The sequence below is a fragment of the Acipenser ruthenus genome, chromosome 2 (genome assembly GCF_902713425.1).
Source record: "Acipenser ruthenus chromosome 2, fAciRut3.2 maternal haplotype, whole genome shotgun sequence".
NCBI classification, from domain to species: domain Eukaryota; kingdom Metazoa; phylum Chordata; class Actinopteri; order Acipenseriformes; family Acipenseridae; genus Acipenser; species Acipenser ruthenus.
Genome location: NC_081190.1, coordinates 13,238,900 through 13,358,386, shown reverse-complemented (window position 1 = coordinate 13,358,386; position 119,487 = coordinate 13,238,900). Strand labels below are relative to the sequence as shown.

General features: G+C 38.5%; 2 protein-coding genes across 4 annotated transcripts in view; both read left to right on the top strand.

Annotated features, from left to right (window-relative positions):
• The first annotated feature begins 5,406 nt into the window (after positions 1-5,406).
• LOC117963198 (extracellular matrix organizing protein FRAS1-like) lies at positions 5,407-113,997 on the top strand. 2 transcript variants are annotated; one of them, XM_058989748.1, is made up of 73 exons: positions 5,407-6,282; positions 9,222-9,253; positions 51,325-51,432; positions 51,651-51,743; positions 52,497-52,656; positions 54,438-54,571; positions 55,350-55,433; positions 56,160-56,261; positions 56,472-56,663; positions 57,605-57,694; positions 58,072-58,110; positions 58,207-58,354; positions 59,762-59,905; positions 60,470-60,604; positions 63,752-63,895; positions 64,384-64,524; positions 65,264-65,404; positions 65,933-66,106; positions 67,414-67,554; positions 69,492-69,635; positions 73,982-74,134; positions 75,142-75,288; positions 75,707-75,853; positions 76,939-77,079; positions 77,213-77,353; positions 77,627-77,767; positions 77,867-78,137; positions 78,638-78,722; positions 83,049-83,208; positions 83,650-83,828; positions 84,742-84,861; positions 85,261-85,375; positions 85,578-85,715; positions 86,204-86,236; positions 87,759-87,890; positions 88,184-88,309; positions 88,683-88,930; positions 90,069-90,220; positions 90,594-90,756; positions 91,006-91,138; positions 91,617-91,807; positions 92,362-92,515; positions 93,412-93,675; positions 93,804-93,992; positions 94,395-94,514; positions 94,654-94,833; positions 95,469-95,593; positions 96,464-96,604; positions 97,195-97,422; positions 97,586-97,699; positions 98,384-98,534; positions 98,922-99,081; positions 99,392-99,560; positions 99,747-99,993; positions 100,357-100,701; positions 101,399-101,559; positions 102,051-102,198; positions 102,559-102,764; positions 103,031-103,187; positions 103,327-103,527; positions 103,774-103,961; positions 104,952-105,227; positions 105,763-105,995; positions 106,447-106,607; positions 107,129-107,343; positions 107,636-107,786; positions 108,443-108,550; positions 108,967-109,126; positions 109,220-109,336; positions 109,600-109,766; positions 110,581-110,786; positions 110,999-111,145; positions 111,569-113,997. In XM_058989748.1, exons 1-73 carry the CDS (start codon positions 6,213-6,215, stop codon positions 112,151-112,153), a joined length of 11,706 nt encoding a protein of 3,901 aa, XP_058845731.1. In that variant the 5' UTR covers positions 5,407-6,212; the 3' UTR covers positions 112,154-113,997. The 2 variants fall into 2 exon arrangements, with proteins under 2 accessions (XP_058845731.1, XP_058845737.1); XM_058989754.1 differs by lacking the exon at positions 86,204-86,236.
• Positions 113,998-117,058: 3,061 nt separating this feature from the next.
• The window catches only part of LOC117404107 (annexin A3-like), an 11,006-nt gene continuing 8,577 nt past the window's right edge, over positions 117,059-119,487 (top strand). Inside the window, exons 1-3 of one of the 2 annotated variants that reach the window (XM_034006823.3) lie at positions 117,059-117,157; positions 119,055-119,103; positions 119,375-119,419. In XM_034006823.3, coding sequence (XP_033862714.2) covers positions 119,089-119,103; positions 119,375-119,419 — 60 coding nt within the window. In that variant the 5' untranslated portion in view covers positions 117,059-117,157; positions 119,055-119,088. The remainder of the gene's footprint in view (positions 117,158-119,054; positions 119,104-119,374; positions 119,420-119,487) is intronic. The other variant, XM_034006825.3, reaches the window with a different exon arrangement.

Sequence of the window (119,487 nt, the reverse complement as noted above, 5' to 3'; positions counted from 1 at the left end):
ATCTTTGATCCCTGTTGGAATAGGGAGAGACAACCCTGAATAGTTGCTACTCTGTCGGCCGACAGGTATGCGTGCATCATACTGGAGTCCAGCCAGAGTGCCAAGTACGTCGTGCACCACACTGGTGTAAGCCGACTCATTGCATCGTTGATGGTGTGGCCCAGCCTCGTCAGATGCTGCGTCGCAATCATCGTGTAGGCCACTGATCCCTCTCGCGACTAAGCGCAAATCAGCTAGTCAGTGAGATAGTTGAGTACTCTTATCCCCTGCAATTGCAAGGGAGCCAGGATAGCATCCATGCATTTGAAAATTGTACGAGGAGCTAGGGAGAGGCTGAACAGCAGCATGGAGAACTTGTAAACGCTTCCCTGAAAAGTGAAGCAGAGGTACTGTGCTCTGGACGAATGGAAAGGTGAAAATACGTGTCCCGTAAGTCCATGGTAGTGAACCAGTCGCTCGGCTGGACTGGAGAATGTGATGGTGAGTCAGCATTTGGAACCTCCTTCAAGAATTTGGTGAGGAATCTTATGTCTAAGATGGGGCAACAGCCAACATCTTTCTTGGGTACCAGAAAATATCTCAAGTAGAACCCCTCTCCGCAGAGGTTGGGGTCTACGAGACGAATGGCTCGCATGCACAGCAAGGTGGCCACATCCTTTTTCAGTACCGAGACCTGAAGATGAATGTGTGCGTGACTCCTTGGAAGGGGGGAGGTACCCAAATGGAACTGCACTGCGTAACCATTGTGCACGGTAGTGAGCACCCCAGTATTGCAGCTGTTGTGCGGTGAAGGGGTAGGTCTGAGGCCGCAAGCCTTCAGATCCCCTGCTGGGGCTGCTGAGGTTGGGGCGGAGCACTCCGAAGCCACTGCCTAACGCTGTTGCGCGGACACACCATGCCCTGCGTTCCTTGTGCTCTGTGGAGAGGCTCAGTTTCCCATCGCCGCTGTGGCCATGGGCACTGGGACCGTCCTTGTGACGGTATGCACCTGAGGGGCCTGCCAATGGCTCGACCTACCCCACGCCGGAGCACGTGGAGGGAGCAACGCAGCTATCTGCCAAGATGCTTCGCGCAGTCGAAGGGAGTGCTGTAAAATCTCCTCCACAGCTGGCCCGAATGTATGTCCCAAGGATATCGATGAGTCCAGCAATGCTGCCTTATCCGCGTCGGGTACCCTTGCTTGCGACAGCTATAGATGTCTGTGAGCCACCACAGCCAGGCTCTGGCCTAGGTCTTGCCTTTGAAGACAGGAGAGCTGGAGCAGCGTACTGGTGAGGAGGTGGAGCTCCGTGGCCACAGGCTCTGGGAGAGGGGTCTTCGTGAGCACACCGTCTAAATATGTGGTGAGAATACCTGCCGTGTTAGCCAGGCAGGTCACTTGCGCCTCCACTGCGGAAGCCCTCTTTAGATGTGTCTCTGTAACCCTACATTGAGGGTTCAGGCACAACCGGGGGGAATCCTGCCAGGCCCAGTTTCTCCACGCCTTCCAATGAAGCAAGCCGAGTGGCTTTTTTCAACACTCTCTGAGCTAGGTTCCGCCACAGTCAACGGCGCCGGCTCCTCTTCCTCCATCTCTGTGGGGAAGGAGTCCTCATCCCATGAGGCCGCTAAAGATAGCGTGTCCTCCTCCGCCATCAAAAGCTGTGACTCCAGCTTGGCCTGGGCTCCTATGGGAGACCCACTGGCCGAAGTTGGTGCGGGTGGTAGCGGGGTCTGGCTTCTACTGGTGCCGCTGGAACTTGCTGCCTAGACAGTAGCTCAAGGACCTGGCCCATCTGCTCCTTGAGATAGATAATATTCCTCGCCTGCCTTGAGCGCTTCACCCTTCTCACCTGGGGGGAGGGGGAGCGACTGCGAGGTCTTGGCACAGGAGCCAGAGTGCAGGGAACTCCTGTGAGGGGCTCTGTGAGAGCTGGAGGAGTGGGGATGGGGCCTCGAGGGCTGCTGACTGCTCTGCCGTGGGAGACTGAGCGTCACTCTAGACCCATGGCCATTCTGAGCCTATTGCGACGTACCCTGGGCTAAAAAGTCGCGCAGAAGTCGCAGAAGTCCTCTTGGGCCATGGCCTCCGTGGCATGTTGGACCCCCAGGCACTGCACACAGAGCGGGTGTTTGTCACTGGGTGGTATATTCGCCTTACAGGATGTGCAGGCGTGGAACCATGGGATGCTCGTCATGGTTGCCACTAGCGAGTGCAACAAGCACTGTGTGCACGAATTGGTCCACTTGCACAGAAGCGCTATGCACACCGGGTGCACCAAGTTCTGTGCGCACCGAATGCACTGAGCGCCGTGCGCACTGAGTACCATGTGCACCGAGCACTGTGTGCACCATACAAGCCAACCTGTCACCACACAAGCCAACCTGTCACACTTATTTATGCTCAAAGAGATATGAGTGTTTAAAGGGTTATTATGAAAACAGAAGTCATCTATAAGATCTTTCTTCTCTTTTTCTTTTTTATTTTGTAGTTACAATGTTACTTGCTCTCAGGCAACGAAATGGAAGTAAAGGTCACTGCCCTATGTCCTAAGTGCTTACAATCGTAAATCATCGGATACTTTACTTCCTACTTGCAAATACAGACAGAATGCAACTTCCCTACTGAAAACATCTATGTCCTCAGGTAATGTTTTTGTAAATATGTAAGTTACCATGTCTGAACACTAGGTGGTACTCACCATGCAGTCCCTTTAATGGAAACTCAAACATTGTTGCTGGACAGAGTTTATTACAAGAGGTGTACAGTAAGTAACTCACAACCAAAAAAGACGTTATATAAACTTCATGGCTTTGGCTGCAAAATGTCTGTGGCTGCTTGTGGAAATTGTATTGCTGGTTGGCTGGTACCTCAGATAAATAAATAAAAAACGCATGAAAGAAAAAGGTTTAGTGTTTACGTGTTTCAATAAAACTGTAGGGCTCTTGAAGGATTGTATGGTCCTAATGTAACCACGCAGTTCTCAGTGGTTCTTTTAGATATGAGTTCACTGCATTAACTACGTGTGATGTGTTCCAAATGGTTATTTATGTGAATAACCATTGTGTGGGAATAGTTGAGTCGTCATCCTATGTTTGTACTAAAATAGCTACCACAACTGTTAAAAGAATTTAGAAACATGACCTTTATGGGTCAAGCTTGTAGCATTCAGGCCAGTTGCTATAAACCTGTATTGGAGACCATTTTACAGTATTTCTAAGTTCAAAACCAATGTTTTTATTTAAATTGTGAAGTCTGGATTTGAATTTTCATTTTCTTTAAACAATTAAAAATGTATTTTTGCAATTAAAAAAGGGATCTTTGCAACAGATTATCACGGTTTTTGCATGAAAGCGCAATTTGCACAATTTTTTGTGTAATGGAAATAAATAAAAAAAAAATGGCAAATGAACTTACCTTGAATTACACGTTTCTAGTTTCTTTTCTTCTTTTAATAAATGTGTTGCTTTGTGTCTTAAAACTAGCTCTTATCTTAAGACCGATTTGAAAGAGCTATAACCTACTTAAAAAGATTGGAATGGCTTTATATTTTGGTTTGGGGCAAATATTTGCCAGAACATCGAGTATCACACAGCATAGAAAGCTTTTAAAGACTAAAGTGAGACAGCTGCTAGCTTTCCAAAAAGTGTATTACTTGAGAAAAGTCAATGGCTGAGCTCTTAATGACAAGGCATTGTCTGTGTCCCCTCTGTTAGCTGCCCCTGATTTATGTGGCATTTATTGGCACTCCCATTATTCAGTTCTTTATTTAAACATGTTACCTCAAGTTATATATTGACACACTGTGGAATCCAGTGCTAATCCCAGTCTATTAGCTTTAACAACAATCTGTTACGATGAGGATCCTTCATCAGTGATGTCACCTTTTTAGTTTAAGTTTCTGTTTTCAAATATTTTAGCTACTGTAACACAAACTATATGTAGTAAGCATAGTTTCTTAAAAAAAAACAAAACAAAAAAAAAAAACATGTAATAGTCTTTATAACATTATGTTGTTAACTATTATGCTGTCAGATGTTTTTATACGGTGAAACAGAGCATTTAAAAGTACATTTTATTTGAAGTAAAGAAAATGGTTACTGTATGTATTATGCCAGTATATTACAATGAGTATTTAAAACAGGTTTGAACAATGTTTAAATACTTTAATCCAAGTGCATTAGTACTTTCATTTATACAGTCTATCTATTGAGCTGGTAACAGGTTTAGATACAGTTTCTGACATGACCGCATGGGTGGATTTGTACTGTGTGTTAAGCAGCACAATTCAGTCGTTTATGCTTTAAACAGAACTCTGTATAATATAGCACGACATTTAAAGGCCTGATTTCCCAAGCTTGATCCCGATGTAAAATGAACCAGGCCTAACTTTACATGCTGATTTGCTTTTCGGGAAGACATTTTCATTGGTATTTTTTTTTTTTTTTTGGAAATGCAGCATATATGGCTTCAAACACTACAGAAATGACAGACCATAACAATTTTATTTTTCAGTTCCAATAATAATAATATTGTTGCTCATTCAGTACTTTGCACTATTACATCCCGCAAAATGTATTGTCTGAATAATTCATTTCTGGCTTTGGAAACCTTATTGTGTGCGTTTTCCTTTTTGAAAAAAAAAAATGTAAAAGAAAAAAAAAGAGTGAGATCTGGCTCCTTTTGTTTGCTCATATAATAAGTACAGAATGTGTCATTAAATAGTTTGCATTAAGTACAATTGTTATTAATAGAAACAAATAAAGTAGCTTCTTATGAAAAGCTGCCAAGATCTAGGGCATACTGGATGATTAACGACACTGCTGTTGTGGAAAAAATATACGCTGCAGAACAATACAACTTTTCAGCAGAAGACAGACACGATTTAACTGTTTGATTTGGCCACCATTTTTCTCTAGCTGGGTTTCCATAGTTGAAAAAAGCATTAAAAACAGAGCAGAAGCATTTTCACTGGGACACAGCTATTTAAAAAAGCTTTACTGTGGCATACCATGGGTTTTACAGTTTCTTTAAACAATAATGCAACATACTATTTTTAATAGTAAGGTGTGGCAATTAGGTTATAACAACATTTGACAACCTATAACAGAGAACAAAATAGCAGATGCATTAACAAAACATATTAACAGGTGTTAATATGGTGTGGTGTGTACATTTAAAGCATCAGATTAGGTCAGACTCATAGCTTTAGTCTATTTAATTGCGAACACACATTCAACACTGACAAGCCTTGGCGCTGGCTTGGGGGCTTTATGCTTTTTGGAACTAAAGCTTTGAAGACAAAAGCAAAGTCTACAGCAGTGACTAGGGGATCAGGTTGCTCCCACGTGACCCTATGGAATCTCAGCTCCGGCTCGATGAATCCATTTTCACACACTGCGATCTCTCGCCAACATTCTGAATCATACACAAATCCAACCGCAGTGTTTGATTTATTTTTTAAAGAAACATTTTTATTCAGTGTACTGCTTTCTACACATAATACATTTTCATCGCGTTCTTCTCTTCTGTCATGTTTCTGGATTTGCAGTTGGAAACATTGCTTTGAAGCAAAAGTATATTGCAACAACCGGTATCTGCAGTCCGTTCAGTCCGGACAAGACTTGCTGCCTGGATGAGGTGCAACTTTCTTAAAACAAAAACAAAAACCAAAAAAAAACCAGTGTTTAAAAAGTGTCTCTTTTTTTTAACTCCCTGGGCAAAAGTTTTGGATTGGTCATTTCTGCCGCGTTGAGTTCTGCAGGCGTTTCTATACACATTGATTGTAGTTTCTTATTCTACTGGATTTCCTGACGTGGTGCAACGTAATGGTGTCAAGTGAACTGTAGATATTTGGTGAAAACCTGCCCTGGGTCGCTTTTGTCATCAGATTCTCAACAGCTGGAGTCTCAGACCTTGATGGATGTGAATTTCTAGGACTGGCCATGAACTAAACTAGGCATGCATTGCATTTAATAATACTGAGTATTTCATATAAACACATACCGTACGGCGGATGCTGCCTGGCTACATTTGCGAACGGTTCAATTAACTTACAAGTCGTTCAAAGAAACACCAGAGCCCATCTCACTTGTGCATTACAATTATATACACATGGGTTTCAACGTTTTCACACAGTAAGACCTGAATAATGTTTTCTGGAACTTGCTGTGTGCCTTGAAAAGGGACTTACTTTCTATGTATATATAAATTGCGCATTTTCTGCGTGACCATGGAGCCGAACTTCTGGATCTTTGTTGCTGTTATGATTGGGCTGCTAACTCTACCTCTTGGTACTCAAGGTTAGTATACAGTGCACGACTTAAACTGGCTTTTTAAAAGCAATATTTAGATTTATCATTTAAATTTGAGACAAAACATCAATTACTGTGCAGAACTGGCTTTAATGATGTGTAATTACAGTAGTTGATTTTTTAGCCTACTGAAGTACGATGCAGTTAGTATTGGAAATACAGTAGCAAGCATTTTGTAATTTTATTTTTGCTGCATTCTTCTCATTCGTTTTTAAGAGACAGTGCGAAGTAGACCCCTGTAAAGTACGGTATGCGACACTGGCTGTGTTGCAGGCGATGGAGAAAGAATGTAGATACGTAATGTAGTTTCGTTAGTGAAAGTACTGAGTGTTAAATAAGAACAACGTGTTTTCTAGCTTACTAGTAATAGCCTCAATTTACAAATCACGATCGATTATATGCCCTCATAATAGTAATACCAGAACTTTCGTTATCTGCCTTATATTATCAAGCATATTCATCTGTCAACTTGGAGAACCATTTAGTGAATAGATTTAAACAAATTTAAAAGTTATATTAAAAGACAGAAAGACGACCGCTATGAACTCAAGCACTAACGTCACATTAGTCTCCTGTTTATTTTTAATTACGGTGACATTACCAATAACAAAAAGAGGGAATGCAAGACAAGATAGAAACTTGTTAAGAACACGCATACATTATTCAGTAGCGTTCGTGCAAACTAGGTACATTCTTAAAACACCAGTACATTTTCATATCAAATAAACCGGCATTGTTTTTCATCTTAACGCTGAATAACACGGGCACTGCCCTCTTAATGTGCGACATTTTTATGTAAGTTTGCCAAGTTAACTTTATGTTTGTATTTTGACAGGTATGACTCGAGTCTATTTTCTAACTAAACATATTATTCTTTTCTGGTGAAATAGTAAATATGCAAAATTCAATTGGCGTTTCCTTTTTCACAATGTATCGTTTTGTCTACATTTTCTTTTTGTAATAGCAGTAAATCTGTGCATCTTTTTGTACAGTAGCTTATACTTGCCGGGTAATGTGTATCTATTAATATGTGTTCCAATTCCTTTTATGGAATGTTCAGGATGGAATACTGGTAATAGTCCAGAAGATTGTCATAAATATAGAACTGTGTTTTTTGGCACATCCAGAGTATTTTGAGTCCAAGATTATAACACAGATAGAGAGGTTTCTTTCCTGCTAAACATGTACCATTTCCCCCCAATGATGGGGCATTGTTTTATTGCTTACAGCAGGTATATTCTTTTGGAAAAGTTACTCAGTTTCTGCAGTGTATTAGGTTACATTAGGCAGCTTCTACCATCACCATGCTGGCATTCCTTTAAGCAACATTATCAGTGCATTAGACTGAAAAGCCTTGTTGAATCACAAACATCCATAGCCCCAGCTGAATCTGTAGTTCATGCATGGCATTTTATTGGAATGCTGCCCCATGAAACAGCAAGCAGGCCAAGAAGGGTGATGATTTGCAAGTAAGTACCAAGTAATCACCTGCTATCTCTTACATCACCAATAAAGCACAACCTTAGTGGATTCTTTCCTTTTATCGAATCCAGTGTCCCAGCATGTCTACATTAAACAAACCACATTAAAAAGCATCAAGACAGCCCTGAAGAAACATGTGCAATTATTTTACCAAGGTCTGTTTGATTAATAGTAATGCGTTTGCTCATTTGCTTGCTGTGACCTGAATTAAACTGGTGCCCTGCTCTATTTATAGTCATAATGTGTACAACCGCAGCCTTGTTTTTTTTTCTTATAAGAACGATTGCATTACATCTATTTGGCATAGCTGCTTAAAGAGTGTTCTACTCTGAAACACAGGATTTTGCTTCTTAGTGTCTTTAGCTTGTAAATTAGATGCCAAGGGGAATTTAGCCATGGGCCAGATCCTACATTGCCAATTTAAACAGGACAAACTGGTTATAGTGCCAAGGGATATACAGTGTTGTTTGTACCAACGGACCCTTCCTGCTGCTCCTGGTGTTTCTTAGAGGCCTCCACACCCCACTTCTGATATCTGATAGGATCGAATCCATTCTGGTTTGACTGGAGGCCAAATCAATGCTTTTTTTAAGGCTACTCTGTGTATTTTGTGATCAACAGTATGATGCAGTTTAATTGTAAACGTGTTTTGTTTTACAGAATACAGGTTATCACTCTCAAAGTGCATTTGAACAAAATGGTACCGGCATCCAACCTTAATGCAACTGTAAAAGCATCGATTTCTTCATGGGCCATTTGTTATGTAGTATTACATGCTTAATCCCACAAGCATATTTCAATCCACTATAATAACACAAAATCCTAGGCCAGCACAATTGGGATTGTTATGAGTATCTACTGTAATGCAGTGGGTGAAAAACATAAATAATTGTTCTTGTCCCATAACCACAGTGTGTAATCCACAGACTAGGCTTTGTACTGAGGGAATTAATTTATTCTAGGTTTATTCCTACATAAATCATTTCCTTTGTCAGTTACCTGATTATATTATGCAGCATATAGATCACTTGCATTGTCCCCTAATGTATTCCCTGTGGAAATCTTACTGATATTGGAAAAGGCATTTAAAACTTGAATTCCTTTAAGTATAGGAATGGACATTTTTATTAAATCTTGTATTTCTCCCCATTATAAGGTCACAAAATATCCCAGTTGGGAGTTCATCTTGTTTTGAATGGGTCATAATTTTTCTGTTCTTGAAAAGTGTCCTGGTTTCACTCTGTATTATTTACCCTGGGATATTTTGGACTGCTGCTTGTTTTAAACTTGCTGTGAATCAGCAGTGAGCCATTAGGTTGGTACATACAGTAGGGTGTCTATTTCGGTGTGAACTAATGACCTTTGCATATAGAGTGTCTACGTTTGGGGTCTGTTGATCATTTTTAGAATACAACCTGTTAACTGTTTTGTTTTTCTCCCCACAGGTGCATGTCTCTATCAAGGCTCACTGTTTGCGGTATGTCTGAACTTTTTACTGGCTTTTTGTCTGTCTGTCTTGTTGTAAATTCAAGGTTGATTTGTACTTCACTGAAGTATTATTCTGCCAATAAATTGTTCAATTTGGATAGCTGCTAAGCTCACAGGCTTTGTCTCATCAATAATAATATACCAACACATCATTGGACTACTTCAGAGTGCTAACATTGTGGCTTGATACACTAACAGTCAAAATTATTAGATATAACAGTTGATTCAGGTCTGTGCCAGTAGATGTGCTTCATAAATAATGCACTCTTGCATGGACAGCACGGATTTACATTTTGATTGGTAACAAGAACACCTGGGCTTGTTTCGAAAGTGCTTATGTAGATTTGTCTGCAAGTGGCTTAATTGAAGCAATATATGTGAAGCCTTACACTGTCAAATTAAATATTACATTTGTGCTGTAGGCCTCCTTAGTTGGGGCTATGGAGATGTATACCTCTCCTTAGGGGGGCACTGATAAAGATGTTCTTGGTCAATACCGATAGCCGATGGTTATCTACCCATATCGGCGATACGATTAGATACAGATAATAATAGACAGTGCAGGTAAGCTATTGTACACTACTAGAACAAGACATAGGGTCTATATTTAAACTATTTTATAATTATAAATGTTACAAAATTAACAGATATCGTTTACTTGTTGTTTTTATGACAGATAAGAACAGATATTGTTTACTTGTTGCATTTACTTCAGAAAATGAATACAAAGAATAAGGTAGTATTATATTGTGTGCTTGACAGCAATTTATACATTTGTTTTACAACATGAAAATCGACTCTACAGTCATGACTGTGTGACATTGTCACGCGAATACATCGTGAATCGCTTTCTCACAATAAAAACAGCTGTAAAAAACAATGTAAACCGGAGCAGGAATCGTGCTTGTGTGTCACGAGATTTCAGCAGTCAAGATCCCGTTTAACTGGTGGAATCTCACATTATTCCTCAGCAAAGCCGTACCAAACCACACACACTCACACACACACACACACACACACTCACAGACAAGAAAGAACGCAAATGTAAACCTCTCGTATAGCCTATTATTAATGTTTGTATAAATGCATGTTGTTAAACACAAGTAACCGAACTTTAATCCACGTTTCATTATATTGTGTGTGTGTGTGTGTGTGTTAAGCGGATTCTGCGCCTGGCACTTGTACCGCTGCTGAGGACCACCAGTCACTGGCTTCTCGAAGCCCTCCTCACAAAATCCAGTGTCATTCTTTTCCTAATTACTAGGCAGGCACGTACATTTAAATATCCCCTCACCTAAATGACTATGAATTGAGTAATCTGCACTGGTACGGCCAACTTTTTTTCATAAATCAGGACAGCATAGCAACGCATTTCCTGAAAAGTACGGCAAAAACGTTGTGAGGAAAACTGTCATGACTTGTCCCATGTAAACGCCGTCATAGTCACACAAAGAAAAACATTTTGCATTTGTACCAGTAAAAACACTTCTGTAGAAAAATATCTAATGTGGCATTAACTTTTATAGCCATTTTCTGTCAAACATTGCGTATTATAACTTCTGCCTATACTGTAGGAAAAGAAAAGTAGCCTACGCAATGGCAACTACAACAGCTTTTGTTAAATTCTTATTTTAAGCACACACTGCTTCAAAATGCAGCACCACTTAAATTGTTCACTTAATCAAAAATAAATAAATAAATAAATAATAATTTCCGGTTACAAAAAATATAAAAGTTCCGGTTACAAAATTCAGTCAAACTTGAATTTGTTACTTAACAAAAGACGGCACAGTAATCAATTTCTGCTTCAAAATGGCGCCGAATACACCCGCAACCAATGCAGATTAAGAAAGATAAACAAAAATGACAAAAGGTAATTTTGAAGTACATTGTATAATAATAATAATAATAATAATAATAATAATAATAATAATAATAATAATAATAACTTAAACCATCAATGTTATTTAGGATTCAACCAGTTTTTTTTTAAGCATCAGAATAATACTCTACTCAAAGTTCATTTAATATAGCATCAAGTATGTTCTTGTGCACACAACTCATCTAGCCTATTGTTGTCTTCAGATTTTTTTTAAAAAAAAATGAACATCGCCCTTTTGAGACATATTTACTGCAGGTTGATTGCACGTCGTTACACAGCACTGCAAAGAAAATGACTGTCTCGTGTTCGTGCGTCATTATTAAGCGTGCCTGACCAAACATTCAATTCTGTATCTGGAAGAACTTCAAGCATGAATATCGGTGCACATTGTTTTTATTTCCTTATATCGTTGCCATGCCAATTGGCTACGGATTATCGGTGCACCCCTACTTCTCCTGGCTAACAATAGGTACAACACTGTATTTTTCAGAAACAGTCTAAAATATGCAGAATTAAATAGCCTCACAGACTCCCAATATATGAAACATTTTTACATCTAAAAACAAGTGCTTTAGCCTGAACAAAATATTGTATATATGTATGTATATATATATATATATATATATATATATATATATATATATATATATATATATTTGACAGGAAACACTTTGTCTAATGTAAAGAAACGTCAAATTAAAGGAGGAATATGCAGTTATTTTTTTTTATGAAAAAAAAAAGATTACAGTTGTTTTAGAAAGCTAAAACTGTTTCCCATATTCAAAATATCATTTGTCTATAATTGCGAGGCAGGTACAACTCTGTATTAGACTTAATAATAGACAATTCTGCATTCCTGGAATTGCCATCCTGCTTGAAACACATCTGTTATGATGTGGAAGGCTTTAATTTTTACTCACTGTAGGTGCCATAAGATGTGTGTCCTGGAACATTGTTTTGTGTTTGGTGTTTTCATGTTTCCTTTGACTTTGTGATAAAGGAGAGGGAAGAAAGGCAGGTAGAACAGCCAGCATGTTTTAACACATTCAGGAAGAGAACGTTGTCGACTCCAAAGAAGATAATAGGGGCCCATGAAAGACGTAAACACCTGGAAGAATGACCCCGATGCTGGAGGGCTCGAGAATAAGCGGTGGTAACAAAACGCCTTGCAGCGCTTAACTCATTCAAGTCTCTACATTCAAATACCTTTCATAACACTCAGCACTCCAGATAAGGTTTTGGGCCATTGAGTAATTTACTCTCTAATTTAGACACTTATTGGTCACGTGTTTCTGGCAATTCACAGGCAGACTACAAGCTGTCCCGTCATTTTTCTTGCTACCGCATGAAGTACATTCTCAATTGACCACGGAGACGCCGGGAACCAATGGCACAGATTGAGTTTGATAACATGCAATTGCTATGTGTATTCATTACACATTCAATTAAAATATCATGAGTAAGTCATATTTTTTCAATGCGTAAAGCACCCTTTACACAGTTTATCTGGAGTGCTGGTTACACTTCCAACAACAATGGAATCAAATGATCAGACTTGAATGAATTCTGTGTTTTGTACTGAGGCAAAGATGTGGGTTGCCGAGTGGGTGGACAGGCTCATTTATTTGGATCTCTTTTAGTAGTTGTTAGGAAGACAAAGTAGGCATGCTTGAGTTTTATACCTTTATTAATATAAATAAATTAGGAATAAATGTAGACTGTGCTTGTAAAGCCCCTTTCACACTGGCATGCTCTACCTGAAACCTACCCGGGTCAGGACCCGGTGTCATGCGGGTCGGCTACGTGATTTCACACTGCTTTTGATAAAGCGGGGTTGACCTGAGTAACAGGTGCAAGTAAACAATACGCGTATCAATGCCCCGGAAGCAGCTTGTTATAGACGCTTCCATTTAAGCTTCTCTGGATGGAACCAAACTCATTAGAGCAAATGTTTCTTCGTCCCTGCTGCAGTCTGTCTCAAGTAACAAACAATTTGGCTAAACAGAATAAACAAAAATGTTCCTTGCTGGAGTGAAGCCTTCACGCAGGTGTGGCTGTATGTTATTTCGTCGGCCATCTTTAATTTTGTCTCGCTCAACCCGGGTCAAAGTATGTCAACCCACATCCTGAGGTGTGTGGTTTCACGCTACGCGGGATTGTGACCAGGGTAGCCAGGACCCGGGTCCGGACCCAGATAGAAGTGCCAGTGTGAAAGGGGCTTAATGCAGTTGACTGTGTTTCTTCTCCAAACAGTGTTTTCCATTCACCTACTTGAGGTCTTAAATTGAGGTGAACCAAATGTGTTCAAGTCTAGCTAATGAAGCTGGTGTACTTTGGTTTGACAGTGATGAGATAGGAGTCCTGCTTTGTTCATCTTTTACAATACCCGTCTCTGAAAACACTGCACTGAGGACACTCTGGCATTGTCATTGTATCCCTTCATGAACACAATCACAGCACTAAATAAAGACTAGGCATTAGTGCTCCAGGGCGTGCATTCCCAGCAGTGTTTTGCCAATAATCTTGCCTGTAAGACATGAATAAAAACACAGTGCAGGACAAGGTTTTAAAACTTTAGAAACTTTGCGCATGTTTACATTTCTTTATGCATAACAATTTGCAGGATGGAATATTCCAAGGGCCATATTTATGTTGTTTATTTCTTATTATTTTTTTCAATTTTTAGAAAAATTGTGCAGAGAACAGTTGGGAGTAGTTGGCTTTGTGAATTCCCCCAAGGTCTCTTAAGCACTCTCGAGTTGTGGATTTTCATTGAAAATAAGGCCTTTCACTGCTCCACCATGACTCTGAACAGTATAAAAGCTTGAACTCTTTATTGATAGTTGTAAAAGGACAGCGTCACTGGCAAGGCTGGTTACCAGCAGGAGGGAGACTCATAGACAGAGAGATCTGCGGTTTAAACAGTGAAGCACACTTTTATTAAACAAAATAAAAAGGTTAAACAAACAAAACAACAATGCAAACAAAAAGCAACATGAACCCAAACAACAGCGATCTCTGCGCTATAGCAACAACAGCCTGCTAGTCTCAGCACTTCTTCTGAACTCCCACAAACAAAGGGTTTGGCATCCCTATGTGGCTGGGACTTGGCAGAGATGGAATGTTTTCATGGTATACAGTAATAATGGACTGTGGGATCTAAATTAGGAACTTTTCTGGTGTTAGCAAGATCCTGCTAGTTACTGATACTGAACTAGAAATGACCTCATAGGGGCATGTCATGAACCTTGTTAGGTTTTGATGTAATAAGGAGATTTAAGAATCATGGAAGCATGAGAAAATTAAACTGTGTATTCTTTTGCAGCTTATCTAACCAGGGGACCTCTGAATGTGTTTTTCCTTTCCCTTCTGTTGTTGAAGACAGTATTTTGGTTGCACAATTAGCTCAGTTGCCAGTGCCCCCATTATGTATTCTGACAAAAATAAATTAGAAGGCCTGCAGAATTGTTCAGAAGTCAAGAAGCCATGTTTTGAGTGTTCAAGCCAGGGATCAAAGAGAGAGGCAGAGCGTGAGGAATTGAGTGCGTAACCAGTGGTGATTTCTGATAGGGCAGAGAAGTAAAGGAGAACATTTGTCCTCTCATTGCACTTTGTTCAGGGGAAATTGTGCAGAGACAGTTATTAGCAGCCAAGGTTGGCTTACTGTGGGCCAATATGTTGTTGTTTTACAGTAAAAGGGTGTACTTAATAACAGGTACATTACCTGAGCGAACATGTCTGGTAATGGTCTTTAGGATGTGGGTGTTTATATGTGTGTGTGTGTGTGTTTGTGTGTGTGTGTGTGTGTGTGTGTGTGTGTATGTGTGCGTCTGTGTATGTGTGTGTGTGTGTATGAATGTATGTATGTACAGTAAATATAATCTATGAATGCACACTTAGTCTACACAAGAGGTGTTAGATTCTGTTTAATTTTTATAAACGTAGTTATACCTTCAGCATTTTACTTATTCTATAAATCATGAGATCATGAGACCCCATGTGACACAGAGTGCTGTTATTTTAAACAACATGTAAGCACCAATGTCTGAGTACCTACTTGATAATGTCGTTTTTGAGCATGAGGACATTTTGTGTTCTTGGAACCTGTTTATTTGAGGCGATACCTGAGGTTTATAATTATACATATTTTTGAAAACTGGTTAAACAAAATACTAAAGGTTAACATTTGGTTAACATTTAAACATTTAAACTCAGGAACAAATCATCACATAAACCTGAGCTGTTTTTTTTTCCATTTGTTTTTTTTTTTTTTCACTTTTAATTGTAATCTTACAATTTCCAGAGAGTTTTCTTTTTGCACACCTTGCTATTCATGATTGGTGTCCCAGTGGAGTTTGTTTACTTGACCAAATAAATGTTTCAGCTGCTTAAAGTCCATAGAAAGCATGCAAGGCAAAATCTTTCTTGTGATAAAGTTATCCCATAATTACCTAGAGTGCCTGTTGCCTTCTGGACTGAATTGCTTGAAATTGTGTGTGGGTGAATTGTTTTGGTTTACTTTCCACTATCTTAAATACAATTATAGAATCCAGGAATGTACAGCTATGAATTATTACCTGATAACAGATTGTGGATTATCCATTAGAGTTTCTGCAAGTGAGTTGACACTTTATGAGTCAGCGAGTGCCAGATATAAACCAGTATCCATAAGAAGCTGCAGTTGTATTTCTTAATCAAAATATGTCTACGACTTTGTCATTTGATTTTTTAATTGGTAAATTAAACCACTCAACAGAAAACAATATTGTTTATCCCTTAACTGGTTGCATTGTTCAAGGTTTCATATCAATTTTAAATATGTCTCTGAGAGGTTTACCTGTTTGTTGGATCACCTGCAGATTGCCATGTCCAAGGAAGGGTGTCTAAAGGAAGATTCTTAGCCCAAGGGAGCTATTTGTATTTAATACCATAAGGTATAATTGGTCATTCTGGCCTCTGTTAGTCCCATTATTATCCCATTGTGTGAATGTCAGGAATAGTAGTAAGTGGATCAAAGATTATACTTCCTGTGGTTTCACTGGAAAAGAATTTCTAAAGAGTGCTGTACTCCCTTTCTTTCAGTATAAGGGAGTACCTGACCCCTGAGACTGCACTTCTTCAAAGAAACAGGAACTGGGATTGCCTAGGCAACACTTTTTGCTTAATAAACACAGCAAAACTTAAGCCGAAGCTGTTTTTTCCATTTGTTTAGACAGGTTCTATCTACAGTGAAACTAAAAGCTGTTTGAAGGTGAAGAGAAGCTGGTGGTTGCTTTACTTTTCTAACATGACAACTGGCAATTGTTAATGGAACATAAAAAAAGATAAATCATTTCTGGAAAATATGAAGAACATAAAACTTGGTTGGGTAATTAATTCCATGTTTCTGGTTCACATACATCCATCATAACGTGAATTCCATTTGTCTGGCTCTTTGTCCGCTGTATACTTTTTGTTCAAGTTGGATATTTTGAATGTGAGCAATCGGCAATGGATGGCCATTTTTGTTTAACTTATTTTCTCCATCAACTCAAAGATCATAAGAACACCTTTTAGATTCAGGTAATTGGTTTTCAAGTCCAAGATTGTAACATAAGCATGTACATTCTGCGTGTGCCGGCAATCAGGGAGGAAATATGAGTGACATTCTGTGTGTGCCGGCCATCAGGGAGTAAATATGAGTGACATTCTGTGGTTGTTTTTGTATTCTAAGAAACTGATCAATGTAAGTCTTTATCTTCTTTTATTCGCTGAGTGTTCTGTGTCTTCGGTTGATGTCCTAATTGTGTCAGCTTCAGTGTGGGTAATTGACTCAAAACCGTTTACCTTGATTGATTCCTGCAGGTAATAGACTTCATGTTTTTTTTGTTTTTTTTGCTTAACCTGCAGAGATTTGTTTTATTCTCAGTGATAATAAACTATTGATTGCTTTAATGTTTTTCAAGTTCAGCAAGATCAAAATGCAACATCATTTAAGAAACGATGCTGCGACGGTGCAATTGATTAGATTCGATTTTTCTTTTTGTTTTTTCTGTTTTGTTCCAAGTAATTTATTAAGACAGGTTGTAGTTGTGATAGCTGGAGACAGACAGTCCCCAGAGGAGTTACCTTTACAGAGCACTGTGGTGCTGCACTTGCTGTACATAATACATCAAACCATTGTTCTCATTTATATTTTATAAAATAAGGTAAGGGTACTGAAATTGCCTTGCTGTGCAGATTCAGAATGATTTTTCTACAGTTGAGGTGGGTCACCTTTGTCATTATTAAATACTTTGACCTACTAGTGATGACGTTAAGTACAATAGATAGCTCAAGATAACATTTCCATTTTGCTATTTTGGGTTGCTCATTAACTAAACTGAGCAAAGGAATGCTTTACCGCATCCATTGAACATGTGCAGTATTCTTAGTAGGTTGATGTGATTGCTTATAAGATGCCTGGATTAAGGCCTTGGCATCTTTTCCTCGATTACTATAATAATATTAGGCCAGTGTGATCTTAAACAGGCCCTAGTAACAATTTTTCCATTCTGGGGAATAGAAAATTGTTCTCCCTTTATTGTACAGCTCTGGGTATTTTGACACTGCAAGAATTATTTTTTCTTCCGCCATTGTTTACAGAAGGCGCGCAAGGGAAGCTGTTCCTCATTGGTCAGTTCCCTAACTGCCACGCGACAAAATCACAAACGTAGACACCAGTCCTATTTTAGCACAACGCTTCTGTGTCACTTCTGTGTCGCCAGTCGCATTGTGAGCGTCTTGTATCAAAAATACATGTTTTATTTTTTTTATCGTGGTGCGGTGTATCGTACGACACTTTCGCTTGTCGCATCACGTCTGGTGTGTGGAGACCTTTAGACAAAATGTTGGTCTATCTGACTTAATTTAACTCAACAACAAATATCTTGGGATATTATTATAATAACAGCAATGGTATCACACTGGATTGCACAGTGATAATGGTACTGTACTATGGGACTTCATTGGATTATGTGTGTATTGGTTCATACTGTTGTGATACCCAGTGGTATGTCAAAGCATGTTACCACTGTGGTGCCTTTCTGAAATGGGTCATACCGTTGTAGCTGCTATTGTTCCCATTGCATTTCAATTGTAGTGCTACTGTATCGACATTGGAAGTCATTTAATAAGGGTGGTCCTGGTATACTCCTAGTGCTATTTAACTGGCCATCACTAAGATAGCATATTATAAACAGAGAGCCAACTGTCCTTGTTCATTTTAGCCTTTTGTAAATATGCAGCATGTCCTTATAGGCAAACAAAAGAAATAGATAACCTTTGACCCCATTGATTAGTGTGTGTGTCAGTTCAAATTTCAGTACTGTTGAGGAATGATTTTACTTATCCCCCTTTCAATATGTTTTAAAGGGTACATAAGGACCTTTTTATTTTATTGTGTTACATGTTCCCATGTGTTGCTACAACTGTTTATGTAAGGTGTGTATTGTTTTATCATTTTTGTAAACTTTTTTTGCATTCCCTGCCTTTAGTTGGCTTCCCATGTACCTGCATGGACCTCTCAGAACTACATTTCCCATCATCCTCCTGCTCACTGGTAAATCCATCTCAGTTACATATGTGAGCAGGCGGATGATCTGAAATCTTGAGGCAGGGAATGCAATTTAAAAGTTTAAAAAAGTGGTCAAAATGTAAAAATAAAAATAAATAAAACAATACACACACCTTACACACAATACAAACACATGGGAACCTGTAACAGAATAAAATAAAAAGGTCCTTATGTACCCTTTAAGGTCACTGAAAATTAAACAACAGGTTTCCCACTGATTCTTAAGAATAAAAACGTACACAAAGTACAACCTGCTGGAACTTTCCTGCAGTGTTATGGTAACCAGGTTGGGTTTTCTGATCCTTTCTGCTGCCGTTGCTGAAGGGAAAGAGTTAAGATGGGCATGGCTTGTAGACATTTGCAATTTTAAGATTTTTAACTTCTTCAGGAACTGTTGTGGATTCAGGCCACAGCATTTCTTAATTGCGTTTCCAAGCACCTACATTACCGATACCTAAAGTGTTATAAGTATCATCTGTATGCTCTGTTATACAATAGGAAGTAAAACATAATTCCTGCCTATTTAGCCAAAATACTGTTTGGGATGCTTCAGATTTAAGTGGTAGATTCCATTATATAATAATAGGATATAGTGAATGCTAGAGATTCATCTGAAGGACTTTATTTTTTGGTTTCAAATGTTACTGCAGTTGAGTAAAGTATCCCAGTGCGATTGTGAACAGTTTAGTCCCCAGCAATCAGCTGAAATTATAGATCGATGTGAGACTGAAACAAGACAAAGCCTGTCAACGTTGCTGCATCTGTGGGGAGTCTGTTGCGTGTAATGCCAGATTAAAAAACACTTCTTCTGTTGTCTGCCTCACAGGTAACAGGGGCTAGGTTAGTACACGTTTCACTGACCGCAAAGAGATCTCCCACATCAAATGTCTAGACACTGGCATCTCTCCTGACTAACAATAAAACAAAATTCCAGCATATCTTTTATCAACGTTTCTGGGTGTGAAGAAGTACATTTTTTTTTAAAAAATCCTCCAAATGGTGAAAAAGTATTTATTTTCCTTTCTTTACCAATGTTAAGTCAGCTATGCTGCTGTTACAAATTTAAAACACCCTTAACGCCATATTAAAAGCAACATGGTAAAAGCTAGTCAAGGGAATCAGTGAGTGAAGTCAAGATTTATAAAAAAGACTTTCCTTAACAACTGATACGTTTTTAATGTTTTCTTAACAAGTTTGAAATAATCAGTGTCTAACAATCACTTATTGTTGGTTGAACCAGAAACAACTGATTAATTGATAATTAGTAAAAGTATAACAAAGTTGTGTTGACATGGCCTTGCATATGGTAAAGCCTGACAAACAACATGGTTTACCACAGAATGAAATAACTGTAAATGCCCAGTGTACAGCAGGCAGGGGAAACAGTACAGTTGCTATTCAAATTTAACTTTATAAGGGGAATAATTGCCTCTGGTAAACTTTCTGTAAGTTTTTTTTAGGTTCATGAGAGTAAAACCACCACTCACCTCGAAACCTCAGAAACCATCCGAAGGCCAAACGTTTTCCTCCTGGCTAAAGCCATGTTTTGTTTTTTTTTACAATAAATTAAAGTGGTAAAAATGTCTTGGTTCAGACTTGGTACCACTATATTCTTCTCTGACAATAAATATTGTAAATAAGCAATTGAATCTGCTGGAATGTAAAGCAGTCAGCAATAAGCAAGTGCAGGAGGTTATCAAGAAATGTCAGTACTGTCAGTTTCTTTTCCAGCACAGTCATGTCAGCTGTTAAAACAGACAGGCCCGTTTCTTACTCTTACACTCTCTGGCTGCTGCTGGCCTTAGTAATGGCATGATGTGTGGAGAAGGAGACACAGTTTGTCAAGACTATAAATGCCAGTGCAGCAATAGTAATCTACTATTTAACATAGTTTCTTATAAGACTAACATATTTGTTTTATGTTTTTTCATAACTCTTTCAAGTTATTTTTATTTCTGGGTTCTTATATTTTCAAACAAGGTTAAAATGTACCCTTTCAAAATAAATTCCATTATTTTAACCACATAAAGTGACCTATCTCATCTCAGTCATGAAGTAATAGACATTTTCAACTGATAACATTGCTCTCCTATTTCCAGAGTCCGAGAAGGCATTTTATACAGGTGTTGTGTATTGGGGTGGTGGTCTCTCAAGTGGGATGTTAAATGAACTAACTAATTCATGGACACGTTGGTGCAAAATACAGTATTATTGCTTTAGATCAACCGTATGTGTTTCATGTGCTCACATTCTTTATATGCATGTACTGTTGATTAAATATTTGATTATATATATATATATGTTTGAGTGGAACATTTGTTGAGTGGAAACCTGTCTCTGGAGATGAGATATGCACTGTCGACAGTGCCTCTGATGGTATTTACCCATCTTCTCCGATGACGCTTAGTGGTCCACTTGCCACCCAGGTGCTCATGGGTTGAGTTATATCAAAATTATGGCTGCATCGTATCCATTATAATGTAAAATTTTTGGCAGCACAATGCATTTTCATTTTATTCAGGTGTAGGCCCACTGCACATGTTCACATTTAGAAATGTAGTGATTGATAATTTTGTAAGGCACTAAGAGAAAAGTGTGTTTAAGTCAAACAATTCTCGTTGTCTAAAAATCTAATTTCCTGTTCCTTATCTTTATCTGGGGACCAGGACAATGAGTTTGCTTAATACACACTGCATGAATTGAAAAGCAATTTTGATTTGTGACCTTTGTTCTGAGGGGTAGAATTGAAAAAAGGAGTAATTGAGAAGAGTGTGTGTGCCAGTTGAATTGTAATTTGTTATTTGTTATTCAGTTGTTGAAAGTTGGAATTGTGTTTTGTAATTACATCTTGTTACTCAACACAATTCCGCATGATTTTCTTTGCAAGGGAAACATAAAGCCCGCACACAGCAGAGTGCAAAAGGGTATGCTTTAAATTCTGTAAAAAAAAAGTTGTTGACCTGAAAGAAGACTTGTGACCTAAGCTGTGAGCAGCAGGGGGACTGAGTTCCATTATGTTCCAGGAAAACAGGGTTTGGAGGGTTCAAGTCCTGCATCTGCACAGGAATGAAATGCAAGTGTTTAAATGAATGGTGTTTAAAAAATGTGTGTGTTCATAGTAGTTTAGTGGCAACGGCTTCACTAATCCAGCCATTACTTTCTTTGTTGAGCCCCCCAACAGATAACCCATAAATGAGGATTGTGCTTCCAGTTCAGTTAACAACAAAGCAACACACAATAACAAAGAGGTGCAAATGTATTTGGATGATAACGAGTGCTTCCTACAAAAGGTTGTTGTACGTATTGGTTTGATCGAGCAGAAAATGTTTTTTCCCCACATTTCACAGTCAAGCAGTTTAGCAGACTGACGTGAAATTGCCTTCCCAAGTAATCTGAGTATAAAACAATTCTGCGTTTTCCTAGTGACAGTCAGTTTGACTGCACTAGCTTTATTCAATGACTCTCAGAAAGATTAGAAGATTATATTGAGCATAGTATATTTATAGTTAAAAAAACATGAAGCTAGCAGACAAACATTTTGGCTATTGCCTTCGTCCGTCTTAAATTAATGAAGGCTTTTGCTACAATGTTTGTCTACTTGATATAGTTTTACAGTACATATGAATAAATGTAAATTAAAAAATAAAATTGACAAGCAAATACCTTTTTAAAAATGTCTGTTTATTTATACTATAAAAACACTTGAAAATGTACTTTATATCCTCCTTGTCTTGCTAGTTGTAGCAGGAACAAGCATGTTTGGCTCACTGAAAAACAAGATATAAAGTGTGCTGTGACTGTTCTAGAATCACCGTCGAGCCCTCTTGAGGTGTCGTGGGCTAGTCGACGAAACACTGAGGATGGAAGGTGCCCACTTGAAAACCCCAGAGATGTACCCTACTTAGCTCAATCCAGACGGTTGTCATGCTGATGCGCTGGGGAGGCCGCACTGTGGTTGATCCCCGGAGCCAGCATCGCAGCCGTTGTGTGTGCTGATGCGCCAGGGAGGCAAAATAAGCTGATCCCTGGAGCCAGCATTACACTTCAGCCATTAACACCAGACAGAAGGATATCTACATCATCATATGGAAGGAAACGTAAATGGATGGAGACACATATGGATCACATTAGTTTACTGTAAAGCTACGTCTTAGTTGGTGCTTATCTTGGCGAGAGCCGAGTTCAAATCAGCATGAAGTTTTAACATCTACTCTCGTGTAATGGAAATCATAACCTGGACCTCCTATTGTCCATGGCATGCAGCTGTAAGAGCTTGGAGATAAAGCTTGGTGAGTGTGATGTTTTACTGTACAGTAACGTTAAAAACTTTAAGAATGTGTATTTCATGCAATGATTTGTAATGACTTCAATGTACTTAGCACATACTTTTCATACCTGTCCCCGCACACGTACAATGCTGCTTTATCTGTACGCTGTAAAAAGACCTGGACCGCTGCCTGTTGTACAGAGTTTGAGTCAACAGTCTGGATTTCCATTAGCAGTAGTGTGAAAAGTAAGCACCTTGCTCTGCAATGATTCATGAGTTATATGAAGTAGTTACATTTTACTACACAAGCCCAAGTTCCTGTGCTCTGATACAGTAGCCTCATTGATGTGGCTGCTGATAGAGCTCAGGCAGACTCTCAGGTGCAGAACTGTATGCTGTTTGATGGAAGGGATCACCAGATTAGCAGAGATCTAATTGAGCAAGGAGGACTTTCTGTATTTGCTTAATTATTTAATTAATGGATAGATCACAAGCGCACACAGACTTACACAAACAAGATGCCTTCTGTATGTGTAAGTGTACAAACCCCAAATTTCTTGAAAACAGAGAATTTTAGGAAAAATCTTTTGTAGCAAAATGTTGCTTTTGTGGATGAGGAAAAAAAGTTGTAAGAAATAGATGTCTCCAATTATTTATTTCAGCATTTATTTTGTAAAACTCCAAAAAATGCTAATTCAGAAGTATTCATACCCTTTGATGCTATGATAGTATTGTCTACAATGTGTTAGAAATTTCAATATGATAATGCAGAACCTCATTCTAGAAAAGTCTAGAAAATGCTGGATTGTAGATGAACATTCTTAGAGAGCAGAAAAAGGGTTAGGCATGGGATGATTGCTGTCATTACCGATAAGTCAATATGGGAAAAAGTAAAGAGCTATCTGAAGACCTTAGGCAGAAAAAGATTTATTGTCATAAAGCTGGAGAAGGATACAAGAAGATTTCCAAGCATTGGAGTATCCCAGTTTCAACCATTGTTTCTATTATCAAGAAGTACAAGACTCATGATACTGTCACAACACTCCCTCGGTCTGAAAGAAAGAAGGTTCTTTCACCAAGAACAAGTATAAGAATTGTGAGGAAGGTTAATAACAATCCAAGATTGACTGCCAAAGATATTCAAAGTGAATTGGCTGCAAGTGGGACTGGAGTTTCCATTCCAACCATAGTCGAGTATTACATGGTGAAGGTCTCAATGGTCGCAGGCCAAGGAAAAAGCCACTCTTAGGAAAACGTCACAAGGACAATCGCTTAAAGTTTGCAAAATGGCATTTGAATGATGGATATGAGTTCTGATCAAAGGTTTTGTGGAGTGATGAAACAAAAATCGAGCTATTTAGTCATTATAGTTGTTATATTTGGAGAAAGTCTGGTGAGGCATACAAAGAGAAGAACACCATATCTACTGTCAAGCATGGAGGTGGTAATATCCTTCTATGGGGCTGTTTTTCTTCTATTGGCACAGGAAATTTAATTCTAATACATGGTAAAATGGATTCCATAGCATACCAAAAGATATTGGCCAATCATCTGAAACCCTCCACTACAAAACTTGGTTTAAAGGGTATCTGGACATTCCAACACAACAACGATCCAAAGCACACATCAAAATCTACTGCAGAATGGTTGAAGAATAAAATCAAGATTCTGGAATGGTCTAGTCAAAGTCCTGATCTAAATCCGATTGAGAATCTTTGGTATGAGTTGAAGAAAGCTGTGCACAAGAGAAGTCCTCGGAATTTGAATGAACTGGAACAATTTTGTGTTGAAGAATGGTCAAAAATCACTGAAGAATTATGCCAAAAGCTCATTGACAAATATCCTAATCGTTTAAAAGAGGTTATTATTGCTAAAGTTGCCTCAACTAGCTATTAATTTCATTTTCCTTGTCAGGATATGAATACTTTTGAATTAGCATTTTTGGAGTTTTGCAAAAAAATTGCTGAATTAAATGATTGTAAATAAATGATCTATTTCTTGTAACTTTTTTTCGTCATCCACAAAAGTAAAACTTTTGCTAAAAAGATTGTTCCTATAATTATTTGTTTTTGAGAAATTTCCAGAAATTATAAATTTCCTTTGGGGTATGTAAACTTTTGACTACAACTATATGTGTATATAGTTTTGCCATCATCTCAATTTACATTGAATTGCTAGGCTTTGAGAAATTGTCTTGTTTTGAAACTACCTGAATTATAACAGTCAATGAACAAAATAGCATTAGTTAGGCAGCATAACACGCGGTTATTTAATCATTTACATGTAATGCAGTGTGTTGCATAACACACATTTCCACCTGATTTACCCTTGTCACTTATTAATGTTGCATTTGTAAGCAATACAGTAATAACCTGGTATTAGTAACTTTCTTAATCCAGATGTTTCTCGTCTTGTTCCACGAAGGACAGGAAGGTAGGAGGTGAGCTTGGTACGCAGAAAGCATGGTTCAGGTGGTAGTCAGTTAGGGAGTCAAACCTGATTATAGAAGCTCTTTTGTTTTATTTATTTGTGTGTGGGAACTATGAAAGCACAGGCAGTTGAAAGTCTCCTGCATCATCAAATTATGTTGAAGCTGGGATTGTCGAGAGTTCATTTGTAGAGTGGAATGTCTCTTTAGATGACATCCTAAAATATATTTATGGTATGGTATTTTGATTCATATCACAAAGGCGCCTCCTCTGAGCTGTCCTGTTTGAATTCTCCATGCTGAACTGCTCTTCACTGAAACATGAAAAACACAAGCTTGTCATTTAGTTCCCCTATTCAATTGTCAATACCCAAAGGGGTCAGTTTTATATATTTTACTGGATCTTAGATAGTTGTCATATAAACTTCACATTTTTTATCAAGGATGTCAGTCTATTCATTAACAGGCTTTCAAGAATACAACAATATTTAGAGGTTGCACCTTGACTATAGTCTCAATAGCACTCAAACAAGACTAAAGACTGCTGCTTCCTAACACGAGTAGCAGCTTCTCTCAATAATACTGCAGGAAGTGAATCTGCAACTAGATATTTGGTCAATTATACAGTCTAACTCATTCAGGGAAAAATGGATTAGAGCTGTTCACCTAGAAGCAACACCTGTGTGAAACTCCCAGGAACTTCTGGTTCTGTGTCAGGAATCTAAAAGCAAACCATAATTTCCTTAACCATGGCAATAAAACACGAACATGTGTGTAATAAGAAAAAACAAACTGGCCTTAACTGCTTTACATTTGAGACCAACTCTGCTATTATAGGCTTTACTCTGTCATTATGGACATGCAGGCATTTCAAAGCACTGCTTTCAAGACCTGTAAATTATACATGGGAAAGGAATTTACAAGATTGGACAGTTGCCTCTGTAATTGCTATCTGTGCTTGTATTTAAACAAAAAAATAACAACTGTTTTTCTCTCTTAAAATGATGTTCTTTAAGGAAAAGTAGGCTGCAGTGCATGGCATCTATAAAGTGTTTTGTTACTTTAATGAATGACTCTCAAATAAAAACATGTTAGTGGTAAATTAAGTAAGCATAAATTGTACAGTTTATATTATTTATGATATCATTTTAGTATGTACAGCTTTGACCAAAGTTTTGCATTACCTTATAGAATTTACTAATTTTGCCTCATAAAGTCAAATGAAACCTGCAGAATAATGTTACATTAACATATTGAATTACATACCACTTTGTAGTTTTCCATATACTTTATGAAAAACTGATAACAATTAAAAAATGATAGGTAATGCAAAACTTTTGGCCATAGTTGTACAGTAAGTTCCTTACATAGGTTACCTGGATAAAGAGAAAATTACATGTTTTGAATTTATGCTTTAATACATTACTGTGACAGACAGCGAATGAATCCGAGTCAACAATCTCCCAACCTGTGAGGGCACGGTACAACAGGAACAGTGTGCCCCGGACTGGATGGTTTGACAGTTCATTCCAGGGTCAATCGGAAGTCGGCCATCCAAAAAGGGGGCGAAGCCACAATACTAGAAGTCAGCGCCTTACTGTGGTAGGCGATGTGTCAGTCATGGATTGGAGGAGACGTGATTGCACTTGCTATCAAAGGGATTGAAGATTTATCAGGGTGTGTGGCCGAGTGATCTGTTCCTCTGTTATGGTTATGGAAAGACCTGTAAAGGACGAGCGAAACTGAAAGTAACCGTGAGTGTTTTGTATTTGTGTTTGTTATTAACTGTGTATTTATAATTATTAGACCGCTAAGCAAACTGGGAGCTGTCGCTGTTAAGCCAGCATCCAACCTGGATTACAAACACTGCACCAGTCACACTTAACTGTGTATTCACCACCAGCACGGGAGCTTGTACATTGCCTTTGTGTACTATTATTTTTGGACTGAAACCCTGTATTGTTTGGCTGTGCAATTACACATTGCTGTGTAGTTGCCAGCATTATTATTTAACTGTGCCAAACCGTGAAAACAAATTAAAGAAACTGTTTGGACCGTGAACACTGTTTGTTGTCATCGTTTGAGCACTGCATCACCTCTACACCTGCACACTGCAAGCCACTTTGCCATAATTACCCTAATGCAAGAATTTAAAATGACTGATAATGACTACGATTATGTTTGCAATCATGTACGCTGTATTCCAGATGTTCCCTTACATCCTGACTGGCAATTCATTTTCAAAATCTTCTAATTGTTAAGGTTTTGGTTTTTTAAAAAGTACACATGTAATTTAAATAATAGGCTGTGTGGTCCAGTGGTTAAAGAAAAGGGCTTGTAACCAGGAGGTTCCTGGTTCAAATCCCACCTCAGCCACTGATTCATTATGTGACCCAGAGCAAGTCACTTAACCTTCTTGTGCTCCGTCTTTCAGGTGAGATGTAATTGTAAGTGACTCTGCAGCTGATGCATAGTTCACACACCCTAGTCTCTGTAAGTCGTCTTGGATAAAGGCGTCTGCTAAATAAACTAATAATAATAATAATAATTGCTAAGCACTTTCTTGAGCATTCGGTCGTCACGTTTAAAAAAAATTATAATTCATGGTAATCATATAGGATGTGAAGCAGCCTATTGCGTTTTAAAGATTCAATTCATTTTTTCTTTGCCGAAAACACCTCAGAACAAAGACTGTGAAAGTGGCTCATAGTCTTACTGAACTCATTGTCTTGTAAATTGCTCTATATATGACTGATTCGTGTTTAGAGCTCTGTAAAGGGCAGATTAAATCTCTTATAAAGACGAATGGCTCCTTTTCAAAGTATAATGTGTTGCTTCTAGCATGCAATCTTTTTTTGAAGGTTATCTTGAAAGATAAGTTTGGAACATTGTCAGCATGCCTGCCCGCTCTATTGCTGCTGCATCTATTTGATATCTCAGGTGTGATTATAAAAATGGCCCCTGTGGAATGACATAGCAACCAGTGGGAAAGTCCAATCCAAAAGACAAATGGCCAAAAAAAAGTAATATGTTGTGAGTAATTCCCTCTTGAGTATGTAATAGATAACAGTTTGAAGTAATTTTAAAATATGCATGTCTGTGAAGTATGGGAGGATGGATACATTGGGCAGTTCAGTTGGTGGATACAGCTACAGGGACTGCAGGAAGGCCTGAGAATTCATTTGCACAGGGCAGTGGCATAAAAGGTTGTCTTAAGTATTTTCTTTCTCTACAATTAGCTTTATATTTTGAAATTATAGTCTATTTTTAAATAACTGCTGTTTTATCTGACTTTGTTGAGGAGAGTGACTGCATACAGAAATCCTCTAATTTGTCACCATGTTGACATTGTGTAACAGTTAGTATAAACCATGCTGTGGACCCCAATACCATTTCAAGAGAGCACAGACATTCTCGGTTTATATAGGTTTTTCTTAAACAAACAGAAATATTAAAAAAAAAAACTGGAACATTGGAAGGCAATGTGGAATGACATCTAAAAAGGACATTTCAAAACCCGAATTTGATCTTTCAAGTGGTAGCATGGTAATTTTTTGACCTGGTACATTGGGCACTATTTTCCACTGCGCTATAATGATAAGGCATGTAAACAGTAGCCTTAAGCTGTCCACAAAAAAAGGTAACAATCTATAATATGTCCAGATAAAACAAAGATGATTGTGATGATTGTACACGTGACTGTTTATGTGTCTTAGCTTGTCAGAATGATGCATATCTGTTTAGCCTGGGGATAGCAGATTGCTACAGGAAAGCCTGTTGCGGATCACACTGTCGTTGCAATCCCTGTCTCTTTCATTATTTATAACACATGGTGTTGAGTGCTTGTGGCTGAGCCACTGGAAGAAGAACTTCCTAACTATCCTCACCCTGGGCAGTTTTCCTTGGCCGAATAGTTTATCAATTTATCTTTATGTCTAGGGGCATAAAAGGGGTCAAATACTTTTTTTTTTTTTTACTAAAACTGGTGCTTTTACTTCTACATAAACTTGGATATTTGTCATAGAAATGCTGTCTGACTGCACATTTTTCATCAAGGATGTCATAGTATCCATTAATGTGCTTTCATGAACACAGCAATATTTAGAGATTGCACCTTGACTATAATCCCAGTAGCAGTCACACTTTACTAGACTACTGTTTCCTAACAGTTTGTCACAGGGTCATGAAGGTACAGAGTATTGTTATGGAGTAATAATAACTGTTGTCAATCAGGTTCCTTATGTGGAACATGCATGAGTGTTGACTGCTTCATTATGTTGCCTGTCATTGTCTACATACTGGACAAAGCAAACCATTAAGAGAATTCAGGGTCAGTTTATGGAGAGAATATTTGAGGGTCTTCATTAAATCAATGTAGTCTTTACGGAGGCTAAAGCACAGTGTCGCATTCTTCCCATTCATGTCACTGAATCTCACATTATGAAGCACAAGCAATGGGTATGTGGCTGTAGATTCCAATGGGAAATCCACTTGTGTGTCGTTCACAGGATTTTCAATTTGAACTAGCAGACAAGTTTTAGTGACCCAAACTTCCCCTAGAAATCCTACACAAAAAGGACTAGGAACAAGGGTTTACAGAGAACTGTATTCTCTCTCTATATTTTTTTTTCACATGGTCTTACAAATGAATTATTAGCTCACTTAAATGTAGTATTCCTGAACAACACATTATTTGTTATATTTGGGGTCCTGTCTTTGAACTGAGATCACCTGAAGGGTTAAGTGTACAAATAACTTACAGAAATTCCAAGACAAAAAAGGACATGAAGCAACAGGTATCTGCCAAATACTTGTGATTTTTGGTGCTTGTTTATGGAAGAACAAATTAAGTACTCTATTAAGAAAGTGTCTTTCTTGGGGCAAAACACCTCTCATATACTCACTATAGCCTTGGTTTTGTTTTGCATGGTCAATTAGTAGTACAGTAGTTAGCTGCCTTATCCAGATCCAAAGATCTCATTAACAAACCAGTCCGGGGGGGACAGCAATATCATTTTCGTTCCACAAACTGCTCTATTACATTTCTCAGTCTAGGAGCTTAAGGAGGGTTTTTGTAAACTGTCTTATTTATGCCTAGAGATGTCTAGAATAGTGTCTTATATTATAGGGATATCTTACAATTTACTGTAAGACTATCATCAAAAGGGTATAAAAATACAATCATGAAATGCAATTTCATTTGTACTGAAATAAGTATCTCTAATATCAATATTAAGGGAAATGTAATATATAATGGTTATTAACGGTTATAAAGGCTAATTGTTAATAGTATATTAATGTATATTGCTGTATATTGTTTTATCTTTGAACAGTGTATTATAGTAAAACAATAATGTGTTCATTCACAGCCAGTAGATCTCCTAGTTTATTGGTTTTCACAGTATCTTTAGAATGTTACTTTGTGCAAGACAGTTGGCACGATTCATATTTGTCTGAAAGATGAATGAACAACCTTGTGTCAGTTTACATAAACTACATATCTTCAACAATAAGAAGTTTAAAATGAGTTATTACCAGAATTACACTACAATGTGTCCTCTGAGGGCTATGAAAGAGGCCTTTGTGTTAGAGCGCTTGCTGATATACAAAGAAAGTAAAAAATACAAAATGTTCTATTCTTGCTTTCATTTGTGTCCTCCTGATCTGGCTTGTCTTCTGAGAGGTTCAAACCGACAACATATTCTTTGAGCTGGATTAAATGACAGGTGATTTTAAAAACTGTCCACCTAATGCATGATGTCATCCACATTACTGTATATGAAGGCAAAGTTGACAGAACAGATACAGCATGTGTTTGTGTCTCCGTCATTTTGATGTGAAATGATCAATGCAGAGATTCTTCCTCATCTAATAGGTGGTGGCTGTGGTGCATCAGAGTAAAGGGACTTATTTCCAAAGGTTGGACACCTTAACACCAATAGTATCTCTACTAAAATAAGTTGCATTATATAGCATAACCTGATGTTTGGTGGAAATGTCTATTTTCACACAAGGATCATCTGCTTTTCAGACATACCTTGCTGTAATTGTCACGATACACTCCAGGTTCAACAAAGAATAGGGTATTAAAGGAATCTGAAGATTTTATGATATGATGGGAGCCGTGGGCTTCATACTGATCTACGACAGCAGGTCTCCTGTGGGCAACATAAACATCAGAAAGCAAATTACGGGAAAGAAAGGTACAAAGGTTTAGTATTTTGTTCTGAGGGACAGAGTTCTCGAACACACAGAGTTTGCTTTCATGTATACTGACGCCACCTGCATATATTACTTGCAGTAGACTGAAGAAAAATATGAGTGCTTTTGAACAGTTGTTTCAAGAGGAATTTACTTATAAACCTTCGTAAGACTGGTAATGGGGTGTTTTTTTTAATCTTTTAGAGCACGTTACTTGCAGACAGCTTAACACCTGACAAAGAAAAAATGACGTGTTTAACATTATCCAATATGTGTGCACTTATCCACAAGTGACAGACACCTTGACTGTGTTTTAGTTCTGTATTTGTGTTCTACTTTGTGATGTAAAAAGTAATGTCTGTCTGTTATCTATGACCTTGACTGCTGCTGTGAACTCTTGCCAGCATGTTCCAGTTTTCTGTTTCTTATGGTGAAGACTAGACCACTAGAATTCTGCCACCTGCAGCCTTGGACTGGAACCCAGGGCCACTTAGACAGAAACCACGTGTCTACCACTGTCTACTGTGGCCCAAAAATATAAAAATTTAACATGTGTGATACTGTTGCTGTTTAGATTGTGGATGATTTTATTATATTGTAACCAAATACTGTTACTACACTATTGTCCAACAAGGGCAGTTTTGGGACAATGCTAATTGCAACATATTTATAATACTATTAGGTGTACAGCTGTACATGCCATGTAAACACAGTGCTAATCTTTGGTTCATTAGTGCATCCACAAAGTACTGTGGGGTATATATTTCAATATGAGTAAGGGATTGAATTCATAAACTTTAATATGCGTGGGCTGTGCTGTACTTACAGCAGACAGACTACTTGACTTCTGAATAATAATGTGTAATCTTCCATCTGTTCCATTAAAGACTGGCACAGTGACATTGTATAGTGTATGTGTGAGGTCTGTGCTCCTTAAGCTTTAGGAATGACGGATATATCACTGTCTTTAAATACTGTCGCCAAGGTTATAACCCGTAATTACCTTAAACATGCTGACATGCTTGGTTAAAATCCAGAAAGGACGTTTTATATTTCCATACACTTGTGTGAAGGAATTTGTTCTGCAGGCTCTTTTCAAACAGCAGTTGGTTGCCAGCAGACAGATAGGCAGGCATTCCTAAACACTGATGTTTCTGCATGGAATGTACCATAACATCTGAATGAATTTATTACCATCAGATAGTTAATTGAGCAGTGTGTAGCATATATAATATAGTGCCTATTTCACGTGGATAAAAAGCAAGCATACTGTATATATGTTGTACTCTGCGTGTATATGCATGTAAACGTATATTTAAAGATGGCTTTTATTATTTAAAGTGTGGTCATGTAATCAATACCAGAATGTGAATGTAGGTCGTGAGTCTCAAAAATGTAGACATGGCAAGAGTTGTAGGTAACCAGAATACTGTGCTTGTTGTATTTGCATTGGACTTTGTATAATATTAGGTAGAAGTAGCTTAACCATTACAGAGAGGGGCTAATACAGCCTGAGGATTTATAAATTCCATAAAATATGCATTGATCTGTGGATTAGCGTTTTATAGCTACTGTAGACACAAGCTTTCTTACTTCCTCGCCTGCAAGATGTTAAGTAGTGCAGAGTTAAATTAGACATTTAATAACCATGTTAATGTTCATCAGGAGAATTAAAGATAATGTACGCTACACAATATCGGTATACTAAAAAGATATACAGTACCAGAAAATGTAACCGACTTCTTAATAAATAAAACACATTCTGCTACAAAGAAAAGTGTTTTTTTTCCTTTGCTTTGTAAGATACTGTAATTTGGTATGGTACAGAATTTAATTTTACTCCAGAGATCTCTCTCTTGTAACACTGTGTTACAATATATGATACATTTTTCTTTTGTTTCAGACAAAGAAACAACTTAAAGTAGTATTTTCATCTTTTTTTTTTTTACAATCAAATTTGTCCCAACAGTTTTTCAAAGTATACATTAAGGACATACTGTACAGTCTTGTATACAAATATGACTTTAAAATCGAATTCATTTTATTCTGTAGTATATTTCACATGCATGCATTTTAAAGTTTTATTGCTTACAATCAATAATGAAAATGTTTGGCTATTCCTTACAAGTACCTGTGACATAAACCACTGTGAATGAAGGTTGAATAAAACATTTACCCTGAAGAGAACAATAACAAGCATGTTTCATGTATCTCCGTGTTTCAATTGCCTGTGTTTCTCATGGGAGAAATCAAAGCCAAGAATGTTTTATAGTGACACTGATACGTGGATCATTCTTGGGGATTTGTTCAGTCAGGTGGGCTGCCTCTGATTGATTGGATTTTAACCAGCAGAGTATTTTGTTTGTTAAAGTCATTGCGCCATTAATCCAATGTGGGAACTTGCAGGGATTCTCAGCTTTCTTATGTTGAAATATTAGAGAGGTATGGTAAAGCATAATAAAACCACGGTAAACTATGGTAAATGAATAGGAAAACAGCAGAATTACTGTGGTGAACTTATAAGGGAAGTGTGATTACAGTGTCCACCATGCTGAAGAGAAGGGCTTTCTTTCTTTCTTTCTTTCTTTCTTTCTTTCTTTCTTTCTTTCTTTCTTTCTTTCTTCTCTAAAAGAGGGGGCAGCAGCAAAAGTGCGTGCCATATACAGAAGGGAAACAGTTTTTACCCCCAAGCCAAGACTCATGGACTTCTTCAACAGGATTTGATGATCGAATGTGTGAAAGGCCACAGAAAGGTAAACGAACATGGCACTGTTAATCCATCCCAGGGACGGATTTACTGTAGATGCTAAATCTTTAAATTCCACAGGCTAATTTGATACATGGGGGTATTAACCATTTTGGCTACTTTTGAAAACCTTTACCAAGGTTAGACTCTTTTAACTCTTTACCACTTTTGTCTGTAAAAGTAGTGTCAGTGGTACATGAGTGGAATTATGACCAATGTAAACCAGTATATTAACTTAGACTCAAACTACTGTAGGGTGGAATTGAAAACTGAATGATTGAATATGTGTCTATAGGTTGCTAAACTGTATTTTTGTTTATGCACACTATTCTATTAGGAGAGGAAGGAGCTCCATGTGACATTCCTGGATTTGGCTAATGCATATGGTTCAGTGCCACATGAACTACTTTGGGCAGCATTTGATTTTTTCAGTGTACCGATGACAATAACAAATTTAGTGAAAGCCTATTTTGGAGATTTGCAATTCAGTTTTTCAACTTCAGAATTCAGCACTACATGGCAATGCCTAGAGGTTGGAATAATGGCAGGATGCACCATTTCTCCACTGGCTTTTACCATGGCAATGGAAGTAATCATTAGGGCATCAAAATGGGTAGTAGGAGGAGAGCGCTTGGCTTCTGGAATGCGACTACCACCAATTCGAGCATACATGGATGACATGACAACCATGACTACAACAGTAGCCTGCACTAATCGATTATTGGGCAAATTAACCAATAACATTGAATGGGCACGAATGCAATTCAAGCCCACTAAATCAAGGAGCATCTCTATAATTAAAGGCAAAGTAGTAGATAAAACATTCTTCATTAATGGTGAGGCAATACCAACAGTATCTGAGAAGCCAGTGAAGAGTCTTGGGAGATGGTACGACGGGGATCTAAAGGACACAGTTCGTGTGGGAGAAGTTAGACAACAAGCAGTGGAAGGGTTGAAGAGCATAGACAGCTGCGCTCTACCAGGTAAACTAAAACTCTGGTGCTTTCAGTTTGGTCTACTGCCGAGGTTGCTGTGGCCACTGACTGTGTACGAGGTTTCTTTGACAACAGTAGAGAAGCTGGAAGCTTTAATCAGTTCATACATCAGGAAATGGTTGGGAGTTCCACGCTGCCTCAGCAGAGTGGGACTTTATGGTAAAGGAATACTGCAGCTACCAGTCTCTGCTCTAACCGAGGAGTTTAAGTGCGCCAAGGTCAGACTGGAAATGACATTAGTAGAGTCACGCGATATATGCGTAAGGGAGGCAGCACCTGTGTTGAAAACTGGAAGAAAGTGGGCGGCAAAGAAAGCTGTGGAAGATGCAAAGGCTATCCTTCGAATTGGTGATATCATGGGGCAAGTTCAGCATGGAAGAGGGGGTCTTGGTTTCAGTTCAACTCCTCCTACATGGCACAAGGCGGCCCCAGCTCAAAGAAGGAAGCTGGTAGTCAACGAGGTGCAAAAGCAGGAGGAGAGGATGAGGTGTATAAAGGCCATTTCCCAGGCCAAACAGGGAGAATGGATGAGATGGGAGAGTGTGGAACAACGCAAGATTGGCTGGCAAGACCTATGGTCAATGGAACAGAGCAGGATCAGTTTCCTCATCAGGTCAACATATGATGTTCTCCCATCACCACAGAACCTAAACCTCTGGGTAGGAGAGGATCCCTCATGTCCTTTGTGTTCATCACCTGCAACATTAAGGCACATTTTGACAGGATGTAAGGTGGCTCTTAGCCAAGGACGGTTTACTTGGCGCCATGACCAAGTGCTGCGATGTTTGGCCTTAGCATTGGAAGACAAGCGTAACATGACCAATAAGTTGCCACCTGTTCCATCAAAACATTACACACAAAAGACAACATTCCTCCGCCCAGGAGAGCAACCACCAAGAAAAGGTGTTAAAACCAATCCTCGCCCAGGACAACTGGAAGCTGCTAGAGACTGGAATATGCTGGCAGATGTTGGTCAACGGCTTATTTTTCCACCTGAGATTGCCACCACTAACCTTCGACCAGATATTGTCTTGTGGTCTGGATCAGCACGCCTTGTTCACCTGGTAGAGTTAACAGTGCCATGGGAGGACGCTGTAGATGAGGCGTATGAGAGGAAGAAACTGCGGTATGCTCAACTAGCCACTGAAGCGGAACAGCGAGGATGGAGAGTTCGGGTTTACCCAGTGGAAGTGGGTTGTCGAGGATTTGTGGCACACTCTACAACCCGGTTTCTCAGAGACGTCGGATTCAGTGGCCAAGAGTTGCGTCGCACAGTGAAGAACTTATCTGAAGCAGCAGAGAGGAGCAGCAACTGGCTGTGGTTGAGACGGAAAGATTCTGGCTGGGGACAGGTAAGTAAGCTGGGCTGAGTTGAGTGGGGGACGGAGGGGGGTGATGCTGGGACGCCAGAATCACCGTCGAGCCCTCTTGAGGTGTCGTGGGCTAGTCGACGAAACACTGAGGATGGAAGGTGCCCACTTGAAAACCCCAGAGATGTACCCTACTTAGCTCAATCCAGACGGTTGTCATGCTGATGCGCTGGGGAGGCCGCACTTTGGTTGATCCCCGGAGCCAGCATCGCAGCCGTTGTGTGTGCTGATGCGCCAGGGAGGCAAAATAAGCTAATCCCTGGAGCCAGCATTACACTTCAGCCATTAACACCAGACAGAAGGATATCTACATCATCATATGGAAGGAAACGTAAATGGATGGAGACGCATATGGATCACATTAGTTTACTGTAAAGCTACGTCTTAGTTGGTGCTTATCTTGGCGAGAGCCGAGTTCAAATCAGCATGAAGTTTTAACATCTACTCTCGTGTAATGGAAATCACTGTACAGGCTTATTCAAGTGAAATCTTTTACCAGCTGGTTTAGTTGCTTTCATTCTGCCATAATGTATTGAAATACCTGCAATTTTCCACACTGCTTAAGATCTGCTAATCACTGAGAGTTGGGAAACTAAAATGCATGGTTTGTTTTGCTGCTTGGGAAATATCATCTGCTGTTCTTATATACTAAATGTGGTAATTGATACCTTACTTGAACCTTTAGAAAGAAATGGCTTAAAGTTCCTTTAATCCTAGCGGATGTCACTGTTAAGTGGAGACATCTATGTCCTAACCTTTCCAGATGTGCTCTGTGTCTTGAAAACCAATCTTTTATTTCTGATAAACTCAAACAGATGTATCTGATTTAAAAGTGAATTGTACTTCAGCACTACTTCCTGCTGGCTTTCCTTCTGAAAGAAGGCAAACAGTGATTTGTCAGCCTTGGTAAATATTAGTTTTCATTAATGTGTGCACAGGCTGCTCAGTTAGTGTGTGTGTTAATGAACACAGCAGTGTACACTTACTGTACCTCTTATTACTGAACTTGAGAGCACGTGTTTATTCAACTGTCTCACAAATGCTGAATCCACAAACCCAAGTAATTAAGACAAACAGAGACTCGAAGGAGGATGGGGACCACAATGCATTGCTGTACTGTGCAAAGGCTGCACCCTACACCGTATTCACACACCACACCTGCAGTCCCATTCTCAGGATGAGAAGACACTTTAACCCGTGGAATCTAACTACATCGCATACAAGAAAAGGTTAGAAAATCAGGGATGTCAAACTCCAGTCCTCGAGGGCCGCAGGGTATTCTGGTTTTCATTCCAACTTGAGCTCTCAATTAACGTAACTGATCTAATTATTTGATCAATTGGACATATTTAATATTTTTCAAGGACTTTTACAGTTACACAATGCACTTGATTGAAGGTACAGTACCTATAAAACATTCTGAGTCCTGGAGAGAAGTATTAAATGGGTCCAATTAATCAAATAATTAGACCAATTGAGCTATTGAGCTCGGGTGGGTGGAAGCCAGAAGACACTGCAGCCCTCCAGGAACTGAGTTTGACACCCCAGGGGTAGATTTAGCCCAGGCCAAGGTCTTCCAAAACCTTTGAAAATATGTTTTACTGAAGATCTCATCCTTGGGCATGAGTCAATTAGCTACACCATTCCTTTAGGAGAGCTGCCCCTGGTAACAGACTAGAGGTTATCTTGATGCCCTTGAGTAGACATGTCATTAATAATTTACACTGTCCACTTTGGACCACTAAAATCCTTGTGAGGAGTGAAACACACTCTTTTATGATTACCACACTGTCATGATCTTCTTTAGTTCTGGAGATGGATTGTTCACTTCTGTTTTTCCTATATGTGCAGTAATTAGTTGCTAAGGTCAGCACAATCAATATTTGAGAAAAACTAAAAGATACACACTTCCAGACACCACCAATGTGTTATAATGCTGCAGATACTGTAATTTGTATTTTTTTTTTTAACGTCATGAATCACCAGAATGAATTGTGACTGGAGCTCTGCATTGGGTGGGGTGTTTTTAATCACAAATGATGACCAGTGCTGCAAAAAGAACTAGTTGTGTGATTCAGGTCAGATACAGTCAGCAGATAGCTGAAAATATTAAACATGCCGAGTCCTGATCTAGCCTGAGGGTTGTCATAAAAGTATGGTGGAGAGAAGCCAGTAAGAAGTTGCAGTGATGGAGCCTTGAGATTACTGAAAATATGTCTTAGTGTCTGTAAGATTTAGCTTAGTTACTGTCTGGTAATGTCAGATGTATGTATATGCTTGTTCTGAATGTAGATGTTTCTGTAAGTATCTGATCAGTGGCAGTTATCAGGTAACATCATTTTGGAATTGTATACATTTTTTGGAAGGATTTGTTTGCTTCGAATTTTATACCCCTCTCGGGGGCAAAACAGACCACCCACATGCATTTCACTTGTGACCAGAGCAGAGGTTAAAGGCAAGTGCATGGCTCCCCTTAGCAAACTGTCATGGAGTCAGTAGAAAAACAATTACACAGCCACTGTCAAATATAAACCTGACAGCTTGTTATGTATGCCTGAAATGATGCTAAAAGAAGACTAGAATTCAGATGAAGAAAGTTTAAATCATTGTAAACACATTCATTGACAATTTCAAGATAAATTATCTGAGACAGGATTTGAGGTGAAAAGGTATTTTTTAAACTAATGCTGTACGTACTTCAGTACATGTGACCGGGTGTAAATATCTGGCTACTCGTATCACGTTTGCTGTTGCATATCAGGCCGGTCAGCTGGTAGGGATAACCTCATTCATTAGCAGAATAAACTCTGCACAGTTCAGACCTTTGCTAATCAATGTAAGGAATGCAATATGTGTTCATAGTCTTATCGAGGAGCAGTTTTTTCCAGTCTGGTTATTTGCCAAGTTGTATGGATGGTCTGCAGCATATTCATTCAATAGTTACTTTCAGTATTCAGTTGCAATGCAGTTAAAATAGACTTTGCATTCTGTGATTGGCGCCAGCAACAGCTGTTTATTTGGTGCCTTGAAAAGCCCGAACACAAAAATAAACCACCCTGCCTGAGCTGGATGCACTAAGAGGAATATTTCTGGGATTTCTAAATCTGGAAGGGTCCTGGATTAATTATAGTGTGACATCTGCTTTGAGCATAAAGAATATCTAAAATGTATACCTTGGAGGGGAGACTGAAGATCAAAAGCATCAATTAAATCAAATAATCCTGACACGTTATTATCTCAACAGGATAAGCAATTATGAAATGAAAGATCAGCAAATTAAAAATAAACCACATAAAACTAGCTGACAATGTCTGGCATTGATTGGGAATATAAAACTTTTTAAACGTTTGCGATTCAGTAGCTATTCTTATGGCAGTGTCATCATTTCAATTGAATCAAGGCCCCAGGCCACTAGACAGCTACAGCTGCAGCAGGGAGTGAGTTTACTGTAGGGTCTCTTAATCAAATGAGCTGTGCCAGTTAGTTCTTGTCTTGTAATCTCTATTTAATTTGTGACCATCCAGTAATGCTGCAAAAGTTAAGATGGTATGGCAACATGAATTAACCAAAGGAACAAGAAGACAGGTACTCCAGCTTAAATAAATCCTGTTGCAGAACAGTTGGACACATTACTAGGGGTGTGCTGAAACTTGTATTATCCGAGTAATTACTTCTAAGAAATGTGAAGTTCTTAGGTATTAATTAAATGTAATAAAACATGTTAATTGCCCAATACAACACACTGTGGTGCCTCAGTTTCCCTTGTTTACACAGTTATTGAGTATCAGTCAATAACAATCTGACAGCGTAATGAAACAGACTAAAACTCATTTTTTCCACAGCGGTAGCTCGAGTTAGGTTTAACCATGGTCCAGTTTGTGTGACGAATCAGTTGCATGTGCTAGCTTTGCAATATATTTTCAATGTTGGTTGATGGCCTCGGTACGGTAGTACGGCAGTAAAAATGTCATCTCCCCGAGTGAGAAGAAAATTGGCTCAATCTGAGAAAGACATTATCCAAAACTTTTTTTTTTATTTCTGCAGTTAAGACTCAACAAAGGAAATACATGCTAGATGGATATGAGATTGGTGTACCTCTCAACCAATTATTAAATCATGCAGCGTATTTTCAAAGCAAATACATTCTCAGTCCTCTCAGCATGTTTGTATGGAGACACTTAGTCGCTGAGACAGGGGGACCATTTCTCTGAAAAGATATCCCATCTTGCTGTTTCTGCTGATGCCTGTTGCCTGGCGGGAGTGACAGGTTTATGGCTGCAAAGCTTGATTTGCTTTAAACCTGACAGTGAACCTGTAAACCTGTAATTGCATCCCTCAGCAGCCCTGGGGCTCAAACTCAAACAGCATGAGTGGAGCTGGAAACCCTTCTGCAAGAGGCAGCCTTCCATATTAAAACGATTACATGGTTTGATACTTGTAAAAAAAAAAAGATCTATTAATAAAAACCATGTTAACATTCTGCAATAAAAAGGTGTGATTAAAGACCACAATGCAAGAACTGGAAGTTATTTACAACTTACTCAGTTTGAAAAGGCAGGCTTTTCTAAAATGAAACTTGGGATTATTTCAGACCAAAAGAGAGTACTGTTCTTGAGTGTTTAGTACAGTGCTCTACCCATTAATCAATCTGATCAATCTAATTGTACACTCTAATAGGTTTATAATGCTTTGGTTGTCCAAGACAGTGCAAGCCACAAACTGACACTGCGTTCGCAGTTATTCTGTTGGGACCATGAATAGTCTTTACCAAAGAACTACAGAATCACTTCAAATCAAATTCTTTGTTTTTCTATTTTTTTCAGTGTCTCATAAGTCTGGTTCCAGATTCTGTCTGCCCCCCTTTAGCTCTCCTCTGCAGGCTTTCCAGTATGTGACAGCAGCCAGCTGAGTGGACACTGGTTTCCCCCGTCCACAAAACACATTTTTAATTAAGGGATAGTTCTCATAAGGGGACTGATGAAAGTAGTCAGGATGCCAGGCTGTTGGGCGGTCTAGCTGTGACAACAGAGATGTATCTGACTAAGACTGGTACAAGATGGCTGAAAGTCAAATGGGGCCTTTCGGCTGTTACACATGTAAACTACAACATTCACTGCATTGAGCAAGCTGATCAAAGAATGAGGGGCACTGCATTCGATGGCTGGAAGTAAGAACCTCACTTCCAGGATATATGAAATTAATTATCTGTGCAAGGGAACTGACTGCCACTGATTTGGGCTTGATAGATTAGAATAAACAGGTAAAAAAAAGATGAATCATTCAGTGCATAGATATGCTGAGGGGGAAATTGTTCTTTAATCATTAGGGTTTTTGACAGATAGACTGTAATGAGGGACTGATAAACCTGGCTTTGCACAGAATGAGGTGACAATGTGTTAATGTGCAGAGCCTGACAGCGATACCTTATGGAAGAAAGGCAAAGAGCGTTGTGCTGGAAGTGCTGTCCAACTGTGGATGCAATGGATTTTATGACAAGGCAAAGGCATATGATAATAATCAAATGTATTTAACCACCACTGCTGGTTTTTGGTGCCTGGGGGTGGGACACGAGTTGCCCATTTTGCTCCACTCACACCACTTTCTTACTGAATACCTTGGAAGTCTCTTTACTTTGCATGGCTGTCTGATTTAACTCCACCCACAGACTGACAGCTACTGTATGCAGACCAATCCAAACCCTGATTCACTTTTTTTCAAACTGCCCTTGGTAGGCATATTTGTGTTGCATCGAGGGGTTTTAAAATGTCAGACTGCATTTATTTTAACACCAAATACAGTAAATGCATCATATTATGTTATTAAAAATCCACATCCATTTTATTTCATGTTTATAAACCATTGTATCAGAGATGCCCTTCCCATTTCCCCTTGTTCTTTAATGGTAATGTACTGTAGCACAGGCAATCACCATTGCAGAAATCCATTGTTGGGGGTAAAATGAATGTCAAAATCAACACATTTACTGATTCAAAATATGCTACATGGATTAATTAAATGTCCAGTGTGCAAGATGCACTGGGGTTTTTGTACCAAGTACAGACAAGGTAAGAATTGTTTTAATTGGACAATTTAAGTTTGTTAGGATGAAACAATTAATAACCTAGTAAAACACTGATGTGTTGACAGAAATATTTACAGTTCATACTGTGTGTGATACAACCTTTTCTCTAACACAGTGGTGTTCACGCAGACCTAAGCATACTGTTAAATGATAGCTCCATATGTTTCCCATTTCTAGCATTGGGAAACCTGCTGAGTAAACCGTTAAACACGGCAATGGTCTGCTGCCATTTGGTTTGATTCCTCAATCATGATAGTATAACAGTATACATAATAACAGTAGACTAAGGTTAGTCTATTGAAACAAAATGCAAACAGAAAAGGGATATTTGGAGCAGTTTTCTTTCTCTTGGTGGATTTCACACTTCAGGGACCAGTGAATTCCAAAAATCAAAGTGCATTTTTAGTTTTCATGTCAGCCCCTTTGGATTCCCTACCCCTGGGATACTTGGGAAGCTGAGATGTGGTTCAATTCAATATTGAAAATGTAGTTTTTACTTGGTAAGTATGTGCAGTGCAGCACTTTGGGATTGATTCATTAACAGTGATATAAAAGATGAAGTTGTTGCTTCTCCAAAATGCCTCGTATCCAAGGTATTCTACTTCCCTCTGTTTACATTACACCCAGCAGAGTATGGGCCAGACAGTTAAACGTTACCACAAAAATGTTTAAAACTAAATCACTCTGAGGGCTTACCAAACTCTAAATATTTAGATACATTGCTTGCTCTTGCACAGGGCAAAAACCTAGAAAGTTCTGGTATTTACTTGTGTTTCTGTTAGTTGCAGCAAGTCTTGTCCTGGGCAGCAGTGTTGACTGCCTGAATTATTTGCAGTTCTTGATGTGGTGTGCCTCTACATTATCCTTGTATGGTTGAGCTGGGAATACTAATGCAGGAATATCAGATACAAATTCTTGTAGGTAGTTTCATATGTAGGCAGGTATGATTAATGAGAATTCAGTTCAGTGGAGGTCTAGGTGGTTATACTGGGACAAGTTGTTCAGACAGCTTTGGTGTCATGCTGAAGATCAGGTCAAAGTAAAAGCAGTGGGGATCTAGAAACAGAGTTACAGGAAAACCTAGTGGACTGCATTTATACGTTATAAATACAGTAGGCACAAATTCATGTTCTGCCAAAACAGTTTTGGTTGTCAAGGAAAAAGACATACGTGTATGTGATGTGTCTTCAATTCACATGTATTTATTGATTTATGTTTTCCATCCTGTTGAACCAACAAAGTTCATCAGTTGTGTCCACAAACCCTGTGTGTAGTGTAAACTTTAGGGTCAGTGCTCTTTACATAAGGAGGTGTCTGTTTTCATTAAGGGTGGGGTGAGAGGATGTTTTGCTGTTTGCTTCATATTGCAGCACAACACAAACTGAAGTACACAGGGGCACAAGAGGTGGTCTATTTCGAGAAGAAGCAGCCATGAAACAGAATTCATTTTAGAATCCAATATTTTTGTGTTATATCAGTACTGTATTACTAGCTACATCAGTTTCATAAATCTTAACCTGTTTTTTTTTTCTTGCCATGAACAGCTGCTGACTGTATGGTGAGTATCAGCTAGGCTTACAGTAGTTTACACAGATCAAAAGGTAGAAACAATTTATTGCCTTAGGGGAGCAGTGTGGAGTAGTGGTTAGGGCTCTGGACTCTTGACCGGAGGGTTGTGGGTTCAATCCCCAGTGGGGGACACTGCTGTTGTACCCTTGAGCAAGGTACTTTACCTAGATTGCTCCAGTAAAAACCCAACTGTATAAATGAGTAATTGTATGTAAAAATAATGTGATATCTGTATAATGTATAATGTGATATCTTGTAACAATTGTAAGTTGCCCTGGATAAGGGCGTCTGCTAAGAAATAAATAATAAACAAATGAAGCGCTCCCACAGATAGTGCTTTTAGAGGCTGACTTCCATCAATTACTCAACACTCTTGACTGGTTTTAGTAGTACCGTACTGTATGCTTACAAAATACATTCAGAAAGCTGCACCAGTTCTTAAATGTTTAATACATGAATGCAATACTACAAGTGTGTACAGTATCTGTGAAAAAACAAAGTGCGTGGTAAACTATAGACGGAACAATAATTTTGAGCATTTTCTTTCTCAGTCAGAGCATTTAAATTGTGACTGTTTTTGTGGGAACTTTTTTTTTTTTGCTCCTAATTGTTTTCTTTTAAAAGCCCGGCCTACAACCCCACAAAAGACCAAATACCAGCACTTAAATGTTTTGTAACCTTGAACAAAAGGATTTATGTACCCAGTTCTCATTGTAGAGAGTATATTGCTGTTGTGTGTTTTTATTTAAATAATGAGAGCAACTTCCTTGCATACATTTAGAGAAACAGTTTGGTTTTAGCGTTTCCACGCTTACTCACATTTGTGATTACTGTACAGTTGTATGAGTGACAAGCTGCTGCTTTTAGCACTTATTTTTCAAGTGAATAGTTTGGCCTCCCTTCACTTGGCACAAAGCAGATGGAAAAATGACATGTTAAACCTGTCCTTTGTGATGAAGTGCAGCGCTGCAGTGGAAAAAAGGCTAACATTCAATATAGTTAATTGTCTGCTCTAGTGTTTACATTGTAACCTTAGGAGATGTTTGAGAACATCAATGGGAAATCCCACATTGTGTGAAATTTCAAACAACAGGGGCATGATCTCATTGCCGGCCTCACTTAAAGCACTGGTCTGCTTTTAGTTATCCAAGGAATCTGCTTCCTTTAGATTGGAAAACAGGTCTATCGGAAGAGATAACACGGTGGTGTGTTCAACAATATTTACCACCAAGGTGGCATTTCTGTGATGAGGCCAGATAAAAATGACCACTAGGGGAGTGCATCAGTAATTTCTCCCCCCCTGAAACAGTGAGTTTGGTAACGATCTGCAGTGTGCTGCCTCTACCCTACAGACCTGCTTAGTGGCCATTGCTGCGCCACTGCATTGCCTTTGAAGATCATTTGGTACGTTTCACTTGAGCAAATGAATCCCTTTAAAAATAATAACTGAAAGAGTGACCCCAACCCCCTCCCGCTATCATGTATTTAAATGGCTTCAACCTCACTATTGTTCATCATTAATGTTCTTCTTTAGAACAGCTTTTTAATCTTCCAACATTCCCAGGTCTTGTTGCCATTTCATTTCTTCTGGTTGAGTGCGGGGCATTGTTGACTAATTGGAGTGGAAAGCTGCAATGAAAGATGTATTATTCAGCTGCCAAGCTCCCACACTTGGCCAAGTGTCGCTGTTGCTACTGTGATTGTACCAGAAGTGTAATTGCTTCCCGTTCATGGTATGGAATTTACAAAGCGCTCCACCAGACTGGCCCTCAAGATATTCGATACCTGCTTCCCTGCAGCAGGCTTTTGGCAGGAAACGTGTTTGAACAGTATTACATTCTTAAGGCCTTGTGTTTCAGCTCTGTTATAGTTGGAATGCCTTGTTTACACATTTATACAGTGTTTTTATCACCCCCGAATCAGGGCTTAATTAGTGGTCAATACTTCTTGATCAGTTGTCTCATCTGTAAATCAAAATGATAATTTATGTTATAATATGCCTAGCTGCCTTGCTGTTTCACGTCTGTGACATTTCCCTGCCTGACTTACACAACAATATTTAAAACCGCATACAGTAGTACTTGCACAATTTATCATCAAAATGACCTGCCCATGAAACTAATTAGCAAATGATGTGATTTAACGTAAAAAGAATAGGCTTTGGAATAGCGCTGTATGGTAAAAACCCTCTGGATAATGAATGTACAGTTATCGGTTAAATTTGGGATGAATCGATTCTAGGTAATGAATGAATGAGGGGTAGTTCATGACTTATCGCTGAATATGAAAACGGTGTTGTTGGATTACTGTATTCAACACTGCGTAGTAAAGGAAGTAAAGTTATAATAAGTAAAGAATAATAAATGAACTTCAATAAAGAAGAAGAGCTGTTGGTTACTGTACCCACAGAGGCAGTCAGTCATCACAGCTGCAGTATGTTAATCATCTGTCATTTATCCCTATTTATGGACCCTTTGATATGCTAAGTCTAAAGGCATACTGAGTATATCATTTTAGAGTTATCAAGCATGTGAAACAGTTCTCTATTTTTAACACAGCCATTGAAATACTTCTGCGTTCTGATTGAGCTGATCTACTGTAAGTGGAATGAGCTGCCTTTTTAAGTCACACATTTAATATAGATGAAACATATACTGCATGCAGTACCATTTTTAATGACAGGATTAAATAATGCTTTCACTCAACTCAATAGTATCCTCAGGAGACTGTGTGGTCCAGTGGTTAAAGAAAAGGGCTTGTAACCAGGAGGTCCCTGGTTCAAATCCCATCTCAGCCACTGACTCATTGTGTGACCCTAAGCTAGTCACTTAACCTCCTTGTGCTCTGTCTTTCGGGTGAGACGTAGTTGTAAGTGACTCTGCAGCTGATGCATAGTTCACACACCCTAGTCTCTGTAAGTCGCCTTGGATAAAGGCGTCTGCTAAATAAACAAATAATAATAATAACCAGCAGCTGATTTGTGCTGCTGTTTGTTTTGTCAAAGATCTACAGGAGTTGTATGGTAGCTGGTTATCTCTGGCAGATTAACCTTCATATTCATGTATCCACACAAGAAAAACATGCAGTGTAGAAATGTGATATTAGGAGTCATTTGGTAAGGACCTCTTTCCAACAATATGAAATGGTATGGGTCTGCTAAGCACATTGGTAGGAATGAGACACAGCTTGGCTAATTTCCCTCCTTTAACTGTACTGTAAACAGCTACTCTAGTACAGTGATGTTAGCAGAGACAGTCTCCAGAGTTCATTTTTATAACCTGCAGGGCATTGCAAAGGGATGAATTATGCAGACCCTCAAATCAAGCTATTTAATACCCTGTACATGTAGGCCATTAAGTCACATAGAGCTATTGGCAGGGTTTGGAATTATTATTTTTGTCATCAGCTTACTGGAGTTATATTAAAGGCTTACCTGAAATATCTGAACACCTGTTACCGCCTTGCAGTTATTGACCCTGATTTTGAAGTACCGGTAATTCCATTTGGGATGTTCAGTAAATTCCTGCTCTTTTGTCAGTGTTGAATATCATTACTATCTCCAGTTGCTATGAAATGATGCAAGTTATGGAAAGATTCATTGAGCCAGTGTGTTGAGGTTTCAGTCCCTACAGTGCCTATGCAATGTTTTGACTTTGATCATTATTGCCATTGTTTTTAGGTGTTTTGCTCAAAAGAACTCATTTGCATGCATACAATACCTGTACGACAGCTAAGCTCTAAGCTTTCTTCAGTCTTTTAAGTAACCCTTTTTGCTATTCACTTTCTAGGTATGATGTCTGAAAGTACCGTATGTACGGCATCTGCCATGATATAAGACTTAAGGAAATACTGGTTTCCTTGTGCTTGTTGCAGTAACCACTAAATGCCTTCCATGTAAAAGATCTTTCAATAAATAATATTGTTTTGGAATGGGTATTAGCAGCTTACAATAGCTGCCCAAAGTCAGTTAGAACATTCCTGCCAAATTTTCTGTCATGAGGGCCATAAATGAATTGAAATGGCATAGTTGGAGTTATGCAGACAGGTTGTCAGGTTACTGGTACCTTCAACATATTACAGCCTTCTCGGCATGGTGGGACCAGGCAGATGCACTCGACCATACATCTCTCACAGCCAGAACACTTTAAAACAGCAGGCAGAGTTTTAAATATAACCGTACTCTTAAATCATGAGGATCAAGCATATGTACTTACTCAAGCTGATTTAGTTTGTATTGTGTGTCAGCGTGCATTCTGTATAGATACAGTGCCTTGCGAAAGTATTCGGCCCCCTTGAACTTTGCGACCTTTTGCCACATTTGAGGCTTCAAACATAAAGATATGAAACTGTAATTTTTTGTGAAGAATCAACAACAAGTGGGACACAATCATGAAGTGGAACGAAATTTATTGGATATTTCAAACTTTTTTAACAAATAAAAAACTGAAAACTTGGGCGTGCAAAATTATTCAGCCCCTTTACTTTCAGTGCAGCAAACTCTCTCCAGAAGTTCAGTGAGGATCTCTGAATGATCCAATGTTGACCTAAATGACTAATGATGATAAATAGAATCCACCTGTGTGTAATCAAGTCTCCGTATAAATGCACCTGCACTGTGATAGTCTCAGAGGTCCGTTTAAAGCGCAGAGAGCATCATGAAGAACAAGGAACACACCAGGCAGGTCCGAGATACTGTTGTGGAGAAGTTTAAAGCCGGATTTGGATACAAAAAGATTTCCCAAGCTTTAAACATCCCAAGGAGCACTGTGCAAGCGATAATATTGAAATGGAAGGAGTATCAGACCACTGCAAATCTACCAAGACCTGGCCTTCCCTCTAAACTTTCAGCTCATACAAGGAGAAGACTGATCAGAGATGCAGCCTAGAGGCCCATGATCACTCTGGATGAACTGCAGAGATCTACAGCTGAGGTGGGAGACTCTGTCCATAGGACAACAATCAGTCGTATACTGCACAAATCTGGCCTTTATGGAAGAGTGGCAAGAAGAAAGCCATTTCTTAAAGATATCCATAAAAAGTGTCGTTTACAGTTTGCCACAAGCCACCTGGGAGACACACCAAACATGTGGAAGAAGGTGCTCTGGTCAGATGAAACCAAAATCGAACTTTTTGGCAACAATGCAAAACGTTATGTTTGGCGTAAAAGCAACACAGCTCATCACCCTGAACACACCATCCCCACTGTCAAACATGGTGGTGGCAGCATCATGGTTTGGGCCTGCTTTTCTTCAGCAGGGACAGGGAAGATGGTTAAAATTGATGGGAAGATGGATGGAGCCAAATACAGGACCATTCTGGAAGAAAACCTGATGGAGTCTGCAAAAGACCTGAGACTGGGACGGAGATTTGTCTTCCAACAAGACAATGATCCAAAACATAAAGCAAAATCTACAATGGAATGGTTCACAAATAAACATATCCAGGTGTTAGAATGGCCAAGTCAAAGTCCAGACCTGAATCCAATCGAGAATCTGTGGAAAGAACTGAAAACTGCTGTTCACAAATGCTCTCCATCCAACCTCACTGAGCTCGAGCTGTTTTGCAAGGAGGAATGGGCAAAAATTTCAGTCTCTCGATGTGCAAAACTGATAGAGACATACCCCAAGCGACTTACAGCTGTAATCGCAGCAAAAGGTGGCGCTACAAAGTATTAACTTAAGGGGGCTGAATAATTTTGCACGCCCAATTTTTCAGTTTTTTATTTGTTAAAAAAGTTTGAAATATCCAATAAATTTCGTTCCACTTCATGATTGTGTCCCACTTGTTGTTGATTCTTCACAAAAAATTACAGTTTCATATCTTTATGTTTGAAGCCTGAAATGTGGCAAAAGGTCGCAAAGTTCAAGGGGGCCGAATACTTTCGCAAGGCACTGTACATATTGTAACTTGAGTATGACTGTATCATTCACCTACATGTTCCTGCCAGCAAGATGCTAGAAAAAATGATTTAATACAACACAGGAATTATTTTCCCTATAATGATTTAAACATTTGCCAGATGCTTGATGCTCAGGCTTACAATTATTATTTATTTATTTATTTATTTATTTATTTTGCAGTGAGAACGCAAAACCACCTGATTGCTGACTCAGCACAATCTTCCTGAGTAAAAACTAAAAACTAAAAAAAAATGTCAGGTTGGAGGAAATTCTGAAACTTTTTTCACCTTTATGATCCCAAGTAACCAAGATAGATGTAAATAAAACATGTGTCAAACTACACATATTACTGAACAATTGTTTAGTGTAGGTAATAATACATTCTGCATTCTGATGTGAAGTGGATCTGACAAGAAATATAATTGGACATGAATTGTTTCTGCTGCACTGCAGTTTTTAATTGTACTGCACACAGAGACTAGGCTTGTATAAATCTGACTGTAAAAGTGAAGGCACAAGGGAGGAATTCTCATGCTCATGTCTCCCAAGCTGCCCGTTGCATACAGTTTCATGATGGTTCATAAAGATATTTTTGTGCTATTTGGCACTTCAGTTGCTGAGTCTGATTTAGATTTATGATTGTCGTCACTTGTCCAGCTTTTAGACCTGATAAAGTCTGGGACACTCTGGGTGAGACACATGATATGTCCTGATGCTAAATTGGATTTATCAGTGTGATAATATTTCTTGATCTACTCACAGTACAGTTTGCTTGGTGTGATCAGTAGTTTGTATCAATAGGTAAGTGTGATGACATTTAAAATCACAGATGAGTTTTACCACACGACTCATTAATCACCCATAGAATGGCCGTTAGCCCATTGGTGAGAACAATGGGTTTGTAAATAACGTAAATACACCATGGTTAAATTTGTTGAGATGTATGTAACTTACATGGAGTATATTTGGAAGTTGGCTTGTGCTGGTTTCTGTAATGATAATAATCCACAATTCATTTATTTGTAGAATAATACAGTATGGAGTCCTGATTCTTGCCAAGACTGCAGCTGTTTTAGTGATATTGTGATCTGCAAGACAACTCACTGCCACAATCCCCAGTGCGACTTCCAAAAGGTAATTTCTTTCAGAAGATATAGAAAATTGGTTTTAATATTTAAATACATGGTTATGTGGATGTGGTTAAAACACCCCACAGCATCTTTCTATAGCATGTATATGTTTAAATGATGGTGTTTTATTCACTTTGTAAAAACGTAAACTACTGTAGGGTCTTATAGATTACTCTAATCAAAGTTTTGGTTCCTAAAATAATACAATTTTTTTTATCCTAGGGAGAACTGTTCAGAATACCACCAAATAAATGTTGCCCCGAGTGTGTCCCTCGAACCCAAGGCTTTTGTCAGCATGAGGGACAAATCTATGGGGTAAGTGTTATACTATTTGATCATTATGATTTCAGTAGAATTAATAGACCACAAAAAGTTAGCAAAGCATACACTTATAATGGTTGCCTAGTTTTTTTACTCATGCAAAGCACGTTTGTGGTGTTATGTGCCAGTGAGCCGTAAAGGCTGTTTAATATTCCTGTTGGCATTCCTTAGGACTCATTTAGCTCACATTGGAAGAACACGATTGCTGTTACGCACTACATTCACTTCAGGGAGTAAATGTAAACTTTAAAGAGACCCTACCCATACATGAAACAAAACATACATTAAAACCTGGTTTAAATGTTTAACTGTCTGACGCAAATGCTTCTGCATATGCAATGTAGTGTTCTACCTGTATATTATTCCTCATTTTTACAATTAAAAAGTCTCAAACTCAGAACTTTTTGACAGTAAATCTCATATATTAACATAGTTCCGCTAATACTGAGTATGAAAATGTACTGTATGAGTAAACATGGACTAAATCAGGTAACAATTTTTTGATGATGTTTAAAATGAAAGATGTTGATAATACGTGGAAAGTGAAATAAGGTAATAGAAAACTTAAACAACAAACGCAGGCTTTTTAAACTCTCCCTGAGTAATGCTGTTATATTAACTCAGACTTTTTAAGCTCTCCCTGCGTAATGCTGTTATATTCCTTGCTGACTTTTCATCATAAGTGGCAGAGCCTTGAAGGCATAAAGAGGTTAATGGTTCTAAATGTTGTTGTTTCCCTTGTCACAGCATGAGAGTGAGTGGATGAGCTCTCAGTGCACTGTATGTTCCTGCACTAATGGGAAAGTTGAATGTGGTCCCAGGCGCTGCCCTCCCCTTTCTTGTGGGAGAGAAGAAATGCAGTATACGCCATTTGGAAAGTGCTGTCCTGTATGTGTGAGGACTGGAGGTAAGTCTTGCTGTAAAAACATCAGGAGGAGCCAAGGTAACAACTTAAACAAAGTGACTGGATTGCATTATTAACTTTAAACCGTATTTTCAAACATGCTGTAAATCACTGGTTGGTTTATTTTTTCACAGCATAAGAAAATGAAATATTTGAAATGAATGTGTTCCTGTTGCTTTCTAATTGTTAATTCTACAGTTTTTTTATTTTTTATTTTATTTACTTTTTTCATAGTGCCATTAACTTTTTGTTTAACATTCTCCTTTTTTAGACCAGCTATATTAAGCCCTGTCAGGGAGTAGAAGATGAACAGTCCTGAGAAACCATCTGGGTCAAGCCCTGTTCTCAAGGGGCCTGAGCTAGTCTACAAACACATGCTTTTTCATGGCATGTAACTCTTGTGGTGGTGTATGCTTATTGCTGATATGTGGTAATAATTTACAGAGCTGGTCATTTAAAATGAAGAACACCACCATAAGAACAGTGTTTGATTTTCTGGGAACATCCATGCTTTCAAGATCGTCTGTTGCATAACTGAATCAACACCATAAACACACATCACTCTCAAACACATAACTTAATAACAAGCAATATACATTACTGAGTCCTTTGTATGCACTGCAAGGAATCACATTATGATGGAGGTAGTGTGGTCCAGTGGTTAAAGTGCAGGGCTTGTCACCAGAAGGTCTCTGCTTCAAATCCCACCTCTGCCACTGTGTGACTGAGCAAGTCACTTAACCTCCTTGTGTGCCATCCTGCAGATGAGAGGTTAAATCAACATCCTATTGTAAGTGACTCTGCATACAATGCACAGTTCACAGCCTACCTCTAGAAAGCGCTTTGTGATGGTTGTCCACTATGAAAGGCACTAAATAAATATATTATTATTATTATTATTATTATTATTATTATTATTATTATTATTATTATTATTAGTAGTAGTAGTAGTAGTAGTAGTAGTAGTAGTAGTAGTAGTAGTAGTATTCATCCAGAACCTAACAACTTCATTTCAAATTCTGAGGTAAAAAAATAAAATGAAGTTAAGTAGAGAATGCCTTGGGCCTTCAGCTAATGCCTTCATCACTGTACAAATCCTTAGGAAAACCAAGACAACAATCTGTGTTTTGCACTCGTGTGTGTGCTGGAAGGTAGTAGAAGCAGCAAGTAGACAGCTTTACCTGTTAGAACAGCCTATCTTATTTTTCTATAAGGAAAGTGTGTTATTCTTTTGTAATTTGTGAATAGCGTGCTTTACCAGTTTGCAGTTGAAGGTACTTTTTATCTTTCTTCCTGTCTTCTTTTTTGAAAGGGTGTTGTTATCAAAATAAAATAATGATTTTTTACCCATTTACTTCAACAACAGTGGACAATAACAGGGTTAAAAATGACTGTACCAGCATAGCTTCTTAGTAGTCTGTATCTCTGTACAGTCTTGAATCTTGAAATCTCTTACAAATGTATTAGGAGTGAGTTGATGTGGGAGATAGAGACTAGAAAGTGATTTATCTTGGGCGACAAATGTCCCAAGAAGTGTTTCTAAGCAGGAGCTATTGGCTAGCTATTGGAGGTAAATTATTTAGAAAGTATTGTTTTACACAATGTCATCTGTATTCAAACCAGGCTGCTTCACTCATGTGTAATGGATGAAAAGACAACTCACGGCCAGTTTTCTGTCTGTGGGAGCACGGTTAAGGTTCTAATTTTCATAAGATTAGTTTATTTGTAGATCAGTGGATGCCTTAGAGTATTGATGCTGTTAATTGCCCTGTACTTCCCAACAGAGACATGCTCATTCGAAGGACAGGAGTATCAGGATGGGGAGGAGTGGAAACCCACACCATGTTCAAAGTGTATCTGTAACAATGGAGCCTCTGAATGTTATGCTGCTGAGTGCCACCCTGTAGTGTGCAAGAAGGTCCGGACCCTATACTTTATTTCATTAGTGGCTTTGTATACTGCTATTAAATGTACTGTTTATACTGTACAGTTCCATGCTCATAATATTTAATATTCTGCCTGGTATCGTTTTATGTGTGTTGTTTTTCTTTGCTGTTTCTGATTGCTGTAATACTGTAGTAGTTATAAAACATGACAACTGAGGCATAAACGGTAGCGCAGATTGATACAGACCAAACAAGAAGTGATATCAAACAAGTGTGAAAGAAAATATTATGAACATGTACACGTTATCCCTTGGAAATGCAGAAACATTAGAAGGGCCTGTAAAATGTTTGAAAATGCAAATAAATCATTGTATAATACACAGAAGAAACCCCAGCAGAAAAATGAACAGCTTTACCAGCAATGGCAATGCAGGGGATTTGGAACAAATATTACACAGTATTCCAGAAACATTAAGCACACTGATACTGATATGGGTAAACATGTGTCACAGATACAGTCAGTACTTCGAACACTGAACCAAAAGTAGTTTACAGAAGGAGGATGTTACAGTATTTGAGCATCATGCACAGCGGTTATGGATGTCATTTTATATCAACTGCCAGCCTGTGAAATAAGCTAAAAAAAATCAACCACAGAACAGAAGTTTGGAATCCCTTTTTTTACCCAGAGTACTTTACATTTTCCCAGTGTGTCCCTTAGAACAAAACCTTTGCATTGCGACTGAATATCATTTACAGTTTTTTTTCTACTTTAACTCTTCCAGTTTGTTCTTATGTGTCTCCCTATAGGATGAGAATTTGATTATCTATCCTGGAAAGTGTTGCCCACAGTGTGTGACAAACTCCTGCCTGGTATCTAAGAAAGAGTACAAGGTAACCTTGAGTCAACAACAATTTCTAGTCAGGAGTGCAGCTGCTTTTCTCCCACTGCTGGCGCTCAGCCCGCTTTGATAAGAAATCCCAGCAGGCTTTGAAGGTGGATGAAAACTGGAATAAAGAGTTGTTAGAAGTGAAAATTAAAGATGGATCCCTTGGCTCGCTAACTTTCTTGGCATGCAGCCTGATACCTGATAAAGCGAGGCTTTTTCACACCAGCAATCTCTCAATCCCCTGAACAAAGAGAATCAGAGAGATAACCATTGGATCTTCTGTAGCATTCACAGTAGTGTGGGATTTCATTCTTTTGATACATTTATCTGAGCCTGTCGAATGTGTGATGCAGTTCAGTGTAATAAGAGGACATACAGTATAGGTATTGCTTGCTGTCAGACATCATAATTTAAGAACATAAACTGAGATGGAAATGAAACCCAACATAGTCAATGAAACATGCTTCTAGAAACGTGTTTCTTCAAAATTTGTCAACAATGATTTGGGGAAAGCAGTCTGATAATCGATATTGCATTGAATGGTGTTGGCAGTTGTGTACAGATGGCCTGTCTGCATATAATAGTTTACTGGGTGAATATCTAAAACACTAGAAACATTTTAAACTATTTTATTCTGCCTTAAGGGGCAAATGATGTGTCATGAAGGGACGAGACTTGATGGGCTGATCTGCCTCTGCTCGTTCACCACGTTTCTTATGTTCTCCTGCAGCATGGGGAACAGTGGAAGAAGAATGCTTGTACCACCTGTATCTGTGATGGGGGAGAGGCCCGTTGCCATACCCAGACCTGCCCAGCAAACACCTGTGAGAAGGTAGGTTCACATGATAAGTTGTTTACACTCATAGGTATGGAGACATGTATTTAGCTATCTGTTATACTACTTGCAACAGTGATTGTGTATGTTGGGTTATTTAATCTGTGTTATAAAACTAAACACCCATGTGGTAATGTCATAGTCTATCTTCTAAGTTCCCTCGTGTAGTAGTATTTATTGATTCACCTGTTCCTCTGTATGTTATAGGGCCAGAACAAAGTGAAGAGAGCTGGCCAGTGCTGTGAAGAGTGTGTATCGTCCAAAGGGAACTGCCTGTACGAGGGCTCCATCCGTTACCATGGCGAGATGTGGAATGGCACCGGCTGTGAGTTCTGCATGTGTGAACGCGGCCAGGTCATGTGCCAGAAAGCAGAGTGCGCCAAAGTGGAGTGCATATGGGTAAGAGCAGTTGTGTGTCTGGTGAAACTGGTTTAGTACCGCGTCAGAATAGATGTGTACATTTAATAGTCTATGACTCTCAGATATGGTCTGAAGTCTGTATTTTCTGCACTTTTTAGGCTGAAAATCTTATAGTTTGTATTTTTACTACCGAACAGAGCTTAATATTGAAATACAAATTGGTTTAGGCAGCTTGATGAGGATACAGCGGTCTTAATTGAACCCTAGCAGTTCTATATTAGCAAAGCATTCCAACGCCCTCTTGGGAATTTTGAGTTGCGTGACTTTTTTTAATTGTGTTGATTGGAACTGTCAGCAGTATCGTTTTCTCATTCTTTCCATCCTGATAGTGGATCCCCTTGCACTCTCATTGAATATCTCAAGTAACAGAACAAAGGAGAAATAGAAACCTACAGCAAACACGTCTGATATCTCAGAAAACAACCCCTGTGAAGACATGAATATCTCTTCCCTAAAGCTACATTTGCGTGTAGTTCTTTTATTATGCACGCAACAGGACTTGTATTTCCAGATTTTGTCTGAAATTGTTTTACTCACCTGTTGCAAAAGCTATTATTAAGCAATATTCAGCCAACAAAAAAAAACAAGATGAAACATTGCCCACAACCAGGAGAGCAGAAAGGATAATTCTGTCAGCTTAAGTGAACAGTGTTAATGTTACATACATAAAGTCTGTGCTGTGATGTTGTCTTCATTTTTATAAAAATAAATAAATAATTGCACATAATGTATTTTCTTTGGCCTTCTCTAACATGTTTGCTGTCGCAAGAACATCTGTGATAAATTGTATGCAGATCGAAAGTTTGTGTGCCTGAAACTAACTCTGTTTTGAGAAACTGCTGTGCTTTCTGAACAGTGGGTGGTTATTTATACCTTGTTTGTAGAAGTTCATGTAAAAAGAAATTGTGAATTTTCCACAGGGTGAAGAGTTGATGTATTTACCAGGAAAGTGTTGTCCGGAATGCCTGTCCATGAGCAGTTTCTGTGTTTACAAGGAACAGTCCAAAGAGGTAAATCATGAGGATTAAAACAAGTAGAGACACGTGTGTACTACTGTGTATGGCATTGTTCTAGATACAATATATACATAAATAGTAGACATGCTCACAAATACTAAATCTGAAAGGCAGATCCTACCGCATGTCAGGGTTTTCGTCAATAGACACTGTCACAGCTGGAGAGAAATCGATACTGCGTATGAATGAATGCAGATAGGCATTTTTTATATATATTTTTTTTTTTCAAAAAAAGCATTTTTTTTAAAAAACAAGGAATACTATAGATTTTTCAATTCCTCATTATTATACTTCTAAATCGTTAACATTTGTTTTTCCTATAACCCTGTCACTGCAAATATCATTATGTAATACATTTTGTTTTGACCTAGGGACCACAGTCTGACCTCAGAGGTGAAAAGCATCTTGCTGTAAGTACAGCTTTACATTTCCTACCACTCTAGCCTTATCTTTTTCACACAGTTAAACAAACCTGACGGCAAGACCTTTTTTCCCCCTGTTCTCAGAATTTAGAGAGGTGGCGAGAGGGCCTGTGTCGAGAGTGTGAGTGCAGGGATTCACAGGCGCTGTGCTTCCAGCGCTCCTGCCCCTCCTGCCCTGTGGGCACCTTAGCTGTGGCAGTGGAGGGCGAGTGCTGCCCACAGTGCAGACCAGGTAACAAACCTTGGACTTCTTTAAGATGTATTTTAACAATCCTGTATACAATCACTACACTTGTGTATATTCAATTTTTTTTTTTTTTGTTAGGATGGGATTTGTTTTAGGATGAGGTATCACTCTGCTATACTGTACATTTGGTGAATGGAATTAAAATTTTGAAAAACGGCCTTCTAAGCTTTAGAATCTTAAAACTCTGCTGTAACATTAGACAGATTTCAAGCAGACTTATATTATCCAGTACAATTTCTAATTATCTAGCTGGTAATTCCTGCTGCCTCATGTATTGCTCTTTATACACTTAAGAGCATTTTATTTGTTAACTGTAAACACTTTTTAGTTGACCCAGTTTAATTAATAAGAATGGCTTTGAGAGGTTATGGGTAATAAAGTGTTATTGCTCTCTTTGCTGCATTAATCCTGTGCTGTGTTCAAATGAATTCTGAGAAAACATTTTGGGAGAACAATAATGAAATGGTTGCCTGCTTTTGCTAAATCCAAACAGACCAGCAAGTCCAATGAATCAGTAAAGGCTACATAATAGAAGTATCATAAAGGGTATTATTCCCAAATCATATTAGCCAAGTTATACACAACTGACCTGTTATAGAGATTTTTCATTCTCTCCAAAGCTGTCCTTTCTAGCCCATATTGATACACTTTATTTACCAGTCTGTGGTGTATAAAATATGTTCTTGGCTTCCAATGAGTTTGGGTTCATAATAACTTAATCCCTGAAATGTTACTAGCTTGACAGCAGCAGAAATTAGAATGCAAATTTGAATCCACAGATTTTACAGTTCATGCTCGGCTGCATTCATTCTTGCTTTGTTTGTATCCTCACAGCTCTGATAATGATAATAATCTATTTTCTCTACGCTGCTACAAGCACAATTTGGCAACCCATCTGTATGAAATATTGTTAATGACGTTTCCTTCAGTTTTACTCCCTCACAATTGAGGGCTTTTCCATACATTCTAAAAGATATGAATATAAAGGAACTCATCTAAACAAATTGAACAGGATATATTTTAATTTACACCCCCTGGAACAGCATTACAGATCCTGAAAACACGGTTACAGAATATTATGCACTCGCTAACCTTACAATAAGGAACCCTCTTTAATGCCTACAGTATCTGAGTCAGTTATCCCTACCCTGGTATGTTGCTATGTTACAGATATGACAAGGCACTGTTAGGGAGAAGGCTGCAGTACCGGTACTAATTTTCACGGCTAATGTTTCAAAACAAGAAATAAACAATGTAGGAACAGTTATATTGAAAGTTTTGAATCAATTACTTTTATTTATTTTATTTAGAAAAAAAAAAAAAAAAGCTGCGCAACTTCTAGCTAAATCTTGGCCGCAGTGTTAAAATTCAGTTCTTTTTTTTCTGTCACAGTCCAGTGCCACTCAGACTGCTTAACCTGCTCCCAATCCCCTGATCACTGTGAAAGCTGCCGTGACAGTCGATTGCTTCTGCAGAACGGCCGCTGTGTGCAAGCTTGTGAACCTGGATTCCACGAGAATGGCAGAGTGTGTAAAGGTATGCCAACCTCAAAGTCATGAGTAACCACGTTGTGGAAAATAAGCTCCCGGCATGGTTACTTATCATTACTTTCTTTCTGAACTGTTCATGACAGATCTGACACACTCACACGTACCCTTCACAACACACAGGACCTTGGAGATTGTAATCTCTTGCAATTAGCACACTTTAAAGGCTGCCACATTTTGACTTCAAATCACTGGCAAGGGCTGAATGCATTCCCAAGCTGAAATAGTATCTGAGAGATAAGATTGTTAGCTTTGGATCTCAGACTGTATTATCAGGGTCTCCAGACCTGGGCGCTGAAAGTCCATAAGATTGCAGTTGAATTGTGTAAATCAGTAGGAAATGAACATACTCTACATTTGTAGTATTTCTGGTTTCCAGGCTGGTTTTCTGAAGTGGTTCTTAGGGTTGCGCAGGGCACAGAGGCCTGGCATTAGTGGTATGCTTCCCCACCTCACTTAAGAAAGTAGCATAGCAAAGAATGTTCTAAGCAACATAAACCTTGATATGGAATATTAGAGTTTGGTACTTAAAACTTTTCTTGTTCCTCTGTAGCCTGTAAGGAGACTTGTGCTGCTTGTAAGAATGAATTTGAATGCACTTTGTGCGGGAAGGGCCGGCTGATGAAATATGGAAAGTGTGTGACAGCCTGTGGAGACGGATTCTACCAGAATCAGCGGCACTGTGCAGGTAATCACATTTATTACAAACGAACAATTTTGGTTTTTGCAACTGTTTAAAATAATGAAGTTCTTCTAACTGATAGATGCAATGGGTACATTTATTGAAGATTGAGATTGAGACATATCTGTAATTAAGGAGTCAACAGTTTTATGGAAATAGCCCTTTTTATATCTGGAATTGAATTCTTGAAACCTGTGGTGCAGCCTTGTGTTTGTACAAATGTTTGTGACAAGACCCATCTTCAATCCTTCCTGATTCAGAGGGACTGCAAATCATTTCCATCCGCTGGCTTTTCGGAGGGTTTCATTAAAATGAACTGCAGTGGTCTCAGTTCAGATCCTGGTAGACAATGTCTATGTCACCAAACCACCAGCACGATCAGCACTGATAATCACCTGATTCAGCAAATGGACCCAATTTAGGCAAGAATGACAGAGAATGTGGATTACCTCAAATCATTCATGACTTTAAATGTTCAGTAATATAAACAATAGCAATGAGCACTCTGCGCTGACCCAGTTTTTCATGTGTCTGTTATATTAAATGTTGTGAGTGTTATGATATTTTAGAATTATTAAAAGAGTTATGGATGGTAAAGTAAGATGATAATAATAATAATAATAATAATAATAATAATAATAATAATAATAATAATATAGAATTGTGTATTTTGCTTCTTGGGTACTGCATTTCTATAAGATGGATTTATTTCAGACTGAACTAAGCTGTGGTTCTAATGGTTTCCTAAAAGCGAGTGCATATATACAGTAGTATGTATCAGAATTGTTATTAACTATACACAATTACTATTATACAGAAACACTTACGCAGCAAACATTAGCAATAAAAAAACACTATGAACTTGAAATCTTAATTCCACTGACTTAAAGTCATTTCTGCATTGTGTATTAAGAGATGGCAATAAACAGCTCCTAAACAAGCCATTTAAAAACTGTATACCAAGCCTGCAGCAATTAACAAAAGGATTTAACGTTTAATTTCACACTTTAATGACCATAGTAATAAAATTAATTTTAAAGCGGTTTACAGTCATTTAACCATATGGGATGCTGATTTGTGAAGCTAGCTGTTTTACGTGAGCGTGTCTATTATTGATAGATCTGCATAACAATCATTAGAAAATCTGCATTGCGCTAAAGTATCGTCTGATTTTACTCCTCTTTGTATGTTACTTTTATGCATTGATATTTGCACAGAAATAATGAGTAAAAGACATTTAAACTGGATAATCTCTTGCACAGCATCTTGTTTCAGAGTTCTCTCTGCATGTATAGGGGTTATTGGAGAACATGTTTTATCATTCCCATACCTAATAGTTGGAACTAATATGATAAGCCATAAAAGGGAGGTATCTCATCCATGTACTGACCCAGGCAGCTGCAACTGTTATGTCTGGGCGATCTCTATCAAAGCGTGTCTTTGAAGTTTATCATGATGAGTCATGCTGTTTTATTTTTCATTTATGTTGCTCTGGTAAAATAACACAAATATGCTTTGGTGCTACGTGCTAACTGTCTGAAAACAAATTTGGGAAGAGATCGCTGCCCAATTTCTTCTTATTGAAGCAGTTTATCTGGGGAAATACTTACAAACCTGTTCAACTTTTAAGAAATATATTTTGTGGCCTACAAATGGTTCGTAGTGCTTACACATGTACATCTTTTGACTTTAGCAGTGCTGAGCACAAAGCAGAATGTTGTATTTAAATTTGATTTGGGTTCGATTTGAGAAACCTCTACTTAATTTTGATCACATATCATAGTGAATGAACTGGACAGCTGGATTACACATTGAATCATACGTTTGCAGCAGATACAGTGTGTTCAGTCCGAGCTGTACTGGGTCGCTGGTTTACACTGCACAGTCAGAGAATGTCAAATAGTGAAAGGGACCATACCAGCTCACTTCTCGTCACACAAGTCTAGACCAAATAAAGAACTTCACAGACCAGCAATACAACATAAGTACTACAGTATAATTATTAGGGACTAATACTGGCACATTAAGGCTAAGTCTATGTTGTTAAAAAAAAGCATCTTTATAATTATATTATTGGGCTCAAAATCCACTTTGCTAGCAAGTTTAAATGGATAGCCATGTGTTCTTGCACTGGTCAGCTTGTTTGGGATTCTGGTTCTGCTTGGCATTTACTATGGCTGTTTATAGAACAATGATATATGCACTGGAAGAGACATGACAGTATTGAATATCAGGTATTACCAAGTGAAAGTATGGAGAGGTCCATCTTGTTGTCAGTCCAGTGGTCCAAATGACAAAATATTTGAAGAGGAAATTGAGCTATAACCTGGAAATTGAATAAAATGTGCTGGCTGTCTGCCCACAGTGTGTGGCGTTTCATGATTGATGTGTCTGTATCATAGAAGTGGTTATATTTAGACAAGTAATGTTATCCCTGGGAAAAATACCAGGCATGTACTGCCATTATCTAAGATAGAATTCTGTACCTGTAGAATTCCATACATAATAAAAGAACCCTGATCAGAGGGCATTGCTGTCTAGTAGTTGACCGCATCCTACAGAGGTCCCAAGGCAACGGCCAATAGTTAGATATTAGAAATGTGTAAACAGTGCATTCGTAGTTCATTTAGAGATGTATGTACCTTGTTATTGTTTTACTTTCCTTCTGTTTATTTGTTTTATGTTGTGTGGTGATGGTAGAAATGGAGCTTCCTGGTTGATAAATGAAAGTTCTGAAGTTTCTAATATTTAATTCATCATAAGTAGTTCTGTATTGAGGCTTATATTGGATTTTTATTAGGCCTTTGTGTTGGGCCTTATATTGGATTTTCATTAGGCCTCTGTGTTGGGCCTTATATTGGATTTTCATTAGGCCGCTTAGTAAGCAAATAGCTTAAGACAGTAGACAGCGCTAACCTTGGCAAGCCTCTTTTGCAGTAGATAACCGGTCTGAAAGTCTTGTAAGCTACCCTGGGGTTACAAAGCATGTCAGTTTTTAAGAAGCCTCCTGTTTCCTAATAATCTGTATCTACACACCAAATTAAACTCAAAATCTGTACTCAGCTAAAAAAACAAACACAATAAAAAACAAAGCTTTAAAAATAATTCCCACAGTTTGAACTTTAAATGGTTGTCCCCTTTTCTTTTCTGCAGCTTGCCATGAGTCATGTTCTTCGTGCAGAGGTCCTGCTGAAAGAGACTGCCTCTCCTGTGAAGATCCATCACACATGCTCAAGGCTGGGACCTGCGTGGCGAGCTGCGGCCAGGGGTTTTACGTCAACAGTGGAAACTGCTATGGTAAATAAATATCAGAATAAGAATGTTATATATCCACTGTAATTTGGGATTATTTTTTTTTTCGCATACTATATTATTCCATATTGTAATATGATATTGTGTATTTCTGAATAGCACTTCAAAAATCAAAGGCTTTACTTTTGTTTTTTGAAAGCCATATTACATTACTTAATTACTCAGTAGCAAAAACTATTCTGCAGCCCCCATTTAATATTGCATATTTGTTTTAGTTTAATTCAAGGTTAGTTTATTTATGAGCAGTTATAATAACTAATTCTGGAATATCTCCCAGAGTACCACTACCAGTTATTAATACACAAATCATTTTCTCATAATGTACAGTTTGACAACAATACTGGGAATTCAATACATCTCTCATGATTGACTACAATAATAACAGTGAATTGCTATACAGCTACATGCATGCATATTAATGTACAATGTTGCTTTTCAATATAAACATACATTATTTGTATTTATTACTCAAGCATGTGACCAGTCTTGCCAGACGTGTAACCCAGACACCCCGAAGTGTCTGAGCTGCCCTTCTGGAAGAGTGCTGCATCATGGGAAGTGTGTCTCCCATTGCCCTGATGGCTTCTACAGAGACACTGCTGGCAGGTGCAGAGGTAAGTGGTGCTCAAAGGAAAAATGCAGTTGATTATCTGGCATCATGATGGAGTGGTATGTGCACAAAGCATCATGCAGTTTCAAATATAGTTGTACTTCAGCACAAATAGTACAGTATCAGGTCACTTTATCTCCATGCAGTAATATTGTAACTATAAGCACTGCAATAAAATAAACACATTTTATCATAGCACAGAGTGTGACATTTTACACTACAGACAGTGACATCACAATGCAGTAATAACTGCAGGGCGTATCAGGTGTACAGGTAGAGAACAGTCTTTGGAATGGATAAAATGGCAAGTGCTTTGGTCTGTCCTTTTTTTTTAAGGTCTTGACTATTTTATAAATCAGTCATTTTGTTCAGCAACAGGCTCTGCTGTCACTATGGACCCAGTTTTAACATGTGTTTATCCAAGCTGTGCCACGTACTACAGGATCCCAATAAAACCGAATGAGAGGTGCCTGTCCATTTGTCTGTACATACATTCAGCACATTTTTACATTTACACTGAGAACCACTCATTCAATTGTTATGAAACTTGGTAAGGGATTTTTTAGCACACATTTTTAAAGTATCAAAATCTCTGTAATTGAATTTAATTATAAATACATTAATATGTATATTTATCCCAGATACAGTGTAATCTTAATGCTGTCTGTATATGCAGTGTATTGCAGTGCATGTCTTTGTTTCAGAGCATGTGTCTGATTTTGTTTTTTCTGCTTCACCTGCAGCCTGCCACAGCTCCTGTGCTGCTTGTGCAGGTCCCTCAGCCACTCAGTGCAGTCTCTGCCCCGGCTCTCTGGTGCTCCACCAAGGCCAGTGCATACCCAGCTGCGGGGAGGGATTCTACCCTCAGCATGGGGTCTGTAAAGGTAGGAATCACGGACACAATATTACATGAAGAATATCCATCTCTCTATCTAAGGAATAATGCACTCCATCCAGGACATACTGTGCATTCAACCACTCAAGAGGTGCAAGTATCCAACAACACCAGGCGGCCTGGAGTTCAGTATAAGGAATATAAAAAGCCTCACTATTTTCTAAATGTGTTACATTTATCCATAAGCAGTCCTAGCATCCACTACCAGTGGGTCTCTTTACTGTGCTTTTTAGTGCTTGTGTGCTGGTTGCATTTGTAACTGAAACCCATGACGTTGAAGGCCTCACCTTTGCGTAAAAGTCTTCTAATAAAACATAAAAAAGACTTTCAAGGAAACTGATTAAAGGTCAAATCCATTTCAATTCTTCTTTATTTTTATCATCAGTTTTTTAAGGTTAAATGAGACTCCAGGAGCAAGAACCACATGTTTTGGAAACCTACAATGATTTAAAAAAAAAGGAAAGAATAAAGTTGACAATGGATATTTGTTCGAACGTGTTTTATCCATTCTCTTTAGCCTGCCACCTGACCTGCCGCTCCTGTGTGGGTCCGAAGCACTCTGACTGCACCCAGTGCCTGAAACCAGAAGAGGTGCTACACTCCCATCGGAAAGAAAATGGAATCCCTCACGGAGTGTGTGTTTCCGAGTGTAAGCCCCAGCTGTACCTCGACACTGACAACATATGCAAAGGTAGAATGAAGATCTTAACACCCCTTAGTTCAACAATGTTTTAACTTTATATACTGTATATATTTACTTTAGTTTTGCTCATTGCCATTCAGCTTTAAAACATGAGTCATTTAAATTTCTGAGTAGTAAAACTTTAAACGGTCTTTTGGTAAAAGCTTTTATATATTTTCAGAGATTTGAGATATGAACATTTAGGTCCTGTTTATTTTGGCACTTACTGCTAGATCAACCCAGATCAATCTATATGCTTCTACAGTATACAAGCCCTTTGTTAAAATTCTTAATCCAACTGTATCCAATGTGTTGACATGCAATTCAGGCCAAGAGAATGATGTGCTATTACAGAAAGGGAAAATAATTGATGAAATATTTATAATCACTGGGGCTTGACAGGGTGTGAAACGTACAGAGAAATATATTTATGTTCTTAAAAATGTTCTTTACACAAACATCTTGGAAATATCCTGTTCTTGCATGTACACTTTCTTTTTTAAAACTGTTATCAGAATGTTTTTTAAATTGTATTCAATCGATGAAACCAAAGTACAGGTATCGAAAACGAGAAAGTCATATTTAAAAAAAAAAGTTGAAATATATTGTTTGCTCAAAGGTGCAAATGTGCAGGGTGAGCATGTTAAAACACATGCTGTGACTCCTTAGGCTACCGTGCTTCATTCATTTGTCATTGAAGAGGATGCAGGGATTATCTCCATTATGACATACTGGAAATAGGTAGTAACACATTTCCAAGAGAGGTGAACATATTTAACAACCTGTTTGCCTGGATACAGTACCTGTCCTGGCCAGCTCTAAAATGTGTTTCAAACTGCACCCCAGTGCATGAACCGCTTTAAAACGAACGAATAAATAAAAATGTCATGTTGACAAGTCCAGCTGTGAGGGTATTTTCTGGCAATGAGACATGAACAGTAGAGCCTTATACAAAGTGCTAGTTTACAATGTACTGCAGATGGCATTTTCAGTGTGAGAATTGTGTGTGCATGTTGTAGGTTTCTCAATGCAATTAATTTTCAGACAAGGCTTTTCTGAATGCTGACAGCTTAAGTTGAAAAGTGTTCGAGGTTACTATGTACTGTCTTTAAGCCCAAAGTTTTAATATGGACAAATTGTTCATTCCATTGTTCTGTTTTTGTATTTGCAAGTCCACTGTTCATAAACTGGTTTCCCAGCGCTGTGCAATTGGGAATGAAGACAAAGCTCCTTATTTGCAATATTTTACTAGAAGTCCTCAAGTCCATTTACGTGTCAAGCTAACTTTGTTTTGTACTTTCTTCCCTAACCTTTAGAATGTCATGCCACATGCTTGACGTGTGCAGGGAAAAGTGCTCAGAACTGCACAGCCTGTGCACCCCCAGTGGTCCTCTATGAAGGAACGTGTTTACAGCAGTGCCCAAATGGACGGTATAGTCAGGACAACGCTTGCAACAGTAAGTGCACTTCCCTAGTGTCCCTTATGCAGCTATCCGAATGGAACTGGAACCTCGAGCTAAAAGATTAAAAGGGTTTTTTTTTTATTGCTCTTCACTCCCACTGACCGCAGTATCAAATGTCTTTATACTGCGGAAATGGGTTAAGCAGCAAAGTTGGATAATTATCTGTGGTAATTCAGTGTTTTTTTTATGGTTAGGCCACTGTGTCTTGTTAATATGTTCCATATGCGGGTAATGGGTAATAAAGTTATATTGCTGAGATCAGGGGGTTAGACATGTGCCTCTGTTGCAATACCAGCATGGAAAAGGAGCATGAATTAAACATCAGAGGTAAGGAAATGGTATACATATCAATCTTTTTTTAATTTTTATTTTTTTATTTAGTGGTCGCCAATTATTTCTATTGTTTTCTCCCCAATTTAGTATTGTCCAATTATTTTTTTAGGCTCAGCCCACCGCTACCACCCCTGCGCTGACTCGGGAGCGGTGAAGACGAGCACACGCTGTCCTCAGAAGCGTGTGCCGTCAGCCGACCGCTTTTTTACACACTGCAGACTCACCATGCAGCCACCCAGAGCTACAGCGTTGGAGGACAACGCAGCCCTGGGCAGCTTACAGGCAAGCCCGTAGGCACCCGACCAGACTACAGGGGTCGATGGTGCGCGGTGAGCCTAGGACACCCTGGCCATACCTAGACCTCCCTTCCCCGGGTCACGCTCGGTCAATTGAGCGTCGCCCCCTGGGAGCTCCCGTCCTCGGTCGGCAAAGGAATAACCTGGACTCGAACTCACGACGTCCAGACTATAGGGCACATCCTGCACTCCACGCGGAGTGCCTTTACTGGATGCCATATCAATTCCATATCAATCTTACATTAAATGATGTCATAACATAAAGCATTGGCTAACGCATCGCCTTCACATTCCCACTGTGTAAACACATTGGATCAGGCATTTAAGAAACTAAACTCTTTAGGGTCCAAGCTATTTTTGCCAGTTTTTTTACTGTTCTTAGATTTGTGCCTGTAACTCTTTAACTATAATGGTTACAAGTACATACATGAAATGAATGTGCACACAATACATTATTTATTGATTATAAAATTTATTTTAGCATGGCCAGGTCATATCTGACAGTGTACAATGAAACTTCAACAAGTTGGGAACGTGGAAGAAAATTTAGCAAAATGGATTATAAATAAATGAATTATGGCTATATATACAATAGGGTCCAAAAAACTGAACAATTGAAAAATGTGCAAAATAAAAACAAAAACAAAACAAATAAAGCATTCAAATTATTTGTGCCAGGGACCCTGATCATGTGGTGCAAACTATCACTGGGGCTACTTGATGAGCATGGCAACCTGACCCTAACAACTGACTTGCAGGGGCGCCATTTAGGCTTAACTTTAAAAGTTGCCTGTTTGTCCTGTGTTGGTAATTTTGTTACCGTATGATTTATAAAAAATATAGGAAATAATCACAGAAAATGTTCCCTGCTTAAATTCCCCCCCCACCCCCACTTAAATCTGAAATGCCGCTCCTGCTGACTTGTGATGTGCAACTGATCCTCAAACACTGTTAAGACGAAAAAAAAAATATATATATATATTTGTCAGAAAGTAGGTTCTTGTGCCTGCAATGTTTGTTTACTGCACCGAGGTAGGTCTGTCATAGAGCACAGCAGTAACATTGCAAAACAATCACATTGACGTCTCTCTAGTGCCAGTCTACAATCCCAGACATACATGAATATGAGCTCATTTCCTCCCCAAATCTCCTCTTTCGAACCTTGTCAGTGCCTGAGTAAAAGATTTTACAGGGTTCTTATATTTGATGCTAGGAATGTATTATTCTGTGGGCAGGATTAATCAAACTGTGTTATCAATCAGAAGTCATAGATTTTAAACTTCACCTGTTATTTTTACCCAGCCTGTCATCCATCCTGTAAGGAGTGCAGCGGCCCCTCTGATGCTGACTGTACATCATGTCACCCTCACGCCACGCTGCTCAATGGCCACTGCAGAACCAGCTGTCCAGAGGGACAGTACTTGAATGCGGTTGGATACTGTGTTGGTAAGAATCTGTTAAGACAAAAGAAGATGAATATAAAAATAGCAGGTCTTGTTCCCTATGATTTACAGTGCTTAAGTAAAGGGGATCAGCAGCATTTGAAAATGTGAGTTACCATGGGGATCCAGTGTGGCTTAGTGGTCAGCACTGAGAATTGGATATTTATTGACCACTGTGTGATTCTGGGAAAATTACATTGAGTCCAGACAAACCTATCATTATCTTTCAATTACCAGGCTGCTGGGGAGTTTTCTTTGCTTTTCCTCACATATGCTCAGTGAAGATTCAACAAAGTAAGTTAGGGTTGTTCAATTCTGAATTGAGATGAGGTCTGTGATAAAAGGTTTTGTTTAAAAGGAAAAAGAAAATCAAACATATACACATCCTTGTTGTCAGACCCCGTTCCAAATAGATCAAAATATAATATTTTACAAACTACTGTATAATAAAAGTCGAACTGATTCCAAATGTATGTTTTAACAATCATAATATCCCTGATTAATAAAACATTCATAAGCACCCAATGGTAAAAGCATGTTGAAAAAATACAGTCACTCCCCCCTAAATATGTCTCCTAAATACGACCATGCAGGATACTGGATGATCCTAAAGAAATATCTTTTTTTTTACGTTTGTTTCTATCTAGATGTCGTTAAACTAACGATAATGCTAATGGTAATGCTAATGGTAATGGTAGCCATGTTAGAATAAAGCAATGTGGAAAACTGTGCTATCTGATATATCTTTAAAAATGGTTGAAGCCATTGCACATTAACCAGATGTGTGGAATAATATGTAGCCATGGGTATCTTAAGATAAACACCACAGTTAAATATATGGTTTCCATTAGTGGAAAGACTCATGCTGACATGTTTAAACTGCTTTGAATTTGCAAACATAGCGGGAGAAACAGAGATCAATGATTAAAACATGAAGACAAGCTGACTGCAAGCATTTACTTTTTATCAGTTTGAACTCCGTCACAAAACCTTTCATGTTGTGTCTTATGAATTCAAGGTTGTTTTTTTTTATCTTATAGAAAAGTAAAATAACCTTTAAGGATTCTTCCAAATTAGAAAATGCTTACTTCAAGCTGTCTAGAGGAGATATAAAACCAAAAAGTCGAAATGATCCAAATCCAGTCCAAATTGCTCCTCTTCAATTAAAGTTATTTTCTGTAGGCTGTAAAGGGAAAGATGGCATTTTGCCTGCTTGTAGAGATGTTCAAAGTTTGCATAGTTTTTGCTCTCCTTTGATGTTGAAATGTTCTACCCATCTAGCTCATAAAAACTTTACACCAGTATATGATATAAAAAAATGCTGCCTTAGTATGCAATTGATATGAATAAAAGGAGAAAGGATTCGTTTTAACTCGTGTTAGCTTTTGTTATATTAGAATGGTAACGTTTACAAAGAGGTTTGGCTTCTGTAAACCATCTCCTCAGTTAAGTCAATGTGTGAAAAAGAAAGTGACGACAACATCGTTAGTGCTGATTAAGGGATTAGTAGAGCATCTGCAAGTTATAATTAGAGCTACAAATTAAAAAAGCAAATGTAGAGGAAGGGGGAGAAGTCTTTCAGTTCACATGATCAATTATTGGATGTTGTTGACTTTTAATTAAAAAAAATCCCATTTTGATCACAGGTATTAATTTTGATTTAGAAGAGAGTAAAACTGTTGCAAACACCAATGTTGGCTTCCCGAGGGCAGTTGGCTAAAAACACATTTTGGGTATTGAGAAGTATTAGTGCTGTCAGATTTAAGCCGCAGTTTCCTGAGGTGTGATGGTTGGAGATACCTGGCATTTGTACACTGAAAGTACGGGACACTGTTTAAAGCGCTCTTTGTGCCCCTATCGTTGGCATTGTCAGATTGCATAGTGTGACTTTTTTTTGTTTGGAAATTCTGGTCTGCAAACTAAGCCTGTGACTGTTATTGCTTCAGTTCCTCCTAAATCAGCATAGGAACTAAGTTAGCAGGTAAGAAAGCAAGAAGGAATGTAGAGAAAGAGGATACACATATTTTAATGGCCAGTCAAAGTAAAGGCTTCACTGGCAGTGTTTTCTAAATGCAACTAAAGTTATTTCATGTTATTGTTGCACAATAGCTCATTCCTTCCACTGTTGTTCTGACCTATTGTAAATGAGGTTGTTGAATTGGTTATATTCTACAGTAGTGATCATTAGTGTCCCAGTCTAATTGATTGTAGCATTTCTAAAATGTGGCAGCCTTTGATCTTTAAAATGTGTGGGGGGAACATGATTAGTGTGGGAGAACCAAAAGCACTTCATTGTTCTGCAGTGTTGGAAGTTTAGCTGAGCTGTCTGTTTGGAATTTACATTCATTTTAACAGGAACATGGAACAAACAGGGGGAGGCGCTGTTTAAAATAGGAGGTTTAGTCACAGATGAGCTCTTTTCATTGCTGTCTATCTTGATGCCTCCCCGGGCCTGAGGGGGTCATTCTGCACCAGATTTAAAAGTTATAATGAAGCACTTACCTGCTTTATGGTCTGGATGGGGGCTTAAATTGGTTCAAATAAACAATTTAGAACATAGCAGAAACAAAGACCTGCTCAGGAAGGGTAAGAGTTGTCATGCCCTTCTCTAGGTATTAGTGAATGTAGGAAGGTGATGTGCAATTCTGGCCCTCAAGATCCATTCCAGTCTGGGGTTTTGTTCCAAACAGGCCAATATAAATTACTTGTCTATCTCTGGCCTAACAGTTGCATTCAGTGCTTGACATTTTCTCTGGAACATACAGACATGCTAAATATTTAAAGACTGTAATAAGCGTTCAATATTTATGAAAATGGTTCATCTCAATGCTGCCTTCAGGGAGAGTGGGACTGCATTACTTATATCACTGCACTGGCCTGTGGTGACAGGCAGTCAGGCAACTGTAGAACTAACAGATCATTTATGAACCACTCAAAATAACAAGAAACTGAACACTGCTTTAAACTAGCATGCTACTTTTGTTACAAATTGAGTAAAAACACAACGGAGAGAAGATCCCAATTTTGCTGTCCGAAAGTCATATCGCTGCACATCTCGTCGAAGTCAACGTCATTATTCACCTCCATGTTGTTTTCTGTGTTTCAGCTACAGCAAGGGGAAGTGTTTTTTTTTGTTCACAGAAGCAACCTTACAAAAGCAAACTTTTAAATTGATACAAAAGCTTCTATCCATAGTTTTCATTAACAAACTGCAATTACTGTAGCATCAACAGCAATTCAGTGAAACAATAGTTTTCGGCTGAAAAAACTAAACTGAAGTTTGATATTGTAAGGGAGTGCAGCAATAAAAGCTTCACATGACAGAATGCAGTTAAATCTATTTCAGGGTGCTCTTTTATTGCAGGAATAATGCTTCTAAGAAAAAACCTCATTGTGCTGTGCCATCTGTCAGACCCTTAGAAACCAGTGCTGTCTCAATCACTTTTCTCTCAAAAGCCAGTAATTTGTTACAATTGTTCACCTTTCAAGTGCACCTGTAATGTGCCATGATTGGAGTAGATGGTTGTCTCCCAGTTCTGTCCTTGCAGGTACTGTTGCTGCACAAAGGACCTTTGTAAAGCTTTGGGAATTTTGTACTGTAGGTTCAGTGGAAGGGCAGAAGCCATTTGCCTTTTCAGAAGTGAATGTGCTTAATTAGCCTGCATAATCTTTCAGAGAATGCCAGTCTTAGCATTGTCTCCTTCATAGTAAATACCAACTCAATGCCCGGGGGTCTGAAATACAGAGACACAAAGAAAGACGGTTCAGCTGTGCAGATATGCTTTTAGCAATGTGCAGTGTGTGGATGTTCTCATTGTGCTTCAGGCTTTCACTTCAGTTTTTATAAATTGGATTTCAAGACATTGCCAACATAAATATTTACAGCAAATACCGTACTTCAAAAAGCAACTGCCATTTTCTTTTGACCCGACTCTAAGACATATTGTACACAAATACTTTTATTTTAAAGAATACAGAAATGTAACAGCAGTAGGTCAATGAATTACAGACCTGTGCTTTGCTAAGAACTCATTCTGCATATTTAGGTCATTTGGATTCTAAATTGGATGATATTTTTCTGAAAAATTAGTATGAATATCAATACACAGAATTTTTCAATGGAATCGGAACTTATTTTGCTGGATCTGTTTATTTTTTATTTGAAATACATTTCACGGTATTCAAGTATTTGCCATGTATAAACTTCAGCTCAGACTTTTAAGTTGCAGTCAAATCAGCCCTGTAATCAGAACTGTTTCACAGAGATAAACTCACATACAGTAAAACACTGACCAATTGCAGATCAAACCCCTCTTGTTTTGACTGTAAATTCTCTATATCTTTTGAAAGATTGCCACTCCCAGTGCCAGCGTTGTGTGGCTGACTTGCAGAACAATGGCAATGTCTGTCTGTGGTGTAAGGATCCCAGAGGTCTCTTGCTGGGTGAGCAGTGCGTCCCAGAATGCCCCTCAGGATACTACACAGATAGAGGGGCTTGTAAAAGTAAGTATCATAACGGGTTCTGTACATGATTATACAGCACATCTTCGTTGGACTACTAAATTACTGATTAGTAACTATGCCTGTTACTACAAGCAGTGTTATATTACTAGTAGTACCACTATTACACCTGCTGTTTGACTGCTGCCATTTATACTTTAGTTCCCTTTTGTACGGATGTCTACAATCCTCACATTTACTTGATGTAATTACAGTGGTTGAATGGCCATCAACAGCCATGGAAATAAAAGCCAGCTATGTTGTAAATCATCAGATGTCTCGAGCAGGGTTGTGTTGATATCAGAGTCCGGCTCCAAGGTTGGGAATGCATTACTCTAGATCCAGACAGCTTCTGATTGCTCCAGTCAAAACTATAGGTGCAATCCTGGGGACAAGTATTAACAAGAGCTGGGAGAAGCCCCAGCCTCTTCCAGTAAGATTCATCAGTGCCAGAGGAGAACTGTATCAAAGTAGTTAAAGCAAGATGCATACAGTATACAGTATATTATTACATTGTAGTCTGTAAGATGAATAACGAGGTTGGAAGATACAGTAAACATTGTAAATGAATGATATTAGTACAGTATACTGCTTTTACATTGTGGGGTTCGTCAACAATCAGTATTGGCTGATAGGCAAGAGATTCTATTTTAGACAATATAAACCAGCAACATGGATATAGCTGAGGCTCATGTGAATGCTGTTTTATATATAGTTCGGACATTATTTTAAACTAATTTAGAGTATCTGGGTATTTATCGAGGAACCATCTACCTGTCCTTATAGTACTGTGGATATGCCACAGTGATTGTGAATTATATATAAAGAACCACTTATCCAGCTGTGATAAAAACTTGTTTACAGCATTCTTTACCACAAGTGATGTGCTTTAACTATATAGAATGCATTGTGTTCTGGTTCTGGTTCGTAACAGCCATTTGACTGTCTGTTGGTATCGTGTGTGCCATTTGTTCCTCCCTGTTAATGTACTATTTCTCCTTCTATTACAGGGTGTCATCCCTCTTGTAAAACGTGCATTGGAGGAGGATATCTTGCTTGTACCTCTTGTGAGGCTGGCTTGCTCTTGTCTCATAGTGGCTTGTGCAGTTCTCATTGTTACACTGGATACTACAGTGATGAGAATCGGGTCTGTCAGGGTATGTATCTATATGGTTTCACATTCAGTGGGCAGGGTGAGTTCAGTAAACTCTACTCTGCTTTTGATTTTTGAGCTTCATGCCGAATGAGTCGCTAGTGAATTAATAAATGCCGCTGCTAGAGTAAAGGTTTTCAATTACTTTGCCTTGCAGTGGTCTGGCCCTTGTATTTTTCCAGGTTCTGCATGTTAACTTTCCTACCAGACTGCTTGTCCATACACCTCCTTAATTAGCAGGGCTGTAGAAACCTCTGCTCTAATGCAAACAGATAAGGGGCTTAAAGTAAGACCTGATTCCCTCAGGTTAGCTGTGCATGTAGTCAATGAAATGGCATAAATACTTTAGGAAGGGGAGTGATATCCATATGTGGACTAGTTCCGCTTGAGGATACTGAATGATGTGCCTCTTTCCTTTACAGCGTGTAACAGGAAGTGCTTGACCTGTGAGTCTGCAGGGTCCTGCACATCTTGTAGAGACCCTCAGAAGGTCCTGCTCTTCAGGGAGTGTCAGTATGAGAGCTGTGCTCAGCAGTACTACCTGGACTTCACCTCTAGGACCTGCAAAGGTGAGAAATGCATCACATTGTGGATATGAAGGCTTGCTGGACCTGTCAATAACACCTTTCATGACTGACACTTTTGGATTGGTCCTCAGATTTTTGATTTTGAGGGAAAACTTAACAGACAGATTTTTCTTTTTGGAGGGAGGGGTCATCCGTTTTCCTTAGAAAATGTACCTCCTGTGGATTGAATTAACCATGTTTCAGATCATTACTGTTGTTAGAGTTTCTTCTAATACCATTTAATACAAATAATGATTACATGTTACATAACAAAATGTCTTTAAAGTAAGAAAGAATTATAGAAAAAATGATGTTAGTTCAAGCACTGCTTTCTTTCTCTTTAAATCTTCATGCAAGTGTAGGTTAGTGCAAGGGTCATTTTGCTCTTGTACATGGATAGTTTTCTTATATAGTAACTGGTTCCTAATATTTATTTTGGGTAGCTTTGTACAGGATTACCTTAAATCCTTTTTTTATGAACAAGAGTTAACAAACTGACCCTGCAAAGACTTACTGGCTGTTGGCAGCTGTGCCTCTGGCAATCACACAAAGGTTTGCTTCATAATGAGCACGATTCTCTGGTATTTTAAGTGCAGGTGAGGGCTTGCAGTTGCCAATTATTTTTATTTCGTGTGACCTCGTCTGCTGTACAGTGTTTGTTGAACAGGGTTAATGTTGTTTAGAAGGACCCAAAAAGTCATTCCTGATGCTTCTTTGTACTCATAAACCAGCAGCACTGTGGGAGAGGGAGTGGATTGGTTAAAAAAAGTGTATGAACCATAAAATACATCAATACAAGAAACAAACAACAAACCCACAGTCCACAGAGGTATATGAGTTGCAAAAAAAACTTATAGCTAGACCTGACTATCGGAGAGTACCACAGATACTTAGTCAATTTAGAATGCCATTACAATACAGTTCCATGAGATAACTGAATGTTCTATTGCTAAACTGTGTTTTTACAAATAAGGGCTTGTGACACCTGCCTTGTATTTGTCTCTAACACTGCTTTCTCCATTAAGTTCTCTTGCTGTAGAAATAAAACCTCCTCAACTCTTGTTTGGTGTATTTCCATTTCTTTTCAGAGTGTGACTGGAGCTGTAATGCCTGTAAGGGCCCCCTTAGCACAGACTGCCTGCAGTGCATGGATGGATATATCCTACAAGATGGCGCTTGTATGGAGCAGTGCTCAGTGGGTTTTTATCAGGAGGGAGACAGATGCCAGAGTTAGTACATGCTAGTTATTATGGATGTTTTTACTGTATATTGATTCACTGTAAAATGTACTGTGTATGGTGCTAGTTGATATGATCATCATTGGCTACATGGGAAAGTCATTATTTATCTTTGTCTTACCAGGATGTGATGAAAATTGCCAGGTGTGTGATGGACTTAATCAGTGTCGGGTGTGTGAACAACCTTACGCTGTGCTGAGGGGACAGTGTGTGCGGGAGTGTGGGAAACAGCATTTCATGGATCCGTCGCTACAGAAATGCACCCGTAAGCACTCTCACTAACTATTTCAGTTATTTGCATACATGTTTGTATAAAATAATATTTTGCTAAACACATGAAACAGGTGGCCCAATTTTCCTTTAAGTTTACTGGTATTTAAATTATTTCAAAAATAATTTCTGAGGAGCATGTGTTAAAAAACCTCTGTCTATCCTGTTTTTTTCAAATTGGAAAACCTTTTTCATGGATATTATTATTATTATTATTATTATTATTATTATTATTATTATTATTATTATTATTATTATTATATTGCAGCCTGTTCTTCTGGCTGCCTGGAGTGTGAGAGTGCACAGCAGTGTAAGAGCTGCAACAAGAACTCTTTCCTGAGGAATGGCCGTTGTACTTCTGACTGTGGCCACGGTTTCTATGGCAACACGAAAACCAGAATGTGTGAAGGTGAGTTCGTGTTTTTATTTGTGAATTTGGCCTCTCAGAAAAACCTTCCCAAACTACTGTCAAATAACATTAAACTTACTTATGACTGGTTTCCTGCAGCAAACACCCAAGCACCCGTTCTGCATGTGAATGGATCTTTGATTGTGAAGATTGGTGGAACAAAGCCATTGGACTTTTCTTTCATGAGTGCCCATGATCCCGACTCCAGTGCTGAGAATCTCATGTTCTACCTTGTTCAGCTCCCAGACAATGGGAGGCTGGTGAAGATGGTGAAAGGGAAGGAAGTGCGTTTGAACAGGGATGACACGTTTACTTTCAAAGACCTCAGGGAGCAGGCTGTGCGATTTATCCATGCCAAGGACAAATCTAAGTGAGTTTTATGTGCTGTAATCATGCTATTGATTCTTTGCTCCCACAGTCTCTGTTAAGTAAATGCATGTGAGCTGGATTCCAAAGGGATCTTGGCTTTTCCATGTTTTAAATGTGTATATTATTCAAGAAGAAAGGTGCACCAATCTCAAATAATTTAATACAGTTGATTGATCTACATTGTTGGATTACGTTAATTGGGTTTCGTACATAGCCACCTAAATACACTGTAGATATGAGCAGATTTTCTTTTTTTTATACAACTGAATGACCTCTTAAATAATCAGCCACCTGTCTTAAGAAGCAACAAATGTTTAGACCGTTTGGTAAAAATTAACTAGATAAGCTAATGATATGTGTCACATTATTATACTTTATTTGTTTAGTCTGTCAGGTGATAAGCTTGCAGATTCATCAAGATTAGCTACATCTGTCTTCACAAGTGATAACGTCTTGTATCCAGCAGGCAGCTAATTAATAACTTGGCTTGAATTGTTTCAGGAGTGGTCAGTTCATCCTGAAAGTCAGCGATCAGCAGCTATTCTCCCAGCCGAAACCAATTAATGTCCAGGCAGTGTCTCTGCAGGTAATGTGGGAAATAGCACACTTCCTGAGCTAGTATGGAGTTACAGATACTAAATGTATTGCAGTGTCCTCCCAGACGAGTATTGAGTGTAATAAGCTACACCTGAGCAGTCTGCCAGCGTCTTGTTGCTCTCCTGCAGCATTTACAGCCGGGTCTAACAAAATACAATCCAGGAGGATGCACTGTGAGCAGCCAAGGCTGCACCGATTCAATATGATGAAGCTGCAAGGTTTTGTAATTGTTGTTCAGGGATGTATTGACCATTGCATGATGATTACTGCCATTGTTTTCCTGTTACTCATTGGCGTTTTTTTTGTTTTTTTTTAACTGCCCATCAAGATCAATCAGGACAAGGCGTGTGGGCAGTATGGTTGCTAGCAACGCAAGTCACTTGAAGATCCAGTTTCATAGTTATAGTAATATTGTTTTTTTCATGACATTGCTGGCACATAATAGTCCTCATGCACAGCCCTGCTCTTGAGAAAATACCATAAGAGAATAGGGGACTTGTACAAATGAATACACATAGCTGATGGAATGCTGAAACTTACTACAGCTACTTGTGGGTTTTTTTGTAAGTTAAAGCAGACACAATAACGGTTACAATGCAGAGACTGTGGTTGAGGTGAATTGGCAAGTCAGTAAAATTTTATCTACACAGTTGTTAGTTACCTGCAGTATAATGGTTCTCCATTTTACACAACACCAAATTAAAAAGCGAAGGAGCAAATAAAAGCTTCTTCCCGACCTCAATGGCCTAAGCTAATAGGGTTGGTACAGCTCATTTAAAACTGTAGGCAAATGAACTCAAGAAGGAGCGTGTTGAAGGGAGTCTTCAGGCACCATTGTTTTCATAGTTTTACCACTGATAATAGTTTTACAGTCTAAACAAGGCAGCAATAAAGATAAATATGACCAATCCTTGGCACTGGGATTTAAGCGATCCACTTGAGGTGAATGATAAGCCCTGAAGTATTTAATGTGGTTTGGCAAAGAGAAAGCGAGTTTTAAACAATTTATATTTTGTGTCATCTTGAATTTTTGACTTGAAGATACAGGTCATTTAGCAACAATCTAAGGAAACCTAAAACAGAAGAGGGTGCCCGAAGGATAACGTTTATACATGCAAGGGTGCAAGAATCAAAATTTGACCTATTTTTAATACTGTTTTTTTATATATATATATATATATATATATATATATATATATATATAAAATGAAAGGCATCAAATTCTATAGTGGGGCCCCCACCTTCACCCCAAAAAGCTTTTCATAATCATACAGTAGCCCCTTGTTAAACAGGACAATAAAATCACACACACACATACATTTATAGTGCTCAATGCATTTTAAGTGTAAATCATTGCGCTGAAATAACACTAATGTGTTTTGGGTAGTTTACACATTACATTATGTAAAAATATAAATCTGCGCAGTAATAAAATCAAATGAATACCTAGCACACTTTCTTTTTACTTTAGACTTCTGGTAACACAAAATAAATCATGCTGCTGCATTGTACACGTTGGGGAAACCAGAAATGCAATAGAAATGTGTTTTCAAGGCTTGTAAGTACACCCTGCCTTTCGTGAAAATTAGGTATTTATTTTTGGGTGTTCGCCTCAAAAATGCATTAAGCACAACTGGCAACACACGAGAAATTGCAACTGTTTAAAATATGCTTTCAAAAGTTTTGAACAAACTGATGCAATTGTAAGTGTCGCAATTGCCGGCAGCTTTCATACATCTCATTATAGTGTTTTAGAACCCTTATTTGCACTGTGTCCTCCCCTGCTTGTCAGGTATTCGCTGAGCATTTTATATCAAAGCTACGATTAGGGAAAGTATACCAGAGCCGTCGTGAGGGAGAATGAGCGGACAGCATCTGAGGGACATCTCGCTACCGCCATCTAGTATGTAAATTTCAAAATATCACTGTCCTGGTCACAAAAGCAAAGTTTGTGGGGAATAATAGCCATTTTCTATACTTTTGAGGCATAAGCAATTAGGAAATAACACTTACTACCCAGGAACAAAAATAAAAATAAAAAATTGTTACACGGTGTTATACATGTGAACAGTGACCTTTCTCAACCCTGGGAAACCAGGTGTTCCAGCAATGACCTTCCTTTCAGTTAGTGATTGCATTTAATAATACCTTCAGCAAACTGGCTCTTCTGAAGAGTTTGTGAACAATAGTTGGCCTTTTCTTCCCTGGCAGCCATGATTAATCTGAGATTTAGAATGGCCTTGAGTGATCAAGCCTGTGCTGCACTGCACTTGAACTTTGATGTAGAGCATAAACACACACAAAAGGAATTCCAATGCGCAAAATCACTGTACTGCTGTTTTTTGTTTTATTTGACATCCACAAAAAAAAAAAAAAGTCTTTCTTCTATGACATATCATAAGTTATACACCAATGCTAAAGCTACTGCCTGGAGTTTTTTTACACTACCGGTACATTGTATTCTAAAGGAAGAAAATGATAATCAGGGCATGGAAAGCACAAAGTTTGTCTTGGCTTAGGAGACCCTAAACTATTGTATGGTCCTGGGTGAGAGACCTGGGACACTGAGGTACTTAGTCTTTGTCTTTGAGTGATACTTAGGGTTCTTTTGCACCGTGTGAGTGACATTCCTTAACGGTACTCTTGCCACAACATAACATGCAAGTGCAGACACCGTGGCATCATTATGGTGGTGGAATGTTAGTCACAGCTACTTTACTGATGTTGTGCACTAATTATTGGTACAGTACATGTCAAAGCATGACATGTAATTGTCTAGTGAACAGGCAAAATATAGAAAGGGAAAACTAAACATACAAAAATAACTTTATGGATATCTGAAATATAATACCATTCAGACCAATCTTGATCATGGCTATAGTTCTGGTTCTGGCGGTTCTGGTCGCGTAATCCTGAGGTTCAGGCAAGAATGTACACCTGTGTAAATGTTCTGTATGTGTTCTGATTGGTTCCAAAGCAGCACTGTTTTCTCAGTTCTATGTATGGAAGAATTATCTCCTGTAATTGCACTGGGAAAAATGAAAAAAAAAAATGTTAAAAAGTGAAATGTGATACTTACAGCTCTGGCCAAATGTTTTGCATCATCCTATAGAATTAACTAATTTGCTTCATAAAGTTGAAAGAAACCTGCTGAATAATGTTACATTAACATATTGAATTACGTACCAGTTTGTAGTTTTCCATATACTTAAAGAAAAAATGGAAAAATTTGACATTTCAACTTTGTCTGTTCAAACCCAGAGACTGAGTGTAATTAAAAGCCTGGCAGAATTGCTGAGATATGAAATCTTTAGTACAATGGAAATTGGGCCACCCTTTGGCATACAGTGTGACTATGACCTCACTAATGTGGGGCAGTGTGTATTTTATCAGAACCTCCAAAAACTGAACAACAATGAAGGCTGGGGTCAAAAGTTTAGAAAAAAAGAGAATACAACAAGTATTGAGATTTTAATCATAACTTGCAAAATAAAACCTTTGACAGCCTTCAAATGACAGTTTTGTTCTTCAAATTCCAGCCTCTTTGTCTTCTTCAACAACAGTACTATTATATAGGTGATTCATTCATTTAAACACTAAAAAAAAACAACAAAAAAAACATCTTTGTCTAGTTGTTAAGTGCTTAAGTGCTGAAAGAGACCAATTAGTTTATCATGCTGCTCTTTGACAGTCACAGCTGTGTGGTTTGCATGCATTCCTTAGTACTTCTCTAATCACATGATGTTCTGGACAGGGCTCTGGTCAGGGCTCAATGGCCTTCTGCATGTCAGATTGGTTTGGCTCTTTGCTTCCCCTGCAGAAGCACATTTTACTTCATATTGTGTTTATTTATTTTTTGTGTGACTTGCTCAACTAAGCTGAGACACCCTGATAAACATCTTAGGAATTTGTTTCCTCGAATGTGAGCAATGTTTATCGTATTGCACCTTAGAAAGTGAAGAATGTACACAGTACTACCTGACCCCCAGTTCAGCAGAATGGAATTTCCGCTGTAGTGCTCCACAACGCCTACTGCTATTCAACAGGCCTTTGTGTCAGTGAAGACTGCTGGATAACCTCTATTTACTGTAGAGGAAGTGGGGGTGGGGGGCACATAGAACATTATTGTTTATAGCTGCATTTTTTTTGGTACAGCCTTAAAGTTGTGTAACTCACAGTTATGGTAGCCATTCAACATGAAAATGTATTTTGAAAACATAATGTATCTGTAACACAAATTTCAGTCTAGCATAGCTTGTACACGAATGTAAACCACAAATAAAAAACACTAATTACAAATATTGTATTTGTACAGAATGATAAAGGCCCTCATTTGCTGTCCAACTCATTAGCCTTGGTACCTGAGGGTGGAATGCTCCAAATCACAAGCAAATACTTAAAGGCAGAAGAACGGGGCTCCAGTGACTCTGAGATTATCTACACAATCACTTCCTCCGAAGAAAACCTCAAATTTGGTAATTATGTCACTTGTTTTACAGAAATTAGTTTTTGTTTCATATTTTGAAAATGTAACTTATCAATGTTATATGGCCCAAAAACAATGTGACACTTACAGCTCTGGTCAAATGTTTTGCATCATCCTATAGAATTAACTAATTTGCTTCATAAAGTTGAATGAAACCTGCTGAATAATGTTACATTAACATATTGAATTATGTACCAGTTTGTAGTTTTCCATATACTTAAAGAAAAAATTTAAAAATTTGATATTTCAAAATCTAATTTGAAATACTGTACTTCCGATAGACTTTTGCGATATCATTTTGCAGTTTCTTTGATTACTTGATGTTAAATAAAAGCTCATATGGTTATTTTTTTAAATGATGTCTCAATCCTAAAATTCAAGAAACATCCTTATCAAAATGTTAAGTTCACGCTTCTGTTGCTTTTTCTAGGTGACGTTATCTTGCTGGTGCCGATGCCAGCCGACAGCCCAGCAGACGGTTGGCAGCGTTTGCCTGACGGGAGAGCAGCCGCTGCCACCACCTCATTCACCCAACAGGACGTCAACGATGGCATTGTGTGGTACAGGCATTCCGGCTCAGGGGCTCCGAGTGACACCTTCCAGTTCCAGGTAATGGGTTATATTCAGTATTTTATAAAATGACCAAACAAGACAATAGTGAACAAAAACACAAACCCTGCAGGATGGCTGAATTTGTTTATTTAGAAAGTGAACCAGGAATGATTACTGACTGAGGTCTCATTTCCAGTGAGTTCCTTGATGAATGAGATTTGATTGGACCATATCTCACTAAAGGCTATTAACTAGATTTGACATGGGCAGATCTAAATACTACTGCCCTTTGTAATAATTATGAACATTAGTTTAATGCTTAGTACAATGAAATTACATTGGAAAAGGTTTACAAGTTTGAAAGGAGTCAGTATGTAGACCCGTTGCTGTTTAGGTCATTAAAATACTTTAGACCCCAATGTGTTACGACATTTTGCCAGTTTACAAACCTGTAGGCAAGTTCATTTGGCATTGCTGCCTTTTCAGCTACATCAAGTTGGATTAATGAGAGATGTTGACTCTATTTGACTTGTGACATCTTCCATACTCTGAACTTCATTACTTTAATTACACTCGCTATAAAAATGTGTTCCAAGAATATTGAACTTGCCTGAACCAGAAACTAGTGTTTGTTTCTTTTCTTTAGTTTGTTTTTTTTTTAACACCGAAGGGTTGCATATTATAAGAAGCTGCCAAAATCAATTCAAGTGTATAATCTTCAACTTTCAAAAGATGTCTCAGCAAATAAATATCACACATTATTCCATAGATTAAAAAAAAAATCTAAAAATAAAACTCATAATAAAGTCTGGCATGGCTAATTCCCCCATGAGAAGAAGTATCTCAGTGCAGAAGAAAGGATGGTCAAGTTTTTTACTCGCATGTTCTGCCACTCATCCACATATATTTTGAGTAATGTTGAGAGAATACACATCAGTGCTAACCCATCCCTTTCTTGTGACCTCTCCAGGTATCGACCGGGGGAAAGCCACAGCAAGCACTGAGCGAAAGCCACACGTTCAGGATTGGGGTGATGCCCCAGACACCAGGATTTCCCCAGCTGTCTCCAGGAACAACCCTACAAATAACAGTAAGATTAACATGCCTCCTTTCAGTCTGTTATAACATGAAGAAAAATCAGGACTGATGATAATGAGTGACTTTTAAATTAACTGAAAGGGACTGGACATCAGTGGCTGTTAAAGACAGGCGCTGTTCAAAAACAGTCTGATAAGATCTGTCCATTCAGTACATGTTTACTGTGTATTCAAAATGTGGCATTGATGCATTTCATTATTTAAAAATGTCCCTGCAAAAGCAGGAACCCACTGAAGTTGCTATTGCTTTACGACCCTGTAGAAAACCATACTTCAGCTGCCAGGTTCACATTGACTGTCCAGGGCTTTTATATGTTGTTTAGAAATAAATTAGAAATTTCAATCCCTCGATATGTACTGGAATTGTGTGGGTGTGTTTTTTAAATCTACAGGCTCTTGAAGATCGTGTCACAGTGATTGAACCTGCTGCACTCTCCTTTGTGGACACAGAAACTCCAAGCGAAAAACTTGTCTATAATGTCACCAAACCACTGGCGCAGGGGCAAGGTAAGAGTTTGTCGAGGAGCTACATAGATGATAACTTATGAAAGATACTAATTGTCTCTTAAAAACAGCACTGATTTGAGGCAACTTTACATGTATTAATTGTTTGCTGAATTATTGTATTGTTGTTGTTTTATCACAGAGATGAGAAAATTGATTTTTTTGCACATTGTATAGAGCAATCATGTTCTGTTGTTTCTTTCAGGTGCTATTGAACACCAGGATAGGCCCTACATCTCAGTTCAGTTTTTCACTCAGGCAGAAATTAATCAGGGCCAGATCCTGTACAGGCCCCCCATGGCCCCCTCCCACCTCCGAGAGCTCTACCTCTATTCATTCACAGGTGAGTGAGACCTGACCTTCAGAAATCACTTACACAAGGACAGTTAGAACGCTTTGTATTTTTTAACATACCAGTACTTTAAGTAAATTGTTTAAATGTTTTTACACGTAATTCAATAATACAATAATAATAAAACAAATAAATAAAAATAAGAAAAGAAAAATACCCTTTTCCTGAAAAATCAAATCTTTGAAATAACATTATTTAATTTATGTAGATTTTATTTATCCCATTAACATTTTAGTTGTACAAGCAGACATGCATTTTAAAAATAACATGTTGAGAACATGTTGAAGAAAATGTTTGTCAGAATGTTGGATTTTGTATGTCCAAGTGTTGTATTGAGATGTTTAATGTCTAACTCCTAGACTAATGTCTGATGTTTTCATGTACGTTTAACTAATGTGGCATTTCAAATAGATTAGCAAAAGGTCATCTTAAATTATATTGAAATTTAGCTTCTTAATAACAACATCTTATTTCTCCAGGTCTACCTGAGTCAGTGAATGTCTATTTGACAGGTATCAGTATAATACTGCACCTCTGGGTTCTGGGTCAATACTTATAGCAACGTTAGCAACTGTCCTCTTTTCAAACCCATTTACTAATAAAAATAATCACTAATAAAAATAAACTCTAAAGAACACCAGTACCCACTTCACTGATTGCTGATCGTTTCCTAATGACTGTCTTTTCTACTTGACTAATGCTAGTATTCTTCATCAAAAGGACTAAACACATTGGCATTGTATAAAACGAAGTAGCTTTGGTTATAATTGGTGAAGTAGTGAGTGTCACATTGGTTTAATGTGGTAACAGGTTGCAATGTCTATATTGGGATCAGAAGCATCTACTTCTTTACCTTGTAAAAAAAAACCAGAAAACCTTCATATTGAATGACACCAGCTTTAAATCCATATTAAATAATAAGACATTTAAACTGTATGGCTGTAGCAGCATATAGTACGATTATTAATCTAACATGAATTTGCACTTTGTAAAGATTCCACTGGGGAAACAGAAAACCACAGAAAATGTATTTACAGTAATACATGTGTCCCCATAGGCATGGAATGATCAGGCTACTTTTGTTCTCAGGTTTACACAGAGCAATATAAATATTCTATTGAGGTAATAGTAAAGGATGTGTCACTTAGACCTTGTACTGCTGCAGGCATGTCATTTTATATGTTGCAGATTTAAAAAGTATGCAACATTTAAAACGCAATGTATGGGTCTCATCAGACATGTGTGTGCCACCAAATAAAAAGCTTTGACATGTGAACCAAAGAAAGGAGCTGAAAAGAAGGCAATGGCGGTGGGCCTCATTTTATGATTTTGAAAGCAGTTTTACTTACTAATGACAAAGAACAGCTGTTGGTAATCTTCCAAAGTATAGTCAATTTATACATACAGTAATAATCATTTCAATAAACGTACCGATTGAGTTAACAAGCTTGTTGGTAAATATACTGAAAACTGTCCTTATAAACCTCCTGTATCAATAATGGAGTGATTCAGTATGTCTTTCTGTGTGTAGTACATTGATCATAGCTCAATCTCCTGCTCTTTACTTCATCACATCCCTACATTCATTCACAAGAAAACTAAGAAAAGATTTTAAATGACAGCTATCCCTAATTGTGAAGAACAAAATGTTTAAACAAAATACATTATCCTTGAAGTGAATTATACTGATTTGATTGAGTTATGGGTGCAGCAAGGATGCTAAAACATACAGCATATTTCAAAGATAATCTGTATGAAAACCAAAACTGCATCTAATGTGTACTGTTAGCAGTATATCAATGACACTACTTTTTCATATAAGGGTATTGGATCTTTTTACTGCGTAATGGCAGAGATACTGTATGTTTCATATGATGAATAAGGGATTCTGCTTTTAACATGTTTTAAATATAATGATGTTGAGGCATTGACAACTATTGCAGGCATTGCCTGATTTATTTATGGTGCTTGCTTAACACGTTGAATCTGTTTAGAAAGCAGTGTTAAAATAACTCCACTTTGATTATGTTTTAGTATCTGATGGAGAACACACCACTCCAGAAATGGAGTTTACTATTCACTTGCTCGCCAACCATCAGCAGCCGCCTGTCTTCCAAATCTCTGATCCTTCCATTGAGGTTAGCCAGGGTGGCAGAGTACCTGTAGGTAAGACAAAAATATGTCAGGCTTCTTCACTGTAGCAGTCCACTGTTTCAGAAAGAAGCATACATTCCGTTCTCTTTCCCCCTCTGTGAACCCCTCTAAGTGGATATGTGTTGCCATGCTGTACCTCTGAGGTTGTTATAATATATCTATACAGTAGTTATAAATAGCTTTGGTAATGTTATCATCAAAGCCTTAAGCTTATGCAGTATATTGATAGAACTGAACATTTTGTTCAAACTCAATTTTGGATTTTAGATAAACTGTAACCCTTGGGGCGACTGTTCTTTCCTCAGGTCAACAGCTGGCAGTCAGTGATGCAGATACAGCCCCAGAGGACCTGATCTTTGAGCTAATGGAGGCACCTCGGCACGGCAGCTTGATGAAGTCTGACTATGGCTTCCAGACTCAAATGAGAAGTGGCAAGTTTTCATGTATTTAGTTGATGATACTGTATTTAGTCCTTTACCCTCAGTTATTAAAAAGCAAGCTGTGGGCTAGGTACTTTTTCTTCACTTCAAGCATTCCCAGGTTATTTTATATTTGGCACTTACTTAAAGCTGGTAGATATCTAAATTGTCCCTTTAAGACTGATTGATTTAAAATAACTGTTCAGCTGTTCTCTTTTATTTTCCTTTTTTTTAGAAGACAACATGTCACATCATATTGTACCATGTCTTATGGGCCTACCCTGCATACTTCGGGATTAAGGGCAACAGGCCATTTACAACTTACACTTGCCACAGGCTTTGTACCATCTCCCTGGGTTCTTAATGTTCTCTTAATCTACTGCAGGAGACACCTTTACGTTTGATGATATCGCCCAGAACACCCTTCAGTATTTACACGATGGGGAAACCACAGAAGAGGACAGCATGGAGTTCTCTGTGACTGATGGGGTCACTACAGCAACAACGCAAGTGAGGGTGTTGGTGTCAGTGACTGGGAATGGTGGACCAAAACTGGCTTCTGGCTCTTTGCTTTCGATAGAAGTATCTGAGAAGAGCACCACTGTCATTGGAAGATCTCACATTGCATATGTTGTAAGTGTGTCTTACTGAACTAAACCCTTCAGAAAAACCATTTGGGCTGTTTCAGCCCAGCTCAAAAAGTCTTTAACACATACTGTACCTTTTTGGCTAGCCTAGGAATTATTGAAGCTGTATGGTTTTCCTGAGTTATTCATAGGCTGCTTCATCATGATTTTGGGAGTTACCACTCTTGGACATTTACAAGCTTGGCTAAAGTGTTTGGTCAAGCCTGGACTAATTGTTTGCATTATTTGGAAACAATGCTGTGTTTCTGGAACGGGAATCCACCCACTAATCACATATGTAACCAAACTGTTCCTTTAAATATTATTTATTTATTTCTTAGCAGATGCCCTTATCCAGGGTGACTTACAATTATTACAAGGTATCACATTATTTCACATTATACAGATATCACATTCTTTTTTTAAAATACAATTACACATCTAGGTAAAGTACCTTGCTCAAGGGTACAGCAGCAGTGTCCCCCTTCTGGGATTGAACCCACGACCCTCCGGTCAAGAGTGCAGAGCCCTAACCACTACTCCACACTGCTGCCCATAAATAGCCCTCTCGTCTACACCTCCTTGTCGTTTCTTTGTTTGGTCCTCCTCCTCTCCTGCTTCCACCTTGAAGCACACCTTGACTATGAGGAAGGTGGCCCAGAGAGCCACTTATCCTGCCTGCTAGCATTAGTTATCGTTCAATCTCTATACATTACATCATAGTTCAGCCAGCGTATAGGGGTGGCTATCGAGCTCCAGTGGACAAGGCCATGGGTCAAATTATATTATGTTTCGTTATGGGCATGATCATTTGTCAAATACAATAAAGAATTGTTAATTTCAAATCTTGTGGATGTCTCCTTTCTGAAATTCTGAGGCCCTTGACTAAATACCCTTAGTTACCAGTCCTGACAGATACAGCTCTTGACCAGCATTGATTGATGGACTAACCTCTTTCTAATAGCAATACAACCTCATAAAAACTTCATAAGCATGTCAGGTCATAGTTATGCGAATCAGCCATCTAAATTTCTATACTACATATAATCATATGCCGTTTAACTTTAATGCTATCTGGTAAGGTTACATATTACAGTGTGTTTCGGTACAGCTTTAAATGTTTTAATTGTTTGCATTGTTTTCAGGATAACAACTCTCCAGATGACAAGATAAGGATTCAATTGATTTCTTTACCCATGTACGGGATGCTCACAATGACAGAATCTAGCCAGATAAATGAAGAACTTTCTGAGTTTTCATCGTTTACCATGGAGGACATTAATCGCCAAAGAATAAGGTAACAAATGCTAAGGTAGAAAGTTAGCCTTCCAGAGAAATGCTTTAATAAGACAGTTTCATTAAAACCATAAAACACCACTGATGTAAAATAACAGTAATTAGAGTATTTAATGAGCTTTGCATGTCCCCATACTGAATGTACCATCAATATATCTCCCTTATTAAGAACGTTATCCGTATTTGGTAGTGAAAATTAGTTTTGACTTTCAAATCAATCTGCAAAATTCATGCAAAAAAAAGACTTACTGGGTCAATAAATCACAATGTTGTAAGGAACCTTCTTTTTATGATTACCATATTCAGACATCAGAAATGATGTGTTGCTCAATGTACTCTAAGGGAATTTGAATGTAAACTTTCCATCCTAACAGCTACACCACTTCTTTTGAGACTGGTAGTCAGCCTGTCACTGATATCTTTCACTTTGTTGTCTACGACGCTGACAACAATCACCTTGACAACCAAATGTGCACCATCACTATAAAGTCCGTCCAGCAGCAGCCTCCAGTTGCCACAGTCAGCAGTGGAATCACGGTACGTTATAGCCAAGCTGATTTACTGGATTATCTGTATGAACCACAGCCTAGGTTGGGCTATTTATTGAAATAAGCATGTCCAGGGACAGCGTGATGTGTATATGCTGTTTGGGTATCTTTGTTAATTGTTAAAATGTGAACACCTTGTGCACTGAATTGTGCAATGTACTAGATGAAAACATAATAATAAACATTGGTCTTCTTTTTAGTATACCTTCTATCTACTTCTTCTTTTCACTTCACTCAGGTGGAAGAGGGTGGCAGAGTACTGCTGTCATCAAGGAATATTCTAGCAACGGATCCAGACACTTCGAAGAAGGACTTGTTGATACGGCTAATCACACCACCTCAATACGGCTACATTGAAAACTCAAACAGAGGTGTGTGACTGTGCTCTCTGTTTTACAGGCTGCATTATTCTTTTGTTTTTTTTTAACTGAAAATATGAAAGTTCACCATGGAAAATTGGCAGTTTTCCCAGTGATTATCCCATGCTTGTGCTATATATTTACAAGGTTACCAAACTCGCCTGTTCTCTGTTGCTTCTCCATGGAATCCTAGAATCTGTTATGTTTTTACCATAGCACAGCGTACCTCTGTAAGGAATGGGCATTCCTGTTGTCCAATCAAAAAACATTTTGATTGTCATTGTTTCGTTATAGGCTAAAATTATTAACATTTAGCTTTAGTTTTTCATACCCAGTTCAATAAACATACTACTCAAATAACTGCTGATGTCTATCTGTTTGCTTCCCTGATTACATATTTACAATATGAATTCATTCATTATAACATGCAGGTTTTGTTGCCATACATTTCATGCTTACGGTACATTTTGCCATGTAATCTGTTTTTTAGATGGAAAATCTGGAGGAGCAGTGACTGTCACGCCTGACGTTGTCTTCTCCCTTGAGGATATCATTTCGAACAACATTTACTATGTGCAGAGTGTCCATCAAACCGTTGAGCATCTTCAGGACAGCTTTAGCTTCTACATTACTGATGGCTCCAGTCAGACAGAGGCTTTCACTATTGACATTGACATCCGGGTACAGTAACTTCAGTTCAAAACAACATTTCCTTGCGAGATGGATTACACTATCAGAAAAATAACTGAATCAACAGCATCACTGATATTTATTTATTTACACTGTGTCGCCATGCTCAGGTAATGTTGATGATGAAGTTGATGGGATCTTATTTAATGATCCTTTCACCTGCCATTTTCCCATAATCTATTGAATCTTATTAACACGAATAAATACAATTAAAAAAACAACAGAAAATTGGGCATTAAATTGGATTTATATGTTTAAGGGTGGTTGGACTGAATTTTGATCTGCCACTATTTGGATCACTGAAATAAACTCCAGTGTGTGTCATTACAGTTGAATAACAAAAACATTTAAAAAATGTGCTATCATTTTTTATAGCGTGCTATTGCAAACTTAACAGGTATAAATTAATTACTAAAACAATGGAAAGGTTTCAACATTTAGCATGCTGCTTATTTGTATTGAATAATAATTGAATAACACTCTTACATTATGGTCACAATACCATTAAAGGGTTAATAAGGTCCTATTGGGTTTGCTTGTTTCAGAGTAAGAACGATGAGCCGCCAAAGATGTCTGTGAGCAGTGTGCAGGTGGAGGAAGCTTCTGGCGTGGTGATCAGGAACACTTCACTGACACTGCTGGATCTTGATACTCCAGACAATGAACTGGTTTTCACTGTCACCAAGAAGCCAGACTATGGTGAGTCCCCATCTCACAGGGTTGGGGTCCGTTAGATTCACTGAGGGTGCTGAGAGAATATGAGAAACTCACATAAACTCACACGATCAGGTCAATCTAGTGAGCCAGGAGGCCATTTTTTCATACTCTTCATGTATGGTGCCGTCTTGAGGTCTGTATTCAATCAAATCTTAGCAGGCTTGATAGTGGCATTGATCTTACAGATTGCTCATGTTTTTAAAAACTAATTTCACACATCTTTTTGTCACTCAAAATTAGGTTTTTATAATGAAACGTCAGTTACAAAACTTATTTTGATGGTTCAAAGAGAGGTTCTCCGAGTCATAAAAAAGTTGATGACAGTCTCTCCGATGCCCTTTATTCCATTCATCTCAAGAGACTTTAAAAAGCATCTTTAATTAAAGAGTTAAAGTGTTCTTAATAGCTGCTTCAAATCCTCAACAGGATGAATGTTTGCTTTTCTTCTGCATTAAAACACACAGTATTCACTTGAGGGGATTGAAAAGAGCTCAGTTCATAATTACATAAATATTTGATTACTGAATGAGTTGGTCTTTGACATACTCACTTGTCTTTAAAAAAAGATTGAAACATGCTGTAAATGTTCTTTGTCTAAAGCGTGTTAAATTCTTTCTCATCAGCCACTATATTTCTTTGGTCTCCGTAGTCAGTGTGGTGGTGATCGGCCCTTTGTTTCTCACTATTACCCCAGGCAGTCCTGGTTTTACTCCATTCACTGTTTCACATCCGGGTGGAATCTGTAGGTGTTCTTTAATCTTTTGGTGTGCATCTTCTCATGCATGTTACCAGGGTTAAAGGGCCAGTTTTTAGCAATGCCTGTTTTCAGGACATATAGAGGATGCCGACCCACTTTATACTTTCTGTGTGCCTCCCAGGTAAGCTGCGGTGGAGGCAGTTCTACTCGGAGCCCCTGGAGAATGGACGTGTTCTGTCCCAGGGCTCGTCTTTCACGTACCAGGATGTTCTGGATGAGCTGATTGTCTACACCCCTGACAGTCTGAGCGTCCATAACGATGAGTTCCGCTTCTCCGTCACTGACGGCCTCTACACTGAGAACGGGAGGATGGAGTTCACAATGAACGTACAGAAGAGTGAAACTCCAAGGCTCGCTGTTAACAGAGGCCTTCAGCTTGCAGCAGGTAGGGGAACATTTACCATCTAAATAAACTGCCCTACCATTAACAAGCATGCTGTATATTGGGCACAACTATCTGCAATGTGCTTTTAAAAGAATATGAAGTATAATAATATGTATGTGTATATTTAGGCTCTGTAGCTAAGATCACAGATCAGCATTTGAAAGCCACAGACATTGACTCGGATGAGCTGAAAGTGAAGTACACAATAACCAAGGACCCCACAGTTGGCAGACTGCAGCTATCCAAGAATGGAAACCTTGTCCAGATCTCAATCAAAGGACCTGTTAAGAGCTTCACGCAGGCTGACATCAATAAAGGTAGGGGTTGATGTTCTTGCTTTTGTTATTGCAAATAGTTATCTGAAGCTGAGTAAAATTCTCCAGTGCAGCTTAACAGTTGACTGGGGTAAGGGATTGTGTGCATGCAAGATGTAACTCATAAAAATCTTCCTAAATTAGTTCTCGGAGGAATAGGGGAAAATGTAAACAGATGCATCTGTTTTTATTATTTATGAACATATAACAAACTGACTTACAGAGTGCAATATTGGTGTCAGAACATCAGGTCAGTGTTAAATTATGCAGCCCATTCACGTGCACTCTTCATTGGAAGCTTAAAATGTGAAAACTACACACACAGTATGTTCAGCTGTTCGACCAATATGCTTTGGAAAATACAAGTGGTTGATGTGTGACTTTTAGAGTTTTGATCTTTTCCAGGTTTTGTGGAGTACAGGCATGAAAAAGGAGAGTCAGGAGGAAGTTTTGCTTTTGAGTTTGACCTTGCTGACTTGGAAGGAAACAAACTGATTGATCAGTCATTCTATATTAGCATTCTGGGTAAGTGCTTTCACTGCACCTGTTTGTGAAAGGGTATCCACATCTTTCAGGTACAAGTCTATTGCGATTTTGCAGCCTAACATAGTTAATGATTAAATGTAAAGTAACACTGACTTTGTGTGTGTGGTCTGTGTTGCAGAGGACAGACTTCCCCCCTCTGTCATAGTTAACAAAGGGCTGGTGCTGGATGAGAACTCGGTGAAGAAAATCACAACCCTGCAGCTGTCAGCCACAGACCAGGACAGTGAGCCGGGAGACCTGGTGTACAGCATCACCAAGCAGACACAGCTGGGGCGCCTGGAGCATGCGGCTTCACCAGGTGCAAGGGCCTTCTTTTCTAACGTCAAAGCAATGGCAACAATTTCAAGTAATGGACGCAGTACTGTGATTTCCCCTTCATTTCACAAGCCAATACCAAAGGCTACATTTATTGCTAATACTTACAGAATACAGAGTGAGCAAAACACTATTCTGTCTTCTAAGAGTTACAGTGTACAAGAATAATAACATTTATTCTGTGTATTCACCTCACATGACAGGGAAACAATAAATGATTGCTGTTCCATGAATATTCAGTAGGTGGCGGTAACAATGAGATTCTTCCTACACTTTCAGCACTAACCAGCGGTATTGAACATCAAAGCATCTTATTCCAGAGAGAACATGGAAAACTACCAGCTGCTGCCTCACGCAGCAGCTGAAAGCAATAACCAGTAGTTTTCTGCAGCTACACTTGTTGTTCAGTATTCATTATTCCTCCTTCACCCTCACTGCTTTGTGTTCCAATCTTTAGACACTCTATGTAGAATTCTTTTCACATGGGGAAAGGTAAAGGGACACAACAAGATCTCTTTACAGCCAATCTTGTAATAGGTTGTGCTCTAATAAGTAAGCACTACATTTGCAGTGCGCTTGTCAGTGGTGTCTATTTTACCATTCTTATCTTGTTTGTAGGGTCAAGGATAAGCACATTCACTCAAGCTGACCTGGCCTCACGCAGTATCCAGTATGTTCATACCAGCGAAGAGGAGAAGCACTCTGATGATTTCACCTTCGTCGTGTCCGACGGGGCAAATGAGGTACAAACACGCGTTAGATTTCCAAACTTGAAATTCTTGATATAGAGGTTAGAAACTGGCTATTGTTTAGTATGTTTCCTCTATTATTACTTTATTTTGACTACAGTACTGTAAAAGACCACTGACTGCTTAAAAAAGGTTGTTTACTGTTGACTAAAACAGTCAAGAAAAAGCATTTCTTGCACTAGTTATTGTCTTAGGTAAGTACATGTTCAAACAGTTTATGGGCTGTTGAATCTTTGATTTTTACATAGGGCTAAAAATGGTTCCAGTAAATCTTGCCTAATATTTAGTGCACGTAGGTCTCACATGGTCCTATGTAAAATGCTAACACATCATGGTAAATGTGTATCTTGCAGATATTTTAATGCTCAGCTTCCACCGTCTACTTCAAGAGGTCAAAGGAAGAGACACAGAGAGATTGAAAACCTGCGAGTCAACAGAAAAGCAGCGATTGGTTACTGAGAAGGAATGCCAAAGTGTGAGGCTTAAGAGTTCTTATGAAACTCCCAGAAGCAGCTTGATTCCTCAGTAATCAATCACTGCTTTTCAATGACTGATTTGCATTGTCTCGGTGTTCCTTCATGAGACCTCTTCAAGGAGTAGAATGCAGGGAACGTGAAGAAGTGCAGTAATGAAATATCTGGGAGAAGCATTTGGTATATCTTGTTAATTAGTGACTTTGAAAACATGAAACACTGGAATACATGTTAAAGTGTACTTCTTTTGGATAGAAACATGTACAACCTACAAAGTGTTAGTAATACATTTTATCTAAGCATTACAATATTTGTTAGCTCTATGTACTGTACTTTAAGGCTATCCCCCCACAGTGAAGGCTGTCCTAACAGTGACCCCTGTGACTTCCAGGTTGCACAAACCTTTTACATCACTATTCGCCCTGTGGATGACTCCTTGCCATTGGTCCAGAATCCAGGAATGCGTGTGCAGGAGGGTGTGAGAAAGACCATCACTGAGTTTGAACTCAAGGCTACTGATGCTGACACCGAGGTGAGCTCCGACCGGAGAAGCAGCCTGACTTCTGTACTCGGCCTGGGAATGAAGCCACTAAGTTAGAGGAAGATAGAAATCAATACATTTCAGAGGGGCAGGTATATGTAAACAAAACAAGCCAAAGTAAAAATGTTTCATTTTTGGTGAAACTCTATGTTGCCAAACTAGCAACAAGCATATCAAAAAGTTCATTTCAGGGTTCAAAAGTGCGGCAATTGTTTGAAATAAAAATTGTGGGAATTGCACTCTGACCTTGACAAATGTATTAAAAATATTTTGTTTTATGCAGACATAGAGAGAAATTATAATAGTTTCCTACTTTGGTGCTTAACACTCCTAACAGTGTTTTGCAAATGCAAAATATATTTTTCTCTGGTATTTATATATAAAAGGGTGGGACTTAAGTGTCTGGTTTCCTCAGTTTCATGAAGATTTGTTTAAAAACTAATAACTAAGAGGTAGTTTCACAACTTCTGTATATTGCTTTCCAGTGGACACAAAAGGCAGCCTACAATATTGGGGATTTAGGGTTGGACCACTCTATACACTTTATTTCACTGCTGATGTTCTATACCTAACCAACACAGGCTGAATCTGTTACCTTCACCATTGTGCAAGTTCCTCGTCACGGTACAATCGAACGCACCAACAATGGCCAGCACTACCGCCAAACGAACTCTTTCACCATGGACGACATCTATCAGAACCGCGTCAGCTACAACCACGACGGCAGCAATTCCCTCAAGGATCGGTTTACCTTCACGGTGTCTGACGGGACCAATCAGTTCTTCATGGTGGAAGAGGGGCAGAAGGAGGTGAGTGGAAGATTGGAGTGTGCGGGCCAAGCATTTACTCTAGTCTGTAACTAACTACTTTTTCAAAGAGGTAAAACGCCTGTTAATTTTACAGAACTAGAACTAAGCAACTAAGTTCTCATTACCTTGTTTTTTCTCCTTTTATTGTTTTGTTTTTTTTCAGATTGTGACAGCTGCTCCTCAGAGGTTTAAAATAGACATCCTTCCCGTTGATGATGGTACTCCGAGAATCGTCACCAACCTCGGATTGCAGTGGCTGGAGTATATGGAGGGAAAGGTAACATTTGTCTTTGCGGTAGAAATGCTTTATACTGTCAAGAGTCCTCTGTTTTCCAACTCATTAGTTTTTGTTTGGCTTATTTCTCTGGCCTTTGTGGCACTGCTTAAAATAACTGCAATTCTACTTGCGGAAAGTCACACTGCGTTTGCAAAGGCTTTCATCTCAGAGTGTTCCAATTTCTCTAAAGCTTGCAATATATCATGAAAATACCTCTCGACTTTCCTGAAGTAATGGCTAGATTTTTCACAATTTTTTATAAATGTTACGAAAGACAAAAAACCCTTTGAAATACATGAGTAAATGTTCTTGTTTTGCAAAGTTCATATTGCATATGATACAACCGCTAAATGAAAGTATTTTAATAGAACATCAGTAGATGTGAAATGGGGCAGTATTCCACATGTATATATCACCAGCTGTCACATACTTTGCAGAGTGATATTGCTCATTTTCTGTTGACATGTTGACATTTCTTATTTTTTTGTTTTTAATCACTATGTCGTCATCTACTGGACAAAGATTGAAACAACCTTTTAAACTGTACCTTAGCAATGTCATAAACAAAATACATGAATACAACAAACATACATATATTTCTTTCTTTTTTCATTTAGCGTTTTGGTTTATAGTTGACTCAAGACTGCCTGACATTAATTGTATGAAATCTGTCCTTCATAACAGGCCACCAATCTGATCACTAAGAAAGAGCTGCTCACAATGGACCCTGACACAGAGGACAAACAGCTGGTTTATGAGATCACTGCCACACCAAAGCATGGGTACCTGGAGACCAAACTCAAACCTGGAGGTCCCATTACAACATTCACACAGGGTACAGCTCGGACTGCTTATTATATCAGGTGGACCTGTTCCATGCAATGTTAGACCACTCTGAATGAATTCAATAAAAAAAAATAAAAAAAAATGCTATTTACCCTTTTGCTTCTAAAGGCCTGGTTTCAAAACGAGTAGCTTTCAGTGGACAGTGTTTTGACAGTACTTTGACACAGTAAGAAGTCCAAAGAAATAGAGGCCAAGGATGCTGCTTCTAAATACATCACAAAATGCAAAGACCCCCGTGCCAGCCCCCATTAGAAATATTGTCTAGGAATGTATGTTACAAAAAACCTCCAGAATGAATGCGCATGATACTTCATTCCACACTGTAGTATATGAGTAACAGTGAGCGCCTAAAATATTTCTCTTATTGTTTTTACAGCGGACATTAACCTGGGTTTGATTCGCTATGTCTTAAACGAGGAGAGAATTCAGGAGACTATGGACACTTTCAAGTTTCTGGTCAAGGATAGTAAACCAAATGTTGTCAGCGACAATGTGTTCCACATTCAGTGGTCTCTGATCAGCTTTCAATACACCAGGTAAGCCATTCAAAGGTTTTTAAAAGCTCTTTCACCCAAAACAGACTGGAAGCAAAAAATAACTGAATGCGAAAGGAGGCCCTCCATTAACAACACATAATATATAACAACTGCATAATTACTCAGTACTAGGCATAACTAAAATCACAGTGATTGCATATGTGTTACCACTAGTTATGCAAACTGCCATTCATCAAATTAAAAAAAGCATTTCTTTATTTAACCCATTTTCCTATTCCATAACAGGTGGAATGGAATGGACTGCTTTTGATGTGCAGATTTCTATGTTTTGTTTTGCTTGTGGTTGCAGCTTCAACGTCAGTGAGAAAGCAGGCACTGTCAGTGTAGCAGTGAAGAGGAGCGGCAATCTGAACCAGTATGCCATCGTCCTGTGTCGCACTGAGCAGGGCACTGCCACCTCCACCTCCAGCATTGGCTCAAAGCCAGGGCAGCAAGACTATGTGGAATACGCTGGGCAGGTTGGTTCACTGGCCACGAACCACAAAAACACACACTGCTAGTTAAATGTGTGATTGTAGACATATCTTTAAGAACTGTGATGAAGTCATTGTATGTTTGGTAGTATAATTAGTGTTAGCAGCACAGTACTACAGATTGTGTTCACTGCTCACTCAGTTTCTCTCCACCTCCCACCCACCCAACAGGTCCAGTTTGACGAGAGAGAGGACACCAAGGCCTGCACCATTGTAATCAATGATGACCAGGTCTTTGAAAACATTGAGAGTTTCAATGTGGAGCTCAGTATGCCAGCCTATGCCCTGCTGGGGAAGATCACCAGAGCCAAAGTGAACATCAACGACACCGAGGATGAGCCCACTCTGCAGTTCGACAAGAAGACTTACCACGTTAATGAAAGCGCTGGATTCATCTTTGCACCCATTGAGCGAAAAGGTGAGTTTCTGATTTTCAAGCATAATGTGACCATTTTTTTATCTACTGATACTGACCAGTTCAGTTAATATACAATTTGGGATAATGGTGGATAAAATAAATGTTAAGTGGTTGGTATATAAAAGAAAAGAGAAGTGCCTGCTAAGTGGTCAAGTCATACTTTACATAGTCTACAGTGTGGTGTATTCTCTTATCATTTATTTATCTATCACATATCAATTATTCAGTAGTCTTGTTCAAGTGAGTGAGCCAGGATCTCCAGACTCTCTTAGCCTTGAACCTCTTGTTTCAGGTAATGCTCTGCTGTATCCCCCTGTCATTAATCTCATCAACACAGTCCTTCCTTATCATATTCTTGTCCAGGTGATACCAGCAGCACTGTATCTGCTCTGTGCTACACTGTTTCCAAATCGGCCCAAGGCAGCAGCCTGCATGCTCTGGAGTCTGGGTCGGATTTCAAGTCCAGGGGAATGAGCAGTGAGAACCGTGTGGTCTTCGGGCCGGGGGTGAGCATGTCCACCTGTGATGTGAAGCTGATAGACGACAGCGAGTACGAAGGGGCAGAGGAGTTTGAGCTCGTCCTCGCGGACGCCTCGGACAATGCGCGGTTGGGTGGCGTGGCCAATGCCAAGGTGATGATTGATGGTCCCAACGATGCCTCCACAGTGTTCCTGGGGAATGCTTCTTTTACATTCAGTGAGGATGCAGGTAAATATCAGAACACTGCCGAATCCATTACCCCTGGTAAAACATGTAGTTTCCATGGTAACATTTAACCCCCTCCTGTAGTCAAAATAATTCCACTTGCATTCTCCCTCTAGTGTAGCTCAGGTTTTGTTGGCTTGACTTTTATTTTGAGTAGCCCTGGAGCTAATATTAATTATTTACATTTTTGAAAATAAAATGCACCCAATAAAGCTACATTCAGTTAGTGTTGTGAATGGTTTTGTACTAACGGGCTGTATTAAATATGGTAACACCAGGGAAGCTACAATGGCGTGACATTAGGTAGATTAGTACTATACTTGTATTATTTTCATCTTTTTACATACCAATGGCATCAGAGTAGTATGGACCAATTCACATTGGCAGTCCTCAACGCAATGTTATCATATCTGTACACAGTGCAATATTTTTTCAAATGCGTTGTGTTGTCCATGCTGGTCATAGTGTGCCCTGCTGGTAGTTCTGCTAGGTTTTTTGTCAGGTAATATGCAAATGTTTTTTTTTTCTTTCTTTCTGTAACAGTAGAGGAGCTCAGGTTCACACTTTAACACCAGCTAGCACTTGTATACAGAACTGAGACAGGAAGAACAACTACAAGAAGACTTTCTATTCTGTTATCCAGCTAAGTGATTTGTGTCTGAATTTATATATTAAAATGTAATTGCAATTTTCTTTTTAGGCACCATTGAAATTCCTGTTTTAAGACATGGCAGCGACCTTTCAACTGTGACCTCAGTTTGGTGCGCCACCCGACCATCCGATCCCGCGTCCGCCACCCCGGGAGTGGACTACATCCCCAGCTCCAAGAAGGTGGAGTTCAGGCCTGGGAAAACTGAAGAGGTGAGGCCCCCTGCTGGTGCACCCTCCTGCCCTTTCGCGAGCTGCTCCAGAGGCTCATACTGCTAGTGGCTGCACCTTCATTGCAGGAGGATACCAGTACATTGAATGTTGCTGGTATAAGATTCTTTTATTGTTTCAGAAGGTGGCTTAGCTGAAAATGAATCCCTTGAATTATGTAAATTTGTAGAGATGTGTAAGCATGTATAGTTTGTATGTTGTGCTGCATAACATTTTATTAGGTCCTATTCATGAAACTTTCATTCACAATGTATTTTTTTTTTATTATTAAATCTTGATAGAGTTTTGAAACAGGAGCAACAATTATAAAAAGTATGTATAGTAATTCATCAAAATGAAAGTTAACGTGTTCATGAAGAAGACCAATGGCTTATTAAGCAGTTCCATAACTCAGAATGTTTGAGGCCACGAGGAGCACTGTTCATAAGTTCTCCTTAAATTGTATGATACAGACTGTGCAATTATCTCTGCAGGTCTGTAGTCTGACTATACTGGATGACACTCAGAATCCCACCATTGAAGGCACAGAGTCTTTTGTGGTGTTCCTCAGCTCAGCGCAGGGGGCTGAACTCACCAAACCTTTCCAGGCTACTGTCGTCATCACAGACACATTCCAGGATGGTAGGCTAAGAGTCACGCATATTATTCACTGTCTCAAGCGCACTGTCTAGGAAATACATGAGAGAGAAACACCTCATTGCACAAATACCCAGACCAAGTTTAAGGCTAGTTAAGGTCTTCACTGTTTTGTACAATTGCATAACAATCCATGTCAAGTTTTTTCCACCCCAAATAGTAGGTTCGTGAGCAGGAGAAGTACAAAAAATATCTTCAGCCGTTGGATTAGAGATTCATATTTTTATAAATTATTTTTTATTATTCTATGAATGTGTTGATATATATATATATATATATATATATATATATATATATATATATATATATATAGTATGCATTATTACTGATGTGTCTTTTCTTCAGTTCCCAGCATGCAGTTTGGTAAAGATGTGTATTCAGTGAAGGAGAATGAAGGAGTCTTGAGCATTCCTGTTATCCGCACTGGAGACCTGACATTCGAGTCTTCTGTGAGGTGTTACACCAGGATGCAGTCTGCTATGGTGATGGATGACTTTGAGGAGAGGAGGAACTCAGATGATTCTCGAATTACTTTCCTCAAAGGAGAAAAGGTAAAATTATTATTACTTGTACTGTCAGTCCTGGTTCAAATCACGTTGACGTTGTTCTGCTGCCGATGGATATGAACATGGTCAATAAATCTCTATGAATGGACAGCAGTAACGGTTCTTCAGCCCTAGCAGAGCTTCAGGCTAACCCATTATTGTCCTGGGCACTAGTAGGTTTTCCCACCCCTTCATATTTTATCATACATAACACATAGCTAAAGTAATAAAGCACAAATGTGACGTGGGTAAAACTGTTGATTTTCTTCCAGGTGAAGAACTGCACTGTTCTTATAAATGACGACTCTGTGTTTGAACCAGAGGAGCAGTTCCAGGTTTACCTCAGCAACCCCCTTGGAAACCACTGGAGTGGAGCCAGAGTCGGCAAAAATGAAGTGGCCACCATCACCATCACCAATGATGAGGACGGTAAGCTCTGGAACCTAAAAAGTGTAAAACAAAAACTGCTGCAATCTTATTCAAACTGTCTTTCTCTCATTCATATATATATATATATATATATATATATATATATATATATATATATATATACATCTCCTCACATCAGCACCAACCATTGAATTTGAGGAGCCGACGTACCAGGTGCGAGAGCCGCCGGGTCCAGACGGCATTGCAATTCTGAACATCAAAGTGATCAGGAAGGGAGACCAGAACCGGACTTCGAAGGTTCGCTGCAGCACCAGAGACGGGTCAGCCCAGTCTGGAGTCGACTACAATCCCAAGAGCAGGGTGCTCAAATTCAGCCCTGGTCAGTGTGCTATCTGGTTAAAACACAGTGCAAATCAAAAAGAATACAACTTGTAATGGGAATGGTAAAAACTCCTTTCAAAACCCTTCAACTTTATGCACTCAGGATTTTAGTCTTTGCTATTTTGTTTATCTGATAAGCAGACTCACAAACGAAAACAGTTTTGCATCTGATTTACAAATGAATGCAAATCTTTTTTTGTGGATAACTAAATATGACCCTGTGCAACTGCTGTATGTTCTGCAGGCATTGACCACATCCTCTTTAATGTGGAAATTCTGTCCAATGAGGACAGGGAGTGGCACGAGTCGTTCTCATTGGTCCTGGGCCCTGATGACCCAGTGGAAGCAGTGCTGGGAGAAATCACCACGGCAACAGTGACTATTCTGGACCAGGAGGCAGCAGGGAGTCTTATACTGCCAGCTCTGCCAATTGTAAGTCATAACGGTAAAAGTTTAAGATACACATTTTAAACACGTTTATAAAAATGGAAGTATCTTTTTTTAAAAAATATGTATTTTCCAGAAATAGTATGTAAATTTGAATGAATCTTACACATTATGACTTAATTCTTACTTTTAAATTGTAATATTTACCTTTTATAAATCCTAGTTAACATTGCCACCTAGTGGCTGAATGTTGTATGTTTGGTTCCTTTCTTATATTTATAAGTAGGGGTTGAGGTTTTGGGGTTTTATTTTTGATCACATTTGATCACATAAAGTCCCTTTAAACTAATTTGAGCTGATTCTGTTTCCTAATTAAACAGAGCTGTTCATTATAAAACAATGTCACTTGTTTTTACCTTCATATCTTGACCGGATCAGAACAGAAAATAGGAGGCACTTTTTTACACAGAGAATTGTGAGGGTCTGGAACAAACTCCCCAGTAATGTTGTTGAAGCTGACACCCTGGGATCCTTCAAGAAGCTGCTTGATGAGATTCTGGGATCAATAAGCTACTAACAACCAAATGAGCAAGATGGGCTGAATGGCCTCCTCTCGTTTGTAAACTTTCTTATGTTCTTATGTTCTAATTACTCATCCTTGATCCTAATTGCATTTCATTCTTGCAGTCGCCTCATTTATCGTTGTACTTTTCTTATTTTCACTCGTTTAACAGAGTTGTCCTGACAGATTTTCTTTTCAGCATAAAATATTCAGGACGGCATGTACACTGATAGCAAGTCCATCATTTAAAATGTCTTTGATTTGTAGCAAAGAAAAAAAATAAATCTTAAACCCAGTTTGCAATGAATAGTTTTCTATTTATTAGGATGCAGAGACAGCTTAACAACAACTAATTAACATTTAAATGGAGCTAGAGATTTGGAAAATAAAAAACGAAAGGTTCAAGCCTTATTTATAAGACAGCTTATTTTGTTCTGGTAGACGGCAGAATCACCAGTTTTGTTCCTTTACAGGTGGTTTCCTTGTCCGACTATGATCATGTTCAAGAGGTGACCAAGGAGGGCAGTAAGAAGACTCCATCCCCCGGCTACCCGCTGGTCTGTGTGACCCCTTGTGACCCACACTACCCCAAGTACTCTGTAATGAAGGAGCGCTGCGACGAAGCTGGAATTAACCAGTCATTGATCCGCTTTAGCTGGGAAGTGGCTGCTCCCACTGACATCAATGGAGCTAGATCACCTTTTGAGACTGTGACTGACAATACCCCATACACCAGCATCAACCACATGGTCAGTAAAGAGCATTATTACTGCCATTCAGTGCTGCTGAGAGCCTGATGTAGAACTGTTAATCAAACGGCCGTGTTTCTATTTTTATGTGCTAAGACTTACAAGCTATTTCTATTTAAGATCTCTTTTTATTGACCATTAGTATTGTAATGTTATAAAAACAAGCAAGAAAAACGAGTATCAGTGTGTTGATGTATCTTTCAACAGGTGAGAGACACAGAGCAGTAACTATACATCTTCCTGCAAGTTTCTTATTATCTTTATACCATTTCAACTTTCCTCTCTGACAATACAGTCCTTTGCCTTTGCACTTGCTTTAAAATAGGACCTTCTGTTGTGAATTATTCAGCTTTAATGAAAGGTGCACTGTTGATTGAAACCTGCTGTATTATAATAGGTGACAATCTCCTTAGCCTTTTTCAAATGTAACGTTCTACAGACAGCAAGTTAGGTGCTGCACCATTGCTGTTTGAGCCAAAAGTGAATTGCTTCAGATTTGCTACACTTGCTCAGGTCCCGCTTTTTAAATCTGCAGGTCCTGGACAGTGTTTACTTCAGCCGTCGTTTCCATGTGCGTTGCGTGGCCAAGGCTGTTGACAATACAGGCCATGTGGGCACTCCTTTGAGAAGCAGCATTGTCACTATTGGAACAGAGGGCTCAATCTGCCACACTCCAGTAGTGGCAGGCACAGCACGGGGCTACCAGGCACAGTCCTTCATAGCAACACTCAAATACCTGGACGTCAAACACAAAGAGCATCCAAACAGGTAGCCTGCCAAAGGGGTGATTATCATCTAAAGTTAAATTAGTCAATCATTCATTCATTCATTCATTCATTCATTATGGGTTGAATAAAGTAACTTTTTTATTGGGGAAAAAAAAAAGTTTAGGAAACTATACATTCTTAAAATAAATTGACCAATATTTATTGATGTATTATCAAATCAAAACAGTATTGTTCTTTTTGGAATGGTAAGTATAAATTGTGGGCATTTTTTGCAGTATTCAAGGCACTCCAGGCTGTATTTAAAAAATATGCTCACTTTGTTTTTCTAAGAATGTTGCTAAAATCTTTTCATGAGACTAAAAGATTAAGCTTCTAAAAAGTAACCCAAAAACTCCCTTTAAGCTATCGCTAAGAAAATATATAAACCTGGTATAGTTGCACCTTTTCCCTGCTAATATCAGTCTCTGACTGCACATCGGTTCTCATTCCAGGATCCATATTTCAGTGCAGATCCCTCACCAGGATGGCATGCTGCCTCTGATCTCCACCATGCCACTGCATAACCTCAACTTCCTGCTGTCCGAGTCCATCTACAGACAGCAGCACATCTGTTCCAACCTGGTCACCCTTAGAGACCTGGAGGGCATCTCTGGTGAGAGACACATGTCATCTTATTGTTTCATTTTTGTGTTTGTCATCAGGCATTGTTTGTGCTGACTCCGTAAGTGTTTCTCATTCACAATTGCTCTGGACCCTTGCTCCAAATTGTTGTGTAGAAGAATAAGGACAGCACAATACAGTGAGGGAGCAACAATGGCTTTTTGAAGATGGAATGTAGATGCCATCTCAGTCTCGTTTTTTTCACTGTAGGATCAACTAGGTAAGGAAGTGGGTAGTATTTTTAGTTATACAACAATTGTTGAGATTTAATTACTTTTTCATATTCAACATCAGTGCAATACATTAAAAAATGAATACTCCTTTAACGTTTGGGGAGTGCTGTGGTTATTTCACTCATGAAACAATAAACAATTCATTTTGGCCTTCCTCATTTGTGGTACAACTACAGTACTCTGTGAAGGTTCATGATGCATCCTCTATGAATCCTGACTAACTTTCAATATGAAAGACATGACCAAAGCATTTTTTTGGTTTGTTTGGTTTGTGTTTCAGAGACTGGTTTTCTTGATGACGTTTTCTACGACAGTATTTCCCTGGGCCCTGGTTTCGACCGGCCCTATCAGTTTAATCCCAGTGTGCGGGAACCCAAGACCATCCAGCTGTACAAACACCTCAACCTCAAGAGCTGCATCTGGACGTTTGATGCCTACTATGACATGACAGAACTGATCGATGTCTGTGGAGGATCTGTAACGGCTGACTTCCAGGTTCGTACTGCACTGGTCAATATCAAGGGAACATCAGTGAGCACTGCTTTTCTTTTCATTACATTAATTAGATTTGAAATACCTGAATATGGTCACCAGTCACTTAACCCCAGAAAAGGTTATTTTTTTGCAATATTCAAGTTAACGACCATGGCACTTAATTGAGGTTTCGCTGTGCTGTAAAATTGGTTTGTGTCTGTTTAAGAATTTTTGTATGGTTTTCTGTGCATCTATTATTGAGAGGAACCTGATTTTTTTACTGTATCAATTATGGTATTTCATCTTTCACCAGGTGAGAGACTCTGCCCAGTCCTTCCTGACAGTACAGGTTCCACTGTATGTGTCATATATTTATGTGACGGCACCAAGAGGCTGGGCGTCCCTTGAACATCACACAGAGATGGAGTTTTCATTCTTCTACGATACAGTCCTCTGGAGAACAGGTAACCAGTTTTCTAGTGTAGGGTTTAAACCTTGCTTGCCATTTTGATTTACTTAAAGGGTAAAATTAAAAATTCCTTTGGTTCTGCCTCTGACAGACATTATTGTAGGAGGCAGTGTGACCCAACATTATTTTAGTCTTAGGACAGACAGTCAAGAGATACTAGTTATTGTTTATTTATTTTTATTACATATAAATACATGCTATAACCATAACGTTCCTAAAAATAAATCCTGTTAGTGTTAGTTACTGCACACAGAACACAGAATGTCATATGTACAGCAGTAGTGGCAGCGGTTAGGGCTCTGGACTCTTGAATGAAGGTTTGTGGGTTCAGTCCCAGGTGGGGGACACTGCTGCTGTACCCTTGAGCAAGGTACTTTACCTCGATTGCTCCAGTAAAAACCCAACTGTATAAATGGATAATTGTATGTAAAAATAATGTGTAAACAAATAATGTAATTGTATGTAAAAATAATGTGATATCTTGTAACAATTGTAAGTCGCCCTGGATAAGGGCGTCTGCTAAGAAATAAATAATAATAATATGTTTGGTTTCATTCATCGAGACATTTGTGTTCATTGCTTGGTTTTCAAACTAGTTTATAACTGCAATAAATACTTGTATGTCATCTAACCCCATTTTGCCTCATACAGGTATACAGACTGACAGTGTGCTGTCAGCAAGACTTCAGATAATCAGAATCTACATCAGGGAAGACGGCCGTCTTGTCATTGAATTCAAAACTCATGCAAAATTCAGAGGTAAGACATTCCTCCATCCTGAGGATAGTATTTTGTGAGCTTATAGAGTGCATATTTAGAAAAAGTAATTTATTTTTGGCCACTTGAATAGCATACAGTAAAAGAAAAAAAAAACATTAGGTTAATTTTATAGCATTAGGTAAATAAGATTAGCCCGTCTTTCGTGTAAAGATACAATACAGTATTGATCAGGAAACACACAATGCTTATCCCAATTATAGAATATTATTGATATTATATTACAGTGAATATATGGAACGCGCCTTTATTTTTTTGTGTTTTCTTTTGTATTCTTGGGAGGAAGTAGCCGTATTTTGCATAGGAATGTTATTTCCAGCTTGAGGTCTCAGGCTGGTTGCCAGGGATTTTTAATCAGGTGATTGACACACTCTTTAATTATGGTTCCTTCTTGTTAGGTCAGTTTGTGATGGAGCACCACACCCTGCCTGGACAGAAGTCTCAGCTGATGGCCCCTGACCACCTGGGAGGTATTGAGTTTGACCTACAGTTGCTGTGGAGCGCCCAGTCCTTCGATTCCCCGTATCAGCTGTGGAGGGCAACCAGTTCTTACAGCAGGTAAGCTGGAGTTTCTGAAGCGTCCATTAGTGTAATGCTGTTTCTGCTGGCATGACTGTCTTCTCACTGAATACATTGTGTTGTGTTTTGCAGGAAGGACTACTCAGGGGAGTACTCAGTCGTCATCATCCCCTGTACTGTACAGCCCACTCAGCCATGGATCGACCCTGGAGACAAGCCTCTGGCCTGCACAGCGCATGCCCCAGAGAAGTAATTCCGATATTGTTTGGCTTGCAAGTGTTGGGTAGATTCCCTTCAATGAACTGGAAACTGTTTTAATATTGCTCTATTGCTTTGAGAAGAGACCTTATTACTTTGATGTTTGCATCAGTTCTTAAAGTATTACAAAATGCCTATAGAATTTGTTAATGTCTTCCTTAAAAAATAAATTCTCTCTGAACAGATTTTATAAGCTTTTCTGAAATGTCGATGCATTCTTTCCTAAATATTTGTTTCTGCCCATTCTTGTTTAGGTTCCTGGTCCCCATTGCATTCCAGCAGACAAACCGCCCAGTTCCAGTTGTCTATTCTTTAAACACAGAGTTCCAGCTGTGTAACAACGAGAAGATCTTCATGATGGACCCAGCCACAGCAGAAATGTCCATGACTGAAATGGATTACAAAGGAGCTTTCTCTATGGGTAACTTAAATAGATGCATCACTTCATTAGAGAAGGCAAAAAGTAAAAAATAGAGCAGGTGGAGCCAGCAGTGCAAGAGTCCTTGGAGAAACAAAGTCCAGGCATATATATTATATAATTGTAATTTCACAGCCACTGCTACTTCAACTGCTAATATCTCATTAACCATTTGAGCTGGCAACTTCATATTTTCAATGTTATGGAAAAGCCTCAGAAAAATCCAACAACAGCCTTCAACCTGCTGTGAGCTAAGATGGTGGCTGACATATTGTGGTCATGTTGTCTTTTGGTTTCCAGATGTTAAAGACCTAAAGCTTTGATTTACTTCATACTGTTAAGAACATTTATTCTGTCATTCTGAAGGTCAAGTTAGATTGTGGGTATTGAACAAACAAATGACCCTTTTGTGGCAGTAAAAGTTCAGAGACCATTTAAGGTAGTGACTTCATATTTGCTGGATGTAGGAGTTGGTGACCTTGACCTCTGACCTAATATGTCTGCCATATTGAGGTCATGTGACTTACATTTCTGGAACAGGGAGCACTTAATGTGTGATACACAGCTGTATTCTTTTATTTTCTTAGTACCTCATCTATGTTTATTCCCCTGGGCATGCTTTGTGTTATCACAAAATAAAAAGCAAATGTCTCGTTTCACATAAGCAATAACAAACAGACTGAATATTGAAGAGAGATGGTCTATGATGAATGGTGTTTTCTGTGTCAGTTTGACAAGCATTTCCATTATTCATAGTACTGTTGTATTTTTTATTTACAATCTCTTCATTTTTTATTCCTTTATTCTCTTACAACAGGTCAGACCCTCTATGGCCGTGTTCTCTGGAATCCTGAACAGAACCTGAACTCTGCCTACAAGCTGCAGCTAGAGAAGGTGTATCTGTGCACTGGCAAAGACGGATACGTGCCTTTCTTCGACCCCACTGGCACTCTTTATAACGAGGGCCCACAGTACGGCTGTATTCAGCCCAACAAGCACCTGAAACACAGGTTCCTCATACTGGTATGTTTAAGACTGTTACTGCATACAGTGGAAGCATTTCAGACAGAGCTGTAGCCACCTTATAAGCGTGATGCACATTTTTGCATGCTAACAAACTTAAGAAATAAAATCAGAAATACAAATGTCAGTAGTAAACTCAAATATGATGTCATATGGCACTGTCAGTCTGATTTTTAACTATTTCTAAACAACTGAGAATCTTGTTTGTTTAGGATCGAAACCAGCCTGAGGTTTGTGACCGGTACTTCCATGACGTTCCCTTCGATGCTAACTTCGCCTCTGACCTGACCGATCTCCACTCCATGACTGAGATGCCTGGAGTGGACGGCTTCACAATGAAGGTTGATGCTCTCTACAAGGTTAGTATAGAGAAGTGCCTTTCTTCATACTGTATTACAATAGTATTTTTATTGCTGTTCTTGAAGACAAGCTAAATGAACGTTGCAGATCAGGCAGTTATTTCATAAAGTCAGGAAGTCAATTTAGAAGTTTATTTCAAAATATGTTGTGTAACACTTGAAAATTAACTGAAAGTTTTGCAGTTATTCAGTTGGTGAAATTTCACATTTAATACTGTATATGTCACATATATCATATTACTTACTGTATACTAATATGCATAGACTACTTAAACAGTGTTTTGGGATCATTTGAACTGAGCTTTTGAGGTGACATCCTGTTCACAGTGGCCTTATTTAGAACTTAAAACTTTACTTGAGTTATTTACCAAACTGCAATGTGTCTTAAATTTTACAGAGCTTTTATTTATTGTTCTTTAAAAGGTGGAGGCCGGCCATCAGTGGTATTTGCAAGTGATCTACGTCATCGGGCCCGAGTCGATTTCGGGGCCCAGGATTCAACGCTCGCTGACGTACCAGCTGAAACGCAGCCGGAGGGATCTGGTGGACAAGAGCGGCCAACTCACCCTGGATGAATCGCTGATCTACGACAACGAGGGGGATCAGGTGAAGAACGGCACCAATATGAAGCCTCTGAGCTTGGAAGTGGAGGCCGCAGCCTCAGCCTCCCAAACAGGCAGCTCCATTGGTGGTGCTGTTGCCGTGGTAACAGTGCTGTTCCTCATCTTCCTGGCCTCTTGCTTCCTGTTCAAAAAATGCCGGAGACAAGGGAAAAAGAAGATGCCCGCCAAAAACCTGGCAGAGGAGTACCCTCTGAACACTAAAGTGGAAGTCTGCCTACGGAATGTGGACCGACTGGAGAAGAACCTCAACAGCAAACACTGCACAGCGAGGAACGTCAATATACTGAATAAAAATGAGGCCTGCAAAGTGAAAGGGGTCAAGGTCAAGCAAGTAAATCTAGAGGTCAAAGTTCATAACAATTTACATGATGGCACAGAAGTTTGATTTTTTTTTTTTTACATTTTTGTAATCTTGTATTTTTTTTTTATTTGTAATAAAACAAATTGTAATTCTTGTATTTTTATATAAATATGGAAAAAGGGAAAAGTAGTGTAAGTGCTGGTCAGCTATGCAGTGTTTTTCACTTCACAACTGAGCTACCTCATCTATGCTATTGACCATCGCCCGATTCTTATCTAGTTTTTTAAGAGCTGATGCACTGATTTTGCATCTTGTCACACTCTATAATTACAATCAAAACTTAAATAAGGAAAAATAAAACAATTTGCAAACGAAAGTATTTTTTGTGCCATAAAAATACAGCTTATAAATCATGAGCTTTTTTTATTCCAAACTTGTTCGTAACCAAACAATGAAAAACAAAAAGTATTTTATATTTTATAGGCATATAAGTGTTACATGATCACGCAGTTATCATTAAGCCTTATGATCTTAGTGTTACATATTTTACACTATAACGTAACACAACCACAAAATATATTAAATAAAACCGGTAGACCAGCACTTTGGGCAGTGACTTTGTTTATAAAGAAAACAATCTCCTGGTAGCTCAGGCACTCTTTGATTATGTTTAGCCTTGACTATATGTTTAATTGCCTATTGGTACGTATTATGTTTGAGACTGTACAGCGACTATATAACCACTATAATTTACACAAGTATTATGCACTCAAGGTGTATGTATGGAACTGGATGAGCTGTGTACATTTTAAAGTGCAATTCCTTGAAGGAGGCAGGTTAGGTGATCCAGGACAAACTGAGGTTCGTATCAGGTGTTTAAATGTGTGTTAATGGTCAAGAGCGTATAACAGGTGTCCAGAAATGTTGGACATAATGGTATAAAAGTCAATTACATAATTTAAAAAATGGGAGCTAGATACATATACTGCTGCATTCAAATACTGTCATTGCCTGAATTCCTTGTTGTTTTTGTAATTTTTTTTTATTGCTAGCACAACCATTGGCCATTTGTATCTTCTATTTAACACCATTGAAAATAACATATCAAAAATATTTTTTAATTGATTATGTCTAGCGGGTCATTAGTTTAGACTACACTCTACTTAATTTAAGAGCTAAACAAAGCAATTTAAATGCAATATATAACAGAGGGAATTCCATTCTGAATCAGAAAAAGGGGGTACTTTTTAATCACTAACAATGGCTGGCTATTAAAAAATAAATCTGGCATTTGCTTGTAGAATCCTTTTTTTTCTTGCAAAGGAATATCAGTTCATGATCATGGCTTTTTTATATATACATTTTTGGATTAATATTATACTGCTCAATGCAGCTGCCATTGTAGGTTGTCTTTCAGGACTCCACATTGTTATCTTGGATTATTTAATATTATTATTACCCATGTATAATGTATTATGTGTTGTACTTTTTATATTTTCATTAGTTAGTATAAAACATGATCTTCATGGTGTGTGCTAAAGTATTATGGTGCTGTGTGAGGAATCATATTGGGAACTGTTGTTATTATTATTATTATTATTATTATTATTTTTATTATTATTATTATTATTATGTATGTGAACCACTGGGACCCCATTTTGAGGGGTGGTGCCATAGCACTGAATTTATTTCTTTTTGTATGAAACCATCAGTGTCATTATTCAACTGCAACCGACCATGCTATTTACAGCAGTGAATCCAGAAATCACAAGAGCAGCTGACTGACTGACTGACTGACTGACTGACTGAATGAATGATCCTCTGTGGTGCTGTCTTCTGTTCATTTTAACAACAACAAAACATGTCATGTTGGCTTTTGATTGTTGAATTACTGAATATGTTTTTACTAATAAAAGTCATGTCACTTACCGTGCATATCTTTGTATAATAATTACCTGTGATACAATTCAGTGTCCCTTTGAATGAAAAAGTCTGCAAAAAAAAATCTGCAAGATGTTTCTTTCAGGGATATGTTGTTTTCATTTGCGTAAGATTTAACATTTAACTAATTTAATTCACAGAACTAAAACAAATATTCTGAAAAGTTCTGAATAGCACATTGAATTATTGCATATACAGTGAAACCTCTCTGTTAAGGTCAGTTAAAGGGCTGGGTGGTCTTAGTATTGACAGTATATCAGTGGAAATCAAAACTTCCATCATTTTACATTTATGTTTTTAGAGAGTTTAAAAAAAAAAACAGTTGGTAGTTTCCAGCATGTTAGATCTATTATACACCCAATTTAATAAAGGTTGGAAACACTTGGGGAAGCAGGTGGTGGCCTTAATACTGAATACAGGTGTGGCCTTTATATTGAGGATGACTGTTCTGAGAGGGCCTTAAGTGAGGCTTTACTGTACTGACTCAGCCAATCAAAGCACCAGATTCACACCTATCCCAGTAAATTGAATGGTCTTGTTTGTGGAACACATTCGATTAGGTATTTTTTTAGTATGGAATTCAAGTCCAGGAAAGTTATGCTAAGATTATAGATTTATTTATTTAAACACAGTATTACTCATTAACTACTGGAATAACCTTCTCAGACTTTAATAGTTTAAAGAGATGTTATCATTTTCATTTTGGTACTGGGATCAACAATACACAATACCCCATCTGAATACATCAGGTTCCAATACCGAACCTACCATGTGTAAAGTATAGCGAGTAACCAACATCGTGCAACATTCATGCAAGGAAATGAATAGGCCCTATTACAGTATCAGCAGCAGGCAAGTTCATACATCACTGTCAGTCTACACAAACAAAAACAACCACTGCTGTTTGCCTGCTTGGAACAGGGATAATATCCTGCCACACCCCTCTTGCTTAAACATACAGGTTACATAGAGGTTTAGTACCTATGCAAATGTGCCACTGCAAAGCCAATGTCACAGACTCTTAATGACTCCACTCACACCTTTGAGATATAAAACCGCTTCTAATTTACCACCTGATGAATTAAAAAACAAAACCTTCTGATATACTGTAGTTCTCTTACAAACAGTAACAGAGCTGCACAATCTATATAATAGATGTTATATATTTAATTGCATGTGCAATGCTGTATACAAAGTTTAAAAGGTTGCTCCATTCAATACAGGAAGGTATTAACCTTGCAGCCCTCTTGTATTAAGGCTACCACAGTGCAGGTTTTGTGCAATGCTTTACTATACTTGTGTTTTCTTTAACATGCCCTCAGCACTCTCACTATGATTTATCTATGCTTTATTAGACTGCTACTGTTGTATACTACAGTAGACTTGTACAAGGACTGTATGTGTTGTCATTAAAAAAGAAAACTCCAATTGTTCTTGTCATCAATAACCTCCTACTGCTGCAGCATGTTCTAAGATAATTATGTCTGTCGGCCTCACAGCGTATCATAGTGGCAAGCAGGCTTTAAAGCAATTGGGTGTAGATAGCTAAACCTGATTAGTGGAATATTAACAAGATGGATTGTCAAAAAATAGACCTCTATTGGGACACTACTTAATAGACCTCTCGGTCATCTCTCTAGTTGGAGAACAATAGCAACATTTGTAGAAATAGCAATCTGTACAATGTGTGTGTGTGTGTGTGTGTGTGTGTGTGTGTGTGTGTGTGTGTGTGTGTGTGTGTGTGTGTGTGTGTGTTAACAAGAGGAGAAAGAAAAAGCAGGGGTGTAAAACAGGCATGCTTGCAGATTTAACCCATTAAGTACCAAATTAATTTCTCTTACTGTGTTTATGTACCGGCAATTTGATACATTTTAAATTAATATTTATTCACAGAAAAATGTCAATCCTTTGTTTTGGCTACAAATGTTTGTGTTCTAATTTGAGGACAGTCAAGGTTGATGTTCCCTTAATCAGACCAGTGAAATGTCACGCCTGCTATGAAGCTCACCATAGACAATTGAGCTTTATCATCGCTGTGGGCAGGAAAACACCAAGAAATTAATCATGTTTAGGCTTCAGTTTCTTATTTTATATTGAGGAGTCATAAAAGCACATACAAGGCTATATTTGCAGAATTAACAGTTACAGTTAGACTTAACAAAATAAGAGTAAGTTATCATAACAGCATAGTTAAAGAGAAAATTAAAATAACAGGTAGATAGATGCCAGTTAAAATTCTCCAAAAAATAACAGTCGTCTAGCTGTCTGACACTTACTGGGTTAAGCAGATTGTGGTTATTAATGTATCCACTCTCTGCTCAATACTGCAGTACAGTACAGTACCTAAGCTTACATAATAACATATTTTAACATCACTCAGCCTGGCTGTGATTCCAGAGTATGCTGCTTTCTTTCTCCAATGTAGACTGATCCCTGGAACCTTAGGAGACCTTCCAGCACCTCAGACTGAAAATGTACTTCCAGAAGGTGGCCACACTTGCTGCCATTGATAAACACACTGGCTGTTGAGTAGGGGTGATATTTTTTTCTAGCTGGGACAAGACATTTAATAGATGTATTAGATGTAACGAGAATTTAAAGGGAGCAAAGTAAAGGCGTCTGCTCCTTTAAATATACACGTTTCTGTGCTTGCAGAATTATCCCCGTATTTTGGTATGTAGTGTGGTATAACTAACAATAAGACATGGCTAATTGTTGTGATGACATTTGTTTGGTAGTAATTTTAAAAAGCAAATACAGTACTGCACGTTGTTCTCAATTTCCCGGCGCGCCTCGGCAAGCAGTGCCCATGCAATACATGCTAACAGGTGTGGTTTGTGCTTTCGGATTAAGCGAGATTTAAAATGAGAATACTTTAACCACCAGTAATAGTGATGTACACGTATACACACAGGTAAGGGCGTATTGAAGAAATGATTCTATTTGCACGGATGGTGCAATCTGAACCAGTTATGGTGTGTCATTTAATCAAACATAAGCAGAAAGATTTATATTACCATCTGACATCATTTCCTTTTGAATATGTAGGAGTTTCCAACAAAGGGTGGGCGAGGGAGATGCTTGGTGAGATGAATCCTGGGGAGTGACGGACACGGAAACTTTCCCGAGAGCAGATACACAGTGCAGGTAAGAGATTCTACAGCCTTCTCTTGAGACGTTTTGCATGTTTACAAACATGATGTATTGTACACAAAATAAAAAAAAAGCATTTCATAGGATAGGTTGGATGTACTATTATATATATGAAATGTAAAAATAGGAAGAAATGAAATGTAACTTCGAGAGTACAACACACGTCAAATGATAGACTGTAGAAATCTGAAGTAGTTTCTGTAGTAGTTGTGCATTATAAACGGCGTGTGTGGTGGTGTGACGACAGTAGACTAACTTATTCTGAAAATTACAGATTTGTGTAAAAAATAAAACCAAAAAAAACCCCACCAATCTAAGTTTGCATAGTGCACAGGCACAGTTCTTTATATACTCCGTTTGTATTATATTATTCAGTATATATAAAATAAGGGGGAAGCACAGGAACAAGGGAGTGGATCTGGCTAGATCGCGAGGAGAGAGCAGCATACCGTGTCATTATTTTAATTGCGCTACGACTGTTAACACCATTTTGTTCGCATGGCAGGGTTCCCAGATTGATGGGCGTGCTCCTGAGCCCTGTCTCTGCTACTCCACACAGGGCAGAGTCCATTGTTCAAAACTAACACATATAAAACATCAGTAGTACATACAGTACTGTATAAATCTGTAATTTCCTTTGATAAATCATTACAAAAATAACATCCGAGAGTTTTATTAAACTAGGTAATCAGTTCATTTTTCTCTTTTGCAGTTGTAGTTTTTGTTTTGTACTTTGGAAACATATACATATAATTGAAGTAGACTGTGTAAACCTGCACACACCTCAAAATATTAAAGCAAATATCAGGAAATCCCTAGTCAGGTAACTGACAGTCTATTAATTACAATGTATTCATTCTCTACTTCAGCCTCCTCACTTTACTGTGCTCATAAATTCTGCTATTGGTGGCTGGAATCAGCTCAGCTGGTGGCTGAAAGGTTTAACACACCTTCTTGGTCCATCATAATCCAAACTTCACATTCAGTAGCTGTCAAGGACATGATTGCACAAGTCCATTTTAACCAAGTTTACTTGGCTAAATACCTGCTCCACTTCAGCGCTAGCATGAGGTAGTGACAGTATAGTCAGCATGAAGTCTGCCAGCTCTGCAGTCAGAAGTGTACCTGCTTCATTTCTCAAACCACTAGCCTTTGTCCAGTACTCTTTTGAGCAGGAGCAGCTTCCAACAGGAACATTAAGTTGTGGCAGTACCTTCCACTCATCAGTTGGCTGCTCCTTGCCTTCACAAATGGTAGGAAATCTTTCCAGCGAGTGAAAGCAGGACACAGGATGCAACGGTACTATATATTTAAAAGAAAAAAAACAAAGGAAACAAAAATACATACATACATATATATATATATATATATATATATATATATATATATATATATGTAAAATAATTGTTTTCAACAATACTTGTTCAAGAAATGATATGCTTTTTAGCAGTTTAATTCACTGAGCATTACAACTGGACACGATTAACGATGCAGTCATCAATTCCCAACACAATACATATCTCAAATATATAAAATGTGGAGTTCACTGCAGTCATCAGCTGCATAGATTACCTATTCAACAGAATTCAACAAACCATAGTCACATGATCAACGACTCATGCTCACAGAGTCTCTCCTGTTTGGCTAAAGCAAAATGTTTCTGGTCTTAGAAACTCCTACTCCTAGAAACATGTTTCCTAGTTTTCCTGAAACACAGACACCTCCAGCATATACGAGGAAACATTTTGTCTGGAAACATGTTTCCTTGTGTATGCTGGTCTTAAGTGCCACCGCTGTTTTCTCTGAGGGGTAATTTAATAAAGAAACCATTGAAACAGTCTGCATTAGAGCAGGTATTAAATGCATCCAATTGTGTTTTCTTTATTTTCAGGGCATTCTTCTTTCCAAAAACATAACCTTGTGCAATGGCATCAGTGTGGGTAAGTACTGGGATTATTCTCTGCATGCTCTACCTCTTTTCATCAAACTTGTGTTTCAAGTTTTTCATGTTTCCTTAAAACCTGGCCCTGAATCGCAGCGCTCAAATAAAATAAAATAAAATAAAATAAAAAACGCTGTAGACAGGCTCCCCAATACTTTCTTTTATAAATTAGTAGCTATAACAAATCGTACATACTGTATCGAAAATCGAAAACCTACTGAAAAGGGGGGTCCTTGTTTAGTTTTTCTTCATTTAATTCAAACTTTTAGGATGATTTGGATGCGTATCTTGGCCCTACAGATCTACTGAAAAAGGTAGGAGATTATACACCACAGGTTTTTACTAGCTATGCTTGTAACTAACCTGCGAAAGAATGAGCATA

Excerpts from the sequence above, each read along its gene's own strand:
- LOC117963198 (XM_058989748.1), top strand. The coding sequence starts at position 6,213 with ATGGAGCCGAACTTCTGGATCTTTGTTGCTGTTATGATTGGGCTGCTA. Across the intron at positions 54,572-55,349 it reads ACCCTGTAGTGTGCAAGAAG|GATGAGAATTTGATTATCTA; the intron begins GTCCGGACCCTA and ends GTCTCCCTATAG. Across the intron at positions 74,135-75,141 it reads AGATAGAGGGGCTTGTAAAA|GGTGTCATCCCTCTTGTAAA; the intron begins GTAAGTATCATA and ends CTTCTATTACAG.